General features: G+C 39.1%; 20 protein-coding genes, 1 long non-coding RNA gene and 1 pseudogene across 46 annotated transcripts in view; 12 read left to right on the plus strand and 10 right to left on the minus strand.

The window, feature by feature from the left end:
- The first annotated feature begins 17,707 nt into the window (after positions 1–17,707).
- Positions 17,708–17,998, plus strand: LOC124200408. Its single transcript, XR_006877300.1, has 3 exons — positions 17,708–17,751; positions 17,821–17,885; positions 17,973–17,998. It is a non-coding gene; the product is annotated as an uncharacterized LOC124200408 (long non-coding RNA).
- Positions 17,999–26,810: 8,812 nt separating this feature from the next.
- Positions 26,811–28,301, plus strand: LOC124200601. The gene is made up of 3 exons (XM_046596872.1): positions 26,811–27,007; positions 27,402–27,704; positions 27,767–28,301. The coding sequence occupies exons 1-3, from the start codon at positions 26,811–26,813 to the stop codon at positions 28,299–28,301; spliced, it is 1,035 nt and encodes a 344-aa protein (XP_046452828.1).
- Positions 28,302–33,779: 5,478 nt separating this feature from the next.
- On the plus strand, positions 33,780–41,957 carry LOC124200602 (annotated as a pseudogene).
- Positions 41,958–43,023: 1,066 nt separating this feature from the next.
- On the plus strand, positions 43,024–46,338 carry LOC124200918. 4 transcript variants are annotated; one of them, XR_006877421.1, is made up of 10 exons: positions 43,024–43,386; positions 43,455–43,616; positions 43,695–43,943; positions 44,012–44,098; positions 44,165–44,870; positions 44,971–45,490; positions 45,559–45,751; positions 45,908–46,047; positions 46,116–46,202; positions 46,269–46,338. XR_006877421.1 is itself a non-coding variant. In XM_046597293.1 (5 exons), the coding sequence occupies exons 2-5, from the start codon at positions 45,194–45,196 to the stop codon at positions 46,146–46,148; spliced, it is 741 nt and encodes a 246-aa protein (XP_046453249.1). In that variant the 5' UTR covers positions 44,773–44,870; positions 44,971–45,193; the 3' UTR covers positions 46,149–46,232. The 4 variants fall into 4 exon arrangements, 1 of the variants encoding a protein (XP_046453249.1); XR_006877420.1 differs by having other exon boundaries at positions 43,455–43,647; positions 43,804–43,943; positions 45,559–46,047; XM_046597293.1 differs by lacking the exons at positions 43,024–43,386; positions 43,455–43,616; positions 43,695–43,943; positions 44,012–44,098; positions 46,269–46,338 and having other exon boundaries at positions 44,773–44,870; positions 45,559–45,720; positions 45,799–46,047; positions 46,116–46,232.
- On the minus strand, positions 46,074–49,800 carry LOC124200920. Of its 4 annotated transcripts, none has more exons than XM_046597298.1 (6): positions 49,781–49,800; positions 49,603–49,718; positions 49,359–49,396; positions 47,202–47,259; positions 47,014–47,142; positions 46,074–46,198 (listed from the first exon to the last, which is right to left on the minus strand). In XM_046597298.1, the coding sequence occupies exons 2-6, from the start codon at positions 49,678–49,680 to the stop codon at positions 46,172–46,174; spliced, it is 330 nt and encodes a 109-aa protein (XP_046453254.1). In that variant the 5' UTR covers positions 49,681–49,718; positions 49,781–49,800; the 3' UTR covers positions 46,074–46,171. The 4 variants fall into 4 exon arrangements, with proteins under 4 accessions (XP_046453254.1, XP_046453256.1, XP_046453253.1 ...); XM_046597300.1 differs by lacking the exon at positions 46,074–46,198 and adding an exon at positions 46,897–46,961; XM_046597297.1 differs by lacking the exons at positions 46,074–46,198; positions 47,014–47,142; positions 47,202–47,259; positions 49,781–49,800 and adding exons at positions 48,238–48,301; positions 49,113–49,241 and having other exon boundaries at positions 49,301–49,396; positions 49,603–49,713.
- Positions 46,410–48,491, plus strand: LOC124200919 (E3 ubiquitin-protein ligase HERC2-like). 3 transcript variants are annotated; one of them, XR_006877422.1, is made up of 6 exons: positions 46,410–46,809; positions 46,922–46,973; positions 47,074–47,593; positions 47,662–48,150; positions 48,219–48,305; positions 48,372–48,491. XR_006877422.1 is itself a non-coding variant. In XM_046597294.1 (5 exons), the coding sequence occupies exons 1-4, from the start codon at positions 47,297–47,299 to the stop codon at positions 48,249–48,251; spliced, it is 741 nt and encodes a 246-aa protein (XP_046453250.1). In that variant the 5' UTR covers positions 47,262–47,296; the 3' UTR covers positions 48,252–48,305; positions 48,372–48,491. The 3 variants fall into 3 exon arrangements, 2 of the variants coding, with proteins under 2 accessions (XP_046453250.1, XP_046453251.1); XM_046597294.1 differs by lacking the exons at positions 46,410–46,809; positions 46,922–46,973 and having other exon boundaries at positions 47,262–47,593; positions 47,662–47,823; positions 47,902–48,150; XM_046597295.1 differs by lacking the exons at positions 46,410–46,809; positions 46,922–46,973; positions 47,074–47,593 and having other exon boundaries at positions 47,726–47,854; positions 48,011–48,150.
- Positions 49,636–52,161, plus strand: LOC124200915 (pre-mRNA-splicing factor RBM22-like). Of its 2 annotated transcripts, XM_046597289.1 has the most exons (6): positions 49,636–49,724; positions 50,475–50,604; positions 50,678–50,731; positions 50,819–51,082; positions 51,143–51,658; positions 51,723–52,161. In XM_046597289.1, exons 2-6 carry the CDS (start codon positions 50,551–50,553, stop codon positions 52,077–52,079), a joined length of 1,245 nt encoding a protein of 414 aa, XP_046453245.1. In that variant the 5' UTR covers positions 49,636–49,724; positions 50,475–50,550; the 3' UTR covers positions 52,080–52,161. The 2 variants fall into 2 exon arrangements, with proteins under 2 accessions (XP_046453245.1, XP_046453243.1); XM_046597287.1 differs by lacking the exon at positions 49,636–49,724 and having other exon boundaries at positions 50,457–50,604.
- Positions 52,162–54,268, minus strand: LOC124200917 (renalase-like). Of its 2 annotated transcripts, XM_046597292.1 has the most exons (9): positions 53,997–54,268; positions 53,604–53,750; positions 53,438–53,543; positions 53,176–53,379; positions 52,996–53,102; positions 52,755–52,928; positions 52,595–52,692; positions 52,451–52,522; positions 52,162–52,381 (listed from the first exon to the last, which is right to left on the minus strand). In XM_046597292.1, the coding sequence occupies exons 2-9, from the start codon at positions 53,746–53,748 to the stop codon at positions 52,220–52,222; spliced, it is 1,068 nt and encodes a 355-aa protein (XP_046453248.1). In that variant the 5' UTR covers positions 53,749–53,750; positions 53,997–54,268; the 3' UTR covers positions 52,162–52,219. The 2 variants fall into 2 exon arrangements, with proteins under 2 accessions (XP_046453248.1, XP_046453247.1); XM_046597291.1 differs by lacking the exon at positions 53,997–54,268 and having other exon boundaries at positions 53,604–53,848.
- Positions 54,269–54,757: 489 nt separating this feature from the next.
- Positions 54,758–58,906, plus strand: LOC124200914 (extensin-like). 3 transcript variants are annotated; one of them, XM_046597284.1, is made up of 2 exons: positions 54,758–55,180; positions 55,562–58,906. In XM_046597284.1, the coding sequence occupies exon 2, from the start codon at positions 55,660–55,662 to the stop codon at positions 57,985–57,987; it is 2,328 nt and encodes a 775-aa protein (XP_046453240.1). In that variant the 5' UTR covers positions 54,758–55,180; positions 55,562–55,659; the 3' UTR covers positions 57,988–58,906. The 3 variants fall into 3 exon arrangements, with proteins under 3 accessions (XP_046453240.1, XP_046453241.1, XP_046453242.1); XM_046597285.1 differs by having other exon boundaries at positions 54,777–55,180; positions 55,565–58,906; XM_046597286.1 differs by lacking the exon at positions 54,758–55,180 and adding an exon at positions 55,277–55,493 and having other exon boundaries at positions 55,565–58,906.
- Positions 58,907–60,043: 1,137 nt separating this feature from the next.
- LOC124200916 (metallophosphoesterase 1-like) lies at positions 60,044–62,101 on the plus strand. Its single transcript, XM_046597290.1, has 8 exons — positions 60,044–60,394; positions 60,463–60,649; positions 60,708–60,843; positions 60,910–61,076; positions 61,156–61,193; positions 61,269–61,391; positions 61,459–61,596; positions 61,657–62,101. Exons 1-8 carry the CDS (start codon positions 60,230–60,232, stop codon positions 61,813–61,815), a joined length of 1,113 nt encoding a protein of 370 aa, XP_046453246.1. The 5' UTR covers positions 60,044–60,229; the 3' UTR covers positions 61,816–62,101.
- Positions 62,102–64,264: 2,163 nt separating this feature from the next.
- LOC124200798 (inactive peptidyl-prolyl cis-trans isomerase FKBP6-like) lies at positions 64,265–66,779 on the minus strand. Its single transcript, XM_046597094.1, has 8 exons — positions 66,641–66,779; positions 66,338–66,487; positions 65,903–66,268; positions 65,524–65,836; positions 65,252–65,460; positions 65,055–65,166; positions 64,867–64,956; positions 64,265–64,805 (listed from the first exon to the last, which is right to left on the minus strand). Exons 2-8 carry the CDS (start codon positions 66,475–66,477, stop codon positions 64,596–64,598), a joined length of 1,440 nt encoding a protein of 479 aa, XP_046453050.1. The 5' UTR covers positions 66,478–66,487; positions 66,641–66,779; the 3' UTR covers positions 64,265–64,595.
- A 177-nt stretch (positions 66,780–66,956) lies between these two features.
- On the plus strand, positions 66,957–68,379 carry LOC124200801 (twisted gastrulation protein homolog 1-B-like). Its single transcript, XM_046597098.1, has 3 exons — positions 66,957–67,385; positions 67,455–67,785; positions 67,854–68,379. Exons 1-3 carry the CDS (start codon positions 67,151–67,153, stop codon positions 68,086–68,088), a joined length of 801 nt encoding a protein of 266 aa, XP_046453054.1. The 5' UTR covers positions 66,957–67,150; the 3' UTR covers positions 68,089–68,379.
- A 41-nt stretch (positions 68,380–68,420) lies between these two features.
- On the minus strand, positions 68,421–76,453 carry LOC124200797 (procollagen-lysine,2-oxoglutarate 5-dioxygenase 1-like). Of its 2 annotated transcripts, none has more exons than XM_046597092.1 (17): positions 76,315–76,453; positions 75,943–76,067; positions 74,912–75,033; positions 74,481–74,710; positions 74,157–74,401; positions 73,921–74,096; positions 73,712–73,843; positions 73,502–73,623; positions 73,313–73,436; positions 73,140–73,243; positions 71,045–71,078; positions 70,820–70,959; positions 70,610–70,757; positions 70,435–70,539; positions 69,383–69,529; positions 69,018–69,146; positions 68,421–68,772 (listed from the first exon to the last, which is right to left on the minus strand). In XM_046597092.1, exons 2-17 carry the CDS (start codon positions 76,046–76,048, stop codon positions 68,617–68,619), a joined length of 2,220 nt encoding a protein of 739 aa, XP_046453048.1. In that variant the 5' UTR covers positions 76,049–76,067; positions 76,315–76,453; the 3' UTR covers positions 68,421–68,616. The 2 variants fall into 2 exon arrangements, with proteins under 2 accessions (XP_046453048.1, XP_046453049.1); XM_046597093.1 differs by lacking the exon at positions 69,383–69,529 and adding an exon at positions 69,808–69,954.
- LOC124200802 (immunoglobulin domain-containing protein oig-4-like) lies at positions 71,689–73,109 on the plus strand. Of its 3 annotated transcripts, none has more exons than XR_006877392.1 (6): positions 71,689–71,876; positions 71,961–72,076; positions 72,147–72,230; positions 72,292–72,441; positions 72,514–72,725; positions 72,802–73,109. XR_006877392.1 is itself a non-coding variant. In XM_046597100.1 (5 exons), the coding sequence occupies exons 1-5, from the start codon at positions 71,762–71,764 to the stop codon at positions 72,670–72,672; spliced, it is 624 nt and encodes a 207-aa protein (XP_046453056.1). In that variant the 5' UTR covers positions 71,706–71,761; the 3' UTR covers positions 72,673–73,109. The 3 variants fall into 3 exon arrangements, 1 of the variants encoding a protein (XP_046453056.1); XR_006877393.1 differs by having other exon boundaries at positions 71,973–72,076; XM_046597100.1 differs by having other exon boundaries at positions 71,706–71,876; positions 72,514–73,109.
- Positions 76,454–76,665: 212 nt separating the features above from the next.
- On the minus strand, positions 76,666–78,845 carry LOC124200799 (transcription factor IIIA-like). 3 transcript variants are annotated; one of them, XM_046597097.1, is made up of 8 exons: positions 78,698–78,845; positions 78,233–78,640; positions 78,057–78,160; positions 77,829–78,002; positions 77,583–77,743; positions 77,387–77,504; positions 77,062–77,167; positions 76,666–76,978 (listed from the first exon to the last, which is right to left on the minus strand). In XM_046597097.1, exons 2-8 carry the CDS (start codon positions 78,401–78,403, stop codon positions 76,793–76,795), a joined length of 1,020 nt encoding a protein of 339 aa, XP_046453053.1. In that variant the 5' UTR covers positions 78,404–78,640; positions 78,698–78,845; the 3' UTR covers positions 76,666–76,792. The 3 variants fall into 3 exon arrangements, with proteins under 3 accessions (XP_046453053.1, XP_046453052.1, XP_046453051.1); XM_046597096.1 differs by having other exon boundaries at positions 78,233–78,833; XM_046597095.1 differs by having other exon boundaries at positions 77,387–77,525; positions 78,233–78,818.
- Positions 78,846–79,103: 258 nt separating this feature from the next.
- Positions 79,104–80,909, plus strand: LOC124199653 (Bardet-Biedl syndrome 5 protein homolog). Its single transcript, XM_046595569.1, has 8 exons — positions 79,104–79,227; positions 79,297–79,445; positions 79,529–79,578; positions 79,655–79,782; positions 79,875–80,010; positions 80,157–80,258; positions 80,315–80,509; positions 80,575–80,909. Exons 1-8 carry the CDS (start codon positions 79,181–79,183, stop codon positions 80,773–80,775), a joined length of 1,008 nt encoding a protein of 335 aa, XP_046451525.1. The 5' UTR covers positions 79,104–79,180; the 3' UTR covers positions 80,776–80,909.
- A 91-nt stretch (positions 80,910–81,000) lies between these two features.
- LOC124199651 lies at positions 81,001–82,632 on the minus strand. 3 transcript variants are annotated; one of them, XM_046595568.1, is made up of 4 exons: positions 82,525–82,632; positions 81,597–82,353; positions 81,422–81,533; positions 81,001–81,346 (listed from the first exon to the last, which is right to left on the minus strand). In XM_046595568.1, exons 2-4 carry the CDS (start codon positions 82,129–82,131, stop codon positions 81,223–81,225), a joined length of 771 nt encoding a protein of 256 aa, XP_046451524.1. In that variant the 5' UTR covers positions 82,132–82,353; positions 82,525–82,632; the 3' UTR covers positions 81,001–81,222. The 3 variants fall into 3 exon arrangements, with proteins under 3 accessions (XP_046451524.1, XP_046451523.1, XP_046451522.1); XM_046595567.1 differs by having other exon boundaries at positions 82,422–82,583; XM_046595566.1 differs by having other exon boundaries at positions 81,597–82,585.
- Positions 82,633–82,888: 256 nt separating this feature from the next.
- LOC124200443 (chitin deacetylase 1-like) lies at positions 82,889–86,234 on the minus strand. Its single transcript, XM_046596678.1, has 7 exons — positions 85,897–86,234; positions 85,025–85,267; positions 84,798–84,947; positions 84,475–84,705; positions 83,712–84,403; positions 83,501–83,628; positions 82,889–83,420 (listed from the first exon to the last, which is right to left on the minus strand). The coding sequence occupies exons 1-7, from the start codon at positions 85,931–85,933 to the stop codon at positions 83,321–83,323; spliced, it is 1,581 nt and encodes a 526-aa protein (XP_046452634.1). The 5' UTR covers positions 85,934–86,234; the 3' UTR covers positions 82,889–83,320.
- Positions 86,235–89,767: 3,533 nt separating this feature from the next.
- Positions 89,768–92,766, minus strand: LOC124201217 (chitin deacetylase 1-like). The gene is made up of 6 exons (XM_046597726.1): positions 92,376–92,766; positions 92,199–92,276; positions 91,494–91,639; positions 91,151–91,400; positions 90,730–91,051; positions 89,768–90,643 (listed from the first exon to the last, which is right to left on the minus strand). Exons 1-6 carry the CDS (start codon positions 92,419–92,421, stop codon positions 89,815–89,817), a joined length of 1,671 nt encoding a protein of 556 aa, XP_046453682.1. The 5' UTR covers positions 92,422–92,766; the 3' UTR covers positions 89,768–89,814.
- A 10,162-nt stretch (positions 92,767–102,928) lies between these two features.
- On the minus strand, positions 102,929–104,182 carry LOC124199467. Its single transcript, XM_046595289.1, has 2 exons — positions 103,587–104,182; positions 102,929–103,522 (listed from the first exon to the last, which is right to left on the minus strand). Exons 1-2 carry the CDS (start codon positions 104,096–104,098, stop codon positions 102,958–102,960), a joined length of 1,077 nt encoding a protein of 358 aa, XP_046451245.1. The 5' UTR covers positions 104,099–104,182; the 3' UTR covers positions 102,929–102,957.
- Positions 104,183–104,407: 225 nt separating this feature from the next.
- LOC124199466 (large neutral amino acids transporter small subunit 2-like) lies at positions 104,408–109,596 on the plus strand. Of its 3 annotated transcripts, XM_046595287.1 has the most exons (15): positions 104,409–104,715; positions 104,998–105,152; positions 105,215–105,328; positions 105,442–105,599; positions 105,674–105,748; positions 105,816–105,843; positions 105,905–106,030; positions 107,047–107,185; positions 107,252–107,375; positions 107,479–107,582; positions 107,679–107,850; positions 107,942–108,101; positions 108,181–108,273; positions 108,437–108,511; positions 108,624–109,596. In XM_046595287.1, exons 2-14 carry the CDS (start codon positions 105,029–105,031, stop codon positions 108,487–108,489), a joined length of 1,470 nt encoding a protein of 489 aa, XP_046451243.1. In that variant the 5' UTR covers positions 104,409–104,715; positions 104,998–105,028; the 3' UTR covers positions 108,490–108,511; positions 108,624–109,596. The 3 variants fall into 3 exon arrangements, with proteins under 3 accessions (XP_046451241.1, XP_046451242.1, XP_046451243.1); XM_046595285.1 differs by lacking the exon at positions 108,437–108,511 and having other exon boundaries at positions 104,408–104,720; positions 105,001–105,152; XM_046595286.1 differs by lacking the exon at positions 108,437–108,511 and having other exon boundaries at positions 104,408–104,714; positions 104,997–105,152.
- A 23,676-nt stretch (positions 109,597–133,272) lies between these two features.
- Positions 133,273–133,619, minus strand: part of LOC124199712 — a 2,041-nt gene continuing 1,694 nt past the window's right edge. For 3 of the 5 annotated variants that reach the window (XR_006876960.1, XM_046595632.1, XM_046595631.1), the window contains one exon: positions 133,273–133,619. This exon is cut by the window's right edge. The gene's annotated coding sequence lies outside the window, so the exon portion shown is untranslated. The other 2 variants (XR_006876959.1, XR_006876958.1) reach the window with 2 other exon arrangements.

Consider the following 133,619-nt stretch of genomic DNA (forward strand, 5'->3'; position numbering starts at 1 on the left):
AATTTTCCGCTAAATTTCTGTTGCCAAGTGTATCAAGTTTTTCCAAATTATTTTGGTCGAAATAAAAATGTCTTACGAACTAATAGACGGTTAGTTTGAGTACGATATATATTTACCACCATCCGCACTTATTTCTTTTGGAAATTTGGAATGCAACGAGCGTTAGTGAAACAGGCTGAAATGATTTTTCCCAAATTTCTTTATGAAACGCCCATTGTCGTAAATGTTGGCGAGAGAAAGGGACAATGGTTTGCAATTGTTTGGGTTCTTCAATTCTTTGAACCATTTAAGCACTGCATCGTCTAGTTCTGGATAAATACTACACTCATTGGTCGATCTTATTTAAAATATGAAAACTCGCTATCTTTACACGCTATGTTTTCTTTATTCACACTTAGTCTATGTATTCGAGATTTTGAAACACCGAAAACAGTTGCTATTAATTGTTGATTTTTTATTATTTAAAAGTTCAATTGCCATTTCTTTGTCTTTCAGAGAGAGACAATCTTGTGACATTTGTTGTTTAACCTTCCCCATGGTTACGAAGTCAGACTGATTCTCTTCAATTGATTTGCACCATTTTTTTTTGCTATGGATTCTTGTTTTTTAAGAATGGTTTTGGCAAAGGAAAAAAATCCACTTAGCAAGAGTTGAGTAAAAATCCTTTTTTCAATTTTTTGCTACGTGTTTTTGCTATTTATTCAACATTTGTCCGATATTTTTTAATTAAAACAAAACAAAAATAACGTAAAGAAAGAGAAAATTTTTCTCTGGCTGAATTATGGCCACGTTTATCTTTTTGAAGTTAAAAAATTCAAATTTTTTAAGTGTTGGGTTTAAGAGTTTGCATTTTTATAGAACATGTGTGAAAGGAATAGTTTTTTAAATTTTTTGTTGTAATGTAGGCTAACTCGGTGGCTAAGTAACTAGTGAGAGACAGATGGGATTAAATACAGCAGTTTTAACCCAGCGCCTAATTGCGACAGACTCATTTATTACATGGTGTCAGAAGTTAATCTGAAAAAAATCCTTGCGATAATTGAATTTGGTGCAGAATTTGGTCTGAGACCTCGGGCAGCGTTTAATTGTAAAGATGCTGATCTAGCATCGCAGTGGGATGCTTGGAAAAATAAATTTAATTGGTGTTTGAATGCCACAAAATGGCAAGGAAGACGAGGTGGTGCAAGTCAGCGTGCTCATCACGTGTTTGGGAATTTAAGGCGCGAGAATCTACGACTCGTTGGTGTTTGCAGATCAAGCTGACAAGTTAAAAATTCAGCGAGTGTTACGTGGGTTTGACGGCCATTTTTCGACCTAAAAGAAGTGAGACATATGAAAGATTTAAATGTGTGTCACGTAGGCAGGCTACAGAGGATACTATTGATAAATTTTTACTGGCTCTTAAAATTATGATTTCTTCATGCTACTATGATTCCCAACGTGATTTCTTGTTCCGGGATCAAAAAGTTGTCGGAATTTTTGACAATGACACTCACGAACAGTTGCTCTCTGCTCAGTCAACCCTAAACTTAAAAAAGGCTGTGGAAACTTGTCGTGCTCATGACTCGGGTCGGAAACATGTGATTCAGATGCAGTCTGGGACTGATACCAATCAAACATACAATAGGGTCTTTGCATGAAATTTCGATTTGTTTTTAACATTTAACAACTATTTCTTTATTTTTATTAACAACAACTTTTATTCTTTATTAACAACAACTCGAAGTGGTGTACAACAATTCTCACTTTTCTATCACTTGTGTTGTGGCAGATGAAGTCGATGTTCCAGTGTTGGGCCTACTTTCAATGTGGTCAAGCTCATCCATTTATTAAAAAACCCCGGAATTATTAAGTGCACCTCTTGTTCAGCAAGACATCAGTTACCAATTTAGTGGCCAAGTATGAGTAAGAATTAAAAATAATTGGCAAACTTCCGGTGGAACATCGTATCCAAATTAAGCAGTCGGCTGTTCCTGTAGTTGTTGTTACCCAGCTTTTCGTCTTCCGTTCAAGCTTTGCGATCCAGTTTTAAATAAGTTAACTTAAATGGGAAAACTTGTGTTGATTTTGAAAGTGAACGACCCTACGGTTTGGGTGAACCCCATGGTTGTAGCAAGAAAATCTAATGGTGATATTGGAATATGTCTGGATCCAGCGGATCTCAACGTCATGATCAAGCGTCAACATTATCAGGTTCCATCCACACAAGAAATTTTCTCTCGGATTGGAAAGGCGGTATATTTGTCGACCTTGGATGCTACGGCGGGATTTCTACAAGTTCCCTTAGTTGCAGAAACCATATCTCTCAACACGATAGCTACACCGTTTGGACAGTATAAGTTTCTTCACCTCCCATTTGGATTATCGTCAAGTTCTGAAGCGTATCAACAGTTGATGATTAATCTGTTCTGTGATTTTCCTGGCGTCGAAGTTTATTTCGACGATTTTTTTGTGTTGGGTGAAACCGTTGCCGAGCATTATTGGACGCAAGATTGGAAGCGTTATTTCAGCGTTGCGTGAGTTCGTTCCTTAGCCCTAACATTTTTTCCTATGTGAATATGATTTACTGTACTTCTTGTTATGGAACAAGGTATACATAGGTATATATAGGCCATAGGCACGAATGGCAAATAAACTTCCACTGTAAGCAAGTTGCAAGTTAAATTTCCTTTTTTCTGTTACATCTACTCTTTACTCCTTTTGTCCTCAGTAGTGTTATTCGGTTTAGGTGACAGACAGAGTGTTAAAATTTGAGTACTTTAGGCAGCGTGACAGGCTGTTAATAAATCTATTACAAGAATTTGCGTCCTGCGCCCGCGTCTATTTTACACACACACACACGAGCATTATACAGTAAACGGAGGGTAAGAGGGGGGTGGGATTAGAGGGGGAGAACAATGCTGGTAAAAGGGCAAAAGTTTTAGGGACGCCACGGTGGATTAATCCGAAGGCAGGATCGTGTCGTCTTTTGTTGGGCTGTTGTATTCCCAACACAGATATTGCCCTTTCATTTACCCTGGTTTCAATAATGAATTTCGTTGAATCACAACTGTTGCTTGATCATTTTTCTGATCATTGTTATTGACCATTGGTGGGCCCAGTAATAATCCTGCACCAAATCTTGTATAATGAAGCCTTACTTTGAACTTTGCCTTTCTTGTATGAAGAAAGTGCTTTGGTTCCGAGCAATCAAGTGATGCGTTTCATTTACTATGAACGGCTGTGCACTCTTGAGAAGAAAAATCACTATTGGAGAGCGCTCAAATGGGCAGATTCTCACATAAATCCTACAAATTAAAACGAAATTATCGTCGGAAAGGCGGATAACTGTTATCATACTCAGTAGCTCATGCCCTATGTCGCTACAGAAGAAATAGGAAATTCGCGTATCTGTTTAAAGGCTCAGAAACAACTGAACGCTTTACCAAATTGATCAATGATGTCTTTGAACTCATGAATGGATCACGTACTATACAGGTAATCAACGTCACCAACTGGTGGAAGATAAAGAAAAATCTTTACATCTTTCTTGACATACTTGATATAACTGAGGAATGTAAACGCACAAAGAAAAAAAATGATCCTGATACTCCTGTTAAGATGTTCCTGTCTGACACAGCCTTACAGGCATGGCATATTACAATTTTTTGTGCAATGACACACCGACAGCACATTCTTTCCTGCAATTTTTTTGGTCGTCGCGGTAACGTGACAACGAGACAAATCTTCGTATCCTAGTCTTCTCAACAAATTTAAGTCTTGTGAAAAAGAAGCTGCCCAAATTAGGGAATCATTTATGGAGCAACTATTGGAGGAGCTGTCGGTCCGGTATGTTAGTGTGTTTCGTGTAAGTGGCTCCCCCTCCCCTCCCCCTATACTGCAGTGCTCCTTTCAGAGGGCTCTGGAAACTTTGCTTTACATGTCTATTGGATATCGCCGATAGAGGCACAACAGTTGAATTGATCTGCTAGGGAGGGGAAAGGAGGAAAACGTCAACTGCTGGACTAAAGAGTTGAGAGTTGAGACTAAGATTACACTGAAAGCGTTTTCACTTGGGCTTTTTTGAGCGCTCCAAAAAACAGATGGAGCTCATTTTCGCTAAAATCCGTTCCAGTGGTAGTGATCTTCGAGATGACACGATGGATGGGTCAGTCGTCTGGATCGCTACACCGTTGGCTCTTGGTGGAATAAATTCATGGCGTGGTAGAGTTCTTTATGTTTTGAACACAGCGTATAGAATATGGAAGTGTGGTGGACGGTAGTTCGTTCCAAACCAACACGTACACGTACGGTATTCGCCTGATACCGCAAAAGCACCCAACTTTGAAGTGACGATGTAATATGCTGGGGTTTCCAAATAAAAATAAGAAAATTCACCAGAAGAAATACTACTGTTTGGCTATACCCACGAGAAAGTGTACACCCATTTTCAAAGTGTATGCAACGTTCATTGCGCCGTCGTCATCTGATAATTGATCCAAGAAATCCAAAACACGCGTCTCCTGACGCTTACGAATTTTTTCAACGGCTTCTGTCCATAATGTATCTTCAAGTAAGGTTTTATTTTACTCATCAACGTAGTCAACGCTTTTGTTCTCTGATTTTAGGGATTTCAGATTTGGATTAATGGATTTTTGGATTTGAGCATTTCCTCGTTTTTCTTCCATTCGGCAACGGCTTCATACGAATCTTCCTTTTTAGTGCGCTACAATTAAAATATATATATATATATATATAGGTATTTAAAGCACTTTTACGATTAAGACATCGTACTGGCAGAATTGGGAGTAGCTCACTGATTTGAGAGCGCACTCAGAGCTATTCGCTCAGTGCTGAAAAGTGAGCGTAGCTCAGCTCTCGATCGCAATAAAAAAGTGAGCGCGCTCTCGCTCGCGCTCCTCGCTCACGTACAAAAAATGCCATTTCAAATCTGTATATTTCCATTTTTCTGTAGAAGATGAATCACACTGGTTCTTACTGGAATTAGTTTTTTTGAAAAAAAAACTAATTTGTCAAAAGTAGCCAAAGATCTGAGATTATGTGATTCTGACATTCTGTATAAGAAAGAGAATTATAGTTGATTTTGAATCGTCATCTAACTCATCTTTCAAGTTTAATTGCAAAATTCTTACCAGTATAAAATCGTCAAACTGTTTTTGTGGTTTTTATTTGCTTACATTTCGAAGCACTGGAAATCAAGTGCTGATCTAGCTTACTTTGAAAGACATTTCCTTTTCAAGCAATACCAGCATTGCATTACTATTGTTTCCATCTTTGATTTTCTCTTTACACAATCGTTCAAAATCAGTCAGAGTCTTGATTTGGAAATATTCCGTCATCCAATTAGTTTTAAATATTCACCGCTATGGCGTTGCAGTCATTGAGCTTCCGCTCAGGAGGTCTTTGCTCGCACTCTCGGTCACCATTTTTCAGTTTCAGCGATTTCGCTCGCCGCTCTGAGCGCGCTCACGAAAAGAGCGCGCTCCCCCCAACTCTATACTGGGCCTTTAATGGGATTATCAATTTGTTGGATTTTATCTTTGGTGGGTACTCATCATCAAAGGAGAAGTCATCTTCTTCCCGGTCGCCCTCGGTTTCAAGTGGTACTGGATCGTCATCATCGCGTTCATATTCGCCATCCGATTTGTCCCTTTTTGCTTCATCGTTTTCCCCCACTGGACAAAGTGACCCCTGCACTTGAACTCCCACTGGATAGCTTCCAGTAACCATCGACTCTCGGTAGAAGCACCGCTGTAGTTGGTCCGCTTCCAGAAAGCGTCTGCTTATTTTTAAGTTATCGTGTGGTCCTGAGGGGCATAAGATTAGACATGTTATCTCAGCAAAAATTTAACTATGAATTTTTCTTGTTCAACGCTTCCAGAAGCCATTGGATCGTCAGCTCTAAAGGGTAAAATATAATGTTATTATAACTTTTAAATTGCTAGTTCTATAACAGTACATCTTTGAATTCCTAGTTGCATATCTGCCATTGGGTTGTCGAATCGCCGTACTTTTGTCCAAAGATTGATGTTTCCAAACAAATTCCTCAAGAGGCAGCTGCAATGAGAATGAAATAAAATTATAATTTATAATATAATATTTGCTTAGCTATAATAAATAAATTGTTTAGAATAGCTAAATCCTCCTTTTCTAGTAGCTTGAAACACACATATTGAACAAGTAAATTTATTTCATGTTTTACATCTGGTTCTTCCACATTAGCATCAGCTTTCACTTCCTAAATGGGATTATTAGAGCAGATAGAGCACAATAAAAAATAATGATAAAAAAAAATGTTTTTTGGAGTACGGCGTCTGTTGGATTTGTCCATCGCAGTACTTTGTCGAAGATGACTTCCAGGTTTTTTTTATAGCATTGACCTCGGGGATTCTTGTGCCAGAGATAAACAGTAGTGGCTTAGTCTATTTTCTCTTTTGTCGTGTGAAGGTTACAAGGCTGGATTTCGGGCCTGCAAATTTTAATCTCCATTTTCTGCTCCACTCTAAGACCCTGTCGTGATAGGGTGATAATTTCGCTTCCGCCTCTTTTCCGTGAACGTGACATTCAATGTCGTCGGCGAAGAGAAGGGATCCTTCTGGTTCAGGGAGGATCGGGAAGTCGTCCATCATAGAAGTGAATTGGAGGGGGCTAAGCGGGAACCCTTGCGTCACTCCCACTTTTAGTTTTCGGTCTTCAGATAATGTTTGACCTATTCTTACGAACCACCCATTTAAGGGTGTTGCCTATGATGACTTTTTTGTTCAGTTTGAATAAGATAACTTGGATCCATGTAGTGTCAAACGCTTTTGACACATATAGAAAGACAGCGTATGTGTTCGTTGGAGAGAGGTTGTTGAAGCCCTGTCGGATGAAGTGATCTAGGCTGATGATATTGTCCATGGTGCTTCTTCCTTTGCGGAAATCGGCTTGCGTTTTAAGTCTCTGGTCATTCTTTTCTCGCGTTCAGGATATCCTTCTATTTATAATTCTTTCCATTATTTTCCCGAGACACGAGGTTAAGGATATTGGGTGGTAATATTCGGGTTCTTCAGAAGGTTTGTCTTGTTTCCTTATGAGTATAACGGTGGCTCTCTTCCAGTCTTCTTGGGTGTAAGCTGCGTGGAGCATGGTATTTAGGAGGTCAAGTAGGTGTTCCCTATTGTCTGTGATGATGCCATCTGGCAAAACGGCACCCGTCGGCTCCATATATAGGAGAGGACCCCCTCCCTATGCCGGTCTGTCTCAGTCAGTCCCTCTCAGTGTTTGTCTGCTCTTCATAGAGCACTGGTCGTATCCAATACACTGATCCGAGCCGCATTCTACTCTCTCTCTTGTTCTGACTTCATCACAGAATCAATCAGTAAATCCAAATCAGAACAATTCCTGGAATCAAGTGTTTGTTGTTTCAACAAACACTTTCTCTTTGAAACCAATTTATTGAGAATATCGATCAGAAAGAAATGTTTTTCAACGTTTGAAACGTTAATGGGATGTAAAGTTTCAACAACTTGGAACCTGGCTCGGGATCTCCTTCCTCCTCTTGACGCTCGTTTCGGGTCCTAATTCCCTCTAAAAGGGCTCTAAATCCAGGATGACGCTCCTCTTCCCATTCCATCTCCACATCAAGATCTTGAGATGTGGACCTTGGCCTGATTTTCTTCCTTAAGAACCTGATTGCTGCCTCTCGCTTGTGATAAAAATCATCAAAATTGGGCACCATGTCTGGTGCATAAGATTAATGAAGAGCTGCATAGACAGACAAAACATCATTTTTAAGGAATCCAGGAAAGATGTCACGAAGACTTAATAGAGCAATTTTAGCTGCCCTGAAAAAGTGATGAACTTGTTGAATTAAATGAGTCACGACATGGCCACAGGATGGCTCCGGTGTCGGAGTGCTGTTACAATGAGCTACTCCCAAAGCAATGCCTTCTTCAGTGACATTAACAAGATCCCAAGCACAATAAAGACCCTTCCGGGCTGCTCCATCGATCTCCTCACTCCTCTCAATAAATACACGACCATCCACGGTCTGGTAAAGGTCTCTAAACCCTTCCATACGTGGAAACTTCTGATAAACCCTGTTCTGGAACACTACACGGTCTCCCATTTTGTTGGATCCCAGTCTTCTTGGGTGTAAGCTGCGTGGAGCATGGTATTTAGGAGGTCAAGTAGGTGTTCCCTATTGTCTGTGATGATGCCATCTGGCAACACGGCACCCGTCGGCTTTATATATAGGACAAACACTTTCTCTTTGAAACCAATTTATTGAGAATATCGATCAGAAAGAAATGTTTTTCAACGTTTGAAACGTTAATGGGATGTAAAGTTTCAACAACTTGGAAAATGAATTCATTCAGTTCTTCTAGGATAATTTGTCTTTCCTAAAGAAAACAGAATTAGATTGATGTACTTGTTTGTTATAGCTTAGGTTAAGTAATTGAAAACAATGTCTTACAATGAAATCGTCACTTGAATGAATATTTAGCCAACTAGTGATCTCCCCCATTAAAGCAAGTCTATAATCACTCGTACCCTGTGACTAGAATCGAATTTGCATTGTGAAAATGGGATTCATTAAGAAACAATTTAACATTTCATAAACACAAATACACAGAAACCACAGAGTTTTATTTAATATAAGGAATAATTCATACTTGGGAATCAGGAATTGTTTCTTGTGAGCTTTGGGATTCCATTCGTAAAACAACTTTGAGACAAAATTCTGTTTTCAGTTATTAGCCTTGATAAATTTACGATATGTGTCTAGCAGACAAAAACGTTTAGCTTCTAAATATTTGGGTTAATGTTAGCACATCTGGCAACAGAAATGGGAACTTGGTGAGTTGAAAACATTCAATTTTGGTAAATTAAAAGAAATCAGTAGTTTATTACTACGAAATTAATAATAATTCATAAAATAATAATTATTACATTATAGAACTTTACTGTGGTTATCAAAGTTCCCGAATCTTTCTTTTTTTAATTGGAAAAAATTCTAGATGGTGTTTTGAAGACGTCTGCTTATGGCGTTGATTTTAAAATTGATCATGCCTTAAAAAAGTTCCCGCATCGTTATCTTCTAGTTTGGGCCTCTTGGTTCTGTTGAGTTCATTTGATTTCTTATATGTTGTTCGAGTCTAGGGTCATATCGGGTGTTTCTGTCATGATGGTCATATCGTTGGTCTAGGATTTTGTATTTTTCGTCGAGGTCCGTAGTCAGCTGTCCTGTAGCTGGGTCCTTTATTGGGGATGAGTAGAGGGTTCCATTTTTTTGCTGAGGGTTCCATTTTCCAGGCTTCCTTAGATTTAACTATGATTTTCTTTTTTATGGCTTCTAGTTTTCTCCAGGCGGATTTATTGGAAAGTTGACGCCGCCCCTTTTAGGGTCCCAAGCGTTTCCGGCTCTCCTTGATAATGCAACCACCTTCTTATTGCATTCTGCGTTCCTCTAAACCTTTATCGGCTAGGCTTGCATTTTGTTTGCTGGCTTTCTGAGTTTCATGTTGCCGTTTTGATTGGCAGACAATAGAGCGTTGTGAAATATCAGGTATTTGAGGCTCCGCTGCATCAGAGAACCCTGAGTTACGGACGGTGTTTTCGATGTGATTGTTCTAGTTGATCCAGTCGGCTTTGTGAAAGTCCCAGCTGGGAGCCCGGTTTGGGAGATGCGTTGATTTAGACTTTATTGCAATGTGATTTGGGAAATGTTCACTTCCAAGGAACGTCCTCTTTTAACTTCTGATGTGGCCACTAGGTAGAGGAAGATAATAGCTAGATCTATAGTTGACTGGTGCATTAAAAGAAATGGGGGAATTGCCTGGTGCCTAAATTCTTGGGAAATGCTAACATAAGCTTGTCTTTTTTTCCGGGAGGTTAAATGCGGCGCGTCCACTCTGGTTTGGCTGGCAGTTCCTCTCCCATGCCTAGCGTTGAAGTCACCGCAAATGTCTTTCCAGAACGCTTCTGAACTAGCTACGATGTGGGGTTTAAATGTGTGTAGATGTGATTTGAACTCAATTAAATTAGATTTGGTGAGACTTCTTGCATTGTATTGATTAAGGTTAATCATTTTCTTGTTGTGCTTTGGAATCCTGATCCGGTTCAGAGTTTCTTGCTTGTTTCATCAGGTGGTTCACTTCTAAGATTTGCTGTGGATGTGAGATTTCTTAGTCTCTCAGCTGGTTGACTCGTGTCCATTTCTTCGGAGTTAGTGTTTGGGAAGAGCTTGGTAATTAGACGACAGAACTTTCCCAGCTTGTCGCTGGATGATTACTGTCCCGTTTCGAGTGTACTGAGCGATTTTGGAACCTTGCTCACCGTTGAGTCAAATTTTTCCGCCTTCGTTTCCAGGGTCTGGAATTTGTGAAGATTAGCATTAATTCCAGCGATATCTGGTTGCATGGCCTCAATTTTTGACTTCATTATTTCTGTTTCAATTTTGGCGGACGGTCGCCTAGACCACTAACTGCTTCGTTTTTAGAAAGGTGGTTTGAGTGGTGCATGGGGGGGATTTACGTTGCTCGGATGGCGGTTCTCTGGACGCCAATTTCATCCTTTGAAATTTTGGGCAGGCCGGATGGAGAGATTGCAGGGTGTTTTCCTTGGCAGTTGATGCACCGGGGAGGAGCATTGCAGCTAATCATATCTTCGTGTTGGGCTCCACAGTTGTTGCACCTTGCTTCTTCTCGTTAGAACGTGCTTGTGTGATCAAGTCACTGACACTATTTTGAGCATCTTGATGGTTCAGGTCTGTACAGCCTTGGTATGAACCTCATTCCATTCAGGAAAATTTCACGCAAGACCTTCGAATTCTAAGGCAACGGTTGGCGTATCGATTTTGGTTAGGCCTCTCTGTTTTTTGAATCGGTAGACTGATTTCATGGTGTAACATTTAGTATGGGCAGAAAAGATTTATTTCTGAGTGTCTTCTATAGGGACCTGGCTGATTGTTACTCTGGAATCCCTCGCCGATTTTGGTAAAGGACAGGTGACCATGATTCTACCTTACAAAACGTTTTCACTTGTATAAGTTCCGTTTTTTGCTTTTTGGTGATGTGGTGGATGAACAGGTCCTCTCCTGCGGCGATTGTAACACCTCCTTTTTCGAAAATCCCTAGCTCTGACTCTGATTCCTGGACTATTTCGGAAATTTTTAGGGTTTTCATTTGTTTAAAGGCCTATCATTCTGCTAGTTTGATAAAGATGGGTGCTATGCTTACTTCGGTGTTGAAAGAAGCCATTTAAGGCTTGGGGGCGTCACCTGGGGGAAGGGAGCGGGATCTCTTACTATTTTGAAGAAAATAGGTTAACGGGCATTTATGTTTGGTGAACTGTTTTCCACACGTCCGCTCGCTATCACTGTCGAAATCCCCCTTCGTCCCATTATATTTATCAAACACATTCAAATTGTAAACAATTTTTTTAACAGTTTGCAGACAACTTAAACATGTGAAAGTGACAACCTTGACAAGCAAACTCAATTTTTACAGTCCAAGTACAGGCATAGCCTACTATATCTAAGGAAGCCAAAAGGATTGGGATCTACACCATGATGTATTAATATTTTACATACTTTCTATAATTTTGGGAGTCGGAGAGAATGTGAGTCAAAACAACATGAGGGAACTTAAAGAATAGCACCCTACATGAAGTACTTTCGTGCCAGGACATGGTGGAGAACGTATAGTTCTAGCGCGCAAGGTTAGACCAGGTTGTACTCGGAGCAATTATATAACATTAGAGCAACGTGTAGAAAAACCGAGCCATTTTACAAGTTTGTAACCTCTCAAGAAAAGTTGCATTCATAAGGAATGGGTGTTGCGTGTATAATTAAATACTTTGGAAATTCCAGAGGGAAACTTGTTAAAAGAAAAAAAAACACAATGTTTCATCAAAAATTACCTTTCAATTAAGTGATGCCAAAAATGGTTGTGGCTTCAAAAAATAGTTAAAGGCTATAGCGGATACGTGGTTGTGTTTGCAGTTATTATTTGGAAGGAAGCGATTACATAATGGGATGCTCTAGGACTCAACGTTTAGATACTAAATCCGCTATTCCATTCTACACGCCTGAAAATTGCGAGGTGATAAAAAACATACTTGTCGAGGAATATTTTTTGGGGGAGTCCAAAACTTTTAAAACCTAAAGAAATTTTATTGTTAAAACGAAACATATAGATCAATTTTAATCAGGAGCAGATACAAGCTTCACATAATAAAATTGATGGAAATCTCTAAAATTAGCTATTGAGTAGTTACAAATAACGAGTTAGAAGTCCCAGGTGAGACCACCCAACAAAGCTTTACTTTACACCTCACTTGAAAAAACATTTTTTTTACTAGTTTACCCATTTAAAGGAAACGGATCGGCAGCTGTCCAGCGATTGGGGGGGGGGTATAGTAGGAAGTAGCATCCTACTTCCTACTATACCCGTCTATACTTGAACGACAACAATGCCGAAACTGCATTAAAAACTGAAACAGTCAATGAAACCAGCAAACAGTAGAGTGACTTTTTACAATTGGTTTTTGAAATTGGTAATACTTGTTATATGACCTTTTGGTCCTAGACCTCCTGAAAACCAATAAAAATCCTAGACCTCAATAATTTGGCATAAGGCTAGACATAAAATAAAATAAAATTGTAGGTAAGAAACGCCATTTTATTTTTGATATGTCAGATATGACAAACCCACGTAAGGACTTTACGTCAAACTTGCAAATATTCAAGCAAAACAGTCTTAACGTATATTTAACAGACAAAATAAACAGCCAAAATTCCCACATGGTAAAGGTGCTTCCAGACTGGTTTTTTATGCACCTTTGACGTACAGTCCTTTCGTTTGTTTGTTATTTCATACATAAAATGGCACATTTTCCCGACACTTACATTTTAGTTCTCATGTCTCGCCTTATGCCAATTAAGTAAATCCATTGTTTCTATTGGTTGACGCTTCCATCAAATGTATGTAGCATAGACAAAGAACCCCCAGAGAAGGCATAGTAAATGATTTAGATGACGATGTTTATTCTGGCAAGGCTCTTTGGAATGAATGCTGTTCTTTCTGCATCGAACAGCTAAGGTAAGACCCATGATGATTCGTAATTAAACTGCATTGCCCTATCAATTTTTTATGTTCAGAGCCGTTAAAGGGCAAGGGGAACTGAAACAGCGACGCAATTTTTTTAGGGCGAAAAAAATGACCTGGTTAACTGAAGTTTACAGAAGTTAAATATATATATTTTTTAAATTCAAAATATTTTAGATTGTGGAAATATTTACCGATGACGGTACTATGCAGAGAATTATATGAAATAAAGCTGAAAACACTTCTGGGAAATCGAAACCAAATAATGTAAAAATTATCGGAAGTTGATTATTGAACCTCCGATTGAGATGTAAAATTACACTTAATATAGTTGCATTTATGTTTCTTCAACTACTAAATTATTTGTATACAATCTATTCTCTTCAGACAGTAAGAAAATGATGAGTTTGGAATATATTACTCGAAGCGACGGAAGGCGCAAGTTCCAAAGAAAAAATTATTTTTTGAAAGGCTTATTGAGAGAAAAACGGAGAAAAATGAAGAAAGAAAGAAAAACTATGAAGAACAATAAGATAACGGATGATGCTGTTTCAGCGCATATGCAGACAATCGCTTTGCTTTATTCAAAAACAAGCATCAGGACAGGAGAAAGCTTCCTTATAACTCATTCTAATATGGCGTTCGATTGTTAGGACGCTTACCGGTGTGAAGGCTTCCACGGATCGTGTTCAAGTATCATAGCACTCATTGCCTCGTTGTCAGATTCCCATAAGCCAAGAATTTTCACCTTTTGGCGTTTTCTAAGTGATCTGCGTAAGGGAGCTACAGCATTTTCATAAGAGAAGGAGTGGTGCTCTTTCGTTTTCTGAATCCACTTCTGGATGGAAGCGGATGGGCGTCGGAACATTTCTGTCACCGATTAGTGGGGCGTTCAACCACGGGCATTTCTCTTCCTCTTCCAGCTTCGAGTTCATCAAATAAATGTTCATCGTTTTCTTGCCGTCTTGGTAATCCGATTTCGGGGAATTATTTTCAAGCTCGTGCTCAAGGTTTTCTATGTCACCAAGCTGATCACTCTCTATTCCCTTGAATGGATTGAGTGGTAAGTCAATAAGTGTTGAGGCAACTGGATTCTCCATGGAGTAACTTTACATTGTGTTCTCGTAATTTTGGACGTGGGTACTGACAATTATTCTCTTTTCAAATATTTACGTCAGATTTGATGCGAAAAAACTGTTCATATGGAATTTTCAGTTTCCCTTTTGATGGTTCACGATTCAAATATTGGCGACATGTTTGACTGATTCACTCCAGAACCACAGTGGTGAGTTGCTTGAATCTAGCATCCTACGAGCTGCTTCCGTGATAGAGCGGGGTTATCTTTTTGGTACTCTGTTTTGAGATCGCGTGTTTGAGACACTCATTTCAAGTTTGACATTTCTGTTAGATCCTGAGTTCTGAACTCGTTGTTATCATATTTACCCCCGCCGTCCAAACTGTCAAGATATCATCACCAGTATAGGTTTTAACGGGAAAAACCAATAATCGGTAGTTAATACGAAAATATTTCTGATTTCTTCTTAATGACATAGACAGCAACAAATAAGCCGCTGAAATTGATTTGTAAGGAATTGGGCCACAGACGTCGGAATGGGTTAGTTCCCCAATGGTACACGTTTTTTTCTCTCATCAGAAAATGACAGCCAGTGCACTTTAACACTAGCAATTCGTTATATATTGATGGGTTTTCTGTACTTGAATTACATCGGTGAGGTTAAGGTTAAGGCCGTCGACAATCTTTTTGTGGTGCATCCACCGAAGTGTTCTCATATTGATGTACCCAGTGCGTGGATGTGCTATAATACTAGTGTCTAGAGGATCAACTATATTTACTACATATTTTATGACGATGTTGGATTTAGCGTGGAGATGATAAAGAGTAAGACCGACTCTTTCACCATTGTAGATTAATTCGTTTTTGAGATAAATTTCCATATGATGATCTTTGAAAGATACTTCCATTCCACTTTCCTGGTTCGGTAGTCACGATTCTACCACTAAACTTGTTATTAAAGATAACAAAATATCTTATACCTCCCAAGAAAAGTGTACGACATCGGTCCAAAGACGTCACTCTTGAATGTTCCGCCGATCTGTTTCTTTAAGTGTTGAAGATTTGTACATGGTAACTTTTACTTTTAGCACAGTATGTAAAGACACAAAACTTCTTAAGTTGATTCCTTCAATAAGTTTAATTTTAAACATTTTTCTAATGTGACGAGAATCGGCGTGGCTCAATCGTCGGTGCGAGGTAACGAAAGAAATCATATTTTGAAGTGAAATTGGAAAGTCTTCTACATTCTTGGTAAGTAATACATTTTTTTGCTACTTGTTCTCAGGTTTTTTTACAAGTTGTTCGTTATCGCAGAAATAATATTTTTTTCCAACAAACAAGTTTTCGTTGCAGCTAGGTGTTTTAGTATGATGTTTTACACGACATAAATAATAAAATGCAAAATAAAACGATAAATTATTAAATAAAGGTTTTTTTATTACCTGGGCAAGATATTCTCGCTCCTCGTTGCCAAAGCATGAATTCCTGTAACAGGTGAATAATTTGATTCCTTCATCAGCAGAATCATAAAAACTGAGAATCTACCAATTCTTTAGTTATTCTCAAAATCGGCAAAATTGTGCTAATGCTGGGATAAAATAATAAGTCATTGTCACTTCCTTCTATTTTCAGTAAATTAAAGAGGGGACTTTATCCAAGAAGGCGGTACTGGTTTTTCGACATCGCACCATACAATTTTAGGTTTAGATTTGTTCGGTGTAATATTGTTTCACTGGATTGAAGAAATCTGGTGTAACACTAATCATGTAGTTGAAACTTCTACACTGGAGGACGTAAAGTAATAGTGACCCCGTGAGAGATACTACATTGCCTATTTATCATGGTCAAACAACAAGGTCAAAAGACCAATCGTTTTTGCCCTTACTGGTTCCATATAACAAGACAACCTTACCCCTTGTTATGTTTCCACGCAAGGTCGAACGTACTAGTACATTCTTAGTACATGCTCATTTCCATGAAAGAGGAAGGCAGCCCAACTACATGTTACTAAGCGAGGTCGAACATAACAATACATTCGTCCTTGCTTGATGAAAGACGACGAGTACGGAGTTCGGACTGTATGATCTCAACGTAACAGTATCTCACGTGTTCTCAACGTGAAAATATGTCGGTTTGGTATGTTCTTTCTACTTGTGTCATGTAACCGTTTCATCATGAGAGACTTTTCCGCGTTACGTAACGAGTCGTCATATAAGGTAAAGACACCAGCTCTTCAGTTAGATAAGATAAGTGCTTTAAAATCGATTTGATCGTTTCTTTCCTGGCTTCATAATCATATACTGGTACTGCAGCAGTGAGAGACGAATGCAAGAAGTACTTTCTGTAGAATAATCCAATCTATTCGTTCAACTTCATTGATTTCTGTGGGACTCATTCAAACGACCCAGTGACTAAATAAATTTCCAAAATTTAAAGACCTTCTAATACATAAACCTTTTATGATACCTGAACGTCTTATATCCATTGATGTGACTGAATTTACGGCTGAATGTATGTAGGCAAAGGTGTCAATGATACAACAAAACTTGCGGCATCTTCTATCTACCTATTTGTCCAGGGAAATGGTCAGAATGGATGTAGGACGTTCAGGCCTCGGCATTCAGGCCCCCAGCGTTCAGGTCCCGGCGTTCAGGCCCAGGCGTTCAGGCCCAGGCGTTCAGGCCCCGGCGTTCAGGCCCTACTTTCTATGGGAGCCAATAGAGAATAAAAGAAAACTAAATTTTCTTAATCTCCCGCGAAAGCCAGTCAGTCAAACTTTGAAATACGAGGCTGTTCTATCTTACAATGGCAGCAATTCTTCCTACTACTACATCTTGCTTCAAGTGCAAGAAGAATTTCTCGAAGACAAGAAATCCCCAGAATATGACATGCATGGAATGTCAAGAACATTTTCATTGGGCCTGTCTTTTGCCAGGCACTTTGTCAGCCCATGACAATGTCCTGATGAAAAAAAAAACAAGTGATCAGTTTAAAATGTTACTTATGTGTCACTTCAACCGTGGAAGAAGTGCGTGCACTTACCCCAAAAAGAGCAGCCAAAGCTAACCCAGCCTAGCCATCTACTAAATGGGTTCGTGATTCTCGAACAAGGCCAAGGAGGCAGTTGTTAAGAGATCACGAAAGGAGCCGACATCACAGCATCCTACCAGTGAACCTCCTACAAGGCCAAGTGTAATTGCAGGATTGAGTTCACGACAAGCAACTATATACGGTCGTCGTTTCCACCTCAACTCCACTCAAATGTGTTGGATTTCCAATTACCATGGCCCAATTTGGTGATTGGCCAGATATGGCTGTCAATGTCAACATCGTGATTATCCCTGTCATCGCTTCCTCAGACAGCCAGCTTGTTGCAGCTGAGTGGAGTTCACGGTATGATTTTCCTATTCCTGTTCCTGAAGATACAGTAGAGCTGATTGTACGCCCTACCGAGCCCACCCAACCTGATACATTTCCAGTAAGACCAATTGTATTGCCATCAGACACAAATGAATCATCGGATGATGACGATGTGCCTGATGACGAACGATACCAATGACACATAGTGGAATCTGCAATTAGGAAGTATGTCTATGTTTATGTTTCAAATTTATATCTAGTGTTCAAAACTAATTTATCTCCTAACTTATATAGGGGAAACCAAACAATGCTTTACGGAAGAGGGAGATCTTTTGGAATTAAACGAAATCTGAAGCCCGGTAATGTTTCTTGGCGGTGCCATTTTCGGGCACCACCAAACCCCTGTCAAGCTATTATGATGCAAAAGGAACATGATTTAATTTTAGGAATGAAGGCACACACCTGCAAGGCCAAATTGGAAAAGCAAACATCTATGCAACAACAGCGCAAGTTGTCGAGCCTATCTTCTCCAAGCATTTCGAGAAAGATCCCGAAAGGAATTTGCCGGTACTCGATAACATCCTGAGAGTGGCTAGAAGATCCAAATCACATATGGTCCCAAAAACCCACTCAATATGGATTTTGACTTGGGTGATTTCTTTTACTGCACTCTACTTAACTTAAGTTAACTAATGTCTATCGATCTGCAGATGATTTCCTCCCATTCTTCCCTGAAGATTTTTTCTGGGCTGATGTGGAAGTCAAGACCGCTACCGTTCGTTCATGGGTGTCATCTAATATTTGCCACAGAAAAGCAATTGAAGCTGTTAAAAAAGCCAAATGTTGGTACATTGACGGTACCTTCTTCATAACCCTTAAGCCGTATCAAGTGTACGTCATCCGCGCTTTTATACGGCACGGCGAACTTGAAAAACAGATATAAAACTAAAATTGAAAAAAAAAAAATGTAAACATCTATTTATTATTAGGTGCCTCTTGCCTTTTTGAACATGTCACACAATTACAAGAAGGACTAAGAGACGGTTTTTGTAAAATTTATTTAGATTCTCGAAGATCCAATAAGTGGGTAATAAGGGGAAAGAAATCATGTCAGATTTCGAGGCGGCAGTTTGGGTAACACTTAAGGAGTTGTTGTAACAAGCTGAGGTGAAAGGCTGCGGCTTTCTCTCAATCAAGCAATGTTAAAGAACATGAAGAAAATAAGACTAGGCCCTATTTATAACAGGGATAAAGCGACGCGAACTATATGCAGGTTAATAATAATAATGATTAATAAAAAAACAAACAAAAAATACTTATTCTTTAGAAAATTGATGAGCCTTAACCTCTTGCCGGCGGAAAAGATATTAAAACGATTTTATTTAATTAGAGGAAATCAGTAAGACGCGTAATAGCGCCTTACTGAAACCCTTCCGCAGTTACGTAGAACGACAGTGGATCAAGTATTCAAAATGGCCACTAACATCATGGTCGATTTTTATGCAACATCGTCAGACAAATAACAATGCAGAAGGTACTACACTACTATAGTACTACAGTATAAATAAATTCGAAAATAAAAAACAAATAATTTTAGAGTACCAAAATTCCCTCAAAATGGAGATTGAAACAGCCCGAGTGAATCTGGCCAAATTCATTCGGGTAATGAAAGCCCAGGTAAAAAAGATAACTGGAAAGCCAAGTTAATTTCGCAACGGCAACAGCTACAATTGATAACAAAAGGTAAATTTAAATTAATAGTAAATAATCTTAATTATATGTATGAAATTTCCATTCAGATTCTACTCATTTAAATAGAAAACTAATGGAAGTATGGACTAAATATCAAGACAAAGCCCTATCCTCTAAGGAGCTAATATGTGAATTGGCTAAGCTTGGCCGGAAACAAGCTAAGGAAACCTGGGAGGAGCTTGAAAACGCCGAAGGTCAAGAAAAGGAACAGGAATCGCACAAGAACAGTATGAAATGCCTATTCTTACATAAAATGAAGAATGCAGAACTTCTCCTCAAATACTTGCATTTAAATATTTAAAATTTTGGACGTTCACTTCCTTTACTAAAATACTTAAATAATAATCAAATAAATATTTAAATTTTTTGACGTTCAGGCCACAACAGCTGGACGTTCAGGCCCACATAGAAAGAAGGACCTGAACGCCGGGTCCTGGGCGCCGACTCCTGGACGCCGGAGCCTGAACGTCCATTACCCACATCGATGGCCAAATAGAAAAAGACTCCCAAAGCTTTAATTTATAAATTTTTTGAAGCTTGATCTCTTATAAAATCGATTCTCCATAGTTGTAATAATTTGTTTTGGCGCTTTCTACTTTTTATAAAAGTAATATATGCATAATATGAAAAGAGAACAAAGTGGAAATACTGATTTAAAGAAAATAATAACGGTAATTGAACACTCACTTCCACTCTCCTTCTCCCTGAATTGTTTACCTCTACAGAAAATTTAGAAAATAAAAATCAGATGTCTGACTGTTCCAAACGCTCCTAACTTGTGTCTTTTCCTGCTACCATTCTTAGAACTGAATTTATGTATAATTTCAGACCTATTGAAATGTCACGTTGCCATCAACCCTAAGGACAAGAACTCACAGTTGATAATGACGGAGGGCCACCTGAGCGTCAAAACGATGCACATGAACTCATGAAGGGACACGGGCACCGGAAAATCTTGTCTAAGTCCAAGAACAATGTGCATCCCGTCTTGCCGAAAAGTGTGTATCTGAGATGATAAGCATAACAAACAATTGATGAGTCAGTTTTGTAGATTCAACTCTTACCATTTCAGTTAGAAAACGTAATGCGAGATAAACAAAGGTAAAGAAAAATTAAGAGCTACCTATTGGAACGAGAAAGAGGTGTGTTATTAACTAAATACCTGTCGAGAGGCGGAATAAATGACTTCTATCTTAGAGTGCTAAAGACAGTGGACTGTCATTGCGCGGGTAAGGTAAGTTCTGCCATTTTCTAGAACAGATAGAGGGTTGCCAAATTATGGGTGCAACATTTCAGCTTCTACATCATTTGGGCGCGAAATATTATTTCTGACAAAACAATTATTATTGGAAATCATGTTATTATTTTTAATTGTGTATTTTTATATATGTTTTCATAGGTTATAAGGCCAAGAACCGGAGTAACCCCCCACTAGAAGGAAAAAGGGAAGAAAAAAAGGCCCGGATGTTAAATGAATGGAAATCTTTATTCAACGTCGTTATCAACGTTCACCGTCAGTACGCCTTCTATATTCTCCCTCCCAGTTGCCTATTTTTCCAAATACAAAGATTTTAAATGTTAGGGGCAGGGGGAGAAAAAAGACAGGCTATCGCTATGACCTTCTTTTAAATCTAAGTATTTGCAAAATAGGCAACTACGGGACACAAAGGGGGAATATCCAACAAATGAAAAATATCCTTTTTTATTAAAAATTTTTGTGATTTTCAAATGGCATGGTGGTCAAAATTAAACATCAGGTTATCACAAACTGCCGAACTTTTTCTTATAAATGACGCAAACTACGCATGGTTGGGTGATGTACTGACTTAAAAGAAAGATGGAAAAGAGAAATTTGCCAGCTTTCTCAGCAGGAGACTCCTCGCGAACGAAGCAAACTGGGCGTCCAATGACTGGTTTAGAGTGGTTCGCCGTAGTATGGGCCATAAAGAAACGGTCTACAGCGACAACTTAATAGCACTGTCACTGTGAGGAAAAAGGACCTCACGGGTAAATTTGCACGCTGGGTCATGGATCTGGCCGAGTGCGATTTCCAAATCTTGCACTGCACCGGTCCATCTAACGTAGTTGCGGATGCATTTTCTCGACACCCTCTAACTTCCCTTTTTTCTCGATACACCCCGCGCTTACGTAGGAGGTGTTTGTGAGCTTTGCTTATATGGAGTCTCTTTCGAGGAGGGAGGGTCCGAATTGGTTGTGGGAAAGGCGACAGAAAAAATTCATGTTCGGTGCCGTAGTTTCCCTCAATAGTGCCACGTTGTCATGTGTAATAATGGGGAGATGTTCAGCCAGTTGGTATCCTAGCCCCTCCAAAACAGTCCTGTTTTTCACCTACCACAATTGACCTCGAAAAATTTTCACTGGCGCAACATGCTGACCGCATCTTTAAGACAATGATCAACAGAATACAAAGAAAAACCCTTGTTAAACAACTTTCTAAATTTTCGGGTTTAAAGGAGCGGGAATTTTCGGATGAGGAAACCCAAGGGGTCTTCCGCCTAAAGAAGAAAGTCCTGTATCGGCGGAACATTAGGAAGAGCGGGCACGTGCTGCTCCTTTGTGTGCATACGTTTTCAAAAGGTCGCAAGGGCGTGTCATGCCCCTTCGAGTGACCATGGAGGCAAAATTAAAACGATTAAGAGGATTCTACAGTGGTTTTGGTGGCCAGGTGCTGCCAAAATGGCCCGCAACTGATGTGCAGCTGCAATTTCTGACAAATAAGGAAAGTACAGCGTAGGCGACCAGCTGAATCTTATTCTGAATCTTATTCCTCCGCCTGGTCGACCATTCATTATTTGGAGTTTAGATCACATGGAATCATTGCCAATCAATCGAGGGGGAAACCGATTCATAATAGTTGCTGTAGATTATATCTCCAAACTACTTCTTGCCCAACCAGTTCCATTCATGTGCCGGAGCCCCAGCAATTAGTTCCTAAAATTGGATTATCAGCCACCACGGAGTCCCGCATCACATTGCATCCGACCAAGCCTCTGACTTCACTTCAACGGAATGGCGCGATACGCTCTCACCGTTTGGAGTAGCACACTCTTTAGCGACCACTGAACAGCCGCAAACCAATTGCCTAGGTGGTAGAGTGGCAGAATGCTGTCGTAATCGACAAACTCGCGCCGTTCGTCTCAGTGAGTCGAAAGCAGTTGGAAAACCTACAAGAAGCGAACAGCGAAAACGAACAGCGAAACATCGGTCCATTCCAAATTATGCGAACTCGGCCCTAACACTTACGCAGTGGAAGACAAATGGCGAGTTTTTAACGCTCACATAGGCCAAATTAATCGTTACTTAAAAAAAAACAAGACATGGAAACGGAATAATCCAGCCAATCAAGTCAGACGGAGTTAGACTTATCGCTTCCCCAGTCATCGGCCCAATCATTAGACGATGCATCATCAGACGGAGACTCATCATCAAAGGAGGAGTCGTCTTCTTCCCGGTTGCCCTCGGTTTCAAGTGCAACTGGGTCGTCGTCATCTCGTTCATATTCGCCATCCGATTCGTCTCTTTTTGCTTCATCGTTTCCCCCACTGGACAAAGCGAGCCCTGAACTAGGACTCCCACTGGATAGCTTCCAGTCGCCGTCGACTTCCGGTCTAAGCGCCACTGAAGTTGGTCCTCTTCCTACTACAGTTTCGCTCGGCCTTGGAGATGTAGTCTGGTGAGCGAGTGCGTATATCCCAGGCTTCCCGCTGTGGCCAGCACTAATCACCCACGACCCCGTCTCCTCTGTAAAAACCAAAACACAATCCGTCGGAAGAACAAAATTTTATTTTTCCATGTCGAGTTTTACGCGGAGTTGGTTGTCGGCCAAAAGTTGTTACGTTTTAGCGGTGGCTTAGAAGAACTACTCGCAGAAGATGGCAATTTCCGTAAGCATGTTCAAACCAAATGCAAGATTTTTAAATCCCTTCATCAAACCATCTGGGTTGGTAGAGAAGATTGGCAGCTCACCGTGGTAGAAGCCAAGCCCAACAGCGAATCATTTTGATAAGGTCCTCTTCAATCACCTTGCCAAATCACCCATTTTATGGTTGATAGAAAGGTAGATGGTACATCCCAAAATAACAATTATTCTCCTAACCATAAAAAAACTAGACAGAAAACTAAAAAAGAAGAAATTCTAGCTTGTGGAATGTCAAAAACACAAGAAAAAACCAAACAGCATCACATTCCTAGACTTTCTTTAAATTTTATGAGTAAACTAGGGTGAATTATACATTAAGAATTTCAGTAGTAGATGCAGAATGTTCTAAACTGTGATATTTCTGAAAATTTTTATGATTAGATAAGTATTACTATGCTGAAATAATAAAAAAACACACTTTCTATTACGTATTACCCCCTCAACGTTAAGGGTGTCCACCCGTTTCGGCACTTTTTTCGGCACTTTCGATTTTGGCGTTTTCGGCACCCATATAAAACGCTTGGTCCCCCCTTGTATTTAAAATCTCCTCGTTCATTAAAAAATCTTTCCGTTTCGGCACTAATATTCTCCGTTTCGGCACAAATGAATGCGTTTTTGCATGGTTAGTTATAAAATATGCATTTTATTTATAAAATGGATTTCCTCTAATAAATTCTATTACATAAGAGATTCAAACCCGGATGTCCCGCACTCAAGCTGAATACTATGCTTACACGCCAAGAACTCAGTTCAATTCTAAAAAAGTACGAGACTCTGAAATCTGAAATTGACGATATATCGCCATCCCTAATGATAATGAGCAAATAAACTTTCTGAATAAATAATCTAATAAATAATCTTTCTAAGTCCTTGCCAAAGAAAACAAATTCAGATTTTGTTAAAAAAATGAGAAAAAACTCGCATTTTTTATAGAATCTAGGCATTCCATCTATTTCGTTTTAAAAATATAGAAAAAAACAAGGAAAAATGATTAAAAATGGATAATGATCTGCACAGAATAGAACCTAATACTTCTTTTATGAGAATCCACCGCTGTACCCACTAGGCTGCCAATTGCTTACTCACTATGAATCTCGGTGGAAACAATGGGAAGATTTTGCGGAAAACAGGAATTGAAAATCATACTTTCGTAAAATGGCAACGCAAGTGGCATAGGTATAACTGCCACAGGCAGCTGAGGGTCGGTGGGTGGATCGAACAAAATTGACACCCAGGGTGAATCACAGCTCTGTGGCCGTAACTGAAGAAGACTATGCACAATATATTATAACACGACACCTAGTGGAATTTATTGTTTACGAATTTTGGGAGCGGTGCCGAAACAGACAATAATAGTGCCGAAACGGACAAAAGTGGCTAAGAAAACATGCATCGAAATACCAATACTTAGGACCACCTCTGGTGGCGGTGCCGAAAAATTCAATCACAGTGCCGAAACAGAAAAAATTGGTGCCGAAACGGACAAAATTCAAAGTGCCGAAAAAAGTGCCGAAACGGGTGGCAACCACGTTAAGAATACCCATTGGCGCACGATCCTGTATTGAGAGGATTACAACTCAGCATCCGCAACTTGTCTATTGTTCACAAATTGTTGATTACATATTGCTATGAGATCCCACAGTACGTTTTTGCCGGGTTTTATGTACTTAGTAAGTAGACATAATGCTCATTTTTTTTTAATTTAAAAAATCTGTGAAAACAATTTGTTTTGTCAAAGTATGGACATCGTTGTGGATGTGTTGAAAAACAAGTATAAAATCTCCCAGTCGCCATCTATGATCAGTTTCATTGACAACGTCATTCGGCATTCTGTTTTTAAGTTATCTTGTGGTCCTGAGGGGCATGAGATTAGACATTTTATCTCAGCAAAAATTTAACTCTGAATTTTTCTTGTTCAACGCTTCCAAAAGCCATCGGATCGTCAGCTCTAAAGGGTAAAATATAATGTTATTATAACTTTTAAATTTTTAGTTTTACAACAGTACATCTTTGAATTCCTAGTTGCATATGCCATTCAGATGTCGGATCACTGTACTTTTGTCCAAAGATTGATGTTTCCAAACAAATTCCTCGTGAGGCAGCTGCAATAAAAATTAAATAAAATTATAATTTAGAATAAAATATTGCTTAGTTATAATAAATACATTGCTTAGAATAGCTAAATCTACCTTTTCTAGTAGCTTGACGCTTGACACACACATATCAAGTCGTAAAGTCTTGGATAGAGTATCTTGTCAGGAAATTCAGCGCAGATGGTACTATCCATATATTCTGGTGTCGAAGAAGCATCGCGGCTGTCGACCCATACCAGCAGGTGGCAATGAGGCAGTCCGCGTTTCTGAAATTCGATTACTTCGATTCTGGCCGTGGCGAAACCCAATACTTGCTTTTTCTCGATATCATCGATACACTCTCTTTTCTTCAACTGGAATACTCTTGCGACCATATCGGGACGATCTTAAGCCTTCAAGTAGTTTGGGATAATAGCAAGTATTTCCCTCCACTTGGGATTGCAGGTAAACGTTAAAAAAAGTTGGTTTACCAAATTTCCCACCAATTGTCTTGGCGTCATGGTATTTTTTTTTTTTCATGGCTCGAGGACTGCCAATGAAGGACGAAGGGAGAATGTAGATCGAGCCAACTTCCACGTTTTCTCTCTCTGCTCGATTGTTGATGTTATCCATCATACCGCAGTAGCGCTCAACATGCAGCTCTGCCTGGTGTTCTATGAGGAATTGTATGCGGTTCCCCTCAATCTTGACGTAAGAATCGACAAAATACATGTGAATGACGGCACCCCAGCCAAAACGTTATTGAAATCACCGCGGACTGACATGCGCGAACTGTAGAACTCGGCTTGCGTCACTCTTGAACGTGGGCCTCTGTTTCTGTTCGGTGGTCGATCGTCGTTCTCCTCGTCCGCTTCTGGTTCTTGTTCTTCACCTTGCTCATTGTCAATCACATCATTGTCATCTGCTGCATCCATTTCATCACGTATGAAAACTCTAGGATTGGGCCACAGGGGATCAATCTGCTCCTCTTCATCTTCTTCAACAATCATGGTCATTGCTGCCGCTTCATCTCTCTCTCTCCGTCTGGTGTTGGTATAAGGCATTCGGGTATGCCAACCGTCATCACCGTTGGGGAATAAAAGTGGGTAACACATCGGATCACACACGGGCTTTTGTGTGTCAATCTGGATGAATCGTGAATCGTCGGTCTCTGACAGGAATGTAGAGACTGTCACGAATATCTCTCTTGGCTGGCGGTTCGCCTAGTCTGTCCCACTTTTAGGATTTTTTTTCTTTTTTGACGGCCTTTGGATAGGGGATGGCGAAAAAAATTTAAAAAAAATAAAACATACTAAAAATAAGAGAGAAAAAAAATATCTCCCAATCATACTATAGCTGGGCAAAATTTACTTTGCGAGTTATTTATGTTTAAAGTTTCGACTCCGTGGCCCACCTCTAAAACGCAGGAGGGGCCTAAAGTCACGTGGTTCTTGGTGCGTTCGCTCTGGTCAGTTGTTAACCAATGGGAGCAGATCACGTGACCGGCAACAGCCAATGGAATGGGTATCCTTGAAAACATTTTCATTCTTTTACCGCATTACACACTTTCTTACCAGTTGCAAGAGGGCAAGATGTTCCATCGTTTCTTGGAAGGATTTATCAAAGCAGATTCCAATAACATCCCCGTAGTGGATATTCACATGTTTTCGGGTTACATTAAAAAAGATTCGAATTTCATTGCTCCTGAATACGTTGCGTAAAAGCAACAAGAAACGGTCGTGAGTCTTACGGAGATTCAGCCATTGGCTGTTCAATTAAAGAGAACACATGGTCAATGTACTATAATTGCAGCATGCTGCCCTGAACAGAGTGTCCGCAGTAAAAGCTATCGGGTCCAAGTCGAAATAGACTTGACTAAATCTGAAATCAAATCAGCTGTTTGCCATGACTGTATAGCAAGTGCTGGTGGATGCAAACATGCCCTGGCTGTGTTAGGGTGGCTCCACCAAGAGAGTGAGAAAAAAGCGTTACTGAAGTAAAAGCTTACTGGAAGAAAAGTAAACTTTCTAGAGTCGGAAATACAATAAAATTCGTGGAGGCTAAGTCGCTGTGTTCACGGTAAAAAAAATCCCGGTTTTCTTCAACCCTAGAGCGAAAAAAACTCCTGCCAATAGTTTTTATCGAGAAGTTGTAGAATGGGCCAATACTGTCACACCGCAATCGCAAAATTTTAGATCTCAGAGTTCACTTTACTATCACGTCAGTGAAGAACTGAGTTGGTGTGATAAAGTTGATATTCACGTTCTATCACTGCAATTCAGAAGCCACCATCAATCGACGAATGTATTTGATTTTTTAGCCTTTTCAAAATCATACACAACCATGGAAAATTGCAAAGTAGCTGAAATGAATACACGTGATCAGTCAGACAATGCTGAATGGTTTCGACTAAGGTATGAAATAACTTAAAATCTTCCTGAATTCCATTTTGACACATACCTATAATATTTCAAAGGTATTGTCGTATTACGGCATCAAAAGTTTATGAGGCGTCCAAGTGCAATACCATCGATGGCAGCCTAACCAATACTTTATTCGGTGCTAACAAGTTACGAGATACGAAAGTGATGAACCGTGGAAGAAAACTCGAGCCCTTGGTGTTGAGAGAAGTACATATCAAAACAAAAATGCACTTTAAAAGGTATGGACTATTGCTCTCCGCCGATCACCCTGTGTTTGGCGCCTCCCCCGATGGAATCAGCTCTACTCATGTTTTAGAAATAAAATGTCCCTTGACAGCGAAAACAAAATTCAACTACATTAATGCGAAAGGAGAAATAGTTGAAAAAGTTAAATCTCAAATCCAATTGCAAATGGCTTTTAGTGGTCGACGTATGGGCATTTTATGTGTTGCGGATCCAGACTTTGAGAAAAACAAAAGTGTTGAGATTGTGTCCCTATCCTATGATGAAGAACATGTTAAGTGTTTGATTGAAAAGGGTTTGCATTTTTGGACTGAATCTATTTGGCCTATTTTAACGTCAGTCTAGTTTTAGTTTTCCAATACATTGATTTTCAAGATATGGTAGAAAATTTGTAATTATTTTATTAAAGGATTCTGCAAATTGACAAGTCCACATAAAATTTTTTCTACATCATCTGCATGTTTCAGTTGCTTATTATCTATACAAGAATGTGGGGAGACAAAATTAAATTCTCGAATCCGCCGAATGGCTCTTTCAACATGGATTCGTAAGCCAGATATTTTTCTACTTTCAATCACTTCTTTTTTAGTCGACTTAGTGCCTGTTTTAACAGATGAAGGACGAACTAAAACACATTGTTTGGAAGCAATAAAAGGTTTAATTCTTTTAAATCCACGATCGGCCATGACGTAGCATCCGGTTGGTAATGAATCAAGGTACTTGCTCTGAGAAGCAACAACTTCATCTGTTGTTCTCCCTCCATACCCAGTCGAAACAAAACTAATTAGCCCGTCCGGCGTTACGGAGACCATATACTTTAATGTATTGCACCCTTTGTACTCGGACCAAGTAAGAGCTTGGTTAACTGGATCAGAAGGCTTTTGGATCTCAATCTCAAAACAGTCAATAATTGATTGGATTTTGCTATAGTTTTTCCTGAACGATATATGCAAAGCTCTTTTTAAGGAATCGCGTGTAGGCCAAAAGATAATTTCTTGCATATGATCCGCAATAAAAGCAACATATCTGATAAAAATCCTACTTGCCTCTCTGGAACTTATTCCAAATTCGTACCCAAGAATCGTGAAAGACTCACCTTATTTTTCGGAATATCAAACATACGGCATCCTGAGCTGTAATAAACATGTCCTGATCACAAGATAATTTGTTTGCTAATAGAGTAAGAAAAGAAATACGCTCTGGTAGAATACCCAAGTATGTTCTGGGCTCGAAATTTAACAGCTTCCTCGTTCGAAATAGGCTACTTTGTCTAAAAGAGAGCATCTCCTGATTATGTTGTTCTTCTATGACGTCTGAGTAGTCTGACTCTGATGTAACGGAAGAGTGAGATTCATCATCAATACTTTTAGTTGAAGAAGACTTAACTTCCTCTTCCTCTGGTGGGATATTCAATTTTTTTTTGAATTTCCAAGTTTGAAGGGGAAGCCTTTTGGTTCAATATTTGAAACTTTCCAGGGTGAGCCAAATGGGGAGCAGGATACATTCGAAAGTAATCCATGTTTTGCGAAATCCATTGTATTTGTTTGAATTGCTCTACTTCTTGCTGTAACGGCAAATTTTAAGCAATTGTCAGTGTTTACACCAACATTTTGTAAACAAATAGAGGCTGTTCCTGCTGTCTTATCAGCCTTGCAAACTGTGTCGACAGTTGGCCAGGAAAAAAGCTGTAAAAATACAACAGTTAAAGAAAGACATACATTTCTAACGAAATAAATGTGATATACCTTCAGTCAACACAAATTCTGTCACACATGAACGGTCTACGTCACAAGTTGCTTGGGAATAGATTCCATCAATTTGTTTTGATTTACTGGCTATAGGCTTCATGGCCCCTTCAATAAGAACGACAGCTGATTGGGAAACTTCTATACAAAAAATATGATAAATGATAGACCCTTATGATACACCTTAACGATAAAGGTAGAATATACCTTCAGTCAATACAGGTTCTACTCCATAAGCTGCTTGGGAAAAGATATCACAAGTTTGTATTGATACACTCATCGCATCTGTAACCACATCACCAGTTAAGTGGGAAAAATCTATAAATAAAGCAATAGTGATAAATGATAGTTTGGAATGCTATCGATGAAGATGGGATTTACCTTGCCTTAGAAACCTGTGAGGTATGACATTCTTGTCCATCACAATGTTTTTCCTGCGCCCACTTTTGTAGTCAGCTAAGTTTAGGCAATCGGTTCCCATCTAGAGTATTGACATGATATGAAATATGACTATAAAAATGTTATTGGATGAAATTCCACCAAGTTACTTACATTAAAATGGTCTTCAAAGACGTAGACATGACTTTTTGGGCTTACGTCGTTCTGACCAAACCCACAGGCTCTTAACCAAGCATTTCTTCCTTCTTTCTCTGCTATGGCGGGCACACTTATAAAAATTTTGTCTGTTGAATCACTTTTGTTGGTACAATACTCTGCTATGCATACTTTGATTTTAAAAATCTTTTTTGATATGTCACAATGGCTGTAAAAAAAAGAATAAAACAAGCTAGACGTGACACAGACGAAATGACAGATGTTCCCTGCTTCTATTGGTTCCCCATCACGTGATCTTCTCCCATTGGTAAATAACTTGCAAGGATATTGAACTGTGACAGAAAATCCAGTTTTTAGACCAAAAAGTCTGTGAAGAAAAGTGTGAATCGTGAATAAGTCCGACTTAACAATAGGCCCTGAATTTGTCATTTAAGACAGCTTTCAACTGGCTTACGACTATCCCTTCGCGGCGAGCTGATAAGCTTGCTTTTCTATCTTAAGTAAGACAGAATTGACACTATTAAGAGTATTTGGAAGACAGAAGGGTGTATAACAAAGAATTTAAAAAAATTTGTAGTTCAAAATTTGACCGCTAGATGGCGGTGGTGTTTTTTTATTATTATTTTTTTTCATGTCGTAAACGGCACGCCATACTTTCGGTCCGTCATATGCCATAACTTACTTCATATGCCCCGCTGAGTTTGAGTTTGATAAAGTAGGTGCCGCTGGCCATGGCTTGTTGCCACTGGATACAGCTTACGGGTCGTCTGCCGTCCCTTACACACCTTTGCTTCTTTTCATTTTTTGCTTCACATTGAAATTACATTAATAGCAGGAAAAAAAGGGGGGCGTATACATAGCACACAAAAAACACACGTTAATTTATTTAAATTGTCACGTTCCGTCTGTTTCACTAATGCTATTGTTTATAGGGCGAGCGCTAGATGGCCTCGCGTCGATCTGGCTTCCCCTCTATACCCTTTTTCCCTAGCAGATCTTGACTACTTGTTGCGTCGGACGGTCGCAACTATTCTCCTGTCTGAGTTCGTTTCGTTCCCTGTGTGTTTCCTTGTGTGTAAGCTGTGTTGGTGTGCTTGTGTGCGTGTGTGTAAGATAGTGTTAGACCCATTAGGGGCATCATTGGCTTAGGTTAAGCGTAGTTAGTGTAGGGCCAATGGTGAAAGCCACCAGATTGACTGTGCCGGTTTCGTTGGCCAGCAACTGGTGTGCTCGACAAGTGTGCCGAATAGATTGCCCGTGACAAAATTCTTTCAATGAGTTTAGTTCCTATGAAAAAACAGATGAGGTGGGCTGCAATTTTGTTTTGTGTGTGTTTAGGGATTGAGCTATTGAGTCCTAGTAGTGTCGGTAGTCCTGGGGGGATGTTGAGGGGGGAGAGACTGCGTTCCATTTCGGACCTCGCTTCAGTGTAGTGCTGGCAGTGGAGGAGTACGTGTGTTGCGTCCTCTCGTTCCGGGCATCCGTTTGGGCAATCTGCGAGTGTTTCCGGCTCCAATCTGCCGATGAAGTGGTTTAGTTTGTTGTGGCCGCTGCGTAGTCGGAACAAGGCTGATTGGATAGTTCTTTTCTTATTGGTGTGCCATGGTAAGTATCCAAAACATTCTCTGCTAGTCTCTGCCATGTTTGTTGATTGTGTTTTTAGTTTCTGGAACGTGATGTTTTTGTGGTTAACTTTAGCTGTTGCTATGTTTTGCCTAACATAAATTTTGTTTGTTATTATTTTTGTAGTGGTATTGCGTCGGTTCTTCCGGATGTTTGTCGCCAGTTGGTCTGCGATTTCGTTTCCAACGATTCCGGCGTGTGAGGGTATCCAAGTTAATGTTATTCTGGCCCCTGAAGCATTTAAATTGAAAATCTGTTTGATTATTTCAGGTATTGCTGGGCTTGACTCCCATTTGAAGTTGGATATTGCTTGAATGGAAGATTTTGAATCAGTGAAGATGGTGGCTGAGTCCATCTCGTACTTGTTGAGGTGGCATATAGCTCTGCGTTGAAACTATTTGTGAAATTTTTAAGTAACCATGCTTCGTCTTCTTTCTTCTTAGGTATGTGGAATGCACAGCTGACAGTTTTTGTTGTCTCGCACACTGATCCATCAGTGTATACTGCAAGGTGGTTGGTGTTTGGATTCCGAGTGAGTGAGTTGAATAGTTGGTTTGTTTGGTTTGATTCTGTGGCTTGTTTCTTTGTGAGGGGGAAGTAGTTCGTTGGGATTGAGAAGTGTTTCCATGGTTCCACTTCCGGTGTCTGCGAGGAAGGTCTTTTGAAAAAAAAAATTTGCCAGTTGGGTCCAGTTTCCTTAAGTGGGTGATTGCTGCTGGGGTGCTAATGGTTTTCCACGTTGTTTGTCTTCTAGTTAGTTCTTGGATGGTGGCATATGCCGGGTTCCATGGCTTTTCGTTTAGTCTGAGGAAGTAGTTGTATGCAAGTTGGTCCCATCTATCCTTCACTGGGTATATGCCAGTCTCGATGTTCAGTAGTGCTTTGGGAGTAGATTTAAAGCAGCCGATGATTGTGCGGAGAATTTCGTTTTTGTTTTGTTCCAGCTTATCAAGTCTTGTCTTTGGGATGGTTGTGAGGATGGTAGATCCGTAGTCGTATGCGCTCCTAATCATGGCTTTGAATATGCGGATGAGTAGGGGAATTTTCAGGGTTTTTTTCCCGTAGATCATCATACGAATCAGGTTGGCTCTTCTGAGTATTTTGTTCGTGGTTGCTTGGATCTGTGGTTCCCATGACAGTTTGTGGTCCATGATGATGCCAAGGAATTTGTACTGCAATACTTCGCTGATCGTGGCTCCGTTGAGTTTGAACTGTTGGGGGGGGGTCTTTGTTTCGTTTTCTGGTGAATGTCAGCGATGCACACTTACTAACCGAGAATTTTAAGTTCCATTTTGTGGCCCATTCTTCTATTTTGTCTAGTTGCTGTTGGAGTAGGATTGTTGTGGCTGCTTTGTTTTTCGCCATGGAGTATATTGCGATGTCGTCAGCGAAAAGGGAGGTTTCGCATCCTTCTTCTGGTATTGGGAAGTCCGCAAGTATTACGTTGAATAGGAGAGGGCTGAGAAAACTTCCTTGAGGGACTCCTATGGAAATTTTTCTTTCTTCGGATAGGTTGTTGTTCACTCTTGTCCTTATGCCTCTTCCGGTAAGGAAATTTTGTAACCATTTGAGGGTTCGGCCTTTAACGTTTGCTTTTGTAAGTTTGAATAGGAGTCCTTCTATCCATGTGTTGTCGTACGCCTTCGAGATGTCCAGGAATATTGCTGTGGTTGGGTGGCTGCTGTTGAAGCCGGATTTGATTGCTGATTCTATTCTGATTAGATTGTCGGTGGTGGTACATCCTCTTCGGAATCCGGTTTGGACTTTCGGTAGTATATTCAGATGGTCTAGGTGCCACTTGAGTCGATTGTTGATCATTTTTCCCATTACTTTCCACAGGCATGATGTCAATGAGATTGGTCTGTACGATTCCGCTTCTCCGGGTGGTTTGCCTGGTTTGAGGATAGGTGTCACGATGGCACACTTCCAATCTTTTGGGATGTATCCTTCCCTGAACATCAAGTTGATTGTTGTGAGTAGACTCTTACGATTTTCCGCGTTTAATTTTTTCAGCATTCTGTTGTGGATTCTGTCGAGGCCCATCGCTTTGTCTGGTAGTTGATGGGAGAGGCTCCTTGTCAATTCTTGGGTGCTGAAGTTAGAGTTGAGGGGTTCGGCATCCGGGTTCTTAATTTGTTTTTCAATTTCCTTTACTTGCTCTGGCCTTGTTGGTGGGATGTCATCGTCGTTTGGGGAGAACTGCTCCAAGAAAATGTTGGCTTTCTACACTGGGTCTCTTGTTTGTTCACCTTTCTGGTTGTTGAGGGGGGCATTGATGATTGATGGTTTCTCTCCGTCCGTTCATCATTTTTTTTGCGAATTTCCAAAACTTTGATGTGTTTTTTTCCGTCAAGTGAGTCGATGTGTCTTTCCCACGAGCTGTTTTTTTTATTCTAGAATTGTCCTCTTCTTAATTGCTTCCATTTTGTTGAGGTGGGTTTTGTCGATTTGGAGTAGGGTAGAGCGCCACACTTGGTACGCTTTCCTTGCTTGTTTGGCTGCTGCTTTGCGTTCTTTGGTCCACCACGGCTTTTGGGTCTCACGTGGGTGTGTTTTGTATTTGGGGGCGAAGAATAGGTTGTTGGCGTTCATCATTACCGCGTATAGGGTGTTGTAGCTGGTCTCGGCGTTTTGTTTTGGTTGGGTCTCGATTTCTTCGTTCCATTCCTGCCAGGATTCTTTAAATTTCCAGGTTGGGTTGGGTGGTGCGTGTGGTGTAGAGTTGATGCTTAGCTCGATGATTACGGGTAGATGGTCACTTCCCCAGTACGGTCCAGTTTCTGCACTTAATAGATGGGCCAGGTTTGGTGTGCACATTGTGAGGTCTATTGTTGCACTTCGGTTATCGTTCTGAGAGGGTCTTGTTCCGAGATTCTTTGGGGTTATTAGGATGAGTTTGTCGTTGTCTTGAAGGAATTGCTTGAGGTTTCTTCCGGAGGTGTTTGTGTGGTAGCCGTCTTCCCATAAGTCTGCGTGTGCGTTTAAGTCGCCTCCTACTATGGCACTATTTCCGGGTGTTTTAACAGTTTGTCTAATTCTTCGTATGCACACCGATTTCCATTTGGAATATACGCCGAGATCAATTCGATTTCTTCGTTGTCTTTTAGCTTGATGATGGCTCCGACTGCTTCTAGGTTTTCGTGGGATGGGACATCTAGTGTGGTAGATTGAAAATTCTTTTTGATTAGTATCGCTACTCCTCCTCCTTGGCTACCGCGATTTTTTGTAAACGAGTTGTATGCTGAGAATTTAACTTTGTATTCATCTTTCAATGGGTTTCACTAAGGAGGACAATATGGGTGTTGTGATTTCGTAAGTGATTCTTGAATTCTTCCAGTCTGGATCTGTAGAGTCCTCTTGCGTTCCATTGGATGATTTTGATTGGTGGGATCATTGTTTGGTTGTTGTTTTTTTGTACTTCAGTTTCACTTCTCCTTTGTGGTTGTGTTGGTTGGGTTCCGCTTTCCTGGTTTCTGGTTTTCGTATAAGGTGATAGGTCTGCTGTCTTTCTTTGGTCTTTTTCTTTTTGTCGGGCGAGCCTATCTAGTCTGTCTTGTTCGAACATGGCACTCATCATTGTCAATCGGTTGTCCAGGCTGGAGAATCCGGTTGCCATTTTGGCCTCTAGTTCCATTATCGGTCCCAGTTGTGTCTTGATCGTGGTGATTTCTAGTTCAACTTTTTCTAGTCTCGTACCGATGTCGCTCGGGATGTCTTGGCTTGTTGCTGCTCGAGTTCTTCGATTTGGGCTTTGAGGCCATCAATTTCTCGTCTGGTCGGAGCGTCTTCATTGGTGTAGTGTCTCGGTACTTGCTGTTGTGCTGTTGGTTTGGGTGAACTACTGTGGAGTTTGCCGGCTTCGGTCACCGACATATTGTTCACATATGCAAATTTTATTATTTCTTGTCTTCTAGCGAAGATAGGGCATGCTGCTGTTCCTGCTTCGTGGTCGTTTCCTTCGCACGTCGGGAATTTCGGTGGGCTGGTGCACTTTTGGTCTTCTTCATGGGCATATGCACAGGTTCTACACACTTGAACAACGGGGCATGGTTCTTCCGGATGTCCGAATAACCAACACTTTCGGCACAGGTAGGCCTACGGTCTTAGGATGAATTTTTTAACTAAGAACACCTCGTGGGCGATGATAACTTCGCGCGGGAGGGTTGTTGTGTCGAAGTAGAGAGTGACCATTGTAGAGAGGGTTGTAGTGTTGTTGGGTCCTCGTTTGGCGAATCTTTTCACTTTTTTCACCCCTTGGTTTGCTAGGAGGCTGAGGAGTTCTTCTTCTGTGTTGTTTGGTGGCACGTTGTAGATGACGCCTCTCACCTTTTGTTCCGATTTGCATAGTGAACATGTGATTTGGAATTTTTTCACCGCTTTCTGTTGGAGAAGTAAGTTCTTTTGCTTGTTGGTTGTCGGGTAGATGTAGAGTTCACCTCTTTGTGTCCACTTTGTTCCGGGCCTCACTTGGCCGATTATGTCGATGATTCCGGCGATGAGGCTTTTCTTTTCGGTGAGGTTCATTAGCCTGAACGAGCATGGTTCACTTACTAGGCCTAATTGGATGATTATCGGGGCACCGCTGGCTGGGCTGCTGAATTGGTCTGAGAATCTGGGGTTCACTCTAATGGTGTGGTTGTAGGTTCCTTTTCTTTTTAGTTGTGTAGTATTTTCTGTTGGGTCTTCGATGTTCACGGATTCACGAGTTGAGCAATCGTAATCGGGATCTTCACCGTTGACGTCCATGTTTGCGCGGGGAGGGGGAAGGGGTTTACCCCTTGTTTTGTCACTTTGCGCGCTATTGAAAGTGAATATGATGCTGACTGTACTGTTTCAGATCTCGAACGCGACTCTCACCATATGCTCCGCTGAAAAACAAGGTTAGATCTATTGACACGACAGATGTCGTGGCAATAAAGAAAAAATTGTCTATTGCCACGATACGCCTATACTTCCTCTCTGATCCCTTATATCGTGGCAATAACACGAATTTTGTCTATTGCTACGACATGCGTTTTCGTACTAAGTTCCACAGAAGATGTTTAGGAAAACTACTAAATAGGGTAAAACTACATGTGCATAATTCCCGCATCATTTTTCTTGTCAATTATCCCGTGAAACTCAACCTTTGTTGTAATCTCCAAATAAAAATTAACCTTTCGGCGGTGAATCGAACGCCATGCTATAGCATGGTGGCATTCATCGCTGACCATTCGGCTACCACTGCTGAAATATTCTTGTAAAAAACTTGAAATATATAACCTAACCTAACCTAACTTAATCTAACATGCGTGAATGTCGAATTTAAAAAAAATTATTTTGTGGCAATAGACAAATTTCGTGTTATTGCCACGATATGAGGGATCAGAGAGGAAGTATAGGCGTATCGTGGCGTGTCGTGGCAGACAATTTTTTCTTTATTGCCACGACAGATGTCGTGGCAATAGTCGGCATATAGACATTGGGACGGATTACCACAAGGACTTTTCAAAAGCGTCACTAGAATGCGACACTAGAACGCCCACATTTGTATTACCGACAGAAGAACGTCTAAATTTTAGTAACGACACTGGGCCGGGAAATTTCTAAAAATCATAACGACACTAGAACGTCTCATCATGCGTCACTAGACCGTCCATAATTTAGCGGCGACACTAGGACGGGAAAACTACAATTGTCTCTGCGACACTAGAACGTCCAGATTTAAGTAACGTAACTAGGACGGGAAAACTACAATTATCTCTGCGACACTAGAACGTTCAAATTTTAGGGACGACACTAGGACGGGGAAATCACAATCGCCTGTGCGACACTAGAACGTCCAGATTTAAGTAACGTCACTAGGACGGGTAGACTCGAACGGGGACCGGACCTCACGCTCACGGCCACCGAGTTGGCAGCTCGCCGAGCTTTGCGGCCACCCACAGCAGGCATCATGGCATCACATCATGGCATCAGGCATCACAGCGGGCATTTCCAGCACAACATCAGCAGCCAGCCCCCTTTCACCCAACGATTCCCTCGTGAAATTTTTCACGGTTTTTTTTTTTTTTGCTTTCTTACAGACTTTGTTGCTATTTATATTCTGGATTTTTATTTTTAAATGGTTTTACCGTTGCCTTTCTATATAGGTTTTTCTTTATTTGAACTCGAGTCGACCAATCGATTGGATCGGATCCGGCTCACCCGTTCCCGATCTCCTTGCGGTTTCATGTCTGAAAAATGTTTCCGAGTAGCGACGCCCGACTGGCGGAGTTTCATCATTTGCACCTTATCCGGCGTTGTTCTCATTGTAACGATCGGCTTCGCTTCCAGGTGCGGATCCTGATTTCTATCCAAATTTACACTCAGTGTTTTTATTGATTCCCATAAAATAAATCTAATTGATCTTAACCTTCTTGTTTTTTTTCTGTCCCTTCTACAAAAGATAGACACTACTGTTACGAATACAAATTAGCGTGCTTGCTCTGGAAGGTGGACATTCGCGAATTAATCATCACCAATTCCAAGGATATTATCAACGATTGCCCGCAGTCCTCTTCATTGGCGGCGGTGACCTCGGATCCTCACAGAAATCGAGGGCCTATCATTGCATCTTGTGGCCAAAGCAGCAGGCGCAACAGCAACAATGAATCCGGTCCCGGATCGTCGTCCTCTGGTGGCGTCAAGGAAGATTCGCGATCTGTCGACCTGGACGTGAAACGTTTGAACATCCGAACGGGAAGCTACAAGTGCAATGTCGTGGCCATCAAGACCATCTTGTCGACGAAGAACGTCAATTTCACCAAGAACATCTGCAAGGAATAGAAACAGATAACTTCCATCTGCTACGAGAATGTCGTCTCCTTCATGGGAGTGTCCGTCGACTACGGGAGTGTGTCCATCCTGACGGCCTATTGCGCCTGCGGGAGCTTGGAGTATGTCCTGAAATTGGATTTCAAGTTGGACACTTTCTTCATCGCCTCTCTCGTCACTGACTTGATCAAGGTATATGTCCGTCGTCGCAGCTCAATTTTCGCTTCTTAAATCTAATGATTGCAAATTACTTGATTATATTCGCAGGGGATGACCTTCCTGCACGACAGAGAAATCGTTTCGCACGGCAATCTCAAATTGTCCAACTGTTTGTTCGATTCGCGCTGGGTTTTGCAAATCACTGATTTCGGTCTGCATGAACTCAAAGGTAAATTATTTTTGGATAATTCATTTGTAATAATTGGAACTATTTGTTTTTTTAATTGCTGCCTCCTGTCACGAAGCTCGAACGAAAACGACGTGTGACAATAGACGGCTTTTGTGGAGAGCTCCGGAACTGTTGCGCAACCCAAACTCTTTGCCTAGAGGAACCCGGAAAGGTGACGTCTTCTCATTTGGCATCATCCATGGGAGATTTGTTGGACACCATGTTGACTAAAGGTATTTTAAAAAAATGCAATTTTACTTTTACTCCAACAACAGTTTGCTGATCCAAATTATTCCATATTGGCTGGACAGGAATCATCGAAAGAGTCGCCCATACGGAATGGTTTTCTACAAATTCTTCTGGCCGTCCGTTTAGCAGTTGGATTGCAAAGAGTAGCTTTAACATAATTCGCTGCATGTATGCATGGCTGCTGGCAAGAAACGCCAGAATGAATTGCGTCCCAATTTCAAATCCATTCGTGGCCGTCTTAAGGAAATGGAAGCCGGATTGTAAGTTTCTCTATTATAAAAACCTAAAGGAAATTCAAATAATAAATACGCTCGTTTTTTTTTTTTTTTTTTTTTTTTTTTACAGGAAGCCCAACATTTTCGACAGCTTCATGAACATGAACGAGAAGTATACGCATAACCTGGAAGGTCTCGTTCAGTTACGGTCGGATCAACTTACACCAGGTCTTGCCAAAGTAATTATTTTTGGTTGTGACAAATTTCCGCCATTCTAATTTTAAAAAATATCTTGCAATTAATCAGATCGGTAGTTGAATTGCTGAAAAGAGGAGAGCCCGTCAAGGCGGGGAGTTTCGATTCGGTGACGATCTAGCCTACTTCAGCGACATCGTGGGATTCACGTCGCTGTCGGCGGCCAGCACTCCGCTCCAGCCTCCAGGTCGTCGGTCTCCTCAACGAGCTCTACACTTGGTTCGACTCCATCTTGGAGATTTACGACGCCTTGGCGAGTGGAGACGGTTGGCGACGCTTACATGGTGGCCAGCGGGCAGCGGATTGCCCATCCGCAACCGAGACCACCACGCAGCCGAAATCGCCTCGCTGGCCCTGCACCTTCTCTCCTAGATACACAATTTTCACTTCCGGCACGGACCCGGAGAAACACTCAAACTGCGCATTGGAATTCATTCAGGTATGTATAATAGTGGTTCTGCCCTCTGTGAAATCAGAGTATACGAATTATATATAAGTAATACGAAAATATTGATTGTAATTTATCAGGTCCGTGCGTTGCCGTTGTGGTCGGCTTAAAAATGCCCAGGTATTGTCTTTTTGGCGACACGGTCAACACTGCGTCCAGGATGGAACCAACCGGTCAAGCTCTCCGCATTCACATTTCTAGAGCAACAAAAAGGGCTTTTAGATCGGTAAGGCGGTTTCATCATCACTGAAGAGCGTGGAATGACGTCATCATCACTGAAGAGCGTGGAATGACGTCCATTCGAGTAAGTTGCATTCGACTTCAATTGAATTGCAAATGTGATGTGAATGAATTCAAATGATGTGAATGAATTGAATGTGTGGTGAAAGTGGTGAAAGGAAGGTATTGGTATTGCCAACGTTATTTATATCCAACTATATCGTACATGTTGGCAATTTCCCATTTGCTGTATTTCGTGTGCCTTCGTCGCTTTCTCGCCTGTTGCTTCCTGCTTTGCTCTTGTTCGTGCTCTACATACTTGTCGTGGTGGACTCATTTTAAACAGCAGAAAGTCCAATACAAATTGTGTCGCCTATTAGCCACCGCAGCGCAGCACCAGCCAAAACCAAGTCAGTTCAGTCCAGTACCTAATAATTAAACGAAACAAACTAGTTTATTGTTTATTAATGGTTTGTTGGTTCATTTGGACAGTTATCGTTTTTTCTCCACGGCATCAGTAGTTTGACTCTGACGGTGATGAGAAAGTGCCTCATCCGAAATACAATTTGGTGGAAGAAACGTACTGCAAAAAATGGGCAAAGAAATCAAAAGACACATATTTCTCATCACCTGCCGATTGTACTGATGAAGATAATAAAAGTTTCACTTTATTCAGCTCGACCTGCAGGCCGGTTTGTGATTGTTATAATCTTCAGAGTAGCTACGCCATCAAGAATAAACTGCAACAGGACCATCCGTGTGTCATTCGGCTATAATGAAGCAGAAATATCTGCGACAACCAGAGTCCAAGACTCTTCCTTATCAACTGGGCGATTCCCAAACTCTCGATCCCTCTAACGACCAAGTTCAAGTAATTGAAAAGATCTTGCGCAATAGAGTGACTAATATTCCTCGTTCAGTTTATTCTTCTTCAATTGCTTTATTACTAAGTTGTCTTTTGCAGACCAACGCATTTTACATCGACTGGACTGCGGTGCGTATATATGACATTGAAACTCCATATCCAATACGTTATACATGGAGCGATCCTTCTAGTGGAGTGGTCTGATCATTGACTTGAGGCAGATAAAATATAGCACAGTCAACTCGTGAACCCAATCCTCATTTCGTTCCCCCATTTGTCTCAGCACCAAACCTTATCCCGTGGAAGTAAGTCTGGTGGTTCAGTTTAGCGGCGAATAATTATCTAATTACCTTTACTTGTTATTTGTATAGGTTGTTTTTAACGCTACACGTAGCGGACTCTGGGATCGATTCTACAATCTAGAGAATAAAAAAATTCGGATCAGACGTCCGACAAGAAGAAGACGGAGTTTTCAAAAGGAACAGAAAACATTCACAAAGTGCCGAGCAAAGTGCAGTGCTTTCCACTGTATTATATGGTAGTCACTGTGGGCAGCATCAGAACTCGAGTTGACTATTTTAGTTTGGACGTTTGAAGGTTCCGAGTACAAAATATTGCAAATCAACCTTGGCACAATGTCGATATTAAGGTATGTAACATTGAATTTATTTCCGATTGGATGTGCAAAATATAATTTTCATTTTGATTGATGTTTTGGAAACGTTGACTGTGGAGTGAAATCACGTCCCAGAAGGTCAAGCCGCCATGACTCGATTGATGGAGAAGAACAAATTCGTCAAGTTTGGCTTGATTGAAATGAAATTCTCCCATGAAGTAGTCTAGCTACGTCCAAGATTTCCTGCAGGGCGACTTGAGAAAGTTCGAAGACTATTAAATAATAATACTTATTACCTTGAACCAATTTAAAAAAGAATTTAAAATAAAAACTTAAAAATGGCCGTATTTATTCAATAATTGCGGAATTGCCTGGAGCTTTTAATTCCCGATCTACGACAATCGAATACATTTTCATGTTGCACAGATGAGAAAGTTTAAGGGGGGAGAGAGAGAGAAAGACGGAATGAATAGAGGATCGAGAATTGTGTTCATGGCCCTTCGTTCTTTGACTTCTGTTTGTCCTCCTTCGTCCATGAAACAATAAAAATTCACACATTAAAAAAAGAGAAGGAAAACACATTTCGAACTCAGGGGTAAATAATGCTTAACACTCGTCTAGGAAAAAGTATAAAGAGGAACGACAGGCTTTGATTTTTTAAATAGAATCATGACGAAAAATAAACAAAATTAAATGATGCCTGCTGTGGGTGGCCGCAAAGCTCGGCGAGCTGCCAACTCGGTGGCCGTGAGCGTGAGGTCCGGTCCCCGTTCGAGTCTACCCGTCCTAGTGACGTTACTTAAATCTGGACGTTATAGTGTCGCACAGGCGATTGTGATTTCCCCGTCCTAGCGTCGTCCCTAAAATTTGGACGTTCTAGTGTCGCAGAGATAATTGTAGTTTTCCTGTCCTAGTTACGTTACTTAAATCTGGACGTTCTAGTGTCGCAGAGACAATTGTAGTTTTCCCGTCCTAGTGTCGCCGCTAAATTATGGACGGTCTAGTGACGCATGATGAGACGTTCTAGTGTCGTTATGATTTTTAGAAATTTCCCGGCCCAGTGTCGTTACTAAAATTTAGACGTTCTAGTGAAACGTTCTAGTGTCGCGTTCTAGTGTCGCTTTGGAAAAGTTCTTGTAGTAATCCGTCCCAATGTCGCTATGCCAGTATATAAAAGCTCTCAGTCGCCATCTATGATCAGTTTCATTGACAACGTCATTCGTCATTCTATTTTAAAGTTATCGTGTGGTCCTGTGGGGCATCAGATTTTACAGTCATCTGTCATACTTTACAGTCATCATACTAGTCCATCGGCTTGTCTCTTGAGGCAGGCTAGCTTATCGCCCGAACCAGAAGATGGTGACAAGGATGTCGATGTTGATCTCTATCAAGCCGCTGTTCTGATTTTGGCTCATTTGGATCGATTAGCATCTCCATTTATTCAAACATTCAAATCGGTATACTTTATTTCAATTTAGCAAATTCTTTGCAGATTTATTATTTGTTGTACATTGCCATTTTTTAGGATCGCGTAGTTATGGAAAATACTTTAATTCGATTGGATTTGAGCGCCGCTACGGTGGACCCGGGTGGACCGTTTCACAGTAGTCCAGAAACTTCCAATAACGATAGATCAAGTTGTCTGCACAGCCCTTGGTCTCCTGTTTCTTTCCGGCGATGGCAAAGTGTACACAATCAGCTATAACGATCAAGAACCGGTCAGTTTAGTCTTGCTCAGGATGAATTTTGCTTTTTCATTCGTTAGTTTCAAAGGATTTTGAGTCACGGAGATCAAGTGGGCATTGATGTTGGGCATCACGGCTGCTCCTTACCTGTGTTGCAGCGTTTGAAGAACCACGTTATTGCTCTTGCAGGGGAAATCCAAATCTGGGTGCCGTACAAGATACAGCTCAAGCTTTTCTCCAATTGGCTTGGAGTCTTCTTTTGCCTACTGCTTCAGAAAGAGCTTCAGCATTGCCCACACTTTTGCAAAGAGACGACGAATATGATAGTTGTATGTCCACAGAGAGATGCATTTCATTGGCTTGCCATCATCTAAGATCATTTCGATTTGTCTTTAAGGTGGTGGACGTTTCATGGCCGATTTATTGGTGATTTCCATGATGGCGGACGGAGGGTTACAAGCAGCTTTCGAAGCTTCGTTGCTAGGTAAACCAGATAAGACCAATTTTATTTGAGTAATTTTTATTGCATGTTTTCTATCAAAATTTTCAGCTGAAGCAAATGATCTTGAGATAAACGGCCGATGCAATAACGACGCGGTATTGAGAATAGGGGATGGCGCAAAAAAATAAAAAAAATAATAAAACATACTATAAATAAGAGAAAAAAAAAAAAAATATCTCCCAATCATACTATAGCTGGGAAAAATTTACTTTTCGAGTTATTCACGTTGAAAGTTTCGACTACGTGGCCCACCTCTAAAACGCAGGAGGTGGCCTATTTATCACGTGATTCTTGGTGCATTACCGCTGGTCAGTTTTAACCAATGAGAATAGATCACGTGATCGGGGGAACCAATAGAAGCGGGGAACATCTGTCATTTCGTCTGTGTCCGCAAGGTGTCGCGTCAAGCTTGTAGCAATCTAGTTTTTTTACCGCCATGTGGTAAAAGAATGAAAAGTTGTTTTCAGGGATACGCATTCTATTGGCTGTTGCCGGTCACGTGATCTGCTCCCATTGTAAAAACTGACCAGAGCTAAGCTAAAACTGGCAGAGCCAGGGAGTCGAAACTTTAAACGTGAATAACTCGTAAAGTAAATTTTTCCCAGCTATAGTTTGATTGGGAGATATTTTTTATTTATTTTTTCTCTTATTTTTAATATGTTTTATTATTTTTTTTAATTTTTTGCGCCATCCCCTATTCAGACAGCATGGAGCCGGAGGAAACCGTTTACTTTCTAAAATTCTAAAAAATGAAGTAAGTTAACAGTTCATTATAAATTAAAATGTTCTCTTACCTTGCATGTAGCTATATGAGTTGGGGGCTGGCAATAACATATGTTCTTTTCTCTTGAAAGACCATAACCTTTCGGCATCCGATAATGGCTTATGCGGTGGCTACTCAAGCTGAAGATTGACGTAAAGGTCTGAAATTACAAAAAAAATTATAATTGAAATATGTAAGAGTGGATGATTAAATAGTTACCTTCCCACAATAATCACATGCGAGAATGGGTGAGTTGGGACAAACTTCAACGCTGGAACTAGGAATTCTAAAGAATAATCCGTCCCAATGTCGCTATGCCAGTATATAAAAGCTCTCAGTCGCCATCTATGATCAGTTTCATTGACAACGTCATTCGTCATTCTATTTTAAAGTTATCGTGTGGTCCTGTGGGGCATCAGATTTTACAGTCATCTGTCATACTTTACAGTCATCATACTAGTCCATCGGCTTGTCTCTTGAGGCAGGCTAGCTTATCGCCCGAACCAGAAGATGGTGACAAGGATGTCGATGTTGATCTCTATCAAGCCGCTGTTCTGATTTTGGCTCATTTGGATCGATTAGCATCTCCATTTATTCAAACATTCAAATCGGTATACTTTATTTCAATTTAGCAAATTCTTTGCAGATTTATTATTTGTTGTACATTGCCATTTTTTAGGATCGCGTAGTTATGGAAAATACTTTAATTCGATTGGATTTGAGCGCCGCTACGGTGGACCCGGGTGGACCGTTTCACAGTAGTCCAGAAACTTCCAATAACGATAGATCAAGTTGTCTGCACAGCCCTTGGTCTCCTGTTTCTTTCCGGCGATGGCAAAGTGTACACAATCAGCTATAACGATCAAGAACCGGTCAGTTTAGTCTTGCTCAGGATGAATTTTGCTTTTTCATTCGTTAGTTTCAAAGGATTTTGAGTCACGGAGATCAAGTGGGCATTGATGTTGGGCATCACGGCTGCTCCTTACCTGTGTTGCAGCGTTTGAAGAACCACGTTATTGCTCTTGCAGGGGAAATCCAAATCTGGGTGCCGTACAAGATACAGCTCAAGCTTTTCTCCAATTGGCTTGGAGTCTTCTTTTGCCTACTGCTTCAGAAAGAGCTTCAGCATTGCCCACACTTTTGCAAAGAGACGACGAATATGATAGTTGTATGTCCACAGAGAGATGCATTTCATTGGCTTGCCATCATCTAAGATCATTTCGATTTGTCTTTAAGGTGGTGGACGTTTCATGGCCGATTTATTGGTGATTTCCATGATGGCGGACGGAGGGTTACAAGCAGCTTTCGAAGCTTCGTTGCTAGGTAAACCAGATAAGACCAATTTTATTTGAGTAATTTTTATTGCATGTTTTCTATCAAAATTTTCAGCTGAAGCAAATGATCTTGAGATAAACGGCCGATGCAATAACGACGCGGTATTGAGAATAGGGGATGGTGCAAAAAAATAAAAAAAATAATAAAACATACTATAAATAAGAGAAAAAAAAAAAAATATCTCCCAATCATACTATAGCTGGGAAAAATTTACTTTTCGAGTTATTCACGTTGAAAGTTTCGACTACGTGGCCCACCTCTAAAACGCAGGAGGTGGCCTATTTATCACGTGATTCTTGGTGCATTACCGCTGGTCAGTTTTAACCAATGAGAATAGATCACGTGATCGGGGGAACCAATAGAAGCGGGGAACATCTGTCATTTCGTCTGTGTCCGCAAGGTGTCGCGTCAAGCTTGTAGCAATCTAGTTTTTTTACCGCCATGTGGTAAAAGAATGAAAAGTTGTTTTCAGGGATACGCATTCTATTGGCTGTTGCCGGTCACGTGATCTGCTCCCATTGTAAAAACTGACCAGAGCTAAGCTAAAACTGGCAGAGCCAGGGAGTCGAAACTTTAAACGTGAATAACTCGTAAAGTAAATTTTTCCCAGCTATAGTTTGATTGGGAGATATTTTTTATTTATTTTTTCTCTTATTTTTAATATGTTTTATTATTTTTTTTTATTTTTTGCGCCATCCCCTATTCAGACAGCATGGAGCCGGAGGAAACCGTTTACTTTCTAAAATTCTAAAAAATGAAGTAAGTTAACAGTTCATTATAAATTAAAATGTTCTCTTACCTTGCATGTAGCTATATGAGTTGGGGGCTGGCAATAACATATGTTCTTTTCTCTTGAAAGACCATAACCTTTCGGCATCCGATAATGGCTTATGCGGTGGCTACTCAAGCTGAAGATTGACGTAAAGGTCTGAAATTACAAAAAAAATTATAATTGAAATATGTAAGAGTGGATGATTAAATAGTTACCTTCCCACAATAATCACATGCGAGAATGGGTGAGTTGGGACAAACTTCAACGCTGGAACTAGGAATTCTAAAGAATAATCCGTCCCAATGTCGCTATGCCAGTATATAAAAGCTCTCAGTCGCCATCTATGATCAGTTTCATTGACAACGTCATTCGTCATTCTATTTTAAAGTTATCGTGTGGTCCTGTGGGGCATCAGATTTTACAGTCATCTGTCATACTTTACAGTCATCATACTAGTCCATCGGCTTGTCTCTTGAGGCAGGCTAGCTTATCGCCCGAACCAGAAGATGGTGACAAGGATGTCGATGTTGATCTCTATCAAGCCGCTGTTCTGATTTTGGCTCATTTGGATCGATTAGCATCTCCATTTATTCAAACATTCAAATCGGTATACTTTATTTCAATTTAGCAAATTCTTTGCAGATTTATTATTTGTTGTACATTGCCATTTTTTAGGATCGCGTAGTTATGGAAAATACTTTAATTCGATTGGATTTGAGCGCCGCTACGGTGGACCCGGGTGGACCGTTTCACAGTAGTCCAGAAACTTCCAATAACGATAGATCAAGTTGTCTGCACAGCCCTTGGTCTCCTGTTTCTTTCCGGCGATGGCAAAGTGTACACAATCAGCTATAACGATCAAGAACCGGTCAGTTTAGTCTTGCTCAGGATGAATTTTGCTTTTTCATTCGTTAGTTTCAAAGGATTTTGAGTCACGGAGATCAAGTGGGCATTGATGTTGGGCATCACGGCTGCTCCTTACCTGTGTTGCAGCGTTTGAAGAACCACGTTATTGCTCTTGCAGGGGAAATCCAAATCTGGGTGCCGTACAAGATACAGCTCAAGCTTTTCTCCAATTGGCTTGGAGTCTTCTTTTGCCTACTGCTTCAGAAAGAGCTTCAGCATTGCCCACACTTTTGCAAAGAGACGACGAATATGATAGTTGTATGTCCACAGAGAGATGCATTTCATTGGCTTGCCATCATCTAAGTTCATTTCGATTTGTCTTTAAGGTGGTGGACGTTTCATGGCCGATTTATTGGTGATTTCCATGATGGCGGACGGAGGGTTACAAGCAGCTTTCGAAGCTTCGTTGCTAGGTAAACCAGATAAGACCAATTTTATTTGAGTAATTTTTATTGCATGTTTTCTATCAAAATTTTCAGCTGAAGCAAATGATCTTGAGATAAACGGCCGATGCAATAACGACGCGGTATTGAGAATAGGGGATGGCGCAAAAAAATAAAAAAAATAATAAAACATACTATAAATAAGAGAAAAAAAAAATATCTCCCAATCATACTATAGCTGGGAAAAATTTACTTTTCGAGTTATTCACGTTGAAAGTTTCGACTACGTGGCCCACCTCTAAAACGCAGGAGGTGGCCTATTTATCACGTGATTCTTGGTGCATTACCGCTGGTCAGTTTTAACCAATGAGAATAGATCACGTGATCGGGGGAACCAATAGAAGCGGGGAACATCTGTCATTTCGTCTGTGTCCGCAAGGTGTCGCGTCAAGCTTGTAGCAATCTAGTTTTTTTACCGCCATGTGGTAAAAGAATGAAAAGTTGTTTTCAGGGATACGCATTCTATTGGCTGTTGCCGGTCACGTGATCTGCTCCCATTGTAAAAACTGACCAGAGCTAAGCTAAAACTGGCAGAGCCAGGGAGTCGAAACTTTAAACGTGAATAACTCGTAAAGTAAATTTTTCCCAGCTATAGTTTGATTGGGAGATATTTTTTATTTATTTTTTCTCTTATTTTTAATATGTTTTATTATTTTTTTAATTTTTTGCGCCATCCCCTATTCAGACAGCATGGAGCCGGAGGAAACCGTTTACTTTCTAAAATTCTAAAAAATGAAGTAAGTTAACAGTTCATTATAAATTAAAATGTTCTCTTACCTTGCATGTAGCTATATGAGTTGGGGGCTGGCAATAACATATGTTCTTTTCTCTTGAAAGACCATAACCTTTCGGCATCCGATAATGGCTTATGCGGTGGCTACTCAAGCTGAAGATTGACGTAAAGGTCTGAAATTACAAAAAAAATTATAATTGAAATATGTAAGAGTGGATGATTAAATAGTTACCTTCCCACAATAATCACATGCGAGAATGGGTGAGTTGGGACAAACTTCAACGCTGGAACTAGGAATTTGACCCAATACTCCCTCAGCCTGATTGTCCTGAAATTTAAAACATGAACATGAATTAGAAAATCATACCCCAGGTAAAAGCATTGTGGATTGCAGATTGCAGGACTTCTTTCCCCTCGATCAACAATGCTATTCACCTAGGGAAGATTGCTGTTGGCAGCTGAGGGTTGGTGGGTGGCTCGACTTCCATGATTTAGAAGGAACTGTGTATATAAATCAAAGTTTACCAAACTTACCTCTAGCGTAGTCTTCTTCAGTTTTTTTACACACATAGACAGGTTCTTTAGTCGCCTGTTAAGCTTCAGGCTGGCCATGGTAGTTCCAATTTTCTTCAACTTCTGGATTTCTTTTGCTAAAGGTAAGTTTGAATGAGGTTAAGAATGAGTTATTACTTTAAAAAATAATGTTACTTACCATCTTTGTTTAGTTTATCCACCCTTTTCTCTATCTCGCCTAAATCCTGGGTAAAATTTGATTCCAGTATTTGGATTGGTATTGGTATTGGTAGGATTAGGTGCGTCTGCTATGTTTAGCAGACATCTGGTCTTCAACTAGATGACCTTCTTGCACCGACGAGATATTTTTTCTATTGATTTTTTTGAGCGATGGCGTGAGCAGTGTAAGTGTTGTATTGTATTGTGTGGAAGGAGCCCCAAGAAGGGGGATGGAAGTACCATCATTGTGTACGATTTGGCGCTAGTGCCTGCCTTTTTAGGAAGAGATCTGTATTGTATGTGTAGTGGTAGTGCCCGGGTATGGGAGCAACTATGCTCACCGGGAGAGTCGAACTCAGGTCTCAAGGTGCTCCCCGATCACCAAGCGACGCCTTATCCAGCTCACCTACCCGCCCCCCCCCCCCCCCAGTATTTGGATATCCATGTCAATTCAGAGTTCAGACGTCAAAAACAAACACTTAAGGAAAAAGGATTGTTTATCGATATTTAACTTTAAATCGATATCCATTGTTTATTTATAATATTTAATTACTTTATGTTATGGAAATTTTTTACAATTCTATTTAAATTATTACACACATTTATTAATTTAAATAAAAATTGTCATAAATTTCCATAAAATGAAGTAAGTAAACAATATATATCGATCCAAGTTAGTATCGATACCGAGACAGACCGATTTTAAAGTTATCGTGTGGTCCTTTGGGGCATCAGATTTTACGTTTCAAAATGGCGCTGTCGAAATCATCAAACACTTATGGACGTACAAGTTGGGAAGATTCGGTAATATTATACTATTTTGATAGTTTAAAATTGAGACTGATACTAACCAGTGAATTAATTTAATATAATTTAGGAGTTTCCAATTCTCTGCCCAACATGTCTAGGAGACAACCCTTACGTTCGAATGGTGAATGAAACTTAACTTAAAAATGCATACGTTAACTATGTTTTTCGTAATTCTTATTCGTAATTCGGTTCCCCTAATTTTTTTTAGATGAAGGAAAAATTTGGCAGTGAATGTAAGATTTGTGTCAGACCTTTCACAACCTTCAGATGGTGCCCTGGTGCCCGTATGCGCTTCAAGAAAACAGAAATTTGTCAGACTTGTGCAAAACTTAAAAATGTCTGCCAGACTTGCTTATTAGATCTTGAATATGGACTTCCCATTCAAGTCAGAGACCAAGCACTTAACATTAAAGACAATATTGCAAAATCTGATGTGAACAAAGAATATTTTATTCAAAATGCTGAGAAACAAGTAAGTTGAATGCTGCTTTGAAATGAATTTTTTACATTCATGCATTTTTATTGTTGACAGCTTTCTGCAACAGATCATGGTGTACCTGGAGCTGCTGGTGGTCCAGGAAAATCTCATCCTCCATCAGATCTTCTGATGAAATTGGCACGCACAGCACCATATTATCGTAGGAACTTGCCACACATTTGTTCTTTCTGGGTGAAAGGTGAATGCAAAAGAGGAGAAGAATGTCCTTACCGTCATGAAAAACCCACTGATCCAGATGATCCATTGGCTGATCAGAACATTAAAGATCGTTATTATGGCACCAATGATCCAGTGGCAGAAAAGCTCATGCGTCGGGCTGCCACTCTTCCTCGTTTGGATGCTCCTGAAGATAAGTCCATTACCACTTTGTATGTGGGTAACATTGGAGAGAAGATGTTGGAAAAAGAACTACGAGATCATTTTTATCAGTACGGTGAAATTCGATCCATCACTATCGTTTCACGACAGCAATGTGCTTTTGTAACATACGTCACCCGCTCAGCTGCAGAATTGGCTGCCGAAGGAACCTTTAACAAACTAATTATTCAGGTACGGACCTTTTACTTTCTGGTTTCAATTCCCCAAAACTTATTCAAATTATTTGAAAATTTAGAATCGGCGGCTTGTTATTCGTTGGGGTAAATCTCAAGGCAAACAGAATGTTCCTGGAACAACAAATACTGAAGCTGGAGCTCGTTTTGAACCTGTTCCGGGTCTTCCCCGAGCTTTGCCACATCCTGAAGAATTGGAGCATAACTTTTTCAATTTAGCTCCTACAAGCAATGCATACCCATCTCCTTATCCTCAATATCCACCATCCACATATCCATTGATCGCTCCACCACCACCAAACCCCACACCAAATCAGGCGGAACTTCCAGTATTTCTTGCCGAAAGTCAGCAGGGCATCCATTACCCTTCTCAGGATCCGACTCGTCTTGGCGCGATTAATAAGACACGACAAACATAACGACAGAAATTTTCAGAATTACGATATGCTTGTCTGTAATTTTTGTATTTCCGTTTTTGAAATTTAAACTCTCACGATAAAATGTCCTGTAATTTATTTTATTTAATATCTATAAGTTTTTTTGCATATAAGGTTTTGCGCTATAAATTGGCTGTTTTTGATGTGAAGTGCTGAATGATTTTTTCAGCCGACGATACACAACCATCGAAGTTCGAATGAGTAAATCCATCCCCACCAACTAGCAGAAGAGGTTCCTGGGAGATCTCAAGTACACCCGGCTGATCTTCATACGGTTTCGTTACCTTAAAAGCAAATAAAATAAAAAGGTAAAATTTGCAAGCACACAGAAATGAAAAAGGGTTAGTGAGAACCTGGGAGTATCTCCATTTATGGCATTTAAATGCCTTTGGTGAAGGTAGATCGGGGAAAGATCGTTTTAAAGCCTTAATCAAAATGTAAAATTCAAAATATAATCTCGGACATTTTAAAACAAAATGTTATAATGCATAATTTACCTCTTTTAGAATAGGTTCCGCTTCTGGGACGGTTAGATCAATATGTTGTACACCGAAGGGGACAGATGTGTGAAGAATCACAGATGTTGGGACGTCAGCTGGATTAACAATATGAGTTGGTAACGTTCGATTCATTCGGCTTGATTAAAATAAAACTTACGCCGATTTCTTCTTAAATTGTCGACTGCGATGAATCGAAATACAGGATCATCTTTTATGTAGGAGGCATCGAATGGTAAATTCAGTTCAGTGCCGTGATCATAATACAAGCTCATTACATAACGTGCACTGTACTTGACATTTTCCAATTTTGTCTTCATTTCATGGTTATTTTCTACAAATTAAAAAGTAAGATTACAGATAACTAAACTATATAAGTTATAGAAAAGATGAACGTTTACCAAGAATGTCTTTTACACTACCCCCCAATTGCAGAATTTGAGGGACAGGAATTGTTAAAATAACCACATCAAAATAGTTTTGCTTTCCTTGAAGAGTTGAAACACACCTAATAATAAAAAGGGATATAGCCAATATATAATTGAATTCTACTGTTTCTACATTTGTTTGCTATGAAATACCATTTCTCATTTATTCTAGTCACACTAGTAATATGGTGTTCAAACTCTGGTTCACACTCGTATTTATTAAGAAAATATTTGACAAGGGAGCTCATTCCATTTGGAGAGATGTAATGCTTGGTTCCTGCTTCATGTTCATGACAATTGTTGATGTTTAATTTGAGTGGCTCTAAAATTCCCACAGACAAAAGTTCTTCATAATACCTATAAAGAAAATTTAAAATTTAAACATGTTTTCAAAATAAATGGTCTTGAGACTTGCTTGCTATGTTCCTTGCCATAATGGGGTGTGCAGGTTATGTATTGTGCCCCTAGATCAGCAGCACACAATTGATTGTGAGGACTTCGGCTTGTTGACATTCGCCCTCCTTGAATTTCATAGAAAGTCAGTTAATGTAAGCACATTTGTAATACGATTTAAAAATTACCGGCTCCTCTAGCTTTTTCCCAGATAGATAGTTGAACCTGATCATTGATATTTTCTTTTCCTAATTTGAGTAACGAAGCGGCCACCAAGCTTCCGGTAAGGCCACTTCCAACGATCAAAATTTTGGGCATTTTCGTACTAAGCATATCTGAAACAAATAAAGAATTGTGTTTGTATTGCAGACGTCAAATTAATTATTACTCAATGATAACATTGCTTAAAGCAACATTGTCATGTGAGATTTTTTAAAGCGATTGGATCATTTTCAGTTGCTGGGCCGAAAATGACTTGGTGTAAGGCTCCAGTTAAATTTACAATTTGAATATGCTGATTTGGCTGGTTACAAAAGTCTCCGATTTAACAAGGTAACTTTACCGACTAGTAAAAATGTTACCTAAAAGAATATGAGAAATAGGGAAAGGATTTTCACAATTTTGTTTGTATAACAGTTTTGGAAGTGTGGGGCTCTGCCAATTTCTAGAAAAAAGATTTATGTCTGTCTGGTATAAATGCCAAGTTCCACGGATGTGAGAAAGAAAAAAGGCAAACGAAACTTTTCGTGTGTAGACTTTATGACAGAATCCGGTATTATTGTTGGTGGAACATATATATTTTTTTCAACTCATCAAGCGAATGTTACGAATCGAAAAGTTAACGCCTTCACCAAGTCTGACGCGGCTTTCGGTGCGGGTATTAAAAAATACGTTGTAAATTATCGTTTCGAGTTTTTAATGGATACGCAGGTGAACATTTCAGCAGATACGGCCTTGGGCCCCGAAAACATATTTATAAATAATAAGAAAATGTAGACGAAAGAAAGATGGCGCTGAGAGCGATTGTTGAAAAACAAAAGTTTTGTTTTTTTGCCAACTTGTATCGTACAGCAGGATTGAGAAAAAGTTGTTTTTGGGTGAAACCAAGAATTTTGTCTTTAATGTCAATGCCGTGCATAGGAAAATGCAGTGATGAAATGGAATTGAAATACTAAAAGATCTTTTCAATGCATTTAGAGGACACAGTTATCAACTCTCTTCTTTGACTCGCGTTTCGGGAAGAAAGCAAAAATAAAAAGGGAAGAAAAGCCTGGGGCTTGTATTTCGTTACTCCTCCTCCTTTTTGGGCCATTCGAGTGAGGAGTCAGAGTTTGTTGGGGGGTGGGGGAATGTTTCCTTAGTTCTTCCGATTGGATTTTTCCCAAGTCGACTATTCGAAAGTGAGCTGTCGACTGAGCTCCTCACATTTTCTCATCGGCTGTGCGTCATTTTAGACAGCGCGCGTTCATGTATACGCCGCCTTTCAATCACAGACGCTGACCCACGTGGTGTTGAATTTTTATATTGAAAAAAGAAAAGTGAAACCTGTTTGCATCAAGACATTGGGTCTTTCCCCAGCACGCTGCTGATATTTTTTCGTGTGCACTTGTGTGTCTTGTAGTGAGGGAAATCCCACAGTCAGCAGTTGCTAGTCGACCTGTGTGAATCATGTCCCACTGGCTACCGATTCCTATGATTGAACAAGTGTGAAATTCTTAAGGGGAAATCCCACTTCGTCATCCGTATCGCCACGTTACGTCAGCTGGTAAGTAAAAAAGAGACAATTTCTTGGGCTCTTGCAAACATTTTCTCGTCTCTACGCGTCATTAAGTTTTCTCAGATATAAAGGAGGGGGGGGGGAGTCTGCCATTTTGTACCTCCAGGGGGTTTCAACGGGTGGAAACTTTCGAAAAGGATGGGAAACTATTTCTTTGTGCTGCAGCAGGGCCATTTTTGGAAATGTACTAAAAACAACCTTTTTCATTATTGTTGTAAATATAATGAAAAATTTCAACAGATGACAATCATTTCGATGAGGAATAAAAAAATGTTGAAGCAACAAATCGATGGATTTTCCCGTATGCAAATTAAGATTGAGATTTTCAGATATTTTATTTTTAACTTGGGTTTTTATTAATTTCACAAGAAGGTGGTGTTATGGCATTAGGTGGCCACTGAGAAGAGAAACGTGATAGTACCCTTGGATGTCTTCAGTCTAATTACCCAGTTGATTCAACCCGTGCCATGGAATACTCCAACGGGACAGCGGAGGCCTATCGATACCATTCATCCGCCACCTACGATACTTCCGCTTTCGTCGGTCAAGCCAGCGCCTACTGTGTCACCAGCAGCAATCTCTTGCCACCTCCTCATCCGTCTGAGGAGTTTCATCCGACCGCTAGCCGACGCTTTCATCCATATCTCCCTGGCGACCAGTCGATGGTCAATTCTGCCACAGCCGATCTCAATAACGGACACTTTAGGAACGGATTTTCCGCCGATCCCAACGTTTTTGATTCTCCTCATGGACAACCGGATCATCTCCAAACTCAACATCATTTCCCCCCGTTTCCCGATGTTTATCCACCTCCGCCCACCATCAAGACGGAGCTGAACGGAGGCGGCAATGAAACTGCAGAGATTCTCGACTTGGATTCCCACAAGGTTCACGTTTATCAACCTCCTGGAACCATCCAGTTGGGCCTCCCACCTGCTCATCACCATCCGGGCGGGACTCTGGCACCGACGCCTCCCTACACTCCAGCCACTTCTGTCGGTTCAAATTCATCATCGATGGGTTGGATGACTCCAACGCCACCACTTCCATCTTTAGCTCAGCAGCCGCCACCACCACCACCACCATTGCATCCTCACGACTATCGACCCAATCCATTCCCGGCCTACGAGCCATTGCCGATGCCCGTCATCAACGCTAATAATGGCAACAATGCAGCGACGACAACAAATGGAAATATTGCACCTGTCCCGAAATCCGCCCCTGGATGGAAACCTAATGCACCATCGAATGGAAATGCCCAACCTTCAGGGGGAGGAAATCATGGGGGAGGTTCAGAGGCTCGTCGTCCAAAGACTTACAATTGTGAAGCCTGCAACAAGTGGTTTACATCCAGCGGCCATCTTAAACGTCACTACAATACGACACTTCACAAGAATGCCATTAAAGCCTCCGGTGGGAATACCCCGGCTGCTGGTGATGGACGCCGGTCGACCACACCATCCAGTCGGAGCACTGGCACACCCACCGTCAACAGTCCAGCTGGATCGGACGAGAAAACTATGGATGAGATGCCAATTCCAAGACCATCTCTTAACAGCAGTCCTAAAATTATTCCATCTTCGCCAGGCGATTATCATCCGCCGTCACAACAACCGCCTCCACCTCTCATTCATCAACAACAACTTCAATCCGGCCCTCCACCACTTCAATCTTTGAGCAATAATAGCAACTATCCATCTCCTCAGCAGCAGCAGCAGCAAATAAATAATTCTACTTCCATGGATCCGTACCGTTTACCTTACTCAGCACCTGGGAATCCATCCGGAATGATGACGGTCGGTCCTACTGGCCCGGCGCCGCCACCACCACCGGGTGGTCATTTGCCATACTACTGCCCTCCTCCCGTTAGCCATTCCAATTATTCTCCATACCCTCAGCATGCGCAACAACACTTGCAACAACAACAACAGCAGCAACAGCACGTCTATCCTCAATCCAACACTATGGGCTATCCCCCAAACTCCATTGCCCCGCCCCCTAGCAGCAACGCCAACGTTCAGCAGCTGGGGGTGGGGCCAATTGCCTCGTCCCGCGGAATCATCCATCACCAACAACAACAGCAGCAGCAGCACTACCACCTCAATCATGAGCAGACATTTATCAACAACAACAATACAATCATGGAACACGACAAAATTGGAAACAATGACGTTGAATTCGGCGGAATGGATTCGGACGCCTTTCTGATCAAATCCAACGATTCCGACTGCAGTGGAGGCGGAAGCGATGATTCTCCGGTCGGAAGTGATGACGCCGACTTGGATATGAGTGACGCCGAAGAGCCGGAGCGGTCAGCTATCAACGTGGTGATGCCACCGATTAAACCCAACGGAGTAGCCGTCAAATCTCGTCCCATTGCCGTTGTGGCCGATAACGGCGGCACGGCTTCCGTCGGAACGTTTAAATGCACCCAGTGTGACAAGGCGTTCAATCGGGTGTGTTACCTGACTCAACATAACAACACGTTCCACAAAGGCGACAAGCCTTTCAAGTGCCACATGTGCGGCAAGCGATTTCCCAATGCGGAATTATTCGACCAACATCAGCAGAAACATGCCGGAGACAAGCCCTACAAATGTCCGTTGTGCCCGAAACAATTTAATCACAAGACGGATCTGAGGCGTCACATGTGTCTCCATACGGGCCAGAAGCCTTTCATGTGCCAAGTCTGCAACAAGGGATTCATCCGCAAGGACCATATGGTCAAACACGTTCAGACTCACACCAGACGGAACGCACTGCACGCTCATCCGCCACCCACAGCAGCATCTTAGAAGAACAATCTCCCCCTTTTTTATTATTATTATTATATTACTTTGACCTATTTTTCTTTGGTATTCTTTGTGTGTTTTCTTAGTTCCAGCGCCAATCAAAAAAAACATTTCCAATGACCTTTTTTAAACAAACAAACAAACAAAATGACTCTTTTTAATGATGAAAACGGTTGTGCCTTATCATTTGCCAATATTGTGGACTTGAGACATTTGTTGACTTGGAATTCACTGGAGTGTAGCTATATCAGTTGTTTTGATGAATTTGTTGATTGTTGTGTAAAAAAATTACAGGTGGGCATGACATTTTGCGCAACAGCATTGACCTTGCATGACGAAAGAATATTTCGACAAGCTCCTCTACCTCATTTGCCCAATCTGTTTTTTATTTTCTATTTTCAAAACCACAAAATGAAATTTATCTTGGCCAACCTTTTTTATTTTTTCGCAGAACGGAGCTCTTAATGTGTTGACAGACATTCCATTGTTTCCGTGTGTGTGTGTGTGCCAGCTGGGGAGGTGAGGGTTGTGCCTCTCTTCCTCACCAATAGATATAGAATAATACTACCTCATTCCAAGATTTCGATTATGCCATTATCGGTTAGGTTAGTGTCTTTTTTAAAATGCCGATGAAATAAAAGAGGACCTCGCCTACTTTGAGATGATGAATTTCAACTGGACCCGCGCAGTTTATTCATTTGACATTTTTTTTTATTTTTTATTTTCTTCATGCTCGACTGTCGACATATTGTTTAAAAGCGCAATTCATCACTAATATAATTGACGTGTTTTTAGAAACCTACCTCTCCTTTGTTGGCATGGCCCCCATTCTCTTCCACTTTTTCTCCATGTAACGCACAAATGTTTGATGATATCCCGTCGTGCAACAGCAACAGACAAATAATATGAAATTTTCATTTTGTTTATTGGTTATTTCATTTCGTCATTACCCAATGAGATTGAAGAGAATAAAGTTTGGAGATGTAGAACGATGAATCGCAGTAAATTCAGTCTGACATTTGTCTAGCTTTGCCTTTTATTTCATTTGAAAGACATATTTCTTTTTTAAAAAAAGAGCTTAATTTCGACTTTCCCCTCCTCGGTCGTTTTATTTCGGCCTTTTCCACACACAAATGAGCGGTGCTTTTTGGATATTTTTAAAGCCCGACACAAGTCTGCCATGAAATAAAAATAAAGACTAGTCTCCTTTTGTCGGATATCTTTCTCCCTCGTCTCTGTTCGTTTTTACAACCCTGTGCCTGTAGTATCGATAGGAAATAGTAGAGGGGGGCCATTTTATCAAGAGTTTAGGGAATACATTGGGAAAGGGAATGTCAGCAGGTGATTGAATATGTAGGGTGGAACTTGTTTTTTCCTTTTTTTTTACCACCCTCTTTAAATTTTCCACCTGGTCGACTGACCAATGTCCGAATAGCCCTGCTGTGGTGGGACGAGGGGAAAAAGAGAAAGAGAAGAAACGGCCTTGGGGGGAAAAAGAGAGGGTGGAAATGGCAAACAAACGAATAGTCGGGTGATGAGAGAATCGGATGAAGGGTTGTGGAAAAGAAAAAAGCAGCTCGATTCGAATTCTTTTTCCAATGAGGGGTGGAAAAATATACACACTCAAATACAAGGGCGGCTTTGTTGCTCCAGGCATTTGGCTGCACGACTTTTGGCGAAAACATTCCATGGAGGAGAACTTGTTCGGAATATATAATGATTTCGTTTTCTTCTTTCTGGAAAGAAATCATGTATTCTTCCTCATAGCTCTCAGCCTCATTTCAAATTCACACATATTTCTCCTTAGTAGCGTGGTGTTGTTTCCAGTCCCCCCCGATGTCGAAACTGAAGGGGAAGATGGCCTAATTTTAATCGGAATGTTTATACACATATCACTATCGCTAAATTACAACAAGAAGAAGAAGAAAGCCAGTCTGGCTTTTAGATTTCAGTCGGACCGGAATTTCCCTTATTATAGACCAGAGCAGTGCGCGCTTTTTCTTTATCTTATTTTTCTTTTTTTTTACAGTATATGGATATTTTTTTATTGTATGTCTATTTGATTTATTGCATTGTATTAAATCGTTCTGTTTTTCTGGGGAGATGGGTTGTTGTTTTAATTACACTCTTTGTGTTGTGGTTCTCAGGCCGTAGATTGGCTGGGAAACCATTCAGCCTTGAGGGCCTTTTCTAGTCGACGAAACCTCTTCAAGGTCGCTTGCAATTTCCACATGCCAAATGAAATATGGGAATCTTCAATGCAGAGTCATCTATCGTCAAACTATCACAGCACGTGGAAAACAACATTCCAAAACAAAAAATGAATCGTTACATCTTTCTGATTACGTTTTTCATCTGTCTTGTATTCTTTTTTTGCGAGTATTTAATCTACTTCATTGTACAGTTTCAGGTAATAAAACTTGTTTCTAGCTTTTGAACTTTGGCTCTGATCCTGTTTGTGTGTCTGTAAATTTGTAGTGTGATTGGCCGGCATTGTCACAGAACAATCAAAGTCACCAACTTCGGGCTTTAATACTAGCCGATACTCATCTTTTAGGACCTTACCGAGGGCATTGGTTTGACAAGTTGAGAAGAGAATGGCAAATGTCTGTTAGTTGGTCAGCTGCAAATACCCTTCATTCACCAAAAGCAGTTTTCTTTCTTGGTACAAACAATGAAACCAATAAACATTTATTTCACATTCAAATTTTAATTGGTTTTAGGTGATATCTTTGATGAAGGAAAGTGGGCCAATCAAAATCAATATGAAGACTATGTAGAAAGATTCACACAATTATTTCCATCCAACAGTCCTCATTATGTTTTAGTAGGTAATCATGATGTTGGATTCCATTACATGTAAACTATATTTTTATACTTTAATATAAATGAAATCAGAATCAACTAATATACTTACTCTCCTAGGATGGATGACATTAAGCTAAATAGGTTCTATCAAACATTCAACCTATCATCATCTGACATCTTCAGGGTTGGAGACATTCCTTTTGTTACTGTTAATAGTATGGCAATGGAAGGAGATGGATGCCACATTTGTAAAGAAGCTGAGAAAAGGATAACTTCAATAGCATGTAACCCACTGTTGTAGTCTTTTGGTTAAATTTTGACATTTGATTATGTTTTGTTAGTCATTCTTTTTCAAATACTTAGCTGGTCTGAAAGCTAATGAAAAACCAGTATTACTACAGGTAAAAACAATTCTCATAAATATTAATAAAAAAGTATAGTTTAACACTAGCATGGTTTAACAAGGTTTTTTTTAGCATTTTCCTCTATTCAGGAAATCTGATGAATCTTGTCAAGGTGAAGATTCTGCACCAGACGAAGAAAAAGTCGTAAATTTTCGTCCGAAATTTGACTGCCTTTCCAAAACTTCATCTAATTGGGTAAGAAAAAGTTCAAATCATTTTCACTTAGTTTCAAATTATCTCTTCTTTACTTTGTTCAATTTAGTTATTGAGAAATCTCAAGCCGCGCGTTGTTTTCTCCGGTCACACGCATCACAGTTGCGTATATAATCACAGCGGAGTGACAGAGTTCTCTGTTCCGTCATTCAGCTGGCGGAATCGCAATAATCCCAGTTATTTATTGGTACATACATTATTCAATAATTATAATCCTATATAGCTTCTAAATGTGAAATCGTTATAGGTCACCATATCTACAGATGAATATGCGGTCTACAAGTGTTTTATGCCAAAAGAATCTACTGTCATCAGAATTTACGTAATATTTGTAATTGTTTTGATGATAAGCAGTATATTTTTTGGCTACAAACGATTTCGAGCACGTCACGTAAAAACATTGTAACATAATGTACGATCTTGTGTGATTTTCTCGAACTTGAGTTTCTCCGTGTCTAATGCTTGGAAAATACATGTAGAATCGGACGTAGAGCAATCGAGAAATTAAAAATTGTTTAATATAAGATTTCAAAAAAAAATGTCCCCTTGAAAAACAAAACGGAACCAGCCCGAATGTAAATGTTCCATTTTTATTGTACGATATGGTCGCCATAAAAACCATCTGGTCAGACTTTATTGCCAAGCCCTAGTATACATCCACCATGTGACCAATACATTTCTAGTTCAGATAACTATACTGTTTTACTGTAATGTAAAAATCCAGAACGCCGACATTGGTAAACTTAATTTAAACACTTGGATGTAATGCTCAATTTTTAACAAAAGATGTTTTCTTTTTCTAATCGGAAGAATGAAGTTTCTTCACAGACGAAATTGCCGTCGTAGTATTTATTAAAATTATTTTTAGTACCAGGCGATACTAAAAATAACATTTTCGATTATTTGGTGCAGAGAAGAAAAATATAAATAAATACATTTTTAATTCAAGCTAAAAATTTTAAAATCGGTCGTGTGCGTTATCGGTTGTGCGTTTACTGATGAGTTGCGAACGAACGTCGGCCAATCACTTAAATGCATTACCCTTCTTTGGAGCTTTATTCTGCAATTGTTTTGTTCATTCAGGTTCTAATGTCCCATATCTTCTTCAGCGAACAATTTATGGACGGAAAACAGCGTGTAGATAGTATAAAAACACACACTAGAGGGCAGAACGAACAAAACATAATCCCGCCAAAGTGTTACGTTTAAAAAAAAAACTATTTTCGGAATTACTCTTTCGGAGTTTTTCTTCCACACAGTAGGTAAACGTAAAGGATGGGTAGGATGAAAAAAAGAGAATCACATATATCAATACTGCGAAAACTAAATATTTTAATTTCGGAGTATTGAGCAAAAATATCAGATAAAATAAAGATAAAATAACAGCAAAAATATCGGAGGCGCCACTTGCGCTTATAGAATAAAATACCAATCTGTATCAATCATCAGTAAAATTTGTTCTGCAATTTATTTCTGATGCAAAAGTTCATTTTTAATCTGGCAATTAAACTCCTTTGGCAACAATCAAATCGATAACCTAAACAACCAGCTCAATCAAACTAGTGAGCTGCAATCCGAATTGGAACAATGCAAACTGGATAAGGACTATTGCCAATCAAGTTTGAACCAGAAGAAAATCGATTACTCGTCCATCAAAGAAACGCTTCAAACATGAGAGACCAAACTGTCCAATTGCCAACAGGGAACCGGTCAACAAAGCGCCAATTTGAAGAAATGCATGGACGACATAGCAGCTTACCAAAAGTCTCTCAGTTCCATCCAGATTACGCTAGAGCAGGAAAAAACGGGACTGGTGTCTATTCAAACGCAATACGAGACGAGCAAGATGGAATCGGAAAACTGCAGAAGTCTGTTTTGCCGCAGAAGGAAATTTATTGTACATTAATATGGAAAATGATCTGAGAAATAAGAACCTGAAAACGTGCGAAAGCGCAAAGACAATCTGCTAGACGGGAACTACTCAAATAAACCAAGAGTTGGTGAGATGCAAAGCCGACGCTGCCGTCATAACGACCGACAATTCTAAAAAAACGGAGCCATAGCAACTTGCGAAAGTGAGAAAACCAAAGCCTCTGGAGAACTGATTGATTGTCTAACTATCAAAGATTCCCTCGCCATGGCTATTGCCGGTAAATTGAAAATACAAGAACAGCTGGATCAAATTAACTTGAGAAATAAGAATCATGCAGATCTTTCGCAATTAACCGTCGTAAGTTCACTAAGCGATTCACGCCAACAATCCATCGCCAGACTAATATTAGACAAAAAAAGTACATGGAAGCTCAATACCACTTGTACCCCATGATTAACTTCAGTATTAATTGGGAGCAGAAAAGTAAATTTTTAACTACAGTTATTGCACTATGAACCAACATCAAACTTTGATAAACAAAGATCTGATTTTTTTACACCAAATATGCTCTATTCTTTTGGTCTGCTACAATAAATATTCAAATACAGTACAATTCAAATACATATAGAGTATTTCATTAATCCCGTAATTCGATAACTGCACAATGGGGTGCGTTTTTACGAAGAAACAAAAATTTTCTGGAACAAAATTGTCCGCTTCAAATAAGCGGACCATTTCGTTCAACCATTACCGGTGTCAATTCAATTTTTTAAAAGCCTTATTAGTTCATCATTTTCAATGTCACTATGTATTTCATATTTCAAACCCTTTGTGATTTGCGCATACATAGCTGTTCTTGCATTGCTTTTAGGTTTAGGCTTACCATTACGTAACGTTTTAATGCTTACCGTCGACATCGTCACGGTTATATACACGTCAGTCATGTGCTATTAGGTTATGTTTCCAACGAAAAACTTTGGCCTTTTAACATGAGACGAGAAATATATTTCCAAAGAAATCAGAGCTGGAATACGTGTACACAATTAACATGTTTAACCAATCACGAAATAATCTGAGTAGCATCGAATGTTCACAGAAAAATTCTTTATATGGAAATGGAACTAAAAATTGGAAGATTCAACATAAATATCTAGGTTATAGTCCCGAAGACCACTTGGCTGAAACATTGTTCAATCGGCCAAGACACAATGTAACAGAAAATCACGGTTGAGCACCTACAAAATCTCTTATGCAGAAAAGAATAACTTCAATAATGAAGTTAATCATTACTTATTCTTGACGCAGAAATCGACTTATTTGAAAACAGTACAAATACTTTCGCCTTTCATTAACGGCTTCATCGCAAACTTCAAATTTAATTTATTAGATTCAGCTTCCAAGAAAGCTCGTTCTTTCTGAGAAATTCCTTGTGGAAATTCCAGCTGCCTCTCCGTTGGATTTTCGACAAATTCCTGCAACAATCGGCGGATGACTTTATGGGACTCATCCAAGGGTTCCGGAGTCTGCAAAAAAAAAGGGAACAAGTTTTTACTGTAATTTTGTTTCCAACTTACTGGCACTTACGTTATTTCCGGCGTTGATGTTTGTTGCACCAAGCATTCTACGACACAAGTCGGTTTCAATAAACCTCTCTTTCTTCACTTTATCGTCCAACTAATAAATTAAACACACAGATTAAACCTTATAGACAAGCAAAAAACAAATCAATCTATATCATAATAAAAATTGCGATTAAAAAAAAATATATATACCGCGAGTAAAGCCCTAGCAATACTGGGATCTTTGGGGCAAATGCTTTTAGCCTTCAAAAGGTTTCGACGTGCGCCGTCAAAGTCACCAAGTTTTTCTAGAGCCAAACCGAACCTTAAAAGATTTAATAAGTATGAAATACAAGGGGTTTCACTGGTTACAAACCAAGAGTAAATATTGCAATCATATTATTCTATACCTGTAGTACGCTTTAGGATTCTCCTTATCTATTTGCAAAGCATCCCTAGCATGAATGCAAGTTTTTTTTGGCTTATTTATTTTTAGCCAAACCAGAGCCAAATCTAGATGCAGAGTTAAGCAAAGTTTTTCTCCGCGAATTTCTTCCTCTTCATCGGCATAACCGCGGTCTATGACCCAACCCAAAGCACGTCGATAGCATTTCAACGCCTAAAGTTAAACGGTAAAATTTAGATTTCTAAGGCTAAAAAAGCATAAAAACTCATGACATACCATGAGGAAGTTCTGTTTTTCAAAATGTGCAGTTCCTTTACGCTTCTCAGATTTAGCGGCGTCGAGGACTTGTTCGAAAGAGAGCTTTTTACGCATTTGAATTGGAAGTTTCCCAAATGCTTCGGCAGCACTTGAATCAACCCACTCAAGCAAATCGATTTTGAAATAAACATATGCATTGGCGGGTATACGTGGTGGACAACCTTTTTCACCCCATGCCAGATCCGGACAAAAAATGAATTCTGATTTTTCTTTTGCTTTCATTGATCCTACTGCTAGGTCTAAGCCTTCAATCACTGAACCTTGGCCTCTCCTACATAAAAAAATAGTTGTCAAGGATTAAGTACACCTAAAATAAATTTCATAATAATTTACTTACATGAATGATTTTGGATTCCCCCTAAGTATAGTGGAATCAAATGATTTGATTTCATTACTAATCTCATCTTGGATGTAGCCATTGTAATGGATTGTAACAATAGAATCTTCAGGGGGGAAAGCTCCTTCTCCAGGTTGGCCAAGTTTTTTAAATATACCATCAAATCCAGGCAATGGAGTCATCTGGCTGGATAATTTGAGTAATTTGTTTTCTTCATCTTCATCACCAGAAAACAATTCCAAGATTTCTTGGTCCATTTTCATAAGTAGTTCCTTACTTTCTCCATCAACTTCCTGTTTTGCTTTCATTTCAAATATTTCTGAGGGATCAATTTCAGTTGATTCAAGAAGCTGCTTTTCAAAAATGCTGTTATAATAGAAGTAGTTGTTAATATTACACAGTATCAATGAATAGTATAAAGTAAGAAAATGTTACCTCTTATTTTTAAGAACACTCTGCTTGAACATCATTGGAATATCTTCTTCTTCATTGTCTGAATCACCAATTAAATCATCAGAAAGTTCACCTTCATCCTCAAATTCAACAATCTTCGAAGCACTTGAACTTGTATCCATGATTGCAATTCTAGGGGAAAAGTAGATGGGTCAAGTTACATTGAAAAGAAAACAACATTACCTAAACATAGTATTGTTGGTATTGCATTAAGTTATCGAGATTCTAATATGGACAACTTTTCTTGTTTCGTACGAATAAAATCCTAAAATGAAAGATGCTTACTATTAAGAAACACAGTCTAAAAGTACGACTCCTCAAGTAAACTTTTGATCTTGAACGAAAACGAAACTTGGGTTGAAACTTGAAACTTTTTTTTTTTGCTGAAAAAATGATATTTGACCATGCTGGTGCAGTGGCGCCTAATAACTTTTGTAAATAGTAAATAATTTTTTGTTAGTACTTTTTTCACTCAAATAATTTAAATATCTATGAATTACCAAATTACGGAGTGATTATAATAATAATAAAATTGTCTTCAATTTTTCAATTAGACAAAATCGATTTCCAGTCCGAACGTTACATCGATTCAACTTAGTAGCCGCGGGGTAATTTAAACATGGCCACTACCTATTAGCCCTACCCACATTTTGGGGAACTATGCTTGAAGGCTTGTCAAGTAAATTGTGGGCTTGAACCTGTAGCTTATTTTAAAACGTATTTTCATATTTTGCCCTGTAGGAAAGGTACCAAAACAACACAATCAGTTATTCTTTTATTTTAATTAAATCCGCAATGGGCTCTGAATTGAATATGTCCAAAATCTTAATTTCACTGACATTTGCTCTCCCGTTATTGGTTATCGTCGGATTCTACACTGTTCACGGATGCAACGAAGCTGTTTGTGCTAGTATTGTCAGTAAATGTATGCTAACACAATCATGCAAGTGTGAGTTAAGAAACTGCACATGTTGCAAGGAGTGCTTTTCATGTCTTGACTACCTATATGCTGAATGTTGCTCTTGTGTTGGTAAGTTAAAATTTTGATACTTTCTGCTAACTGAAATGTCGCTTAATTGTTTCATGTTTGAATTGTCAGAATTGTGTCCGAAGCCTAACAATACTGTTAGCGAATTGAGCAGGAAATCTCATGTTGAAGATCTGACAGAGCCCACACCAGATTTGTTTGCAGCCTTGACAGATGATCGTGATACTCTGCAACGTTGGCTAACTTTCACTTTCCCTGTTGATTTGGACATCAAAATTTTTAAGAATAAAGAAATCAAGTACAAAACAATCAACTCGGAGCAGGAAGTTATTCCATTGAAAGACTTGATCACTGTGAACTGCACTGTTGCATACATGAGTCAGTGTATGTCCTGGAATAAATGCAAAGCTTCTTGCATCTCTATGGGTGCATCAAGCTACAGGTTTGTACAAGAATTTTAACTACTGCAATGAAGCTAAATTTCAGTAATTCCTATATTTTCCCAATTAGGTGGTTTCATGATGGTTGCTGTGAATGTGTTGGACACACTTGCATAAACTACGGTATCAACGAAAGTCGTTGCCTCGAGTGTCCTGGTGAAGACGATGATAACCCAATTGAAACTGAAGTTTTTGCCGGAGAAGATTACGAAAACGGAGAAGCTTCTGAAAAAGATGGGAAAAAAGGAAAGACTGAAGAAAAGGTGGTCGAGAAAAAAATCGAAGCAACTTCGCCAGTCGAATAATCAAAGTCTTGACTTAACTGTTCTGTATATGTTATTATATCTTCTTGCAAACAACCGTTTTCGTATTTTTTATCATTTGAGTCCGTTCTCTGTCGTCCGGAAAACTTGCTTATGCCGTCCCTAATAAATTTTTTACACGCCATATTTCGCTCATCTCTTGGATTGTATAAATTTTCGTGTTATTGTGGCACTGTTCACGAAACAGCACACTTCCTAAACGAGAATTTCCACCTGTGTAGAAGCGTCTCGGATACGATTGGATTGGATCAATAAACAATTTTGTTAAACTTATTAATGTAACATTTCAGTAATCAATAAGAATTGCTAAAACACATTTTAAAAGGCACATTTATTAAATTTTTATTTCATTGCACAGATAGTAGAAACACCAATCCTTATTTGTTTCGCCAATCATAGGTTAAGGCATGGCTTCAAATTTAAGAAAGGAAGTAAAAAAAAGAAATTTGAAATATTGTAAAACATATAGTCACGAATAGTTAAGACAAATTCTTCATTTCAACGTTCCGTTTAGGGGTCGACAAAAGAAATCATAATGTATCGAGTTCCCTTGGTGGTATAAAGTCCCTCGTGATAATGGGTGAGTCGACCGGGATGCATCAACATCCAGCCCTTACGAGTGTTCAGCACGCTGCAGTTGTACCTCACAAATCTGCAACCACCGCCCTTTATTAGAAATCAACGGCGTTAAGTTAATAATATTAATTGATAAGGAAATCGTCCAATGTGTTACGTTTCATGAGGCACGTAAACATCGAAAATCATAAATTATTATCTCTTTTTGTGTCACGAACGAGAGCAAACTTATAAAAAGGTAGTATATTGATTTTTAATCAATGATAGTTATCATTTCGCTTTCGCAAAAACCAATGAAAAGAGAATAGTGATATTTGAAATGAAGTATACAATACCTCAAAATCGATTTGGGGCCGGTTGAGGGCAAGATTGATCGTGTAGGTAGATGAATCGTGATGAGGCTTCAAAAATGGTTGTTCATCCGGTCTGTAGCGTACCACAAAGTTCATAACAGAACGAGGTGGCTAAGTGATGGATGAGAGAGTAAAAAGAAATAGGTTAGAAAATCTTCTATGAAATTAACTTCAAACAGAAAGGAAGAAAGATCGATAGACCAACACCAAGATAAAGACCATCACCAATAGACCACAGTTACCATCACCAATTCAAGTGTTAAAATTTGAAGCCACAGCGAATAATAGGCAACTCTTAGTCCTTTGACGGCTAAGGAGTTGATTCAACAACGAAAAAAGAATCTCACGTCGTTCCAGTATCCTTCATAAACACGCTGCTGAAGGGGTTGAACATAATGCTGCAGAAAATGCAACCAGCCTGGCTCAAGACCAATCTGCTTCATGTGAATATCACGTGTAGGGACCGATTCGTAGCCGCCTTCTAAGCGTGGATCCTATATACATATTATAGCACATCTCACAGATATTACGGGGTAATTTCAAACATTAGAAACATTCAATTATGAGCAGAATAACATGGCCCTATTTAATCGCTGGCATATCTCAATTCAATACTCGAATGGTGCGGTAAAATAGAAAAGAAGTACAAATCGATTCTTAGGATCAATATTGGGCGTTGGAATGTCACATCGATCGTTCTCCTTTTTGAAGGCAGGTCGTTGGAAATTCCTGTTCGACATCAGTCGATATCGATAGGGAAAGAGTTGCTTACGTAATGCTGGTATCCTACAAAGACTCGCTCTTGCAATGGACGAACATAGTCACGCAAGAAAGCGAGCCAGTGACGATCCATGCCAATCTGGCGCATGTGAATGTCACGCGTGGGTACGTTTTCGTAGCCGCCTTCCAGACGTGGATCCTTTCGTCGACAGGGATCACAAAGTCGCAATTAAACAACCACAAGGGAAAGTATATGCAAATGAATGGGTTTCGTAAATGGGAAAATTCTCCATTTCGACCGTATTCTACCATGCCTTATATATATGATGCGTAACCCAGTTATAATTTTTAACAAATTGCTATGAAAAAATGGGACTCGTTGAATGCTGTTGGGTTTCTTCTTTTACGATTAGAACCAAATAAACCTGACTAACAACAAATCGAGATTTCGGGGTTTTCCAGAACTAGCAGACAATAAACAAATTTAAGAGAGGGTCTACCCTTTGTAAGCTGTCCCCACATACCCAAGGAATTTACCCAGTGCTCATAACAAGTCAATGATACGCCAGACCCATTCTTAAACGTACCTAAACATGGGACTAGAGTAAATCGATTAAATAAATTTGTTTGTAAGTCACGCGAGCGTTTTACGATTCACACAAGACTGCAGTTTACTTACGGTATTAGTACCATCAGACCATTGGCCAAAGTTTTCCATCTCGCCAACTAATTCATCGGCAAATCGCTCCGTAGTCATGGGAAACCAGTAAACATCCGGGCACGGCTGGGGAAAAAAATTCAAAATTGTTTAGCACTTTTTCTTCGATCATAAAATTTCAAAAATATGACCCTACCATAGAAACATTCAACTCCATATTAAGGTTTTGGCTGTAGTTCACATGAAGATAACGTTTCTCCCAATCCCAACGATTGTTCTGAATCTCGTACAGTTCATTGTTCAAATGAGTCGTCTCGAAGTTGTCCACAGTGATCAAATGGCCCCTGAACATAACATTCAAATTTTACTCAATGTTCTTTTTCAGCCGCGCTTATAATTTGTTTACCAATCAAGACGATTGGTAACAAAGAGGTACACGTCGTTGTTGCGCATATTTGTGCAAAAGGCCATGTCAGCGTCCAACAAATTATGGATGTAGCTTGGCTTGGTTTTTGGGTTGTGAATAATGTCTCCGCGCACCAAATACTATATTCGTCAATAAAATATTCAAATTTTAATTTTGTGGATTGGTTGGAAAATTTAATATCGAGATCAAATTCATGATACGTACCACGCTGGTGACAAATGGAACATTCCACAAGCCCCTGGAAAGAAAAGAAAAATTAAGTTAGAAAGTAAAAGTGTAATCAATTTTTAAATAATATTCTTTACTAAGATTAACTTTAAATAGTAACTTTGTTTGCAAGTAACAGAAAATACTGTTTCCTTTTAACTTTGAAATTTCGTGAAGAATGACGTGAAAGGTCAAATTGCGTACCATTACGTAAGAGTCGGGATATATACATAGAAGCATCTGACGAATGCAGAACATGGGTAGATTCTACAACGAAGATTATTGTGACTACGAGGATCTATTGGTGGCTAGACAGTCTTACGTTTAATAATTTATATGCTTTACATCTCAGTGAGTTGAGCATCTTGAGCGGGTAATCTGTTCAAGGAATTCAGCTTTGCTAACCAGACGTGAAACTTGTTGTGAGCGCTCCGAAGTTTAGCTAATGGGGAGGAATACTTTCATCAAGAGTAGGTGAGAAGAAGGTGCTCAGGTGGAAAGCGGAAGTTGAAGGAACTGTGAAGACGCGCAACGCATCCGTTCCACTAAAACTATAGAGCAAGGACAGAATAGACAGGTAGTGATGGGAAAAGATCGATCCAGGGGCGGGCTCGTCGCTTTGCCCAAACAAACTTTTATTTAGTCGCCTTCTTGCTAGCAGTCAGTTAAGAAGTGCCTGTCCTACTAGTGCCAGCCAAATTCTAGCTGAATCAAATGAAGTCGCTCTCGCTTAGATATGGTTTAATTCTTTTCCTATTAATCATAGATAGTCTAGATTCAGCAGCGGTTCCTAAAGGTGGTGCCGGATCTGGAGGTCGCGGAGTCAAAGGTAACTCTCTAAACGTTTACCATACTTGGAAGAATTGCATTCAAATTTCAAACGACTTAATCAATGGAATTTAAAAAAAAAAAGTTTCTGTTAAAGGAATGCGCCACAAAGCGGGCGGGAGAAAGGCAGGAGAACGTCGTCCCGTATTAAGTAGCGCTGGCATTCGAGCGGGAGCAAATACGGTCGTTCAAGAGTCTCCGGTATAATTTCAGCTCATTAGCCGATGTATAATTAATAGATTGGTATAAGTTTGACACAATAAAAATCTAGACGCTGACAGCAGTCGGGGTCGGAGTACACCCGTTGGGTAACAGAAAAACAGAAGAATCGGAATCTTACTACAACAATCCAAATGTACGAATTCTGCCTTCTGGTAAATTTAAAAAAAATTACATAAACCTTTATTGAACTAAAGGGAGCCAAAGTGATAGACGCGTCTCACTTCGAATCGGAATACATTCTCGGTCGGAAGTTGGCATTTTACTGTAAGGCACAAGGCGTTCCACGCCCGCACATAACCTGGCTTAAGGACGGTATCGAACTGTACGCCCATCCATTCTTTCAAGTAAGAACACATTCTATCTACCTCGTCAGCATGCACTATCACGCGATAATCGTTGCTCTTTTTCTTTTTTAGGTGCATGAATACAAAGTTGGCAAAGATTTGATCAAGTCCAAGATGGAAATCGATCCAGCAACGCAAAAGGATTCTGGTTTCTACGAATGCCAGGCGGACAATAAGTACGCCATTGACAAGAGAGGATTCCGTACCGATTACACGTTAGACGTTTACTAAAAATCGGCTTCTTCGGATGTTAAATTAAAGCTTGGAAATATGAAACGTTGAAAGTAAGATTCAGTCCCATCTCACTTTTCGATAAAAATTGCCTTTTCACCGTTTGTTCAATCATCTTCCGTTTTATAGTTAGTACACTCTGGAGACCTATATTGTCTCGCGGCGGTATAAAGGCCACTGCCCACTTGCCACTTTCGTCTTCGTAAATTTTTAAAAGATCAAACTTTGCCAACTGTTATAGCACTTTTGGGGATTCATCGGCTATTCAAGTCACGCAGACTATATTCTACACGAACGCCGTCCCAAACGATTGTATCTACTTATGTTTTGTTTGGTTCTTCTTGAACGAGATATAAATGTACTCGCCACATCTTAATGTCTTTTGTTACTTGTGTTTGAGCAATCTATCGCAGTTTAAATAAATACGAAGAATGTTATGTCGGAGATTCAAAAGGGAAATTTCTCACCTTCGTTCGCCTTTCACGATTTCCATATAGTCAATGGAACGGGCGTAGAATCCGTCGGTTGTCAAAGATCCCCAAAAGTTAGACCAGGCTTGATATGGGCGAATCTGAATTGAAAAGAACCACATTTTAAGCATGTAAATTGGAAGGATACTAAAGTTTAAATAAATAAATACCATCATTGGAGCGACAACAGGGCGATTCTGCTCGATCAACAACTTCAGTGTATGGGGGTTGTCAATGTGAGCTAGGGCATCAACGTTGAAATAGTATTCACACTTCTTCTTCAGGCATTCCTCGCTGAAATTGGATTTTCAATTATTAAAGAAATAAATGATTACTAATACAATAAATGTGTGACTTACATTCCCGTGTTGCGGGCATGCCACTCTTTGACGTTTTCTTCGTGATTGACCAATTTGACACTTGCGTATTCAGCCCCATGGGATTCAACAAAACCGGTTATCTGCTTGCCGTGATAGGATGCCTAAAATACAATTTAAAAAACATGAAAAGGATATAGATTTTGAAGAACCAGATCTTATATAGATCATGAGACTAAACGAGAAACCTACTCCGTTATGAATGTAGAGATGGATCTTTTCTTTCGGGTAGCTTAAAGCTAGGAACTTGTGTAGGAATTCTTCGAAGAACGGAGTGGGATTTTCAATAAACATTCCCACTACCACTTTTGGGAAGTCCTTTGGCTACATAATTTTTTTAAAAAGGGAGGGGGGTAAATGATGTTACGTGGGCGCGCTATCGTTTTAAAGTGATTTCCCACCTTTTTCTTTTCAAGACTGTTCATATCTTCCCAGCAATTTAGGCAGCCTTCTTCAGAGTTCCAACTTTTGGGAAGGTAATTTCCTAATGTATTGAGGAAAAGCTTGGTAGGTCCATTTGCATGGATAACGAGAGGAACGGTGTTGTAAACAGTGTTTTGTAAGTGGGATTCCGTGCCTATAAATTGAGTTGAAAATCATTTTTTTACTTTCAATATTATTACGAAAGGAGATGTACCAATGAAGCGAAGTTCCACATCAGACACAGCTCCATTGAGATTCTGGAAGATTTCCGAACGGTGGTCGAGTTTAATGTTAAGCTCTTGTCGTTTCTTCTCGTCCAGGAAGACTTTGGTGTAGAACAATTGATCGTCATCGTCATTGGCGATTTCACCGCTATTCAGAATCTGGTGCAATTCGGGGGCATAGCCCATAAACAATCCTGAATTCAAGAAGCGCTTTCCACGCTCTACTTCTGGGTATCTAACAAAGCAATCGACAAAACAATGTTTGGTAACCCGTTTGGAAATGAACTGAAAAATTAAAAATGCCGTTAATTTACTTGGAAGCAAGAGTTGGATCCGGCCAGCAGAATCCTTCAGCAGAAAAAAGAACCCGAGCGTTGAATTGAAGAAATTGTTCGAGAATTTTCTCCTCGTTGGCATTGAAAAGAACGTCGTAAGAGTCCGTAAACATAATAATCTTTTCCGGGTCATCTTTATGTAGTTCCACTTCTTTTCGGAGCATCAACACCTTCTGGCCACCGCCAACTGAATTGGCCATATCTCCTCCCTTCAATACGAAAACATTCGATTTTAGAAGTGTAAATTTACAGTCTAAAACGGAGTTTTGGAAATATGGCAAATATTTTCGCATAGTTAATGCATTTACGTCAAGTGAACTCCATAACGGTAAATATTAGAATTAGATGTGTACATCAAATTATTTCATTAAAATTGCCGTTACGAAATAAGAATTTATTTTGTTCTTTACCTTCCATTCTTCGCCAAGTCCCAAAACTTTAACGGGTAGTCCATTTATTCTAACCGAACGCTGGTAACGTTTGTAACCGCTGGTTTCTTCAGTGGCGACGGTCAAGATTAAGAACTTTCCATCTTTTTTTTATCAAACAAAAAATATATATGTACAGTACATGTAAATATTGATTATGATTCATTCCACAATGCCACCACAGACTAGTGGTACGCTTTTTTTTTTTTTTTTTTTTTTACTTTTGTGTCATTGTGTGAGTTCATTGGCTTTTCTTAAAGTTAGTATTTTTTCTTAGTTGAAACAATTTTTCTTTAATTAGAAAAGTTCGTTGAATTGTAAAATTCACAATCCATTAAACAAACGCTGACAGGTGGCAGAACTTTGCAAGAACAAAGGTAAAAGCATCCAACCAAGTTATAAAAAAACAAACTACAAAATGAAATCTATTTATATCAAAACTCACAGTCCCCCCCCCCCCCCTCATTCGCTGATTTCTAAAGCAGAACCTTTAGGGTATTTTAAAAACAACAAGCTCGTCCCCCACGAACGGCCGTAATTATTTAGACTTTTTCAAGCGCTGGAACCGGAATTCTCATTAAAAAGTCCCCCAAGTGCTCTGGGAATTTAATGCCACACCCTGAGAAACTTTTACAATTGGGGAGATCCTTCTTGATCTCAAAATGTGTTCCATTAAACATAAAATGTAGACCACCCCAATATTTAAAATCCCTCAACTTAAATCCCTCAACTTAAAAGACAGCCGGTTTAAAATAGTTCAGGAAGGTCAACCTAACGGTTCGAATTTCTTCGGCAGACGGGAAAAAACTAGCCGCAGGGGAATGACTGTTTATATTCACTTCTCCCCAAAGCAGAAAAAAAGCCAGAAACCAAGAGCCCGTGTCTGAAGCAATGGCCATCTATGCGGCCGGCATCACGTACACCAGGCTCATTGAATGAGCCTATACGTGTGCACTTGACATTGCCACAATATGGCAATATGTTTGGTAAATTTCAAATGTTGATATTATTACCAGTCGGGGTTTCGTTGGCTAAGTCATTTGTCGTTTCCTTGTCATCGGCTCCGGCTGACAACACCGCCAGACTTAGCAATAAAATCCAGTGGAACTTTAAGCGCATTTTCTTCGGCTTCAGCAAACTAAATGACACAATAAACAGGATTATTAATATTTTTAGAAGAAAGAGACGTGTGACAACTTGTATGTGTTATTGTTGGAAAAAAGGAAAATAAAAATAAAGCTTTAAATAATATTTGAACCAAGTAACAAGTACTACAAAACAGAATGCGAGTGCGTCTTACATCTGTGGGATGTCTAAATTTACTCAAATTACATTAGAAAAAGAGTGGTACAGACAGAGTTATGATACAGAGGGAGATAACTAACCTGCTACTGAAGTCTAACACTAGTCTGTTGAGACTGACTGAAGAAGTTAGACATCTGTTTGGGCAGAGTCCTAAAGTTCAGTCAACTGGAAGCCTTCCTCTCCTCCCCAATATGTGTTGATTAAAAGCACCCAGAGGTGGTGCTGTTCTATCCATTTTGAATCAATAAATAAGCGCCAAAATAGGAAGTTGAAAAATTCGACGAATCAATTTAACGAAATTGAATTAGCATAGCTGTCATTATTTGACTCGGGATATTCAGTATCCACCAAAAATAATTTGTTGTTCAGGCGACGTTATGGCGCATTTAAGACATCAAAACCCCATTATTATAACTGATAAAAGAAACGGGTGGGAGACGAAATGCCAATTTATTGACAGTCAACAGCACCACCATCCCAAACAGTAATTCTGTGTCACGAATTCGTGCCAATGAAGCACGTAGCAATTCCAAATAATGTAAACTCGTCCTCTGAATACTATTCTAGGCTTCTCATAATTATCTTACTTTCCGAATTCGTAACTGGCTGCCCAGAAAGGATAGCGGCTATGGCTTTTTTTGGCTGGCCTTTGTCGCTTCGCACTTTGCGGTTGGTTGGTGCATTTCTGATTTTCTCTCCTGAAGCAGGTAATCTGTGTCGTGCTACGTGCGACTTTAAACTAGCCTATTAATAAAAAGATATATAATGTACCACACAAATCCTCTTTTTAACAGGATGCTATTCATCATTCTTATGAATATTCTTACCTTTTGGATGAAGATTTTTCCACAACCTTCTTCTTTACATTGGAACTGACCAGGATTATGATAGTTGTCAATGTGTGATTGGAGATTTTTTTGGTAATAGAACTGCCTGTAAATTATAAAGGAAAATTTGGCACAATATTATTAAACATAGCGTTGCATTAATAATAACGTTGCATTAATATGCACAGCACAAAAGTAGCACAGAAATAATAATCGATCGCGATTTGCCGCATTTTGTGGGGTTTATAAATATGTTCTCAAGTACAAAAGGACAAATTATAAGAATTGCGATTTTTTTTCTTACGTGGGACCAGCTAGGGTTTACCTTGAACAACTTTCGATGGTACAATGAAAAACTTCTCTTGTAGGTTGGTGCATTTTCATATGAGATTTCAAGAATCCTCGAGTTTTAAAAGATGAATTGCAAACTGTGCACACATGTTCTGTATTTGAAAGAAAAAAAACTTTATGAAGTTATTCGGGTTATCGATAAAAAAGCGAAACATAGAATTATATCTTACTTTGCGCGTGAGCCTCAGCTTTATGTTTCCTCAATGCACTCCACATAGGAAATTCCTGATTACATCCCTCAGCAGTACAAAGATATCCTTTATGGATCTTTGCATGTCCCTTGAGCCTACTAGGCATCAGGAATCTTTTGCCACACCCTTCATAATCACATCTATGGAAAACAGTTCAAATCAAAACCAGTGTGTAAAACACAAATTATAAATTTAAAACAGTCATAATTAAAAAGTTGCATTTACACGTAAGGTAAAATTCCTGTGTGCTGATACTGATGAATTTTCAATTGCTGGTTCTTTTTAAATGTTTTTTCACATGTTGGGCATTTCAAAGAATTAGCAGAATGAGCATTTTCATGATGTACCTTCATTTTCTGTCTTGAAACAAACTGTTTTCCACAATTTTCTTTAGGGCACCTAATGAAAAGTTATTCAAATGAAAATTTTAAAAGCTGACATTGACTGACTTACAAAAACATTTCGACAGCTAATTGCTCATGAACTGTTGAGACATGTCGCTTTAAGTGGAATGATCTTGTGTAACTTTGTTCACACTGCTCACATTTGAAAGGTCGCTACAAATATTTAAAAAACATGTTTAGCTCTTACACATCTGAATTAAGGTCAAAACTGTTAAAAGCACATACTTCACCAGAGTGAATTCGTTCATGTTGTACAAGCCTTGATGGTTTCCCAAATGCAGCTGAGCAATCTTCATGTGTGCATTTGTAACGTTTTTTTACTGATTTTTTATTTCCTTTGTCTGTAGATTTGTCATCAATATCCACGTCTTCACTAAATTCCTCTCCTGAATCCATCCCTATCTCTGAAACAGTCTTTACTTTATGTGTGAAAGACACAAGCAATCTAAGAGTGATTTCAGATTTCAACTTCAATGCTCATCAATACTGGTCAATAGTTTCCTTAATGTGGTGTAAAAACGAAACTGAGGCACTCGATGTAACAACAACACTGTGTTAATTACGGTGTTACGAACACGTGTCCGTTGTCCCACCATGAAGGATGAAACGAAGGAAGGCACGAAACAAGTATGCCTGCTAAAACTAATATTAGTAGTAACAAAACAAATAGTATTTCACTTTTAAATATACTTTTGCTAATTAAATCAATGGAAATTGGAAACTGCAACTAGAATAAATGAAAAATGAAAAAAGAAAGTTCAAATTCAATAACAACGTCAAGCCAAGCAGTCGACGGCGTAACCAAACACAAAAGATTCGTCGGTCTTCTGCAAGAAATATGGCGCGATAATTGGAATAATTTAAATACTGATGTGGCAGAACGGAAAGAAGATTTGACCAAATACAAGATAATTGACTGGAGCTCGTATTTTAAATTGAGTAATCTAAAACCGTAAAACGTAATAAACTGTTAAATCTAGCATTTACACGTTTTCGTGGATTTCGTTATTAAAACCGTTAAGTGCGTGTGCGTCGACCATGCAGCGCACCATGGCAACCCACAGTGAAAACAAATCGTTTGATGAAAACAAAAGTTACAAAACGTAGACTAGCACTAGAGGATAAGGCCTCACATTAATAATTATCATAAATCTGCTGTTATCGAAAAAAATCATGCCGTATTGGCAAGAAAATGAAATTCGGTTCGATGTGAGTTCAAGGTAAGGTTTTTTTAAATATCTTGAATAAACTGCGTATATCATGATTTTGATCGCACATTTTAAAATTAGTTATTTGGCTACGGTTACTGGCGAATCAGTTCTTGAACGAGTAGAACCAGTTGAAGACACAAAAGCAAACAGCGGTGAAGCTGGCTGTTTAATTATGACAAATTTGAGATTGTTGTGGTTTTCCAATAAAACTGCTAAGCTCAATTTGAGTAAGTATATTATTTAGGTGTTTTTTTCCAATTTTTTACTTCTTTAGTTATGGAATATTTAATAAATACTATTCTGTTCGTAGCAATTGGATACAACACTTTAGTTACAATTACTTCTCAGTCAGCAAAGAACGTAATTATAATAAACTAGCATATTATTATGGCACATTAGAAGAAAGGAATGACTTATTAATGTCCTTTGTTTCCAGAAAAAACTGAATTCAACTGATGCATTGTATCTGTTGGCCAAAGTAGGAAATGGAAGGTTCGAATTCTTATTCACACCTTTACTGGAGAATAAAACGAATTATTCTGTCATTCTAAACGAAATCCATAAGTATGTCATGTAAAATATTTTATTACTTCCCTCTATTCATGTGTGGTCTTATCAACACTTATTATGAAAACAAAACTATTTGATATTTTTAGGAGTTATGTTGCATCAAAGCCGTTTCGTGAACTGCGACTGCGACACCATATTATTCACGCTAATCAGTTGAAAGTAATGCCGCTTGAACATATATGTAACAGGGTCGAGGGAGTCTGGAATTTAGCCAACAACCAAGTAGGTACTTTTAAATCCTAGATTATAAATCTCATCATAGGTGATTTTGTAATGAATTTAACTGACTCTATTTGTTCAATGTCCATTGATCCACTCTAAAACCTTACATCAATGATCTCAATATATAAAAATTATATCATTTGAAGGGAAATTTGGGTTGTTTCATCATTACAAATGTTCGAGTCGTTTGGTTCGCTACTTTGAATGAATATTTTAACATTTCTCTTCCTTACTTACAAATCGCACAGGTAGTATGAATAAGCTAGCGAGATGAAATCGAGTTAACCCTATTCGTCTTTTAAAGTTTAGCCTACGAGACTCAAAATTTGGCAAAGTTCTGGTAATAGAATCAACGGAGAATAACGGAGGACGATACCTTCTGGGTTTTCGCATAGATCCAGCAAGTCGACTCAAACAAATCCTCCAAGAAATTCAATCATTGCATCTCACACAGATACGGAATCCCGAACTTGGCGTTTCTTGGAATTCCATTTCAACGGTAAAAAAAAATATAAAGTTTATTATTAGTAGTACCTTTGTTTAAATGCGATATGCAATTATTAGCGTCAAACAGATGCCTTAGGACCAGTTCAAGACGAGAAGGAAGACGAAGGTGTACGGTGTTTTACTAATTATTTACAGACTGACTATATGGATTCAGTTTCTTGTGGTCATCCACCTGAATTCGATAGAACTATCGGCCTAGCAATGGAGAAGCTACCGAGCGGAGTCAATCGTAACACACTTTGGCAAATAATTTTTTAAAAATGCAGGGAAATTCTAAAAATATAATTAATGCAACCATCCCCGTATCCCGTCCGCAGATAACACTATTTGCTTGATTCAATTTATATGGTTTACGTGGATTTGGATCATAAATAAAATATTTAAAAACTGTAGTTCATCTTTTATCTTGTTGAAATAGTAAAATGCGCTAAAGAAATAAAAAGTTTTACTAAATAACTAGATTCCTCCATATCAATAGGCTGCAAGATTTGAAAACGCAGTTTATTAATAAGGTACCGATAAATAAAACCATAGTATAGCTTAAACCACGATAGTAATAAATAGCTGTTCTGTTTGTAGTAATAACAGGAGGATTTTAAGTTGAACAGGAAAAATTGCAAAGGCCCACAGAATTTAAGGAAGTATTTCGTTGATTAATTTTTGCCAAGTTTTCGGAATTTTCAAAATATCACAGAAGTAATTGATTCAAGTACTCATACTAAGAATTTCGAAGTCAGGCATATGACCTTCCCCATCAAAATGTGACATTACGTGATCAACGAATTCGTCTTGAGATATAACCGTAGAAAAAATATTTTCACACAGAGGGCTGAAAATAATAATACGATAAATGGTTAGTCAAATTTCATATCTTGATTATGTAGCTTTATATTAAATACTGTACCAAATGCGATCCTGAAGGTTCATATTTTTCCACACCGACGAATTGCTCAAATCTGGTGCATGCATATCGAAACTAGTTTGCGTTACGACACTTGCTGCTCCCGTTTCATTGGCTAAGAATAATATTTGTGCTTTAAGAGTAAACAGAAAAGTATATACAAATAATTTATCCTTACCAGATGTAATTTTCAATATTTGATGTAGATGACGCAATTTTATGTTTTGACCTTGTAGCTTTTCTTGCAGAGCAAGTGCAGCCTGTGTACAATGTTGAACATGATCCAGGGGATCTGTATCATCAGTTTCATCTGATAGAATAGAAAGTTCCTGAACTGCTTCCATCGAGTTTTGTTGAATTTCCATCATTCTTGAGCACTGCTCTTCGAGTTCACCTTGTCCTCTTTTTAAACTGTGCAGTATTTTAGATGAAAGTTCTTCGACAATTACACCTTTTCCATTTTCTAAAGCTGGAGACCAAAGCCCTTTACGGACCATATCCAATTCTCTTTGAATAGCACTAAGATTAGGTTCTGAATATGTGCGGCTTGTGACATCTAGTGTTTTGGGTCTGGAATCAGCACTACCATGAAGCTCAACTGTTACAAGGCTGTCATGGGATCCTTCAAGATCTTCTTTAACTTCTGTCAGATCTGACTTGAAGCTTTCCGAGTCTGTTCTGTATGCATTGCCAACTCTGCCACGGGCAAACATTGTCAGCTTTTCTGCAAGGAGTGAGCATTCTTGTTGTTTGGAATGAAACTCTTGTGTAAGTCTTAAATTTCTTTCTCTCAATCGGATCTGCTGATCCTGTAATCGCTCGACTTCAACTACAAGTTCTGTACGACTTGTGACAAGTCTTTCATTTTCCACTTGCAAAGATTCAACTCGATTTTGAAGTTTCTTGTAGCGTTCTTCCAAATTTCTCAATGCCGTCTGCAAATACACCACATTGTTACTGTTTGACTGAGTCATCGTATATATAGACGAGATATATGACGTACCAGCTAAATTATTCAATACAACAGTAAATACAGAGATATGAAACAAGACTGCACAGAAACGAAAGGAACTACTGAAACCGGAAAACCACACAAAATAATGTACCGTGACTTCCCCTTCCTCTGTCTTCTTCTTCTGCCTTGTCAAAACACATTACGTGAACCACCATCTACCGTCGATTTCGATAAAATAAAAACAATTTTTATCAGTCTGATCCTGGTCTGATCCTGATTCATCAAGGAAAAAGGGAAGCGTTATCGTCTTTTCGATATAAAATATTAAAATCTACTGCATTTATGTTTTTTTTTGGTTGGTTATTCTTTTATTTATTCTAATCGTATGATCGTAAAATCTTTTGATATCTTATCTATCGATCTGCTGATCAGTAAGTCATGACTCACTCAACTGCAAGTCCACGTTACTGAGACTGTTTTCTATTTTGAAAGAAAATAAATGTAAAAACATTTGATATTTTGTTCGATTTATATTTTTTTTATACACAGCTCACATCACACAGAAGATGAAGCGTTAGAAGATTTCACTCGCAGAACTTTTGTGAATTGTCAAAGTTTTTTGTTGTTTTTTTATGTATACTTGAGGCTTTCAAAGGTACCTGCTATTGTGAGTTTTGTTGATAAATTCAATGCAATCTCAGGAGAGCCCAAATAGATTCAGGGTGTTTCAATATGAAGAACTTTTTCAAAATTAAATGCCTTGGGTTGTGCTCCATATAAAAAGAATGCGGTAAACAAACTATCACAAAATAATAACGGACACGAGAGAGAGCGTGCAGAGAATTCAATAAAAAAAATTCAATTAAAAAAAATATGATCCTTTCCCACTTTTAAAGGATAAGGTTTTTGCAGGTTTAAAAATTTTGGTTGCCCTGTTTTATTGTTGTTTAGTTGGAGAAACCATCACCGGTAGGATCGAGGATCCATGGGTAGTTGTTCGGGCACTCCATACAGGTGTGAAGGCGGAGGATCTCTCCTGGCAATTCTCTGTTGGATTGGGGAAAAAAATCAATAAATATTGATGAGCTGAAACATCTCCAATGAATTGTGTGTGCTAAACTAATTACCTTGTGGTCAATGGGCAAGCATTGGGCAAGGAGCAGAAAGGCTGTCCCTTAACGTCGCATTTCTCCTTCCACTCTTGAAAGTCCCTCAGAGCGCTCAATTCGGTGGGGTTCTGCATCCATTGGATAACCTGTAGCAAACGAACGTGTGGTTAGTTTTTCTTTCGTTCATCATCAATGACTTATGAGTTAAAAAAAAAATTAATGGTGTTACCTGCAACATGGTGACGAAGTAGACGTCATTGCGAGCAATCATCTCATCCATAAACTTGATGAGTTCATTCTTGAACTCTTTCTTGCTCTTGAGCCAAGAAGCTCCGAAGTGGAGACCCAATGGGGCGCGGTTGGTGCTCAAATGGCGGTCGACATTGTGGCGGAGCATGCGACCGAACTGTTCACCAGTGGCGATGTTGGTGCAAGAATCGACCATGTGGCAACCGGGCAGGGACTCGTCGAATGTGGGGTCGTCACGACGATCGAGCTCGTTGATGACCATCTCCCAGATGGGGTGGCTGCGGCTGGGGCAGTTCTGGGCATTGCCGATGCACTTGTGAGGCATGCGGAAGTAGAGCGTGTACGGCCAGATGGGAACGCGGCCAAGAGGGGCGGTGATGGACGAGTCGTAGACGAAGAACTGGTCGGCCATCATGTCGAATTGCTTGTTGCCGCCGACGCGCAAGTAAGGAGCGCGGACGCCGATGATGGAGCCGTCGGTGATGTTGGCGAAACGCTCAATGATCAATCGGTTGCCGGCCATCTCAGCCAACCAGTCGTCGTAGGTGCCATCGGTCCAGTATTTGGAACTGTCCTTGCTGGTGACGGAGAAAGAGGAGATCTCGTGTCCGCGGCGGTGGAAGTCTTGGACGGCAGAGTAGTTGGTGTACTTGTGCGAAACGAAGAAAGTTCCTATTAGAAATAAATGAGACAATTGTAGTCAATGAGTAGAAAAGATTTGTTAAAATAATTCAGGCTATTACCTTTAGCTTGGCAGCCGTTGGGGTTGAGACGAAGTCCGCTGAAGATCTCTTCGTACAAATCAATGTTGTCGGTGTTCATGGCGCCGTTGAAAGTGAGCGTGATCATCTGGGGGACGTTGCTGGCCTCCAATTCGCCGGGAATGCGAGTACCATCGGCTGAGCAATAGCAGTCGGGAAGGCTGCACTGAGTTGGGTCGCACTCGGGGGCACGGTTGGGGTCAGAGTCGACACCTGAAGATTTAAAAAAAAAAAAAAATCAAATTAATGAATGAACACCCAGCTCGGTTAATTAAGGCCAAGAGTTGTGCATGTAAAACACGTACTGCAAGCGTTTTCATCAGATCCGTCCTTGCAATCGGGTTTGTCGTCGCAGAAAAGAGCCTTGTCGATACATTCTCCGTTACCGCACGAGAGTTTACCATCCGGGCAGATGGGCTCGTCAGTCTTCAGCTTGGGCAAAGCCTTGCGGGGTCCTGAATCATTGATGGAATTGTTTTGATTTAGTAAATCTTCCATTTTATTTGGTTATCGAAATGGTAGAAAATCTTACGGTCAAGTTTGTCGCAGTTGGTGACTTTGGCCTTCCAGTCGCACGTCTGTCGCTCAACATCGAAACCCAAACCGGCCGGGCAACGGACAGCTGCTAAACGGATGGCACCAGCAATTCCAGCTCGATCGCAACGCACTACATCACGACAATCTCCCTCGGTGGAAAGTCGAAAGTACTCCTCTGGCGGTCTGTCCTCGCACAATTGCTCAGGGGTCTGGGCAGCTTCCTGAGCGTGGCTGAAACCTGGTGGAACGAATAAAAATATGATAAAGACAAATCCATTCAATGTTATTAATGTTATTATGCATGCCCATTCAAATGAAATGAAAAGAAAGCAACGACACTGTTTCTAGGAACGATAGAAATGGTTATGGGTTCTCGGATCGCAGCCTTGGAATCGTGTGAAATGGCGATAGAAAAATTAAAGAGAAAGCGGGTCAACTACCGCGAGAGATGCCAAGTGAAAGGATCTATCGCACAACAGCTCTCTCGTCCATTTCTCTCGATAGGCTCAGTTTACCGAGACTTGTGAACTCGAGCTTTCTCCATTGTCATCTATACTACTAGTTAGTCATCGCTCTGTCGGCTCTTTGGCTTCCAGAAAATCAAGAATGACCTGAATTCAGGACGCATTCGGCTGACGATCAATCTGATGATGAACAGCAACTCATTTCTTTTTTTGGCACGATTTCTAATTTCGTTGGTCTACGTGATGAGCTTCAACAAATGCAAAAACAATTAAATCAAGAGCCGAGTCACCGATGAGGCAACAACGCTGGTGAAAGTGTTTTTCGACAAGAATCATTTGGGCACGTCAATTCTAAGCACAATCAAGAGAATCGTATAGAAATGAGAAAGTCGTCAAAACTTACCGGCAACGAGAAGTAGCACTAGGCAGATGGACTTCATCTTGATTGAAGAGGAAATTGGGTTTCGGATGAAAATGCGCAAAAATGAATGTCAAGAAAGAATGAAAGAGATGACAAGTTGAGTCCAAAGAGCTTGTGTTGCGTTCAGGTGATTCGAACGCCGCGCGTTCCAAATTACAACTGCCTCCCGAAGTTCTCCCACCCACTGGGCTTTATACCCGGGGTTCAAGTTGGTCATTCTTATTCCCGTCTCGCTGTGGGTGTTGGGGCGCCTCCTCCTTTTGCAGCCCCGTCGGTTTCCCACGGCTCCCTTCAAAAAACTTAAGCTCACCGGTCGGCCATCTTCTTTCTCCGCCTTTTCTCTCCGCTATATAAGCCACTAGTTTCTTTCGCCCACCATTGGTCCGTTCTTCCTCCACTTTCACCCGTCTCGGAAAAGTTGTCCGATCAAAAATAACAAGCGGCCGGGCTCACCTGGGACTCTCTCACACAACATAATGGATTTATAAGTTGGGGGGGGGGGGGGGGGGGTTTGAAAGAACAAAGAGAGAAAAGTGATTCAAAAAGATGCCATCAACTTGATACCGTTGAACAAGGACAAGTTGAACAGTAGGGAAGCTGTTTCCTGGCTGATCCATCTGGGAATTCAATAATAAGGCCAGACCCGTACATTGGATGTTTTGAATCCGTTCAAGGTTGAAAGCTATCACTTTGGCCCAATGCCATAATTCTATCTACGATCAACTTATCACCTAATACGCAACTCATGGGGACTTGTAATTTATTTTCGCTGCAACGTCGCCTCCAGTGCTTTCAACAGTTATGGATAATACCAGAAGAACCTTAAGCAACCGGTCCTTATTTTGTAAAGAAAGCGATCCATCAAGGACTGGATTTCACAGTTGAAAGGAACAAAAAAAAAGTAAAAAAAAAAAGTAAAATAAATAATAAATCATGATAGAGGGGGAAAAAAATAACTGTTACAAGAGATTGCGCTAAAAAGAGAAAACCAATCAAATATATGATACCCCCTATAAACCTATTTTGACAACGGTAATTCATCTATGAATTCAATATGCGATTTGATTTGAGATTCGATATCGCCAGCATATCTGCGATGTCAATCTTTTCCCGATTTTCATTTCGGTTGGCTTGTAATATGCGACCATATACATCACTCAGCCATGGATTGCAATATGGACATCAGTGTGTTTGACATTGCTCCAATTTCTCCAATAGCGGCAGTGTCAGCGACAAATTTCGACGAAATGAGAGGGAAAGGATTTTCCTCCGACCAAGGACGACAAGAGTTTTTCTATTATTTTTTCTTGCTTTTCAAACAGAAAGAGAGAGAGAGAGAGAGAGAGTGGTCATTTGCTATAGTGACAAACATGTTGTTTCATTTACCTACCAAACCCATTATCGCCCATTATGTAACTTACGGCTAAAAGATAAGTTGGTAAAGGCCAAACGATATACTATCTTGCTATTCCGGAAGCGAAAAGATGGTTGTGTGTTGTACCCAGTACCATAACTAGAACAAAAAATATGCCAAGAGAAAACCTGGGAACTCTGTTGGGGGGGAGATTTGCAAAAGGCCGCAAGGAATAATGAAAAATACAAAACAGGATTGTATTATCGTCGATACTTTCTCCGTGGGCGCGATGGCACATAATTCCCCATCGCATTAGAAATGGTGACGTCATAGTGATCTGATTTTCTCACCAAATGGCCCGTGTGTTAACACGGTGGAATGGCTTGTTTCTTTGTTCGGTCTTATTATTCGATGGCGGAGAGCGAGAGCGAGAGAGAGAGAGAGAGAGAGAGAGAGAGAGAGCAACACGTATCCAAATGGTGTGTGTGTGTGTGTGTGTGTGTGTATGAGTTGATACAGCATAGATCGACTTTCCATCTTTTCCTTTCTAACCAGTCACGTGACTGTGTAGCAGCTAACGATGGAGCGCGTCCATTTGAAAACTGGCACAACGAGGGAGAGAGGGGAGACCGAACCGACCGAACCGACGAGGTCAATTCTCTACCACCAATCCCGGAAGCGAAAGGCAGTCACGTGACCCCGCCACTATAACCTGTGGGGGGACACTTTGGCGCAGGAGAAAGGTAGCCGTCAGCCCAAAAAAATTCCATTTATTTCGAATACATTAGAAACAAACAAACAAACAAAAAATCAAATGAAATTTTAAAAAAAGGTCTTGATGTTGCACACGCGCAGCGCCTTTTTGTCGTGCACTTTCTTGAATCTTGAATGACACGACGAGAACCACATCTACAAGCGATTGGTGTTTTTTTGTTCCTTTTTGGAATTCATTTTTCCTGATAGAAAATGGAGAGAATTGGTTTTAGCGGGTAATCCGGTCGCCTGGTAATATCCAGGTCTTGTGCCGTCCATGTAGTCTGAGTCAATATGCAAAGAGATGACTTTTCGTTCTAGTTTTGATTGTTTGATGAGAGGAGGAGGATGCGTATCAGAAGAAAAAAGTCTTCTGGGCTCTACATATGTATGTTGTATGTACAGGCGCATTTTGTTGGCTGGCGCATGACGACTGACCTACTTCTAAACGATGCGACTTTTTTCGGGGTTAAAGAGGTTTCGGGTAAGCGGCCAGGCCGCGCACGTTGGCCACTTTTTGGGTTGTTATCTCAAACGCATCTCGTCTTTATATTTCCCATTTGCCCCCTTTCTCAAGTCGGAATAGATTCCGATAGGCAACGCGAGATGTGGTGGATAATGGACGCGACACAACCAACGGGCCAGCCAGCGCAGTCGCTTTTTCCTCAATCTCTCTCTCTCCCGTCTCTCTCTCGTCGTCTCAGGATGTCCTAGATGCTTCTGGAAATATCAAAAGGCACGCCCTCGACCGTGTTCCACTTCAGGCTGGCTCTCACCCCCGTCCACTCTTACGCATTATCTTTTCCGTCCACCCGGAAAAATAAAAGAAAACGACATCCTCATTTCCTTTCTGACCATCACGACAAACCACTAAACACACTATTCCATTTCCATATTCCTAAAACTTATTCTGACCCGTCGTCATACTCAAAAGCTATAGGAACCATTCCAAACAAATATTTCTTGTTTGTTTTTCTTTTTGTTTTTTGTCTTCTTCCCAACTGGTTATCTCATTTCGCCCAGGAATGTTAGGTAGAGTAGCAGTTTCATTGTATAATAAGGGTCAGAGCGATTCGAAATAGTTTCACCATTTCTTCTATAGGATATATGTTGTGGTATGTGTGTGTTAATTCCATATATTTTACAACGATGTCACGGTAACAAGAGTTCCCGTCAAACAAGAAACCGAGCAACCCCAACATCACAAATCGAAAATATTTCAATTCAATGATTTTTTGAAAAATAAAAATAAAAATTTAAGATATCATTTCATCATCCCCCACAAACAATTCCAAAAAAATGTGTTGCTGGAATACAAAATCGGTTTCGAAGGGGGGGAAATGGGGGGAAAACATCTGGAATGTTTGTTGTTTGCTGTGAAAATAGAGAAAATGCAAAACATTCGAAATGATCAATAATTTTTCTTTTTTCGATTGAGTATTTTTTAAAAAGTAAAAGAAACTATTGTGTTTTGTTCAAAAAGCACCAAAGAGTCAAAAGACGAACGAAGCTGCTGCTATACGGCTAAAGATATTTTGCTTATCCAGCCAGCCATTTGATTGGTTTGTTCCAGATTGTATGACGGCACGAGCTATAATTTTTGTTTATTTTTAAATTGTATTTTAATCTCTCATTTTTTCGTCTCCGTCTTAACAATTTTCAAGTGTACAGTTTCACCTCTGTCCTCGTCATCGAGGCCATTTGTTGCTATTTGTAAAGTTGGAAGAAATAATTTTTTTTTGTTTGTTTTTGTGGATTTTTTTGTTTTTTGTTGAAGGGGATGGTGGATTTGTTTAAAAGAATCCATCTCCGGAAGGATCGTTGAGCCAAGGGTAGTTTGGCGGGCAACGGTTGCAGGTGTGCAGTCTGAGTGTCTCGCCGGGCAGCTCCTTGGTGGTGAGGGCGCAGGAGTTGGGGACGGCGCAGGCGGAGGGACCGACTGGGCTGCACTTCTCCTTCCAGGGCTCGAAGTTCTTGACCTCGGAGCTGGTCTGCGGGTTCTGGACCCATTGGATGACCTGGGTCATGGTGACGAAGTAGACGTCGCTGTGCTTGGCCAGGATCTCGTCCATCCAGAAGAGGAAAGCGTCCATGAATTCGGGGTTGTTCTTCAACCAGGCGGCGTGGAAGAAGAGGCCGAGTGGGGCGCGGTTCTGGGTGTAGTGGCGGTCAAAGTTGTGGTTGAGGAAGGCGTAGAACTGCTCGCCCGACAGGATGTTGGAGCAAGAGTCAATCATGGCGCAGCCGGGCAGATCCTCGTCGAATGTGGGGTCTTCGCGGCGATCCAGCTCGTTCATCACCAACTCCCAGACGGCGTGGCTGCGGGTCGGGCACTTTTGCAAGTTGCCGTGGCAGCGGTGAGGCATGCGGAAGTAGAGCGTGTACGGCCACAGCGGCGGGTTCTGCAGGGGAGCCGTGATGGTCGAGTCGTAGAGGAAAGCCTGCTCTTCCATCATGGTGAACTGGTTGTTGCCGCCGACGCGCAAGTAAGGAGCGCGCATACCCACGATCGAGTTGTCGGTGATGTTGGCGAATTTGTCGATGATGAGACGGGCGCCGGCCATCTCCTTGGCCCAGTCGTCAACGGAAGCCGTCGACCAGAAAGACTCGTCATCGTTGTGACTGTAATGAATTCAAAAACAAAAGCGGAAGCGTTTTTAGAACTGCCACACCTGGAATAGAGACCAAGCCAAAGGGGGAAAACTTACGTAATGGAGTGAGCGGCGATCTCGTGACCCTTGCGGTGGATTTCCTGGACGCCAGAGTAGTTGGAGTACTTGTGGGAGACGAAGAAAGTGGCCTTAATGTCGCAGCCGTTGGGGTTTTTGCGGACGCCGTTGAACATGTCGCGGTACAATTCGACGTTGTTGTTGTTGATGGCGTCGTCGAAAGTCACCATGATCATCTGCGGCACCTGCTTGGCGTCCAGTTTGCCGGGCACTTCTGTGCCGGTTTCAGAGCAGAAACAGTCGGGCAACAGACAGACGGCCGGATCGCAAGCCGGGGCGCGGTTGGGATCGTTGCTCAAATCTACGGGTAAAGAAAAGAAGGAAAAGATCGGAAGGGGGTATGATTAAACCGTCCAAACTTCAAAATCTGGTAAATTGGTTATGGGTGGTTGTAACTTACCGCAAGAGTTTTCATCTGATCCGTCGGTACAGTCTGGCACTCCGTTACAGAAGAGGCTGCGCTCGATGCAAGTTCCGTCGTGACAGGCCAACATGCCTTCCTGGCAGAGGGGCTCGTCGGTGGACAGGATTGGCCTCAATTTGCGCACTTTCTCTTTGATGAGGCAGTTCTTCACCTGCTCTTTCCAGTCGCAAGTTTGCTTCTCGATGTCGAAGGCCAGACCAGCCGGGCAACGGATGGCTTGCAGACCCTAATTCAACAAAGTACATTTAGACCATTTGGACCAATTTGTCTCAATTGAAATTGAAACAAAAATAAATAAAAAGGGCTAATAATCACGTACTGAAGATGTGCATTGGATGACATCACGACAGTTGTCTCCTTCGCCGGCCTGCAGACGGAACCATTCGCCGGCCTCCTTGGCTTTGCACAATTCCTTTTCGAAACTGTCGTCATCGACGATTGTGGGCGCCGGTGTCGCGTTGGCCTCTGCAAATAGCCAATTGATAGAGAAAGATGAACAACAACTGCCCGAGATTTCACTCCAACTCAGAACTCTTGTGGCCAAATGCAATAATTGAAATGACGGAGGAGAAATGCCATCGAAAAAGAGCGTGTGAAAGTTATTTGAATGAAGAAGCAGTGTTGCCCTCGATCTGAGCGTTCGAGTCAACTGCCATCACTAGAGCTATCACTAGTTAGAATAGAATGGTGAGTAGCTTTCTCTCAACTTTCTATACACGTCCGGCGTATTTTTTTTCTCTCTCTCTCTCTCTTTGCCTCTTTCGAGATACTCGGAAAAGTCTTAACAAATTGGCCATCGGCGTATACAAAAAGCCTCGATCATTGTCTCCCTTCTCTTCCATCCGTTCCCTTCTCTCTTTCTAATCGTTTTCTTTTTGTTGTTGTTGTTGTTGTTGCTGATTTCCATTTTTATTGGTCGGGCAATCATTATTGCGCAACGCTTGATAACAATCCGACCGTGTTGGTCGGAATTCGCCAATGAATGTCGTCGTAATTACCCCAAAAAATAAAAGATGACACTTACCAACTGGTCGACGGGCAGCGTTGTTGGCAGCGGCGTTTTGAGCGTTACGGATTTGGTTAATCTGCGCCTCAACCAAAACTATTGGACACGGACAAAAATATTCAACGTCAAGTTGGAGAACAATCAAAGGAAAACTTAAAAGCAAATCAAAGAAAAGACTGGAAAAAAGAAACTTACCGGAAGCGAGAAAAACGGTAAAAAGCGAAGTCCACAAGAACTTCATGATCACAGCGGAATGGATTGACTGTTTTGGCGACAAAATGACGGCGAGTAGAGCTGGAGTGTTGGGAACCGTGCACTCCGGTTCAAGAACAGCTGCCGACTGAAGTCGAGGAGCCGATGCACTGTCGAGCTACTACCTGTAGCTGCTGGCCTGATGCTCTCAGTTCGTTGTTGGTGCTGGGAAAAAAACTCTCAGCCCCGCTGTCGATGTACCTCCTTGTCTGTCTCTCTACCTGCACAGTACTACCAGCACTCACCCACTTTCCTTTTATACCCGGTCATGCCGTATTGGATCTTTCGGCTCTGGCCTGGCCCCCATAATGCCTTGTGCTGCCCCCACCAGTATTTCTTCTATATCTCCTCGTCACATCATCTCTTCTTTTTTTTTTCCTTTTTGTCTTTGTATATTCTCTCTTTCTTTTCAAGTTTTTCTTATTCAGCTACTTACTTCTACTTCTATTTCTCTCTCTCTTCTTGGATTCTTCTCGCATTTTCTCTTCCATCTTTCATTCCCGATAGTCTCTTCGCCCAGGGAATTATAGATTCGTCTCTTTTTAATCCCATATCACATGTACTGCTGCTGTAACCCCCCCTCTCCGTTTTAATTCCGTCTTTCGGTCTTATAGGCTTATGGCCGAAAGAGCGTCTAGGCATATAAAAAGAAAACTAAAGGTCGAATTCGAGGTCGCTCTATATCGTCATTGTGGAATCTAAATAAGGATCATCATTGGCTCTTTTGGTTTTTATGATTTCTCATTCGTTTCCTTTTCCTATACGTTACGTATATAAAGTAGACAATAAAAAAGAGATAGATGAAGACACGATGAGGTGATCACGACAATGACCGTATGAACCAGTTTGCTGCGTTAGCTATAGCTCGGCCTTTTGGCCGAATGCCCTCGCCTTTTTGTCGACCCCCATCATCTTCTTGGGTATGTTGATTCTCTTGCCACGCTATTTTCCCACACATTTCCTACGTGAGTGCATGTCATTATTATTTATTTATTTACCTTTTCACTAGTATACGCTATAGGTGCTGAGCGCGTTTGCTCCTAGTTGATGGCGTTTATTTTATTTTTTGAACCTTAACTGTTTCTCACGCCAAAAACCGAGAGGGCCCGTGATGCATAGTCTCAGACTTCCGTCTTTGACCCTAACGGCTTTAACTGTACAAGTCGGTGGTAAATTATCAAGTGCGTAATTCGTGCGCCATATCAGTTTCAAGGCGTCCAAATGTCCCGTAAAAAATGGCAGCTAACGGAAACGGACAGCAACGCCTGCCGGTCTAAACCGTTCGAATGTTCGCATTGGCCAAAATGGAAACCAATAGCAGCCAGAATGCCAGATGGATGGACATTAGACATTAGACATTAGACAGCTATAGTACCCAAGCCACCAAGCCTGGAACTGAATATGGTCAAAAATGGGAAATCTATCCAAGAGACTAGTCCATCAACTTTTCTTTCCTCTCTCGCACACTTTTCCCTTTCATTTCGTCTTTGGGAATAAGGAGAGAGTCTCCTCTCCACACACAGTTGCAGTCGTTCCCAAAAACCCAATGAAATGAATCGCCTCCCTGTGTGCCACACCAGCAATCCATTCCAATCTCTCTCTTTCTAGGTAGATTATGTGAGTCTATGAAATTTTCGACCAAAACAGTCCCAGTGGTGGTGATTGCAACGAAAAGATTCTTATTCTTATAGCCTATGTGACCTGATGGCCTCGCGATATCAACCAAGGTCGAAATGGCCCCTTTTATTTTAGATTTTGGTTTCCAGTCTATTTCTGGGACTTGATACGTGAATTTGAGATCACCGTGTCACCCCCTTTTTTCTTTCTTTCCTTAATAAATCCGTTAGAATTTTCGACTTTCGTCTCCCCCTGAGAGGTTCACGCACGCCGTTGGACGCGTTTACGTTATTCGCCCCCGTCGCTGCTCGCTGCTCGCTGGGTGCTGGGTGCGGAAGTAGCAAACTCATGCCAACAACAAACAACGAGGGCGTGACCGTTGACGTGACTGGCTAATAATATGCGTGTGATCCCGTGCCCGCATTATCGCTGAATGAGAAAATCAAGACAAATCCTTCCCCCCCCCCCCTAAAAAAAAGCATAGACAAAGACAGGATTGGGTTGGAAAAAAACGTGTTCAAACTATCCAGCGATGATTTTGACCATTTCTTTTTCTTTAACTTTTTTGTCACCCTGTTTGTTTCTTCTCCGAAATGGTTTCTCCCGAAATCGGAATGATCTTGGATCTGCGTTTTCCCCCCTTTTGGCTTTTGTTGTCTTTTTTTTAGTTGAGTTTATTTTTTTGGCCAAAGCCACCACATCAGCACACAGCCGCTTTTGGCGTTCATTATCGACTGGGCATCGTCCATTTCACTCGGGCAAACGCCAGTACTATATACAGTAGAAGATCTAGGTTACCATTTGAAAAGAGAAAAAAAGATAAAAAAACCAGAAGAAAGCCGACATGAAGAACTTAAATCAAACAAAACCTAAGTAAGCCAATATCACAGAGATTCATTGGCTCCATTTCGGATATGATGTTGCGGGCGAAGAGAGATGGAATTACTGATTGGAACGACTCCACCTTATTTTGAATCTCGTTGCTGGGACTAGGATGCGGTTGGACTTGAAATGCTCCACAAGTTGGCTGCTGATGACGCCGTCTCATTTCCAAATGACACGGACCAATGGCAACGCTTGGCTGGACCAAGATGGACCGACGAATCGCGGCCGACGCCATGACGCATATACGTACACACGCGTTAGTAGTCCCGTGTGTGTGTGTGTGTGTCTTGCTGTTGGCTGATTTGCTGAATTGCTCGTGACCAGCAACTTTCTCCCCCCGGGTTCCACAACCCCGGAACAGAGAGAGAACCGCATGTCTTTGGCTCCCAGACTTATGGAAGACCCAATCGACTGGATTGGAAAAGAAAAAACAACAAAACAACAATCAAACAGAAATAAAAAGAAACAGAAACAGAAACAGAATCTCTGGCGAGAGTTCGATTCGCATGACATGACGTAACCTACTTTTTGTCCCCCTTAATATAATAACGCGTCTGTGTGTTTGTGCACTGCATCCGTGCTGCTGGTGAGAGTGATGCAAAGATAACGGTGATTATATAAAGACGGGCTGCAGGCAAAATACACCTCGACAACACCAAAATTGGAAACTCTTTTTCGTGATTTTTTTTTGTTTTTCGTTTTTGGTTTTCTGGTCGTGTTTGGTTGGTTGGTTGATGGCGGAGCGGGGATGCTGAATGAATGTAATCCAAAAAGTGATAATTGAAAAATAATTTCATTGGCCTGGAAGAGGCGAAAGGTTGGTAATAGAACTTTGCCATTCTATGGCGAAGGTAGGAAAAGCAAAAAAAGGTGACCTTAACCAAGCGGAGAAGGAAAGAAAGTTTCGAAAGTCCTCGTTAAATGAGAACCCGTTGAACACACAGATCAAAGCCATCTCCTTTCTTTTTCCTTTCTTTCTTTCTTTTCTTTCTTTCTTTCTTTCCTTCTTCTTTTCCTTCTCCTGTTGCGCTTCGAGTTTTCCTATTCGCTTCTTTCTTTCTTGCAGATTTCTTCAGAGAGAGATAAATAAATATGATTTGCATCTTACGTGATGCAGAGTCCTCCCGCGACAGAATGACAAATGCGTTAGAGACCTGCACCGGTATCCGTATTATGCAAGGGGACGAAATGGCCAATATCAAATTTTCATTGGGCAACTCTCCCTCGATTTGAAATCATTTTCTTTCGTTTTCATTTTCGTCTTTGCTTGTTTTTTCCTTTTTTTTGTTCATCATCTCATTTGGAATTCATAAGGTAACGGCGTCATTTATTGTAACAGGACTTTCGCCATCACCCGCCGGCCTTCACCGACATAGTCCAAAGAAATCAAAACAACCGACCACAACAATAATATTAGATATCCCGAGGATCGATCATGACGTGCTTGCGTCACGCCAGCCAGGCGCGGAAGAACTGCTGCGTCGAATGCCGAATGCCGAATGCCGAATGCCGAATGCCGAATTCATCCTTTCTCTCTGGCGCAGCAAATGCGATCGACGGATCGAGTACGCCAAGAAACGCGCAACGAATCAAAAGAAAGAAGAAGTCGAATCAAAATCAAAAGGAAAATGGGGAGACCGGTATTTTTGTGTACCGGTAACGGACCGGGTTAGCGGCTGGCTGGTGCTGGCTGGTGCTGGCTGAATGGCTGGCTGGCTGCCTTGCTGGCATATAATGGCGATGCCTTGTGAAAGAGAAACGGACAAATGCCGTGCATGCCAATAAACAGATGAAAAAGGCGCCTAAAAAGAGAAGGGACGGACGGGACTCTGACAACAAAAACCAAACCAAACAAACTTATAATATATTATTAAAGGAAAAATCGAAAGAAAAAGTGAGAACAGGTTGCTAAATTAAATGGACACATGGATATATTTAAACATAAAAGAATATTGAAGCAGACAACACCGGAGCGCGCACAATAAGTTATACCATAGACAACAGCACACACGGCGTCCTTGAGTTGTGAAAATAACTGGGCCGCCGGCCGCCTCTTCTCTCTCCTCGAAATAATTCCTCGAAATAATATCATACTAATAAATACGCAAATGTGAAATACCATCAAGAAATAAATAAGCCCCCCCCCCCTCTCCCCCTGTAGTAGCCGCTGTAGGAATAACTTTTGCGCCGAAGAAAAGTTCCAGCAACTGCTTCTCGCCGAGTCTCGCACGCGTATTGTAAATAATATTTCTATAGGTGCTGGCCAGAATGCCGGAGAGAAAGAGAGAGAGAGAGAATGGGAAAGTGTTCATTGTTTTTTCTTTTTCTTTTTCTTTTCCACCTTGCCCATTATTGGGCAATGGGTCACATGATGCCGGAGTCTTCCCTAAACGAAAAGAAAAGCGAACGTTAATGTTCTCTCTCGTCTCTCCTACGTGTTGATGGAAATTGGATGGCCGTTTTTTTCTTTCTTCAGAAGTCGGGCCCGTTCATTAAGTCTCGTAAAAAGGGAAAGTTGGCGACTACTTTTTTCTTTCTTTCTTTTTTTCTTTTTTTCTTTTTGACCGAGAGAAAGAGAAAAGACGCACGTACATCGTTATCCCAAAACATATTATAAACCCGACCTATGTTCTGAGACAGGCGACACTGTCTATTGCACACACACTTAATGCGTTTGTTTTATTTCGAATGAGAAAACCATTTGTTATATTGGCAAATTGACTTGAAGTTATAGCGACTTTTCGGCGAATCGACGAGACGTCCACCTTTTTCCAACGGGATATTAAAAAAAAACACGTCTAGCTATCTATTAAATATTCCTTGGCGGTTTTGAAAAATTGCAGCTAACAGACAAAACAAAACGAAATAAACAAATGAAATCGATTCGCAGAATTTTCAGCCGCGTGCCGGATTGGAAGCCCCGTCAACGTTTTTTGGCGGAGTAAACTTTCAAAGTTGGCTCGTTTTCGTGGACATATGTATATCCTTTCACCTTTCACCACGACGGGAATAAAATAAAAAAAAAAATAAAAATAAAAATAAAAATAAAAAGAGACTGAAAAATCAACCGCCAACTATTTCTTCGTCCTGCGGCTCATCCAGCTTTCACGAACCACACTTGGTCTCATCGCACCAAACTAATAATCCAAGTGCTCTACACACACAACACACAATCGCAACCGCACTCTATATACTCTAGATACGTTATTACGAACAAAATGAAACACAAGATAATTAGCGCAAAAACCAACCGAGTGCCACACACAATCCGCGTGGTGCCTTCGCTATTATCGACCGATTAAAGGCATCGACGATATAATATCAACAAAAAAAATATATAACTTTCTACTCTTTTGCATGCAGTAAAAGAAGAAAAAAAAGGGGGTCTGAATAAGTAGGCTAATGCTCCGCGATAATGCATGCTGAGATTTCGAAATTCTGAGAAATACAGTAGATGCTTAATGACAGCCATTGTAGTACTGTACCCTATCATCATTCTCCGGGATGTGACTCGCATTCAGTTAGCAGGCCTTGCCCTTGACCGTGATTGCGTTATATATTCACACGTGAGCCTTTTTTGCACGAAAAACGTTGATCAAAAATTGTACTTAGTATTCCGTTTCTTTTTTTTTAAAAGTTTGAATTTCGTGACATGTTCCATAAAAGTGTTGAGATCAAAAAGATCAGCCGACCTCCGATGAATTGTGTTCGTCGCAGTATAATATCCCAAACTGAGTTTGTGTTCCAAGACTCTTTCTTTCTTTCTTTTCTTGTTGGTTATAATGGCGTTTTGCTGTTTGAAACATGTGACCTTCCCCCGGAGCCATAGACTTCCTGGTAAAAGTCAGAGCAACAGGCGCACGAGCTGCTGCTGGTCGGGTGAAAGGGGGCACACACACAACCGCCTAGGAGGGCACACGTCAACTTCTCTAATGTGAAATCGACTTTCCTTTCTCTTTTCATAAATAGCAATGAAACTAGCTTTTTGGGAAGGAAGGTAGCCGGCCAAACTTGGGCCATGCAAACGGCTATGCGCTATTCTACTATAGTACAGCTCTAGCTCCTATAGAATCTTATAGATCTCCTTTCGCTTGGGCTATATATCAGTGATATATCAATCCCTTATTCAGCCCCTCCAGAAAGTGACCTTCCCTTATAGCGCTGCTGTGTGGCACGAGGACCAATCCCTTCGTCCAAGGATATGAGCACCAAAAATCAAATGAAATTGGGGTCTATCCTTCCAAAATGATTTCTACCTACCTTTCTATATGCACACATAGTCGCATACTTCCCGTCTTGTCAAATCAAGCTAGCAGCAGAGAGCAGACCCCCATATTGACTGTAACAGATAGTCGAGGTTGACCGTATTTATGGAGGGCCCAATGACACATCTTGTTTTCTCTTCCTCGACGAGAAAGACCCGTTCACTTTCCATTTCCCACCTCCATTTCCAAACGGCACTCGCCTTACCCTCGATATCCGACAGGTTGCCAGCTCATATCGCATTGGAGAAAATGAGGATAACACATTTTCTCCTCTGCTTATATACAACGGCCGTTGGTTCTTTCCCCCATTTCAACCAAAATGCATGTATATTTAACAGAAAATACCGGAAAATACCAAACTATAGGTGGACTGGTGGAAACTTTTTTTTTGTCCTAGGCTCCTAGTTCCCCCACTCTTTTTATATTTATACTTTTTTATTTTTATTTTTTTTTGGTCTCCTCCATTTGTGATGGGATGTTTCTGTGTTCCTTTCCAGTGGACTAGGTCACTGGGTCACAGGTTCATCGACGGGTTCTATAACTAAACCCACGACCGGATGGAAGGGCAACACAGAGAGCGCATGCTGCATAATGCTGTTGCCTATATTTTGTTCCATCAGCGCCCTACAAAGAAATGTTCATCCTCCAAGACAACCCTCGCTTTCCTTTAACCAACCTTCGTCATTCAGTTATTCTATTTCGGATAGATTCCTTTTTTATTTCCACGTCAACCAACGACAAACATATCCACCACTTTCCGAATTCCGACTCTTACAAAACGATTAGGTTTTGTCATTTGGTTTTATTTCTTTTGCATTGCTTCCATTTAACACGTTCGAAAATGACATTACAACTCTGCTTATTATATTCTAATTCTATTTTGCTAATTAAAATGTATATAGCTTGTATTTATTCATTGACTGCAACATCAAAAGAAGAGACAGAGCTGGCTGCTGGCCCTTGTTTCAATTCAAGGATATCCTTGGTCGACTTCGAATTCTAGAGAATTCGACATTCTATTTTAGCCTCTTTGCAACAGAGCCAGTGTCTTTGCGCATTCCATCGTGACCATAGTTAAATGAATTTCAATAGTCTACCCTTTTTCTCGTGCACATATATTACCATATTTAGTTGTGTGTATGCCAAACAAGGGTTCTTAGAATCACACACTTATGTAGTCTTTAAAGGGCGCTAAATGATCAAATGAATGTTATACAGCCTTGGTTTTTCGAGACTGACAAAAATTTGGACATTTCTACATTTGTGGTGTAGTCAATAATCAAGTTGTCTGGAAACAATCTCGCGTTCCAGATTGACGCAAACACAAGCATCAAATTGTAAGGTCATCTAGATTGGTTGCAACCTTCGGATTTTTTTCCCTTCTGGATTCATAGGTCCAAGGCGTTTCCTGTCTTGCGCTCGCATTCATCGGTCATTCATTGACGTACATATTTTGGTAGCGTCTTCCCTGCATCGCTGATTTCGACTTCAATTTATAGTCTTTGGACATGTCTCGTTTCGTATGTCGTAAATTGATTCCGCAATTATTTTAGCCGGAGGATTATTTAGCCATTAAAAATAGATGAAATGTTGCACGAACGATGGTGCTGGCCAATGGTGTAGATGATTACATATGTGAAAAGTAAGACTGTCACAACGCTTACTATTAGCTGGAATGAAATTCATTCTGTAATGGACTCAAAACAAAACGAGACCAATTTTACGGAATTTAAAATGACTGGCTGTGTTGAATCCTTGGGATTGAAATCATAAGTGTGATTTGAAAAATTTCGGGTTGTTTTCGCTTTTGTTCGTTCGGGATCAAAATTGGAAAACACCGATGTTAACCGGAAGAATTATAATAAGAACTATTGCGATCCATAAAAATATTATAACCATGATCTGTGGCGAAAGAATCCGGGTTACCAACCGACCCGGGTCAATCATTTGGCGAATTTCAGATTTGTGAAAAAATAATGAACGAAATAACGAAAACCAAATCAATTCATGGCGCCATGTGTACAAGGACGTGACTTAAAACAAATTTTTATATTTCAAAGTTTGTGTAAAAATTCAATCATTGGCTTGATTGTGTATTCTACCTTGTGTTTTTTTTTTAAAGGGCGAATTTCTATTACTTCTTACGTAAGAGGAAAGACTAACTGCCTCAACGTAAACCTGTTATTGCTTTGTCTAGGTTAATATCGCATTTGTATATTTTTTCGAAAGTTGCTCCGAGCCTTTTTGTGTTTTTCCCTTCATCTTACATTGCCAAATAAGCTGCGGATTTCATCACCATTCTTGGAATGCCTTCTTGCTAGCATCCTGCAAAATAGACACGATTAATTATGTTCAGATAAATACAGGAAGTTTACGTCAAGACTTGTGTGTTGGAATACCAATCAAAAAGCGAAGGTCCCTTTGGTGCGTTTTGGTGGTTTACGAAGAAATCAGTAGACCCTATGAGCGATAAATGCATAAGCCCCGGAAAGCCCTAATCTACTAGATAATTTTTGTTGCCCTTCTGACATTCTCCTCAAATAACTCTTTCCAATCTACTTGTGTCTTTTCCCCGCTCACTTAACATATTTTGAAAACAAGTAAATATGAATAACAGAAGACCACTGGCCACTTACAACAATGGCATATTTTGATACTTGCTGGTCTGATTTCCTTTTGTTAAATTGTTTTTGAATGCTGGTGTTCTAAATCTACTCTATCTGTATTCATACCAAATTGTCGTCTAGACCGCATTCCACGACTTACATGTTTCTTGATCTTGACGTTCTAGATGGACTGAAGAAAAAAAAATAATGTAAATAATAAATTGTTTGAAAAGTATTTCTAAGGAATCAAGACTATGGTTTGCAGTTTGCTACATGATCAGTATAACCACATATGATTCTAAATCTGATAAACAAACATTTAACAATAACAAACGATTACTATCGTCGTGGCTTATTAGTCAATACAAATTGCTGTTTACATTATTTTATTTGAACCGTTCAGTCAACATTTCGTGAATTTATTTTTGTTTTTTAACTTTAACCGTGGTTTATAAAAGCGATGCGAAAAACCTTCATCTTGTAAATAACGAAAAAAATTTAAATCATCAAACAGAAAATTTTGTAAAAGAAAAGAAAATTTGTCATTCTGCCAACAACGTCACGGCAAAACGGATAAACAAGCCATATTTTATTATTTCTTGGTTTTTAAAGTCCCTTCCTGGATTTAGAAGTACAAATACACACCGGAAGAATGCAACTGAGTAGGCTAAGAGATCGCTCAGTTAAATAAACTGCGTAACTTAAGTTTATTTTAATATAGCCTAAAATATTCCCAGGAAAACGAAGAACATTTAGTAAGAACGACCAGTCTAGACTGGTCTTTTTAACTTTTCCTAGATAGGAAAAGTTAGTGTACAAACAAATAATTAACAAAGATTGTACACTAAGAGAAAATGTCGTTGAAAATAAACTGGAATTGCTATGCTTTCCTTTAATCAAGCATTAATCATCACTACCGATTTCTATCACTTCCGTTTAAAATATTCGCGGTCTAGTAGAATACAAAAGTACAAAAGAAAAAAAGCATCGATTCTAATAGTAGCAGAGACATCTTGTGTTAAAATGCGTTTATAAAGTATACGAGAGATTCGATAAGAGATGTCTCTGATAGTCTGATGTTCCTGAGGTAAAATCAATTTGGTCTCAGGTGGCGCGCCAGCAATATCGGGAAATGATTTTATTCGATAGCATTTACATTCCATCCACAACATACATTTTCAACACATCATGACATTTATTATCGAAATTATATAAGTTAATGAAGTCCTCACGCGAATCCCTTTCCAGTAGTTCCCCAAAATCTTCATCATTTTCTTCGTGGGACCAATCCTCAAGTGTTTTGTCCCATTCATTCACAAATTCTTGTTGACTGCTGTCTAGTTTAAGAGGACGCGGGGGAAAATCAAAAGGTAGAAGAAAATTCCATTTGATTTCTTCAACTACATCTCCATGGTTCAAGGACTCAGCAGCACTACAAATAGTTCTTAGATACAACTCATAGTTTTTACAATTAAATCTACTATTGTCACGTAAATCTTTCAACTCATTTTGGATTTGATACAAAATTGTTTTTTTATCTTCATCAACTTTCCATTCTTTCATCAGTGCATCACTAGGACAGCTTCTTGCTACTTCTTCTTCAGATAGAGTTGAATCAGCTGTTTCCTGTGCAAACTGTAACATATCAAAGCTTCTGTAAACATTCAGAAACTTATATTGATGTTGCAGTACTCCTCTACCAAATTTGTCAATCAGTCTGTGTAGCACAAAAATAAATTAATTACTTGTTGAACACAAATTATAAGAAAAACTTCACTCACAAAATCTGTTGACAACTAAGACATTCCTCATGCCAGCCTAAAGAAATGTTGCTTACTATTAAAAAGTTAATGAATTTAATTCTGATGCTTCCATCTTCTTTACGGAGTTTGATTAAGTTGTAGGGCAAATAAAAATTTAGGCCATATCGAGTCAGGAGTCTCAACACCTCATTCTGTTGGTTTTGGTCCATTGAGCTGTCTAGAATGGACCTGAGAACTGAAGAGTTGTGTTTCTTGATATCAAATCCACTTTGAATAATGCAAGATATTATTGGCATAAAATCTTTCGCATTATAGTTTTCACACAATAATTCAATTCCATTGTTCTTATTAGCATCAGTTTGATTGACATCTGCACCTTGATCAATGGTAGCCTGAATCAGTTTAAGTAAATCATCTGCACGATAATCCTTACAAAGAACAAGAAAATCGGCATTTGTTTTTTCTATTGATTTTATTTCTTCTGTGAACGATGACATCGATATAACATTCTTTTCACAGATGTGTGCCATTATGATGAAAATAAAACGCACGAATTAAATTCAAACTCTAACTCTAACAAAGTAAAGTGTAAAGCAGACTAAAACGTCGTAACGATGACAACATCTCAAGGGAGTTCTCCTTGGCATCTAGCGACGAAAAAAGAAACCAATTTATTGCCAATGGCAATTCAACACTTTTGTTTGCACTTTGCAGGGCCTCCTTTTTCTCCTCCTTCATGGTTGAGGCAAGACCTACAGAATCTTGGGCCTCCCTCCCTAAACCGTTTAATTCCATGTAGAAATACCTAGCGCCCCTAGCGGAAAGAAGTTGGTTCCTTCTGTCACATTTTGGGGGCGTAGCGTAAGCGTGCGTAACCACCAACCAGTCAAGTGCATATACCTCTATATCGTACTAGGTTATAGACGCTGCTCGTGAATTTGGTGATTTTAACCAGAAGTTCATTCTTCTTTGGACAACGGCCACGGCTCTTTCATTACACTAGCGTCATCAGGAAGTTCAGTCAAGCGTGACGTGTCTTGTCGTAGTGTTCAGTGATTATTCGGCGTATTATTTCTTCATTCTAATTCCAATATCACCTCGTTACTGTGTTTGACGGCGTCTACCGAAAGTTGAATTCATCATTAGTTTTAGGTAACTATGACACGCTTTTCTTGATTTTTGCAGATCAAAACGGAGATCGGGAGATTTACTGAGATTGTCATGAACTCTGCAATTATGTTTTTGTTGAGCTTATTACATTTGAATTAGTGTTAAATGCAAGAAGGACAAATTACAGTACGTCATTAATCCGAGTTTTAATAGATATGTGTTAAATTCTACTCCAGTTGTTATGAACGACGAATCACATTTAATAACAAACAACTTGCAAATATTTATATATTTTTTTTCAAATTAAATCACCCAATACTAGTTGCATTCTGGATTCAATTTTCTGACAAATGGAGGAAAAAGCGGGAACAAAATACGCTGAAGTTCCACAGAATGAGGAACATACCGCTAAAGACAAGGATCAACCTGAGGGAGGCGCTGTTAGGCTTCAAGCCAAGATGAGTCTCATAAACGGTAAAAATTTCTAAGAAAAATGAATGATCTGTTCAAACAATACTTCGATCATAAATTGAAAGGCGTCACCGTTATCGTCGGCAGTATCATCGGTTCAGGGATCTTCATTTCTCCTACCGGTGTGTTGGTTCAAACGGGAAGTGTGAATATGGCTTTGATCGTTTGGATTGTCTCGGGTAAGATCGCCTCTTTATTTCTTATTGCTAATTGAATTGACAACAATTTTCACACTTCCGCAAATAATGTTTTAAATTTATATTCCTTGTTGAATTCTTGGCTCTCATTATAGGTATCTTCTCGATGATTGGAGCTTACTGCTATGCCGAGCTGGGTTGTATGATAAAGAAATCGGGTGCTGATTATGCTTACATCATGGAAACGTTTGGCCCTTTCTTGGCATTTATCCGTTTATGGGTTGAATGCATGATTGTGAGACCTTGCTCACAGGTTTGAAAAGCTCAAATTCAATTTTCTTAACTCGTTAAATACAATTCCATTCTTTTTTTGTATTTATGTTATAGGCTATAGTAGCCTTGACCTTCTCCATTTATATTTTAACGCCTATGTTTCCAGAATGCAGTCCACCAACAGAATCGGTATGTTTTTTTGCAAGAATTATTAATCGAATACATGCAACAATTGATTTTTCCTCCATTTAATTAGGTTCGATTATTAGCTGCTGCCTGCATCTGTAATTATTGCTTATCTAATTGATCATTATCAACATTAATTGAAATGAATGAATGATTTAGGTATTTTAACGTTTGTCAACTGTTGGGACGTGAAATGGTCGACTCTTGTACAGGATACATTCACATATGCCAAACTAGTGGCATTGTTCATTATCATGGGAACTGGCGTCTACCAACTTTGTACCGGTACGTTTTAGTTTCGTATTTTCTTAAATATATGCAATATAAGGAAGTAGTTTAATTACCCCCGAAAATGTTTTGGAATTCCCTCTCCGTTAGATTTAGAATTCAAAGAAACAAAACAATGCTATGGGTACTGACGTCAGAAAGAGAACTGGTGCTCTTTATCGATTGGTTTGCATTTGTCATTGTCCCCTTTCCTCCCTATCCCTTACAAGCTTTTACTGACTGCATCCGGATGTCCTCGATACCGTTTTATCCATACCAATTGTAGACGTTAATTGCTTCCCTTGCGATCCGTCTGTCGCATCACAAGTTCATATTTTGACAACATGACATTTTAAGATCACGGGTTTCTTTTTTAAAATCCCGTTGTATGTCATTGCGGTTCTTTTCGACATGGTGCAATTGTTAGGAAAAACCCTGTAAAAATATCTGGTTGTTTTTTTAAAACTTTATGAGCGAGAACATTTCCGCCTCGGTACCTCGTTTGTATGTGACTGTGTGATAGCGGAGTCTATTCATCGTCGTCGTTTGTTTCATTTGGCGTGAACCTATCAGCTTTTTTCTATATGTACTAGCAATACGTTAGCTCTGCTCCACTATCGCTCTTGTGCACGTGGTACTACTCAGCAACGTCTTATTGTGAAAAACGGTACTGCAAACTATTGCATCTGAATTGTCTTTCTTGTCGTAGTCACGCTGTGTTGACTGGAGAAGATCTTCGGGCTCTTTGTTTTGGTTATTTATTGATTTTTCGGGAAGGAAATTATTTTATATCCTTTATGCTACTGCCACCTGGCGATATGTTTTACGTTCCGTGAAATTGTTAAATCGACTTCGACTCGGATTCAGACGGAGAATATTTCGATTTAGAGAGGAAAATTAGGTTTGAAATCTATATTGCAAACGCTATGTTACGATCCATAGCTTAAGTCCTTTATGAAACTATCAACAAAAGTTTTTTTTCTTCTCTCAGCCATGTCAGTTAAGTTTGTTCTTATTGAAATTTTTTAATGTAGGTCACACTGAATATTTTACATTCGAAAACACGGAAACTGACATTACGAAGCTTTCTTTGGCGTTTTATTCGGGATTATTCGCCTACAATGGATGGAATTATCTGAATTTCATTATTGAAGAGCTTCAAGATCCTGTCAGGTAGGCTTTTACAACATTGTTTTATTATTGGGTAATATTTAATTTAATCAATTTACAACACATCAGAAACCTACCTCGCGCTATTGCCATTTCTCTCATTACGGTGACTGTTACTTACGTGTTTACAAATGTAGCATTTTACACTACATTATCTCCCCTTGAAGTGCGAGGGTCTACTGCAGTTGCGGTGGTATGTTCTTAGTAAAGATGTTTCTCGCTAGATTAATTTACTATTATTTTTTAAAAATAATTTCCTGTTTTGTTAATTTGCGAAATGTGTTATTTGCATGAAGACTTTCGCCGAACGCTTGTATGGGCCTATGGCATGGATCATTCCCGTGTTCGTGGCGATGTCAACATTTGGAGCTGTCAATGGTGTATTATTAACATCATCTAGGTAACAAAAAAAAAAAAAACAAAAGAAAAATAATCACAAATTAATTTATTTGCCTTCTTACGTTTTTTTTTTTTTTTTTTTTTCATTTTGATGCAGATTGTTCTATGCTGGAGCTTGTGAAGGACAAATGCCGGAAATTCTTACCATGATTCAAGTTACACGGCTGACCCCCACTCCTGCTGTCCTGTGCATAGCGATGCTCTCTCTCATTTACTTAGCGTCGGATAACGTCTACAGTCTTATCAATTACGTTGGATTTGCAACCTGGGTAGGTTTCAATGGTTGATAACGAAATTGACCGAAAGAGGTTACACATTTTTCAGAATAACATGTGATAATTTTTTTAAATTTTATTTTAGTTGAGCATTGGCTTAGCAGTAGTATGTATCCCATATCTGCGATGGAAACGTCCTGATCTTGAGCGCCCGATTCGAGTTAACCTCTTTTTCCCCATTATTTACATTATCGCTACAATCTTCATCACGGTGGTCCCGTGTATTGCATCTCCTGTTGATACGGGTAAATAATGACACCGTTTACCAGAATTTATCCACGAAATCTCAAAATTACTCACGAATATTCTCTTTGTGGCAAATAGGATACGGAGCGTTGATTATATTTACGGGCGTTCCCGTATATTTTGTGTTCATTTATTGGGAAAACAAGCCACACTGCATCCGCAAAGCCCTGGGTAAGTTTCGTATCGATACTTTTTAACTGTAGTGGATGTAGTTCGATGTTTTGCACGATTTGAATTAGTTTCTTTGGTTAAGCTTGTTTTATTTTGTATTTTTTAAAATTATTATTTCCTTTGTTTATTTTATCTTTTTTGTTATTTTTTGTTATTGTGGCAGCCTCATTAACTGTCACCCTACAGAAGATGATGGTTGTGGTCAGCCCCGAGTGACTTTTTTTTAAAACCCTATTTCGTAAGTACCGTCGTTTCGTAAAGTGTTCACCTTGTTTGTTTACGATTTACAGTACAAATTTATCATAAATCAGTCTTTTTACCTTCAAATCCATCTTCTCCATTTTTTACAGTTGCTTTCACCGTATTCATGCAGAAGATTATGGTCGTGGTTGGAGCTGAGAAACCAGCGCAGGTGTAAAGCTGCTCATCTTCCCACAAATGATTGATCTGGTTCTTGGTTTTCCATTTGCTTTGATTGTGTTTGGTTATTTTTTTTTTACTGTTATCTGTTTCTAATCAATCATGGTTTTTCATGTTCAGAAACCGGTAATGTAAGGTTGATCTCTTGTTGGAAACAGTCAGTGAGTCTCATACGCATTTCACACGTTATATGTTTACATAGGTTCTTATGTTTAATATTTCGAGATTAGCCTAAAATGTTAGCCGGATGAAAAACTGTCTTGATTTGGTTACCAAAGATGTGCATCTGATCCAGAAAATTTGCCCTGATATAAAATATTCCCCGTCTCAACAAGCAAAAATTTTGTACTGGGATTCGGTTATTTGAACCCAGCTTTGCACTCTGTCCCGCACAATAGCACCTCACCCAGTCTTTAGCTCACACTGCCTCGGGGTAACAAATTTTAGCTCGAGTAATTTTCCTGAAATTTGCACGGTGTAAAGTTATAAAAACTGGGACTCACCACCTACAAGTGCCACGGAGTATGACAAAGCAGAGGCCTTCGGATACACTTTATTCCGCTCACAATATCATACTTTCTCTTTTCAAATTGCGCATTGTGATTAAAAAACAGTTAAACACGAGTGAATGTTTGATTTATGGTTTTGAAACATATGATTGAACAAATTTAGCTGTAAAATCAATGGTCAATAGCTTATCAGTAATTAATGAGTGTATTTATTTACATTATTTATTCATACAACAGCTTCTTCAGAAAAGAATTACACTACAGACATCTTTTTAGACCATTAATAAATACATAAGATGAACATATGATTACTCATTTAGTTAAAAACAAATCTGGAATCCCCTTTAAGATGAAATAGTGTGTGTAATAAATAGTTTGATGTAATGTTCACGAATTTAAAAAAATTTGTAATTGTCTACAACCACCTGTTGTATTTCTTCCTGTTTATCGTTGCTAGACAGTAATGCCGTGCCAAGTGAGTAAAAAATATTAAGTTTACTGTAAGTTAAGTTTTCATTTGAAATTTAATTTTATAAACGTGTAGTAAACGTCAGACGATCCTGCTGTGCTTATAGTTCAGTGTCTTCCAAGTTAATTGTCGCCCAAAGTCCCAATCATTGTGCATACATCACGCTGACGTGTTTTTTCAATGGTTAATCGAGTCATAAAAATTACTGTTGGGATGTGCCTATTTCAGCTTATTTAATATAGTAAATAATGCATGTTTGTCTAATACAAGTGAGCGCGATGTGTCAACTGAGGACCACATGATTTAAAAAAAGTACAATATGGCCACAGCATAGCCTACTCTAATCACAGCCATCCGGCGAGCTATCTCGCCTGTATTGTCCAAATAATAGCCTACTCTGTTTGGAGTTGTTTGAATGGAGTTGTTTGAACTTTGAATGTCCAAAAAAGGCGGAGTAAAAGAGGTGGGCCAACAAGTACAGACAAGTAACAATCACGTGACTAGGCGGGGCTTATCGGTACAGAGAGAGATAGCCCGCGCCCGCCGTGTGGCCGTTATTAGAGTAGACTATGGGCCACAGGAATGCGTGTAATGTGACTAAAACACGGACATGAAAGGCGCAATTTCGACTCAGATTTCAATTTTAATTTTTCGGGATCGATGGCTTTTTTATCAACACGTCATCCTCAACCTTTCCAAGTGTCTCTTCTTCTACGCCGTCTCACCTCATCAGGACCACAAACTTGCCCCTCTACCTTTGGAAATGGGCTCCGGCATTCTTCAACCGTCTGCTGAAGTCAAACACCTTGGCGTCACATTTGATTCCCATCTTTCGATGTCCTCCCACATTCGCAATATTTGTCGGTCCTCTTTCTTTCACTTGTGGCGTATTAGCAAAGTTCGGCGCTTTCTTGATCCTCTTACTACTAAAGGGGCATTCACACTGCCACTAACGCAACGTTACGGAGCAAAGCGTAGCGTAGCGCCACCTGGTGTGACGGAAGAATATGTACTGTAGCGTAAGGGTGTTTTAAGCTCCTCCCCACGCTCAACGAGCCGGTTTTTGTTTTTCTCGTGTAGGGCCTTTCCTAATCATCCGATTTGTAAAATAAATGTTTATTGTATTTGTCTCGCTTTTTTCTATCTCCATTATTTTTAATTTTGTTTTAGAGTCTTTAGTTTACCCGCTACCGATTTTTAAAGTTGCGGAAAAAAAGTGGGCGTGGAAAAATTCGGGGCTTATATGGGACAGGGCGAAACACTCTAAATTTAGCACTAAAATATTGTTATAAATAAATTAAAAAAATACCATGCTATATAATGTGCTATATTTGCCACCTAGTATTTGTTTTTCGCTATGTTTTTAGGTTATTGCTAAATTAAGAAAATTATTTGTTTAAAAATTATAATTTTTTCACCGTTGCCACTAAGCTAAGCTCCACCAATTAACGAAAATGTCAATCTTATTTTGATGGGGTTATCCGGACGGCATACACAAAATTGTGGGTTGTGCTAAACACACCGCAGGCAAAGGGAAAACAAATTTTTACTATACTTTATTTAATTTCATTTGATTTCTTGGATTTCCGTTACTTTAAGCCAACTCAAAAGTTATGCCATCAAAACGGAAATTAAATTTCGGTTCGATTGGTATATTTATACATAATAATATTGGGTAAAACTATTTAAATATATTTAGTCTTAAACTGTCCGAAAAAGCCCCTTTTGTGGAACCGGACCAAAAGTCAGTAAAACTAAACCGTTTATATTTAAGCTTAATTTATAACTAAAAAACATTTTTAAAAGAAGTTTTTAAAAGAAGAATACCTGGGCTACATTTTGGTACAAAAAACAAATACTTATATTAGCTTTTACTGAAAGAAATGTGAACTATTACACAGTTTGCAAAATTTTGTCCGGAATAGCCCCGCTCTCTCCTATGTGTATGTCTATTTCTAATGCAAACTTCGAATAAGCTCTCCTTGGCTTCGAATAAGCTCGGCTGCTCTTGTTTGTTCTGACCTTTGCCAAGATTTGCCCGTGCTCCATCATCTATCTGGGTCGTCTTGACGGTCACGTGGCCCTACGTTATTATCATTTGCGAGTTCTTGTCTTTGGGGTTGATGGCGACAGGACATTTCAACAGGTCTGAAATTATACTTAACTATACATATTATACTAACATAATTATACTATTTACTGGTTTTAAATTTACATAAATACATTAAAAACGCTGACATAAAACGGATCCTTACAAAGAATCAGGGTTGTTAATATCGCAAAAAAGTATTACTGATTGCGATAGTGATACTGGTGTTTTTTTTATTGCCAACTATTAACTAAAGATGAAGTTTTAAAATCGTAGCCTATCGGTTCGATAATCGCCTATAGTCGCCGATACTTTTTACAACGTTGCAAAGTTAAAAAAATTCTCATATATTTTAATTACATATTTTTTTTCAAGAGCAGAAAACTATATTAACGATATCCCTGGTTTTCCAGCTGGGCCGTGGTATTTAAAAACTTGGATGGACGAATACACCACTGTAGTGCTCATCCATTTTCCGCTGTCGTTTAATGCTACTTAAAAACAGTCTGCAGTTAAAAGAAACTAGCGCTTCGACGATGAAAACGCGATTATCGATCGATACTGATTTTGAAATCTATCGCGCGATAATCGCTCGAACAAAATTTTTTATTCCCGATGACGATTTCATCGTTCATCGCGGTGATATTAACATCCCAACAAAGAATAGATAAGGAAAAGACCCAACTTAGGACTTATTGGCACATTGTCCTTTACATGGTCGGACATAAGATTTTTATATTCTGATTTTTTTGTAGCGATAAACAATTCAAGGAGGATAATTCAATTAATGAGTGTATAATTCCCGCGATTCTTTTTTTTTAAACATAATTTTCGCCTAATTCACTCTTCATATTATATATGTATATATTTCTAATGTCTGGTATTTAAAATCAGAATATTGAAAACATAGAATTAAGTTTTACTTCAGTTTGGCAATTGGACTTTTGCTTGGATACGCATTTACATATTCTTTTTGCAATTCTTTTTTTATTTTACAAGTTCTACTTTTATCAATTTCTTTAAATTTGTGATGGAAACTCCTTGACGAACATGACCCTACAAATGCCAAGTTGGTAGTACTTGGCTAATTTTTTTCAATATTCCTTGTTATTTTAAACTGCCTTTTATTGTGTTATGCTTTGAATATTCACCGAAACAAAAATCGCGTAATCTGGTTTCTATATGAAAATCTAACTTGTTAGAAGTGTCAAAAAGTAAGCGGCAATAGCAAAAAAGTCCATACTGCAAACAAGGGAACTTTTCCCCTTTGTTGCTAAAATTCAGTTCAATTAATAATGTTGCCCTGCCACTCAGTTTCAGTAAGTGGTTGTCCTCGCCAAATTTTAAATTTGGAGACGAGTGGTTCGACGACTTTTACGGCAATAACACAACTCCTGGTGGTTGTGCAGTTATACATCTGTTTCGGCTGTTATCGGAACCTCGTCGTAGACTTAATTAGAGTTTAAATTAGAGTATGTTTTTACACAAGTCAAAGAATGAGTTCAGAAGTCCAGAGCCGATACTACCCAATCGACCTGAATAGTGAAGAGGTTTGGGATGGTACGGAAATTGTCGCAAGCAGTAAATGCGTGAAATCCAGGGAAGGACTTGCAGGAAGAGGCTCTGAATTTCTTTGAAAGAGAATTTATGATTTTATTTGAATGACGTTTACAGAAACTTTGTATTGTATTCAACCATCAGCTAGCAAAACTTGTTGTTTTCATGTTCACCTTGTTATCTTGATTGCATTTGAAGAGAAAATCTTTTTTTCGTTTGCAGGGGTATAGTAATGTATTTTTCTTTGTGAAAGTTAGAAATGAGACAAATGATTTAACTGCTGTTTTAGTTAACAGATTTTAAATGGATACTTACCGTAGTACCTCGATCATTACATCAAGTAAGTTGGATAAATCTATAGCAACCTGATTCAAGACCCGTTTGATGAATTATTCGATTTCGTATCGCCATGATATAATTTATGTGTCTTTTGAATAAATGGGACGTCTGATTGTAAGGCTTACTCGGCGTCAGCATGCTCGGCATAATGTCAAATTTCTTTGATCTCCCTCGTTTTAGTGGGTGTTGTAAATGTAACTTCAGTGCAATAGTTCGTAATAGTGCACAATCAGCAAGAATTGAGCAGAACTCAGTAAGCCAAATGTGTGCTAAAGCGATTCTAAAATTTTCAATTTTATTCCAGAAAGGATTATGCAACAGCACATGAGACCCATTCTGGAATTATGGATTGTTACCAGATATAACAGGACCATGATAAGTAGTCCGTAGATTAATGAAAGTAAAAGAGTGATCGAGATGAACAATATGAGCTTTCTGAAAACTGTAGTACATTTCAAATGATTTCGAATTTTAATTTTAAATGGATGGACTTACATTGACTCCGAATTTCTTTTGAAAGACTATTGACGTCATCAAACCTTTGAGTAATATTACTAGAGATTCCTACTTCAAGACATAGTTTCACCCCATTCTCCCTTTTTTCAATGTTGTTTGGAAGAAAAATTGTGTCAGAAGTTCAATAAAACTACGCCAGCAGAACCTTTAATACTAGAAAGAGGTAATATTTTTATGCGTAATTGACGATTTCTTGAACATTTATTTCAGTATTTGACGATAACTTGATGCGGTTAAAATATAGCAATGTGTCCCTAATGTTTTCTCAAAATCAGTCGTCATCAAAACACGACGAAAAACTTAACAAGTTGTCTTTCAAGAACATGTTTTATTAACTGAAGCTAAGTTAATTCAAAGCTATAATTTCTTTAATGCGATTGCAAGAAGAGAGATTAGTATCAAGGGTACCTGGTTGGCTTTAGAAGCTGCAACTACTGACGAGTTGAATGAGCGAGAACTTCTTCTAACTACATGCCTCCGTCTTAAATGTTTTTAAATGCTACTGACATGATATAGAGTCTGTTAACTCATCTAAATTCATCGCTGATTCTGGTGGACCTCACATTAAAACTGAAAGTTCCGCATTGGCAAAGAGATCGTAAATAAAAAAAAAGCCAACCAGACCATCTTAAAATTTGAATTCCAACAAGACGATTAAGGTTACGAATCGCATACAGAAAACCATGTTACCACACGAGGATTATCGTGAGCTGTGTGAGCTGATTCTCTACTTTCTCGGTGACTATGCACCAAAAGAGGCTTTGTCTGGGCTTTTTTGTCTTATCTAACTGAAGAGCTGATTGCCTTTACCTTATTCGATGACTCTTTAAGTAACACGGAAAAATTATGATCGGGAAACGGTTACATGACACAAGTAGACCGAATAATATCACACCGAAAATTCTAAACTTCCTGAAGCTGTAAGGCGTGAACTGACGAAACCTGTGTGGCTGTATGACGAAAAGCCATAATACTGTCTTCTTTTATCCGTTCTCAACCCATGACTCTTGTTTAGTTTGCTAAAACTCAAAAGAAAGCAAGAATGGTTTAATATTTTGTCCAAGTATTGGCAAAATGTTCCGCGGAAAGAAGAATTAAATTATTTACCAATGGCAACTTAGAAAAATTTTGAATCAAACCTACCTGTTTTCTATTCAAACCAAACCAAAGCGAAGATTTCCACAAAAAAATCAAATTGGTCTCAGTTAGTTGCGGATGGCTTTTAAAAGAATGTGTAGACATATTCATGTTAGTGGAAGTATTACTTTTAAAATCCTGGGTAATAGAAGGATAAAGTAGAAATTTCTCTACATAGAGTTTCACCTTCGTTTTCAATTATGGGCTAATCGAACACTTTATCACACGACCATTAACTCTTAAAAATATTGACGACAGTTATATAATCTAATGTATTTGAGCTAGGTTAGTATTTAAAAAGCGGTTTATTTTAAGTGATTTATTGCTGATCTTTTTACTTAAGTTAATAGACGATTAGGCATAATGGAGATGATTAAAGTATTAAATTTCATTCATGATTTCCAAAGAAATTTTGAATCATTGCAATTGAATTGGATTTCCATCAGATGTTGATTTACATTTAACCACAAACCACAAGCATTCCGGGATTCTGTAATGAATGGAAAGTAAAAAAAGCAGTTTTAAATACTCTGAATAAAATGCCATTAACTAAATAAAATGCTATTTTTGGGAGTGGGATTTAGCAGGATTTGGTGGTACATCTATAAACAGTGACACGTTATAGTTTTTTACTATCTCTACGATTTTTCCTCTTCCTACCCTAAACTATGAACCTCTAAACGGTAGTATAGACATAGAATCCTTTTTTCATTCTCCATAACAAAGCTATATTCTTGTTCTAAATGGACGACACAAGCTTAAAGACGAGAGCAAGATTTTGAGACAGAAACATATTCATTGCAATGTTCAGAAATGGACTAATCCAAGGTCTAGCATTTGTCTCCGATTAACGATAAAGATGTTTTAGTAGTGGTATAAAAAGTTTGATTGTGTAACAAAAAACTTGTAATGAAGCAAAATGTCGGATTTACTTTGGTTGGTAGAGTAAGAATTTTCGTTAATGGTAATACTTAACTTTAATTTGAAATTTAGTTATTAATTAGGGATGAGTTCAAGTTAAACGGAAAACAGGGACTTCATTTGAGTACAGACAAGTATATATTTTAAATGTAATTGCCTACTTAATTCGTACTTAATTTTGAGTTACGAAAAACGTACTGTATTTTACTACACTTACTATATACTCAAGCGAATTTTTTTTATGCTTTCTCTTGTGGGACATATTATTTATCATTTACTGTAATTAAATATTAAATATTCAACGAGCGGAAGTAAGGATGAGGCTATTCTTTAAAACATTGTATTATTCCGTTGTCAGTGCTACACATTATTGTCGTTGTTGCTCGTCTAATTCAGAAGGATGGTGTTTTCCACAAATTTTGTAATCCACTTTAATGACGAAGAAGAGATTGCACGAATTTAATTCGGGAATGAAAGTTGCAGAAGAATTATTCAACAAATCCCTCAATTACTGAACAACGAACGTTGAGTAAGGGCTTTTATATTTAGTTCTGAGGCTTTTTGTGTTCGTCACCGGACGAAACAAATACATGCTACAAAAAAGCAACATTGAACACAACTTTTTTTCCTGTAAACTCTTTAATCTGTATTTGAAGACGGATTAAAATGTCAGTTGTTAAAATTACCTTACCAAAATTGAAAATCATAGACAGTTGCTTGGTTTAGCTATATTTCTAGTAGCACGAGTTTTAATGAGAAAAAACACTATGAGAAAACACCCCTTTAAAATCTTGTCATGGAAAAAAAAATGGAGGCTGTACAAGAACACATTCTTTAAGCCTGTTTGGCGTTTAATAATTTTTTTATTTTTTATGAAGAAGCTACTTTATTTTACAAAATAATAGAAAAAAATCGATTGAGTTGTAATACACATTTTTAATGATTTGGGGGAGGGATTATCACTTGGGGTGTGTGAAAGTGAAAATCATAGACGGTTGCTTGATTTTGCTATATTTCTAGTAGAACAAGTTTTAATGAAAAAAAAAACACTATGTGAAAACACCCCTTTACAATCTTTGTAATGGAAAATTAATGGAGGCTGTACGAGAACACATTCTTTAAGACTGTTTGGCGTTTGATAATTTTTTTATTTTTATAAAGACGCTACATTATTTTACAAAATAATCTTTAAACAATTGATTGAGTTGTAATCTACATTTTTAATGATTTGGGGGAGGGATAACTACTTGGGTGTGTAATGTAAAATACATTGCACTAGTCAATTAATAGGGCATTTGCTAAGATTGAATATTTTCTAAAATAAAAAAGGTCGATTTTGGAGATTATTAATTTTGAGAATAATTCGGATCATTCGTCACCAAATTCTTGACCCCGAAATCAAAACATTCTGTGTCGACCGAACAAAGATTAGGACTACTGTGAGTCTTGTGTAAATGGTGTGTATTCACATCGTTTTGTGTGTAAATGGTTTCAAATGGAAAACCTTCAAAATAATTACTGGGATGAACTATAGCAAAACTTGAAATATCAATCTCAATTTGAAGAAACCTGTTATGAATCTAATCCCAGACTACATAGCTCCATTGTATGGATATAAAAGGGATATCCATGTCGACCTTGGCGATATCCTATTTGAAATTGCTTGGACTTCCTAAGGACGGAACTATCTGGTCGCCGTTATGATACCTGTTCTTTATGTAAACTCTTTTATTTACGCTTGATTTATTTGTTTGGTTTCTTCTAATTTGAAGAGAAATAATAAAATTAATTTATTATGTATTTATTAACTTTTAAAAAGGATCGTCTATTCAGGACAAACATCAATTAATAGCTCTCTACATTGTACCATGGTTTTTATCGTTAAATACTTTTACCATACTCCACCAACTCCATCAAGTGGCGTGATTGTTTACCATCTTATGAACGGAAAAGAAAAATTATGTCCAAAACTAAAAATGAAAATGATAACCTTGAATCTGAACATTTCTCACTCTTTGTATTTAGGCAAGGGGGTTCTGGGGACCTTTATTACTTTTTGCGTCCTTATTTTGATTGGATTAAGATGATTTCATATTAAGATGATTTCAGTCATATTTTCTTTCATTCGTCAAAAATGACGTTGGTGTGATTTCCCTAAAAATGGTGAAGCATTGTATTATTGTTCACGCGAAAAGTGGTTTATGATGATAAAGCACATGTGGAAATTTTAAAGAAAACATGGTCATCATATTTCACAAAAATTAACATGGGGGACATAATAAAGGGGATGAATCTAGAAGGTTGGCCAATTAAAAGTTTACCTTCGGCTACAAGGGAAAACCTACTCCAACCTACTCGGAAGAGACAAAAGTAACGATGTATACTGAAACGAAAGCAAATTCTTTTGGATTGTGGATTCAGCGTTTCAAACTTTCTACTCAGGAAGCCAGTCAGGCAGGCTTGACCTAACTAATGTTAAAACTAAACTTCCCAACCTAAGGCTCAACTAGGCCTACTAAGGCTTAACCTAAACGGGGACGCGACTCGGTAGTTACGCAGCCCGTTGACTCAGTTGCTTTCTCCCTAAAATAGCCTTGTATTTTTAGAACTGTAGTTTTTAAAAGGCATAAATACCTTGACCAAGAGAAAATTTGCTAGATAAGACTTTACAAACAACAAGGTGGCCGTACAACCCTTATATAGGCCTTTTTTTCCACATTCGTTAGTAAACATATGTAGGGTATTAAAGACGAATATAAAGAATATCCAGACCTGATGCTGGAAGCTGCGGTAAAAACCACTTTAATGAGAATTAGTATCCTTAAATCATAAAACTGATGTAAGAGGATTTGAAATACAATTTATAGTCTATTTATAGTAAAAGTTGACGCGATACTTTATTTTCGATTCAAAAATTGACCGGAAAAAGTGGTTCACCATTTTCGATCATTAATTGGGTTAAATTCACAACGGCATGGAAGAAACGAGGATGGAGGTACAAAGCATGTCTAAATCTCTCTTTCATGCAACAGAAAAGTTTGATACGACTATCTACTGTCTCGATAAAAAAGTCCTTAATATTGGCCTTTATTGGCGAATATTAAGGTTTTGTTTTTACCCAGATCTTTTTTTTGCTTGTTTTTTTTTCCAATTTAGCACCACAACTAAGTATAAGTTGTTCTAAAGAATACGTTATCCAAAGATCTGGCCATAACTTTGCTATTTGAGCAAGATCTTGCCATTACTAATTCTCTGGATCTAAAACCAAGCCGAATATTGGCCTGAATAATAAGGCCAATATTATGCTTTTAAAAGTGAATTTTAAAAACATGATTACTTTATTTCAGGGCATGAAATTTAAGCTAAACAAACAAATTCGTATTTGGAAAATAAAATACTGTACAAGTTATTGAAAATTTAAGGCTAAAGCCAATAATATTGTTATTGGCATAAAAACATGAAATCTGGCAACAACAATATTTCGGAAATTGTCTTCTGCGGTCGATTGTTTTCCAGTTTGGTTTAAAACGTATTGTTTGCGATTTGTAAAGTGAAGTTTTTCTTGCTTCAAAATGAGTAAGCCACGATGGACTCGAATACCACCTTGTGCCGCCCACAAGAAACTCGAAAAGATGTTGGAAGACGGTAAAATGGCTAATGATGCAAATTCTAGCAGTGTTTGGCACCACGATAGCGAATTCCAGAAGTTCAAATTAGATGTCTTTAGAACAGCTTTCAACGAAATTCGTAATAAACATGGATGTGAACGTAAGCAGCTTTTATTCCTTTTTCGATTTTGATGTTCATATATTTAAAGTCTTATAATTTGTCAATCACAAGCAACAAGGAAAGAAGATGGAAGCAGTAGCTCTACTGACCATGGCTCTGACACCTGCAGCAGCATTGTTCCTAAGAAAGCGATTCAAGCTTGAATTCGAATCCGATGCTATTGCAGACGAAGAAAGCTTAGATAGTCACTTGGAATTTCAAAATCACCCGAGCCCAAAAATTGTGGCTCTGAAAAAAGGTCTACAGAGTAATCGTGCATCAGTGAGTAAAGCCCCTGTCGGTGTTATCAGCTTAAATTTGCCGATATCTGTCCTAACTTCTGAAACTCGATGTTAAGGGAGGATTGGATAAAGAAAATGGAACGTACCTCTTGATAATTGAACTAACTGCCTTCGAAACTGCATATGCAGTGGAGAAAAAACCAATCAAAAATGAAGAAATCTAAGTCATTTTCTTCTTGATGTTTTCTGGGTTTGTGTAATATTCACAATTTGACAATACAAGTGTTGTTCTGTTCAATATTCCTTTTCTATTACGTAAAACTCTTTTTACCGCAGCTCCCTGACAACATAACTGTTTTAGTAATGCTGAAGGGGAAAAACGTACAGGAAACTTTCGATTAATTGTAGTATTCAATAAAATTCAATAAATTTTATGTTTTGCAAGAACGTTTGTTTCTTTGTGTAGGACAAAAAAGAAAAAGAAAAAAATACCGAAAGAGTTTTCAACTATTATAAAGGGGATTTAACATGATTTTTAATACTTAAAACGTCATTATTCAAATTGCTCCTAACGCTAAGTGTTTTCTCAATCGATACGTTATTATCATCACGACGAATTCAAAAGTAGAATTCCATTATAAACTCCCGGATACACTCTCCCCGGTTATATTTTCTGTGGACCCATAAATAGCATGGATTGGATACCAGCAATTTAAATATTAGATACCATATCACAGTATCACAATTTAATTTATCTTCATTCACCAGAATCATTCAAAAAAGATACGAAATTTATATTATGGCTTAACAATTGGGCAAAAACAAATTATGTTTGGTATTTTCAAATTCCATCTCATAAAAATATTATTCCATTAATTAAGCAATGAAAAACGCCGTTGGAAGTGAAAGTCCTAAGATGATTATTTGAATTACTCCCGTATTGCGTGAGAATTTTTTACAGATTATAAAAAATTAATAAAAGATCCACGTTTTCAGAATACGAAAACTTGAATGAAATTTGTAGGGGAGAGTGATGGGCAATTTTTATTTTTGGCTTTATCTTCCAAACAAATTAACCAATTTTATTCATATTTTTTTTTTTTACTTTTTTCAGTGTTCCTCCTCTATTCATAGTAATTTTTTGGTAATATTAGGATGAATAGTTTACCCCGTACATTTTTTTTTAATTTTAAGCAATTTTAAGTCAAGGAGTAGTGTGATGTTGGTTGCATTCGAACAGTCGCAGTTTAATCTTTTTAAACAATGACAAAATTATTAAAAAATAATAAAAAAAAAATTGTAAAAGAAAAAGTTTCTTTATACTTAAAACTGCTTATCACCAGATGGGGTAAAATGAAGGGGGATTGGTTTCGAGTTATCAATTAATAAAAATCCCCAAAATATACATAGGGATGTGGAAAAAATTCCCATATGGATTTAGGACCTTAAAGAACTTTAATTTAGTTAAAAAAGCACCACTTTATACCTCTGATGTTCGTCATTCTTTTTCCACCGTGTTCATTTTGTTCCAACGTCTCCTGAGCGGTATTGTAAAAACAGATCCAAAAAACATTTCCGTAGTAGATATCCATATGATTTCTGATTACAAAAATATAACTTCATTACTCCCTAAATATATTTTGTAAAAGCAACGAGAAATGGCTGTTAGTAATACGGAAATTCAGCTATTGGTTTTTTCAATTAAAGGACAAGTTCATTTCTGAAATTGACTTGAATAATTCTGAAATAAATCCACTTTGTGCTGGACCTTAAGGATGTGTTTGTTATTTTTACTGTAATTTATAATTTAATTCAGGAGAGACATAATATTTCTTGTTTTCGTTTGATTGTTTTGTAAAAAGAGGATATTGATAGTGCCTCAGAAAAGTAGGTTAGTTTTTAGTTGATATCCCTTTACCTGGGGTTTCATTAATAAAATTCCTAATGGATGCAAACATCATAAAGGCTATACAAGGTTGGCTTCATCAAGAGAGTAAAAAAGGGCGTAACTGAAGTGAAAGCTTACTATAGAAGAAAATTAAAATTTCTAGAGCCGAAAAAATCAAAATTGTGCTTGTGAAAACATACAATCAGATTGTTTTAATACAATGGCTGATTGCCTCGAAAAAGATAAGATTTAACTTGCATAAGAAATTTTGTTCATCACATATTTTTCTGCTTCTACTTTTATAGTAAGCTAAGTTTGGGCGATTAACGTCTATCTAGTGTAATAGCCTGGCGTGAAATATGACTAAGAAAATGGCATCGGAAACAATTTTACCGTGACTAACATTGAAATGACCTTCACAGACGTAAAGATACTTTTTGGGAAACAAAGTAACTCGTTGATCCTGTCATATAGTTTCTGACTCCAACTCGTAACACAAGATGTAAGTACATGATATTTTTTTATTTGCAGAGACGTTATCAGGTTTGCTAGTTGCCTCTTTATTGTATTTCAAGGAGCATTAGCAAACATGGAGATAATGGCAGAGGGAGAGAGAGAAATGCTAGGGTGTAAGGATGGACATATTTGGAGTAAAACAAAAAAAAAGGGAAATGGGTTAGGGTACATGTTGAGAATGGCAAAAAGGTGTGGAGTACAGTGTTTTGGATTATGATTGTAAAGTCGTGCATTTGTCAAGTGTTATTGAGGCGATGTGTTTTTACCATGAAAACATTTAGGGCACGGAGAAGTTGTTTAGATTGGATGGACACGTAGAGTTCAGGGGGCCAAGTTAACCTATACCGTGGGACGCTACAAAATAGAGGCTCATGCTGATGCGAGGAAAAATTGGGTAACCTGAGAATAAAATGTTCAACAGATTCCCCTTCGGAAAGACAAGAGCAAAGCGGTGAGGAAACGTGTTTGAAACGATATTGGTAGGCATTTAGCCGACAGTGTGCAGTTAGAAGTATATTTGTCTGGTAAGAAAGAGTTGGTGTTGAATATTTTCGCGAATACATGATATCACAAATTTTTAGGATTTAGTAAATTTTGCTCACTGTTAACGTTTGCTTCATTTGTAGATTTTTTCACCATACGAATCTAGAGTCATACATTGAAGCCTCTTCATTCGTCACATCTTCTCGTTCACTGAAAGGTTCTGAAATTAATCGTGATGGACCAGATTTAGCAAGAAAGAGAGATGAAGCCGTAACTCAAGGAAAAAAACAGTTTCAACACCTAAAATTGTTATTGGAAGACAATTTAAACAAAAGAACACAGAAGAACGAGACTGAGAATGAGACTTACTCTGTTCAAGGTAATTTGTTTATATTTATTTTTATTAAGTTTTCTTACTAACAAATTTTGTTATATTCTTACAGGAATCTTATAAAGGGAAACAAGAAATACCTAAAAGGAAAATACTTCGATCGAAAAGGATCAATCCTGGAATTCGTTGGATGATCATAAAAAAACCAATCTTGACCGAAAAATTCACACTGCCACTAGAGCATTAACACTTTTCGGACATGAACGAAAACTTCAATGCTTCAAAAATGTTTTTGATTTGCTATACCAACGGAATTCAACACACAAAAATTCGTGTTAACCAATGGTGGTTGAATTAAATACGCAAAATCTGAAGACAACAATCTTACAAACCAACTGTAGCATTGATACTGGAACAAAAAACAAGGTTTTGTTTGACTAATGAATTAAAATGACAATTATTTTCAATTAAATAATGTTTTGAATAAAAAGACACAAGATATGTGCAGAAAATGGCGTACGGCTTGAAATTCCATTTCAATTTTCCGTTCCCATTATCGATTTTATTACTTAATTTTTTTTTAATTTTTTTTAATTTACTGTATTACAAATTATTTGATGTAATCAGCACACTCATGAAGCACGTCCGTGTGACGCACCTTCATCTTTCTTGACTATCTTAATAATAATGTGTTACAATTTTGTGTAGCGCACTTTTACAAATACAAAATCATAAAAAAGGCACTTTTGTTAACGAGTACACCACTGTAGTGCTCATCCATTTTTAGCTGTCACTTAATCCTACTTAAAACATGGCCTACTTAACTTCTAGGCCGGCGTTCGAGCTATGTTCCCCTTAGTGTAACTTTTTCTCCCCATCCCCTTCTTTAAACCCAGCCGGTACACAGCACATCTAGCGGTCAGATCATGCTTGAATGGATATTTACTTGTAAAAAAATATATCCTTGCTGGAAATCTGACCGCTAGATGAGCTGTGGGGATTGGGGGGATTGCTGTGTGCAGAAGGGGATTGGGTGTAAAAGGGGGGGGGGAGGTGGTTCGACGACTTTTTCGGCAATTACACAACTCCTGGTGGTTGTGCAGTTACACCTATTTCGGCTGTTATCGGAACCTCGTCGTAGACTTAATTAGATTTTAAATTAGGAGTTTAGCATAAAAATTTTACTTTAGCATGATATGTTTTTACTTAAGTCATAGAATGAGTTCAAAAGTCCAGAGCCGATCGACCCAATTGACTTGAATATAGTGAAGAGGTTTGGGATGGTACTGAAATTCTCGCAACCAATAAATGCATGAAATCCAGGGAAAAACTTGCAGAAAGAGGCTCTGAATTTATTTGAAAGAGAATTTATAATTTTATTTGAATGACGTTTACAGCAAATTTGTATTGTATTCAACCATCAGCTAGCATGATATTTATTTTCAGGTTCTCCTTGTTCTCTTGATTGCATTTGAAAAGCAAATCTGTTTTTTCGTTGGCAGGGGTAGTAATGTATTTTCCTTTGTGAAAGTTAGAAATGAGACAAATGATTTAACTGCTGTTTTAGTTAACAGATTTTAAATAAATTCTTACCGTAGTCATTTACTTTCGATCAATACATAGAGTAAGTTGGATAAATCTGTAGCAACCTGATTCAAGACACCCGTTTGATGAATTATTCGATTTCGTATCGCCCTGATGTAATTTATGTGTCTTTTGAATAAATGGGATGTCTGATTGGAAGGCTTAGGGTGTCTTGCTTGGCATAATGTCAAATTTCTTTGATCTCCTTCTTTTAAAAATGAGTGTTGTAAGTGTAACTTCAGTGCAATAGTTCGCAATAGTTCCTTTGCTTCTTGTAACACATGCAAAATCAGCAAGAATTGAGTAGAACTCAGTTAGCCAAATGTGTGCTAAAGCAATTCTAAAATTTTCAATTTTATTCCAGAAAGGAATGTGCAACAGCACATGAGACCCATTCTGGAATTATAGAATGTTACCAGATATACCAGGGCCATAATAAGTAGTCCGTAGATTAATGAAGCCATAAGTTTAAAAAGCTAATTTATTTAACGCGATTGCAAGAAGAGAGATTAGTATCAAGTGTACCTGGTTGGCTTTAGAAGCTGCAACTACTGACGAGTCGAATGAGCGAGAACATCGTCTAACTACACGCCTCCATCTCAAATTGTATAAATGCTACTGACATGATCTAGTGTCTAAAACTAATGAACAAATCAAAATCTGTTAATTCATCTAAATTCATCGCTGATTCTGATGGATAAAACTGATTCCGTACATTAAAACTGAAAGTTCTGCATTGGCAGAGAGATCATAAATAAAAAAGGCCAACCAGACCAAGTTGAAATTTAAATTCCAACAGGACGATTAAGGTTACGAATTGCATACAGAAAACCATTCTATCACGCAAGGATTATCGTGAGCTGTGTGAGCTGATCCTTTACTTTCTTGGTGGCTATGTACCAAAAGAGGCTTTGTCTGGGCTTTTTTGTCTTATCTAACTGAAGAGCTGGTTGTCTTTACCTTATTCGATGACTCTTTAAGTAATACGGAACATTATGTTGGAAAAACGGTTACATATATGATAAAAGTAGCTACTTCTACGTTTCTACTAAGTAGCTAGTTCTACGTTTAAGTAATACTTAAACTTAATCATTATTTAAGTTTTCTAGTGTGTTCCATCCGGAACTCTTTGAGATCTTGAACATCTCTTGGCTTTGGCTCTCTTGGTGTATCTCAAATTCTCAACTGCTTTTGGGTTTTTTGGTCATCCGAAATCATCACAGTTGAAAAAGTTTACAATTTCATTTTGCAATATGGGAAATAACGGCAAATAGCGAAAATTTCTAGAAACGCTCCAGGATTTGGCAGATTTGACAGAAGGTAAGCAGTCGAATTGTATTAATTGTCTTTTCAGTTACATGCATATTTGTAACTGCAGTTCGTCCTCGTGCCCTTCCAAACAGATGTAATTAGACTATACGTTACACTACGTAATGAAAAAATTTAATAAGATTCAATTTCATCTCCAAAGTCGACGTTGTCAGGCAGGAAGCCAGCAGCAGACTTTCTGAAGACCAAATCGCTAGTATTTCTAGTGCAGTAATGAAAGAAGTGATGAAGCAATTAAACGCGTCATAACCAACACTCAATTCAACTTTGACTTCGACGTTACCATCACCCAGACTTTCTGCTTCTAACAACATCCAGGCAAACATACGGAGAGATCCGGTTTATGTTCGTCCATGTGAGGTTACACCACAAGTTGGTCCTTCACGATCTGATCGTGGGACAAAGCGACGTAACATGTTCACGATGTACGAACCGACACCAAAGTTAGGTAAAAAAACGTCCAACTCATTATTATACGTGATTATACTAGTACCATGCATAAGTCAAGAAATTTTATTATTTTTAGATTCAGGATTAAATATCTGGGAGTGTTTACAATTGTTGGAGAACCTTCCATTGATAGCGGAGGGCACCAAGGTGATGGTGTCATACGCCCTAGAAAGCACTTGCTTTGAGCTTAAAACTCTTATGGAATACTACACCAGTTCACCTGATCCGGAAATATTTGCGCGACTAAAGGCAGCCGGACTTGTATGTTCTATGGGGGTTGTTCAATGCGGATTTTTTGAACCTAATATTTTAGAGTGGGCTCGAAAACTGAAGGGCCAATACACACATCCATTCATAATTGGAATGAATTCGTTAGATTTCGCAGACGTAATTAATACAAATGTTTTTTTACATATTTTGTTTAAAATCTAATTATTTATCTATTTAGTTCTTTTGGGAGAATAAGGCATCGCAACTCTGTTCAAACCTCGCCTATTTACGGCTACAGAATTCTTTTCTCTGCTTAGCCGGGAAAAAAATCCCAGAATTGAACAAGAAATTCTAGAATAGTGTGTAATGGGACACTTTTCTAGTTTTCTGTCATCTGTGGAAAATAAAAGAGTAAGGGGTTAATTTATTGGAACATGATAATAAAGTTTTTTATACAAAGGGACGAATCATGGTGTACGTACAACGGGGAAAATGTGATGATCAAAGCAACTGTAAATGATGTTTACCAGTATTGTCCTGGGAGTCACTTCATTCCCCTGGACACACTGAAAAGTGAACTTGAAGGATCGGCCAGGTACAACATTAAAGTAGGATTTTTTCCTGGAAGGAACGCAGGATTTGCCGATCTCCAATTTGCCGCAACCTGCATTCAAAAAATTACTTTGCCGATAACAAGCAAGGAGAAATTAAAAAACGCCTGGCAATTGGATTTGAATTATCCAACCGATTTTGGTACTTGTTAAAAATTTGACAAGAAAGATCAATAATTCAATCAAAGAAATTGTTTTCAATCATGTGGTTCACCATAACAATGTGTCATGTTTGTGTGGTTATAATAAACAGATGAATTCAAGATTACCATCATTTTTATTGATCTTTACAGGTTTAGCGTCACACGAAAATTGAGAACAATGAACGAAAAATTAAACGAAACAAAGAATTCATTTTTCAATCTAATCTTTGTTGTCGTATACGTACTTTGGTTTCATGGCCTACTACAGCCAAAAGGCTTGCTATCCCTGTATGATGTCGTGATTAAAGTAGGCCATGAAACCAATGTACGTAAATGATAAAAAAGGTTAGATGTAATAAATATTTTTATTGACGAGTTAATTGATTGAAATGATTTTTTCCTTTTAAAAAAGATAGGCTCTTTCCACTGTTTCCAAGGTCAAGGGGATAATTTGAAACCTTAATAATAGTGCTATTTCCTTATCTAGTCGCAGAAAAACGAAGAAACACGACTCGTAAAGTTAACAAAACGAACAACGAAACGATTGAGACATCAGAAACAAATATTAACGGTAACGATAACGAACCAAAAAAAGCACAACGTTGCATCACTAACTCCAGCGATTTGTTTACACCAAAGGTAAAATTTTTTTCCAAATTGAGACGAGTTTTCCGTCGATATTTACGTTCGGATTATACCAAATATCATGTTCGCAAGATTAAAGGTCTTTGTCCACGACATTAGCCCATCAGCGCTTGAAATTCCGCTTGGATTCCTCTCGCGGACTTGGGGGAGACTCAGACGTCAACCTAACGCTGCAAGACGTAAAGGCAGGTTGCAACTCTCACTCTTTCTTCTCTCTCTGAAGTCTAATCGAATGAAACATCAGAGGAACTCTTAGCTATGCGATGTCGATAAAGGCATTTTGCTGAAATTGCGTCGGGGGACTCGCAAGCTTTTTTATTTCGACTTTTTCCTCAGGAGCAGAGAGCCACCAGCAGAGCGAGTTAGCAGGAGCTCCATCAAATGTTTTTCTTTTTCAAAAATGTAGAAACGGAGATACGTGATACTTAATCAGGATCTTGATAGTTCGGAATCGGAACGGCCTGATCACGTTTTTTTTTTCGGTAGGCGCGTTTATTTATAATTGGAGCAAAACACACGCTTTTTTCTTCTTCTCAATTCCAAAATAAAAAGTAGTCGATCAAACAGTCGGACCGTTTTGGTGATGAAGAAAGTAGAAAAAAGGATGATGACGATGATTGCGTAATGGTGTTCTTCTGATTTGTGATCCGATGATAACAGGATCGCAGGGGTAAAAAATCAATGAGAACGTAAAAGTTCATGATTTTCAAGATGATTTATTATAATTTATATACTCTGTGTAGTTGGGAAGCACGAGAAATAGGACCGGTTGAAATAGACCCCAACGGAATAGGCCCATCAAATCTGACCCTACATAATAGGCCAACTTTTTAAGAAATTTTAAAGCGTTCATATTTCTCTGTAAAAGTGGTCGAGCTGATGAGAGGGGGGCTGCGCACCTGCACCCTAGGAGAGGGACCCTCACGCATTACTCATCATTACTATTGATTTGGGCGTCAGAATCAACCCATCCTCCGGTAAACTCTCTAATAACGACCTCATTATCACATCATCCCTATTTGCTCTCAACTCTCAACAAAATTGTCCTTGGCCCCTATTGTGGCAGTGACCACCTCCCGGTCATCATCAACCCTCAACACCGACCCAATCCGCCTGTCTATGAGACCTCGAAGACCTCAAAGACTCTCTCTCTTCTCAATCCTTCCAAGGAATGTCCGACCCAAAATCAAACCAAAATTCACAGACTCAATCCAATGTAGGAGCCAACAGCTTTTCCGCTTATCCCAACCCACCATAGCACCAAATCCCCTAAAAAACTCCGCCACCCCTGGTTGAATATCGACTGCCAGGAAACTGTAGCGTAGTGTGATGATTCGTCTCACAAGAAACACTAACACCTAACTATAATAGAAACACACAAACACTGAGTATAGTTGTAATAAAGATACTTATATTTGATTTAATGCTGTTGAAGGATACACTGCCGGGACGAATCTGCCGGGAAGAGACAGAGCGTGGGTTTTACACACTTTTGCAAGATTACACCATCACTGCAGAAGTGAGGCGCAAGTACATTAAAGTTGCACCATCACCAGGATGTGGTGGTAGGGTTAGACTTGAAGATTCGTCCAATCGATGCAAAAGAATTATCATGATTCGAAGTAAGTTATATAACATTTTGGAATTCATTTGATGTTACAATAATACGTTTCATTGTTGATAATTTATTAGATGCCATTTCTGACATGTACAGTATCCAGCTGTGTAAAAAAAAGCTTCCTTCTTATCTTGAAAAAAAATTGGCCAAAAGTTTAATGTCAACTCAGATTCCACCAGAAAATCGCTGAAAACTTACAAGATGTTGAATTCACAATTAGAATCAATAATGGATTAAGAAGTAACGGTTACTGCAATAATGGCGGCCCAATACACATACTTTCTCATTGAAGTTGATTCTTCTATATTTTATTTATGTATATACATATGACTCTAGAGGTTTTAATTATTAAAATATTTGAAGTGCACTATTAATTAACAATATTATTTAACAACGGTCCAAGCTTACTCAACTTTTCCCTTACATGGATCATGATAATATTATGACAGAAATCATTACATTTGAGAACGGTCCAAGTTGAGGAAACATTTCCTTTCTTGGACCGTTCCAATACTAAGATAAAAGGAATAAACATTTAATAACGGTCAAAGTTGAGTCAACTTTGTCATGCTGCACCTTTCCAAAACTGTGATACAAAGAATTAACCTTTAAAAAAAGTCAAAGTTTATTAAATTTTTCTGATAATGGACCGTTCCAACAATGTGATGAAAATACTAAGATTTAATAAAAGACCAAGTTGAGGAAAAAAATTCTTACATGGACCGTACTATTTACAGTACTATTTCAGTACCAGTTACAAATCCAGAAACAATAAACGGGTAAATAAAAACAATTACAAAATAAACAAAGGGATACATCAAATACACGAATACACGGCTAACATACACGATTTAGCCAATTTCGAGAGTCGTCTGCTAGTGCTAAACCGTGTGAAAACATCCAAAAGCCCCTTCCCTTCGAAGCGGAGCAGACGGCATACACGGGGAATCCAAGATTTAGTCTGCACACGCACACGGCTATGCGCTGATTTATTCATCTTTGATAATAGTCATTTATTGGGAAAACAGCAAAACAATTTAACAGCCAACTTGTCGCAACAAAATACTAATCTACTATTATACCAATATGTAGGTAATTAACCGAAGAAAATTCTCGGAAAACATTATTTTATTTTACCAATAAAGACGTGCTAGCTGGGGAAAAACTGTATCTCTTGTTGGTCGCCGAAATCAAATTCCAGACTTTTAAGTTACAAGGCGACCACAGGGATCACTTTGGAAAAAGAGGCATAGCATAGCATAGAATTGCATTAAAAAACTGTAAAAACCTAAAATTTACGTTTTTATAGTTTTTTGGTCAAACATTAGAATCTAGGGTATTTTGGTTGCTTTCAGTAACGCGCTGTACAGGAGTTTAGTGCAGTGAATTTAATAAAGACTGAGCTTTAAGTTATAAACAATTTTTTTTGCCTCTCTTAGCAATATTACTCTACTCTGGAATGATAAATACAAGGGTAATAAAATGTGAGATGTGAATCACAATTGGAAATTGCTGGAAATTAGAAATGGCAATTGCGCACCAGACAGTTACCAAATGAGCATAATAACTCTTAACTTCAGAACGCATTCAACTTTGAAAAGATTAGAATCTCCATGCTTTTTTGGAGTCGTTCCCCTGATTTCGAGCAATTCTGTTTTTTGCGAATATCCTACGACTATCCAGTTACATTCCCAAGAATTTGTTCACATTGAACATGATACCAAATCTTAAATCCTCTACACTCATTAGCAATTGTCACGAATCATTCTGGAAATCTGACGTCGTGTTCATTGAAGGACATTTTACATGAGAACGACATGAGACATGAGAAAAATAACGCAAACTAGGCACTCTTTTGTTCAAGAACAGACGGTTTGGTCGCATTTTCAAAAGGGCTGTGACCCGGAGCTTATTGGGCGGGTTTTTTTTAATGGGTTGCCTAGATGGGTTTTTCTTCAAACACGGGTTGGAGCGGGTTTGGCCAATAGAGTAAAGGGGTTCGGCCCAGGCCGACCCATGGGTCAAAAAATATTAACAGGTTGGGTCACGGCCCGGGTTTTTAACGGGTCAATCATACTTGTTCATCATCTCTTGTAGAGAAATTATTTGATTAACAGCGGGGGCCGCGCCCCGCCTGCACCTAAGTCACCCTTGCTGGCAAATCAAAAGTCGTGATAAAGGATAAAAACACGGATATCTCCGAACACAAAGGGTTGAAACGAAAAAAAAAACACCTAAACACCGTGAACGATGAAACCTATCGGGAAACTCGCGCTCGAAGCAAGGGGTCGGATTAGTCCAGTATATCATAATTAGCCAAACTTATAATCATTCCAATTCAATTTTCTCTGAACAAGAAACTTGATGGTTAAAATCGCCACATTCGAATCGCACTACCTTAGTGGATTCAAAATCGACTGGAATGAAGATGAATTCAAATATAGCAGTTTCCCGATAGGAATTCCATCTCAATTCGATGAAAGCGACCCCCAAACTCACTTACCGTTAACCGATAAGACTCAAAGTTATAGGGAAAACGTTGAAAATCAAGGGTGTTTTCGACAAATTACGAATTCGACGAACGACGATAGGCTATCATATGTATTTTCAAATATCATGGAATAAGAAAAATTGTAAACAAGAACAGTGTAAGCGCGTTCTAAACAAAGGAGTAGAGCGAGCTTACTCCATTGTTCTTACTCAATGATCTTTGAAAATACATGCCCGCACCTGCTTCTCCACGCTGCGTTGCCAGATAAAACGCATAAATATTCATCTATCTCCCAAAATTTTTGTGGCAATGTTGCACTCCCTCATTTATTAGCTGCCTTCTCTCACCCCCCAATTTCAATACCACTCTTCCTTTTTTTCTAGAAACGGCAGAACACGTCACGCGCTCCCATCGACAGGAGGATTTCTCTCACTCTCTGTCGTCTATCCGAGAGGAGATTTTGAGGAAAGAGATTCCGTGGGGACATTCAACGACAAAATTCTTTTAGAACGCCTAAGAATAGGTTCTGCAACGGGATTCATGGTTAATGATTAATTGTGTTTTTGACGGCGCCTTTTTAAGAGCCACATCACAAAATGGATTCATCTTCTCTTGATCCTCAGTCTAAGTGTCTTCTGGATGCAATTTTTCAAAATGCCTTTTTACATTACATTTGTAATCACATACAATAAAACACCAATCATTCGGTGATGGACATTGAAATCTATGAAAATAAAATAAAATTATGTATTGGAATGGTGATAAAGGATATCGGATCCTTTACATTTTTTGCTGTGCTTTTCGGTACTCCTTCATTTCCTCTTAAAAATAAATAAATAGATAAAAAATAAAAAATAAATAGAAACTTACAGTTAACGCCATTTGAACTGCTTCACGGTCAAAGAATGTTATGAACACGGATCTATTAATTCCGGCTCTTGGGTTCTCCTCTATGTCCAAAACTAATTAAAACAATCTTTAGATTGCAAATTTAAGGATAAAAAGAAATTTACCTTCGCGCTTATTAGATGTTATGACTTTCGAGTTGGTAGCGTGCCACTGTTCTTTAATGGGTTTGGC

Source organism: Daphnia pulex, chromosome 8 (assembly GCF_021134715.1).
Source record: "Daphnia pulex isolate KAP4 chromosome 8, ASM2113471v1".
NCBI lineage: Eukaryota > Metazoa > Arthropoda > Branchiopoda > Diplostraca > Daphniidae > Daphnia > Daphnia pulex.

What these genes read in the sequence shown, in the direction of transcription:
- LOC124199651 (XM_046595566.1), bottom strand. Translation starts at nt 82,392, where the DNA reads ATGACTCAGTCAAACAGTAACAATGTGGTGTATTTGCAGACGGCATTG. An exon ending in AATATTGAAAATTACATCTG is followed by an intron (nt 81,534 to 81,596) that starts GTAAGGATAAAT and finishes TATTATTCTTAG; the next exon opens with CCAATGAAACGGGAGCAGCA. An exon ending in AACCTTCAGGATCGCATTTG is followed by an intron (nt 81,347 to 81,421) that starts GTACAGTATTTA and finishes TATTATTTTCAG; the next exon opens with CCCTCTGTGTGAAAATATTT.
- LOC124199466 (XM_046595285.1), top strand. Translation starts at nt 105,029, where the DNA reads ATGGAGGAAAAAGCGGGAACAAAATACGCTGAAGTTCCACAGAATGAG. An exon ending in GCAGTCCACCAACAGAATCG is followed by an intron (nt 105,749 to 105,815) that starts GTATGTTTTTTT and finishes CCATTTAATTAG; the next exon opens with GTTCGATTATTAGCTGCTGC. An exon ending in ACGTTGGATTTGCAACCTGG is followed by an intron (nt 107,851 to 107,941) that starts GTAGGTTTCAAT and finishes ATTTTATTTTAG; the next exon opens with TTGAGCATTGGCTTAGCAGT.
- LOC124200798 (XM_046597094.1), bottom strand. Translation starts at nt 66,477, where the DNA reads ATGGATACAAGTTCAAGTGCTTCGAAGATTGTTGAATTTGAGGATGAA. An exon ending in AGTGTTCTTAAAAATAAGAG is followed by an intron (nt 66,269 to 66,337) that starts GTAACATTTTCT and finishes CTATTATAACAG; the next exon opens with CATTTTTGAAAAGCAGCTTC. An exon ending in AATCCTAAAGCGTACTACAG is followed by an intron (nt 65,167 to 65,251) that starts GTATAGAATAAT and finishes AAATCTTTTAAG; the next exon opens with GTTCGGTTTGGCTCTAGAAA.
- LOC124200914 (XM_046597284.1), top strand. Translation starts at nt 55,660, where the DNA reads ATGGAATACTCCAACGGGACAGCGGAGGCCTATCGATACCATTCATCC.
- LOC124200799 (XM_046597095.1), bottom strand. Translation starts at nt 78,403, where the DNA reads ATGGATTCAGGAGAGGAATTTAGTGAAGACGTGGATATTGATGACAAA. An exon ending in AACGAATTCACTCTGGTGAA is followed by an intron (nt 78,161 to 78,232) that starts GTATGTGCTTTT and finishes AAATATTTGTAG; the next exon opens with CGACCTTTCAAATGTGAGCA. An exon ending in ACAGGAATTTTACCTTACGT is followed by an intron (nt 77,744 to 77,828) that starts GTAAATGCAACT and finishes TGTTTTCCATAG; the next exon opens with ATGTGATTATGAAGGGTGTG.
- LOC124200917 (XM_046597292.1), bottom strand. Translation starts at nt 53,748, where the DNA reads ATGCTTAGTACGAAAATGCCCAAAATTTTGATCGTTGGAAGTGGCCTT. An exon ending in TATGGCAAGGAACATAGCAA is followed by an intron (nt 53,380 to 53,437) that starts GCAAGTCTCAAG and finishes TTTTCTTTATAG; the next exon opens with GTATTATGAAGAACTTTTGT. An exon ending in CGGAACCTATTCTAAAAGAG is followed by an intron (nt 52,523 to 52,594) that starts GTAAATTATGCA and finishes ATTTTGATTAAG; the next exon opens with GCTTTAAAACGATCTTTCCC.
- LOC124200920 (XM_046597298.1), bottom strand. Translation starts at nt 49,680, where the DNA reads ATGGCCAGCCTGAAGCTTAACAGGCGACTAAAGAACCTGTCTATGTGT. An exon ending in GTATTGGGTCAAATTCCTAG is followed by an intron (nt 47,260 to 49,358) that starts TTCCAGCGTTGA and finishes TAGAATTCCTAG; the next exon opens with TTCCAGCGTTGAAGTTTGTC. An exon ending in CTCATATAGCTACATGCAAG is followed by an intron (nt 46,199 to 47,013) that starts GTAAGAGAACAT and finishes TGGTTTACCTAG; the next exon opens with CAACGAAGCTTCGAAAGCTG.
- LOC124200918 (XM_046597293.1), top strand. Translation starts at nt 45,194, where the DNA reads ATGCCAGTATATAAAAGCTCTCAGTCGCCATCTATGATCAGTTTCATT. An exon ending in TTATTCAAACATTCAAATCG is followed by an intron (nt 45,491 to 45,558) that starts GTATACTTTATT and finishes GCCATTTTTTAG; the next exon opens with GATCGCGTAGTTATGGAAAA. An exon ending in AGACGACGAATATGATAGTT is followed by an intron (nt 46,048 to 46,115) that starts GTATGTCCACAG and finishes TTTGTCTTTAAG; the next exon opens with GTGGTGGACGTTTCATGGCC.
- LOC124200797 (XM_046597092.1), bottom strand. Translation starts at nt 76,048, where the DNA reads ATGCGCTTAAAGTTCCACTGGATTTTATTGCTAAGTCTGGCGGTGTTG. An exon ending in ATCGTGAAAGGCGAACGAAG is followed by an intron (nt 71,079 to 73,139) that starts GTGAGAAATTTC and finishes TTTTCTTTCCAG; the next exon opens with GGGCTTGTGGAATGTTCCAT. An exon ending in ATGAAGGATACTGGAACGAC is followed by an intron (nt 69,147 to 69,382) that starts GTGAGATTCTTT and finishes TCCATCACTTAG; the next exon opens with CCACCTCGTTCTGTTATGAA.
- LOC124200802 (XM_046597100.1), top strand. Translation starts at nt 71,762, where the DNA reads ATGAAGTCGCTCTCGCTTAGATATGGTTTAATTCTTTTCCTATTAATC. An exon ending in TGGAGGTCGCGGAGTCAAAG is followed by an intron (nt 71,877 to 71,960) that starts GTAACTCTCTAA and finishes AAAAAAAAAAAG; the next exon opens with TTTCTGTTAAAGGAATGCGC. An exon ending in CTTACTACAACAATCCAAAT is followed by an intron (nt 72,231 to 72,291) that starts GTACGAATTCTG and finishes ATTGAACTAAAG; the next exon opens with GGAGCCAAAGTGATAGACGC.
- LOC124199467 (XM_046595289.1), bottom strand. Translation starts at nt 104,098, where the DNA reads ATGGCACACATCTGTGAAAAGAATGTTATATCGATGTCATCGTTCACA. An exon ending in CTTAGTTGTCAACAGATTTT is followed by an intron (nt 103,523 to 103,586) that starts GTGAGTGAAGTT and finishes TGTGCTACACAG; the next exon opens with ACTGATTGACAAATTTGGTA.
- LOC124200443 (XM_046596678.1), bottom strand. Translation starts at nt 85,933, where the DNA reads ATGAAGTCCATCTGCCTAGTGCTACTTCTCGTTGCCG. An exon ending in AGTGCTACTTCTCGTTGCCG is followed by an intron (nt 85,268 to 85,896) that starts GTAAGTTTTGAC and finishes TCGTTCCACCAG; the next exon opens with GTTTCAGCCACGCTCAGGAA. An exon ending in ATCTGATGAAAACGCTTGCA is followed by an intron (nt 84,706 to 84,797) that starts GTACGTGTTTTA and finishes TTAAATCTTCAG; the next exon opens with GTGTCGACTCTGACCCCAAC.
- LOC124200601 (XM_046596872.1), top strand. Translation starts at nt 26,811, where the DNA reads ATGGGTATCCTTGAAAACATTTTCATTCTTTTACCGCATTACACACTT. An exon ending in ATTGCTCCTGAATACGTTGC is followed by an intron (nt 27,008 to 27,401) that starts GTAAAAGCAACA and finishes CTTCAACCCTAG; the next exon opens with AGCGAAAAAAACTCCTGCCA. An exon ending in GCTGAATGGTTTCGACTAAG is followed by an intron (nt 27,705 to 27,766) that starts GTATGAAATAAC and finishes AATATTTCAAAG; the next exon opens with GTATTGTCGTATTACGGCAT.
- LOC124200801 (XM_046597098.1), top strand. Translation starts at nt 67,151, where the DNA reads ATGGGCTCTGAATTGAATATGTCCAAAATCTTAATTTCACTGACATTT. An exon ending in TGAATGTTGCTCTTGTGTTG is followed by an intron (nt 67,386 to 67,454) that starts GTAAGTTAAAAT and finishes TTGAATTGTCAG; the next exon opens with AATTGTGTCCGAAGCCTAAC. An exon ending in ATGGGTGCATCAAGCTACAG is followed by an intron (nt 67,786 to 67,853) that starts GTTTGTACAAGA and finishes TTTCCCAATTAG; the next exon opens with GTGGTTTCATGATGGTTGCT.
- LOC124199653 (XM_046595569.1), top strand. Translation starts at nt 79,181, where the DNA reads ATGCCGTATTGGCAAGAAAATGAAATTCGGTTCGATGTGAGTTCAAG. An exon ending in ATTCTAAACGAAATCCATAA is followed by an intron (nt 79,783 to 79,874) that starts GTATGTCATGTA and finishes TGATATTTTTAG; the next exon opens with GAGTTATGTTGCATCAAAGC. An exon ending in CTTACTTACAAATCGCACAG is followed by an intron (nt 80,259 to 80,314) that starts GTAGTATGAATA and finishes CGTCTTTTAAAG; the next exon opens with TTTAGCCTACGAGACTCAAA.
- LOC124200919 (XM_046597294.1), top strand. Translation starts at nt 47,297, where the DNA reads ATGCCAGTATATAAAAGCTCTCAGTCGCCATCTATGATCAGTTTCATT. An exon ending in TTATTCAAACATTCAAATCG is followed by an intron (nt 47,594 to 47,661) that starts GTATACTTTATT and finishes GCCATTTTTTAG; the next exon opens with GATCGCGTAGTTATGGAAAA. An exon ending in CTTTCCGGCGATGGCAAAGT is followed by an intron (nt 47,824 to 47,901) that starts GTACACAATCAG and finishes TTCATTCGTTAG; the next exon opens with TTTCAAAGGATTTTGAGTCA.
- LOC124201217 (XM_046597726.1), bottom strand. Translation starts at nt 92,421, where the DNA reads ATGAAGTTCTTGTGGACTTCGCTTTTTACCGTTTTTCTCGCTTCCG. An exon ending in TCATCCAATGCACATCTTCA is followed by an intron (nt 91,401 to 91,493) that starts GTACGTGATTAT and finishes TTGTTGAATTAG; the next exon opens with GGTCTGCAAGCCATCCGTTG. An exon ending in ATCGCCGCTCACTCCATTAC is followed by an intron (nt 90,644 to 90,729) that starts GTAAGTTTTCCC and finishes AATTCATTACAG; the next exon opens with TCACAACGATGACGAGTCTT.
- LOC124200916 (XM_046597290.1), top strand. Translation starts at nt 60,230, where the DNA reads ATGGGAATCTTCAATGCAGAGTCATCTATCGTCAAACTATCACAGCAC. An exon ending in ACTTCATTGTACAGTTTCAG is followed by an intron (nt 60,395 to 60,462) that starts GTAATAAAACTT and finishes GTAAATTTGTAG; the next exon opens with TGTGATTGGCCGGCATTGTC. An exon ending in ATAATCCCAGTTATTTATTG is followed by an intron (nt 61,597 to 61,656) that starts GTACATACATTA and finishes AAATCGTTATAG; the next exon opens with GTCACCATATCTACAGATGA.
- LOC124200915 (XM_046597289.1), top strand. Translation starts at nt 50,551, where the DNA reads ATGGCGCTGTCGAAATCATCAAACACTTATGGACGTACAAGTTGGGAA. An exon ending in ACAACCCTTACGTTCGAATG is followed by an intron (nt 50,732 to 50,818) that starts GTGAATGAAACT and finishes AATTTTTTTTAG; the next exon opens with ATGAAGGAAAAATTTGGCAG. An exon ending in TTAACAAACTAATTATTCAG is followed by an intron (nt 51,659 to 51,722) that starts GTACGGACCTTT and finishes TTGAAAATTTAG; the next exon opens with AATCGGCGGCTTGTTATTCG.